Source organism: Stegodyphus dumicola, chromosome 5 (assembly GCF_044657685.1).
Source record: "Stegodyphus dumicola isolate Sdum_Otavi_A_Nest chromosome 5, ASM4465768v1".
Classification (NCBI taxonomy): Eukaryota; Metazoa; Arthropoda; class Arachnida; order Araneae; family Eresidae; genus Stegodyphus; species Stegodyphus dumicola.
Window position 1 is genome coordinate 101,647,790 of NC_140772.1, and position 144,179 is coordinate 101,791,968.

At 33.7% G+C, this 144,179-nt stretch overlaps 1 protein-coding gene across 1 annotated transcript; it reads left to right on the forward strand.

Annotated features, from left to right (window-relative positions):
• Positions 1 to 15,623: 15,623 nt before the first annotated feature.
• Ero1L (endoplasmic reticulum oxidoreductin-1-like protein) lies at positions 15,624 to 115,222 on the forward strand. Its single transcript, XM_035357313.2, has 14 exons — positions 15,624 to 15,986; positions 17,669 to 17,788; positions 20,561 to 20,644; positions 21,197 to 21,253; positions 33,427 to 33,503; positions 35,585 to 35,658; positions 52,166 to 52,286; positions 65,851 to 65,897; positions 67,523 to 67,615; positions 78,980 to 79,226; positions 79,304 to 79,373; positions 85,140 to 85,226; positions 101,603 to 101,730; positions 110,544 to 115,222. Exons 1-14 carry the CDS (start codon positions 15,861 to 15,863, stop codon positions 110,608 to 110,610), a joined length of 1,398 nt encoding a protein of 465 aa, XP_035213204.1. The 5' UTR covers positions 15,624 to 15,860; the 3' UTR covers positions 110,611 to 115,222.
• Positions 115,223 to 144,179: the final 28,957 nt, after the last annotated feature.

Sequence of the window (144,179 nt, forward strand, 5' to 3'; positions counted from 1 at the left end):
TCATCACTCAATTCGGGATCCATCATCTCCCCAAAATCATCCAGAGACATCAAGCCTTCGTTGAAAAGTATCAGAAAGAGGACGATGGTGATGGTGATGATGATGATGATGATGCGATATGGTCTCCAGTCGCTTAAAGAAGGGGAAACGTTCTCCGCTTTCCCTATTCCATAGACTGGAGAGTTGAATCAGGAGACCAAAAAAATGGGTCTTGGAAGGAATGAGTGCATTTCAAAATGCATTCGATTCCTTCCGAGACCCATTTTTTGGGCCACTCTCTCCTCCAATATTGGGAGAGGGAGAGAGAGAAAAGAAATTTATCATCTCCTGTCCACCCAAAAAGAAACTATGTATTTTTGTTTTTCTGGATGCGGCCGAATTTGTAGAGGAATCGTCCAGAAACCGGCCCTCAAGCCCATTTTCAGACTATTTCTATACATATTCGGTCATCAAGATGGTCCGAGGACGACTTTGTTTGGACATCATCTCTATATAGATGGTGAAATTTGTATAGCCATTTCTAAAGAATCTCAGAGAAAACTAACAGCGAGATTGCAAAAAAAGAAATAGCCTCCAGTGAACACAATTCCAACGACAGTGGATAGGAAAAGTGAACAGTTGAAAGTGAAAGTCGAAAAACGAAATGGGATCGGCTAGGAAAAATTTCTCAGAGCTCAGAAAAAAATTCTGAGATGTAAAAAAAAAAAAAAAAAAAAAAAAAAAAAAAAACTTTTTGTTAATTTTTATCATGTCTTCTAGACATGATAAAAATTAACTCACCCCCCTTTTGTCTGGGAATGTTGTCTTCCACTTTCTAAAAATAGACCATGACTCATCCTTTTAAAGAATAGAATTCCAAGAAAAGACTGGGTTCTGGTCTATTTTTAGAAACGGTGAGACAACATACCCAGACAAAAGGGGGATGAGTTAATTTTTATCATGTCTAGAAGACATGATAAATATTAACAAAAAGTTTTTTGTCCATCAAAAAGACATTCTTTTTGTTTCTGAATGCAACCGAATGTATATAGGAATATACTAGAAAGCGCCCTCCCCTCTAAGCCCATTTTAAGTATATCTCTATGCAAATTCGGTATAAAATTGTCCGGGGACGACTTTGCCGGAGACGACTCTGTCCGGGGACGACTCTGTTTGGACTCAACCATGACGTCATTTTAATATAGTGGAATGTGTGTAGAAATAGTCGGAAAAAGGACTCGTACGCCCGTTTTCAGTATATTCCAATACAAAATTGATTGTCCACAACATAAAAAAAGACATCATTTTTTTCTTGGATAAAGCTCCATTTGTATTTCAATATACTGAAAACCGACTCGAACGCCCGTTTTCAGTATATTCCAATACAAAATAGGGCAGTCCACAACATAAAAAAAGACATCATTTTTTTCTTGGATGGAGCTCCACTTGTATTAGAATATACTGAAAACCAACGTGAACGCCCGTTTTCAGTATATTCTAATACAAAATAGGGCAGTCCACAACATAAAAAAAGACATCATTTTTTTATTGGATCGAGCTCCACTTGTATTGTAATATACTGAAAACCGACGTGAACGCCCGTTTTCAGTATATTCCAATACAAAATTGGCTGTCCACAAAATAAAAAAAAGACATCATTTTTTTTCTTGGATCGAGCTCCATTTGTATTGGAATATACTGAAAACCGACTCGAACGCCCGTTTTCAGTATATTCCAATACAAAATAGGGCAGTCCACAATATAAAAAAAAGACATCATTTTTTTCTTGGATGGAGCTCCATTTGTATTGAAATATACTGAAAACCGACCTGAACGCCCGTTTTCAGTATATTCCAATACAAAAGTGGCTGTCCACAAAATAAAAAAAAGACATCATTTTTTTCTTGGATGGAGCTCCACTTGTATTGTAATATACTGAAAACCGACGTGAACGCCCGTTTTCAGTATATTCCAATACAAAATTGGCTGTCCACAAAATAAAAAAAAGACATCATTTTTTTCTTGGATCGAGCTCCACTTGTATTGTAATATACTGAAAACCGACGTGAAAGCCCGTTTTCAGTATATTCCAATACAAAATTGGCTGTCCACAACATAAAAAAAAGACATCATATTTTTCTTGGATCCAGCTCCATTTGTATTAAAATATACTGAAAACCGACGTGAATGCCCGTTTTCAGTATATTCCAATACAAAATTGGCTGTCCACAACATAAAAAAAAGACATCATTTTTTTCTTGGATCCAGCTCCATTTGTATTGAAATATACTGAAAACCGACGTGAACGCCCGTTTTCAGTATATTCCAATACAAATTTGGCAGTTCACAAAATAAAAAAAAAGACATCATTTTTTTCTTGGATCGAGCTCCACCTGTATTGAAATATACTGAAAACCGACTCAAACACCCGTTTTCAGTATATTCCAATACAATTTGGCAGTCCACAAAATAAAAAAAAGACATCATTTCTTTCTTGGATCGAGCTCTATTTGTATTGAAATATACTGAAAACCGACTCAAACACCCGTTTTCAGTATATTCCAATACAAATTGGCAGTCCACAAAATAAAAAAAAAAGACATCATTTCTTTCTTGGATCGAGCTCTATTTGTATTGAAATATTCTGAAAACCGACTCAAACACCCGTTTTCAGTATATTCCAATACAAATTGGCAGTTCACAAAATAAAAAAAAAAAGACATCATTTCTCTCTTGGACTGAGCTCTATTTGTATTGAAATATACTGAAAATCGACTCAAACACCCGTTTTCAGTATATTCCAATACAAACTGGCAGTCCACAAAATAAAAAAAAGACATCATTTCTTCCTTGGATCGAGCTCCATTTGTATAGAAATAGCCTAGAAATCAGTTCGAACGCCCGTATTCAGTATATTGTAATACAAATGAAATGACATGAAAAATGCAAAAAGAGGAAAAGTAGCCTACCTTGACGGAAATTCTAAAGTTTTATTCACATCTAAAACTCAAGCGAAACTCGATAGGTTGAAATCGATCCATTAAATAACATTCTTAAAAAACAGTAAAGTTTTATTCTATTCCAAAAGGGGAAAACTTGTATCCAGGTGGGCCCACAGCACGGCCGGAACTCAAGCGAAACTCGATAGGTTGAAATCGATCCATTAAATAACATTCTTAACAAACAGTAAAGTTTTATTCACATCGAGTCGGCTGGGAAAAGTTTCTGAAAAATAAATTACCCCCCTTTTTAGTCTGAAAATTTGAAAATTGATGTCTTCAATTTTTCGAAAAATTGAAGACATCAATTTTCAGACTAAAAGGGTTTTTTTTTTTTTTTTTTTTTTTTTTTTTTTTTTTTTTTTTCAGTCAGAGAAATTTTTCTCCGGCTCTCAGAAATTTTTCCGCACTCGACTGGATGAATAAAACATCCCCGTTTCTTTAAGAATGGGCTCACTGTTAACTATTTCAGCATTCGACGTTTCGCGTCCAATAATAACTGCCGGGTGTTCAAGAATGCAGATGCACCTACTAGATTTTCTACAGAGAAGCTTGACTGGATGGAGAGTGGATGACTTTTTCCAAGATTCTCGACTTTGGACCGTCATGAGGTAAAGGATCTTTTTGTTTTTTTTTTCTTTTAAGAAAATTTATGGATAGATTCATTTCTTTTTGAATGGACCTAGAAAAATAGGACAAAGTTCTTTTCCAAGATTGGATGAGAGAGGGACCCAAAAAAAATGGGTCTTGGAAGGAATCGAATGCATTTGCACTCATTCCTTCCAAGACCCATTTTTTTTTGGTCTCCTGATTCGTCTCTCTTTCTCTCTCCTCAGTCCATTTCCATAAATATAGGGAAAGCGGAGAACCTTTCTCTACTTATTTCTAAAAATCGTTTCTTTATTTTTTTTTCTCCTGAGTTTATGTATATATCAATTCAAATACTTTTGAGAACGGTCATCCCAATTCTCTGTCGTCTTTTCGGTTTCATCGTCCCAACACTCAGTGGACATAGTCTCAGTCGATTTTGGAGCATGGGTCGTCCGTTCATTGTCCCAACATTCAGTGGACATAGTCTCAATAGATGTTGGAGCATGAGTCGTCTGTTCATTGTCCCAACAATCAGTGGACATAGTCTTAGTGGATTTTAGAGCATGAGTCGTCCGTTCATTGTCCCAACACTCAGTGGATTTTGTCTTTGGATCCTCTGAAGATATTTTGGGGGTCTCATGAGATTCTTTGGAAGGTTCGTCCCAACAGGCTGCTGGATCGTAATGGGGAATATTTTCAGGTATGTCTCCCCAACCCTTCGTCTTCCTCGAGTTATTGGAGGAAGTTGACGACAAAGAAGAAGAAGTAGAAGAGCCCATCAAGTTTAAAGGCGTATGCTCATCCGGATGTTCCATCACTTGGAAACAGGACAGATTATCCCATTTCTGGATGAGGTTATCGTACGCTTTTGGGGACGGATCCTTCTCTAACTGATCGTAGGCCTTATCAAAAGCTTGCAGAGGATTGTCTGCTTCCTCCTGAATCCTCTCCTCTTTCTCCGTTCCGTCTGGATAGACGTGATTGATATGAAAATCTCCTTCCGTAATATGCCATCGATAGTTGCGCACTTTGTTTTCGGCACAATGGAAATATTTCCTTTGATGATGTCGGGCACATTTTTCCCGATACTTCCAAATGATTCCATCTGGCACATAAATTTCCGTCACGGGTTTTTGATAATCCAAGGCTTTAGCAAAAAATTTAGCTTTCTGGCATCCCACCACATAAATCGTGGAGAAGCTGTGAGTGAGCGATTGGAGAATGCGTCCTAAATGGTTGTATAGGGAATATGACTCTCGTTCCAACGAAGTCCGTGCCGGTTTCTCGTCAGCCAGGCATTCGTCTTTTGGTTTTTTTCATTCAGTTGGTGGAAGGGGTGAGGAGGAGCAAACGTCAACGATCCCACGGTCAAAAAATCTTTTGTCGCATAGCCCAATTCTTTTAAAACGTAGGTAAATTCACCCTTCTTGTGGTTGTAGGACTGGAAACCCTCTAGATCGAGCACGATAAAGTTTTCTGAACACGCCATGGCGATGAATACGGTGATGTCTTCCACAAACAGGAGCAAAAAAAAGAATCGAAAAGGTATATATGTATAACAGGGAAGATCTAGAAAGGGAAAAAAAAACAATAACACGTTTTAGAGTCGTCGTCTTGAAAGAGACATTTTTCTTTTCAAAGGGTTATGAAGTTTCAAAGTTTCAAAGGTCTTTTTAAATGAAGTTATGATTAAACCATATTCATAGGACCAAAGGGACTTACCAGCTCAGGTGACGTCTTCTTCTGTTCTCTGAAGAAATCTCGCGGAGGATACACACTTTTATACTCGCGCGACATCTGTCGGGATCGCGACCCCATCTAAATGTCAGGGTCATTCCAACCTCTTAAAAGAATCGGAATGAACGAAACACTTTGATAAAAATATATTTATGAAAAGATATCTGAGGGTCGTGAGAACATTTTCTCTCCCCACCCCCCGCCTATTTCAAAAGAAAATAATAAAAAGTCTTTCTTGGATCGCGTCAAGATTACAAAACAACTCACAGGACTTGTTTATCTCGATCTCGTCAGGGTCACCGTTTCACATAAGAAGATGGATGGACCCTGAACTTTAGACATGATAAAAATTAACTCTACCCGCCTTTTGTCTGGAAATAGGGTCTCACCGTTTCTAAAAATAGACCAGATCCCATTCTTGGAATTCTCTTCTTTAGGAAAGGAGGAGTGATGGTCTATTTTTAGAAAGTGTGAGACAACATTCCCAGACAAAAGGGGGGGGGTAGAGTTAATTTTTATCATATCTAAGACATGATAAAAATTAACAAAAAGGTTTTTTTTTTTTTTTTTTTTTTTTTTTTTTTTTTTTTTTTTTTAAAGGCTGAAAATTTTTCTGAGAGAGCTGAGAAAGATTTTTCCTCCCAATCTTTTTCGACGATGAAAAGGGAAAAACTACTGATCCGATCTCCCTACGCTTTAGGGAAAAAAAACAAAAAAAATACTTATGAAATATTCATGTGTTGAAATTGGCTACTCAAATAAGTGACATTTTGTTTCTCATTGGAACTGTTCAACGGCGAGTCCACTCGTCTCATTCTTTGGGGTAGGGGATGAAAGTACAGCGGTTTGTTGAAATCGATGATAATTTCCTCTTTAGTCGGCGGAACTGTAAATCTATCCCGTCTTAACTCTTCTAATCTCTTTGAAAGTCCTTCCACTTGCTCTGCTAAGGTTTCGTCGGTACTCATGATCTCTCTTAGTTTAGGGAAGTCTTGACGTATTGGCTAGAGAACAGAGGGTCTTTTTCTCTCTATACATCTATCATGTGGGAGCGTGTGATTTATAAATCCTTGTGAAATCTTTCTACGTCTTGTGTAACTTGGAAGATTCGTCTTGTGTAACTTGGAAAATTCGTCTTCTTATCGTCGATTTGGCTGGAGTTATAGAAAAGAAATGGGATTGGAAAGAAATCAACATATTACAAAAAAAGGAACTTTTTTTTTCTATTTTTTTTTCTCTAGGGATTTACATACCATTTCATTCATGAACATTCAAGGGTTCTCTCCAAGACCAAATTTTAGAAGAGGACCACAAAGAGTACACTTGAGGATCCTCTTTCAGGTCTAGGTGAGATAAGGGTTGAGACCAATATTCTTGGGTCTCTAAAGCATCCCAACTTAGATATTTATTATTATTATTAGAAAGTTCATCCTCCTCCTCATCGTCGCACGAGTTCTCCTGGGGAGATTCTTCCGCCTCCTCTTCGTCTTCGACAGCTTTGCTTTCGGAGGGGTAACAATGTAATTTCCGGAAAACGTAACTACCCTCCATCAAATGGTATCGAAAATTTCTCACCTTGTTCTCGGCACAATGAATCATCTTTTGAAAATATTGGTGTCGCGTGCATTTCGACTTGTTCCGCCACTCGGTTTTCCCTGGGATGTAAAACTCGTAAACGGATCGCTGGCAGAGCTTGCTGATAAATTCGGCTTTATCGTATCCATTGACGTAGATCGTCTCCACATTTTCGGTCAGTATTTTCAGGATCGTAGAAAGATGCTCGTAGGAAAGACGACCCTCGGTCCATTGCAGGCCGTGTCGGTTATTTGTAGTCTGGTTGACCACAGCTTGATTGCGGGACGATAAGTCATCGTAATGGACAGGAGGGAGAAAAATCATGGATCCGCATAAGGTTAAATCGCAAGTGATGTAGCCCAGTTCTTTCAAGATGAAACATATATCTCCCGTCTTTGGATCATAACAGTGAAAGTATTCCATGTCCAGAACAATGTAGGAATCTTTGAGAGGTTTGGCACTCAAAATGTCCATCTTCTTCAATAGAGGAGAAAAAGAAAACAAAATTCTCTCTCTCTCTCGCTGTGTGTCCTGAAGGAAAAAATGGATAGCGTTCTCTCGCCGTCTCCTCTTTTATATATATAGAGAGAGAAGGTTGCACGTGACAGGTCGTATGAATTCTGGGAAAGGTCACATTCGTATATATATTTGTTTTTTGAATAATATCGTGCGTATCTCAATACACATCCATCATAATAATAATAAAGGTCACCTTGGAAAGAAAAAGAAATAAAAAACATGGAACTCGTGCTCGACTTTGAAGGTTTCTACGATTCTCAAGGAGCCTTTATTGTGAAAGAATTGGCTTACGTCACATTGGACGGTACTTCTCGAGGGGTATTTGTTTTTAAACCCCCGTTTCCATGGCAAATGCTCACCGAGAAAGAAAAACGAACCGCTGTGTGGGCGAGTGATTATTATCACGGCTTGTCGTGGTACGAAGGAGAAATTCCGTACAGTTATTTTCCATGGGTGTTAACGATGTTGACGGAACCTTTTTCCATGATTTGGGTGCGAGGAGAAATGAAACGGCGGTTTTTAGAGAAATGGTTGCAAAGATCCATTTATTGCATTTCGGGATCGACGCAAGAGATTCTCAAATACAATGGGATCGAACACATGAATTGTCCTAACCATACAAAAGGTTTTTTCCATTGCGCTCTACAAAAAGCAGTTCGGTATCATTATTATTTAAAGACACAGAGAAGAAATTCGCAAGGTCGATCCTGCACAATTCAATCTTGACAGAACTCATTAAAAAATACATATATCACGTTACTTCTTCAACAGCATAGATGGTCCTGAAGCGAAACTTGGAATTTTGAAATAATAGATCAGAGAGAAATCATTCTTAAAAAAAATGGTAAAGTGTCGAATCGGCTGGGAGAAAAAAAATTTCTCAGAGCTGAAAAAAAAAAAAAAAACTTTTGGTTAATTTTTATCATGTCTTTAGACATGATAAAAATTAATGACCCTCCCTTTTTTTCTGGGAAGGATGTCTCACCCTTTCTAAAAATAGATCATGACTCAACCTTTCTCTAATGGCAATCATTCCATGAATGAATCACGATTTGTTTTTCAAAAGAGTGAGACAACATTCCCAGACGAAAAGGGAAGGGGGGTCGTTAATTTTTATCATGTCTAAGACATGATAAAAATTAACAAAAAGTTTTTTTTTTTTTTTTTTGAGTTGTAGAATTTTTTTGAGCTCTGAAAATTTTTTTCCAGCCGACTCAAGACTTTACCATTTATATTTACGAATAGTCTTTGGATTATTTATTTATTTTCTTTTAAAAAGAAAAATTCTGAGCTAGACCTATCTATTGGCTTAACATTCTGGTCATAGAAACAGTCTAGAATCTCATTTTATTTTTCGAGGCTAATGCACGGGTTCTCCAATCAAAAGGGTTACTATAAAGGGATTGGTTTGAATGCATTTATCTGCAAATGTTGTAGGATTCTGTTGTTGAGAAGGGGGTATATAATTATTATTATTATTATTACTATTATTATTATTATGATAATGATGATTGTGGCAGATTCGTTTTCTACATGGAAGTCTAATCTCCTCCGAAGACCTTTTCTGGGGATCGTCGATAGATGGTTTTTCAATAGGAATCGTTTCCCTCGGATCCTCAAGAGATAGAGGGGGTCCTGTCTTGAGACATGGAGCGGTCTCTCCTCCTCCTCCTCCTCGAGAAGTCTTGAGAAAGGGAGAGGATTTTCGGTTCCCTTATTCTTGAGGGGTCTTGACAAATTGAGAGGTCCCTCCTCTTCGAAAGAGAGAGAAGTTTTGGTTCCCTTATCCTCGAGGGGTTTTGACAAATCGAGAGGTCCCTCATTTTCGAGGGGTCTTGATAAATGGAGAGGTTTTTCATCTTCGAGGGGGTTTGATAAAGGAAGAGGTCCCTCCTTCTCGAGGGGTCTTGATAAATGGAGAGGTTTTTCATCTTCGAGGAGGTTTGACAATGGGAGAGATTTCTCCTTCTCGAGGGGTCTCTCTTCCTCAAGGGGTTTTGAGGAAGGGAGAGGTTTTTCATCCTCGACGGGTTTTGACAAACGGAGAGGAATCTGAACAGGCTTCTCCTCATCCCCATCATTATCGAGGAGGATGAGGATAGGCTTTTGGAAAGGTTTTTTCTTTTTCTTCTGAACAGGCTCCTCTTGATGCACGGGGAGAGGGATGGGGTAGTTGTTCCACCATTCTATTTTTTCTTGCTCGAGGATTTTTTCAAAAGTCGTAGCCTCTCTAAGATGAGACGAAGAAGGAGAGTCCTCGAGAAGAATATAATAGGTATTCTTCCCAGTCTTCTTGATCGAGAGAGGTTCGTGCAAACATTTGTGCAACCATTCACTAAAATGAACGAGAATCCCTTTTGTCTTCTCAAGACGATCCATAATCCTATTCATTTGCGAGACGGTTAGAAAGTGGGACGTGTAAAAATATTTGGCTCGTTTCATTAACAAAATTTGTGCATCCAAAGGTGGAATGTCACGAACCATCAACACGTTTTCGTCGGATAAAAATTCGTCCCGCATCTTTTGATAACTCCCCACGGTATAATAACCCGCACATTTTGAAAAATCGGAGTCTTTCAGGTAAACGACTCCTTGGATGATATAAAAGGAAAGATCAACATATTTATATTTGAAAGGAATACACGTAGTGAGCTGGGGATGCCTCCTCATGATCCACTTGGACAAAAATACGACTTTGGGGCTCTCCCCTTTTATTTATAGAGAGAAAGAGAGTGTGACCTTCCCTTCCCTCCTCCTCCTCTCTCCCTGCTTCCTCTATCTCTGGACGTCCTTGGATTGGAAAGGTTGACTTTGAAAAAAAAAGAAGGTCATGGTTGGATAATTTTTTGTTTATTAAATTATTACTTTCACTTCCTCATTCCCACACACATTCATCTTTTTAAGAAAAGAAAAAGAGGTCATGGAGATAAGATTTCTTGGAAAGAAGAGAGAGAGAAACAAAAAAAAGAAATAAAACGGACGTCATAGAGCCTCTATGTGTGTCTGTGTGTGTCTATATAGATATATAAAAAGACGAGAGTACTAGGCGAGATAATTTCTTTTCCATTGGGAGCCATGTCGCTATTAGACGTTTTTCCAACTCAACGGATTTCGAACGGGGAGGATTTGAAGACGCTAAAGCAAATCTCCAACTTGAAAATTTTTTTGGCGTGTCATTGTGCGACATTTATTCCGCATTTACCACCTCATCAAGCGATCGTTTCTTTCAACCAAGATGTCGAATCCTCCAACCTGCTCGTTCAGAATATATACAGAAATTTATTCGAATCGCAACAAACGAAAGAGGAATCTCCCTTCTCTTGGAATCGGATGGATCGAGCTTTGAGACGGCCCATTCAAACAAACCGGCGATATACAGATCCGCGCACGAGTTTTCGGTGGAAGAATATTTTTCTCACGAAACGATATTTTACGTTTGGAGTGAGAACGACGGCTGAGGACGAAGTTCATATTGTTCAAACCACAGCCGCTCCTCTCGCCTATTACGAATCATCGTCCCCCAATCTGAAGGAAAGAAGTTTTAAAGTCAGCGACAGGATTAAATATAAGAAATATATTCTAAGACCTTTTCAAAACTATGTCGTTCCCCCGAAAACGCAATATCTCATCGTCACAACCCAGAAGAGTCTCTTTCTCGTCGATCGGTGCTCGTACTCGCTTTGGAAACAATTGAAAGAGGAGATTTCTTTCCAATCGCCGATGATGTTTCAAGAAAAAGAAGAAGAAAACCCTCCGCCACCTTTACCCATCCCTTCCTTAGATGATAAGAGGAGCTGGACCAAACCGTTATTTCCCGAAACAAAATCGACCCGGCAACTGAATGAAATTGAAGTCATCACAATTGAAGATGAGGAGGAAGAAAAAAAATTACCTCTTAAAAAACGGTCGACTTACCGGAACCTACCTGGCGTGCAAGATCCGCTTCAGAATCCAGAAGCTTCTTCTTCTTCTTCTTCTTCCCCGACTTGTTCAAACAGGCAACCTCTTTCGGACTTCTCACAGACAGAACCTCTTCTAGTATCCTCTTCTTTTTCTTCTTCTCCTCCAACCTGTCCCGACATGGTAGAGGTAGAATGTCAGACGGCTCCACAAGCTTCAAAAAGTCCCGACATCGTAGAGGTAGAATGTCAGCCGGGTCCACAAGTTCCAACAGGTCCAGAAATCAGGGAGGCAGAATCACAGCCGGGTTCACAAGTTCCAACGGGTCCAGAAATCATGGAGGTAGAATTTCAGCCGGGTAAACAAGTTCCAACGGGTCCAGAAATCATGGAGATAGAATCGCAGCCGGGTCCAGACATCCTAGATCCCTCCACTCATCCCAAAGAGACTCCAAGTGTTTCAAGACAGCCTTGTGAGGATCCAGCCCTTCCCGTATGGAATGATTATATGGACATACAAAATTAGGTGCAACAGGAAGAAGAAAATAATCATACGGATGGGTGGGTCAAAGACTGTTTAGATCATTTAACCTCGAATGAAATTGAACTGTTATGGAATTGCATTTCTGAAATCACATCGGAAATGGGATAAAAAACAAAACAAAAAAAACAATTTTTTTAATAACAAATTGGAGGAGGGTCATGATGTCAATTTAAAAAAAAATATTATATAGAGTCCAATCTTGGTGGTTCACTTCAGTTTTCCAGCATGAGGTGATCCACGTTTCCCGAAATATGGATCCCATTCCAAGAGAGATTGTGTAGAGCCTTCACTTCAGTTCTTTTTTTTTTCCTACCAAGAGGAGAGGGTCCCCAAAGGGCTACCCATGTCCAAAGAGAGAAAGTGTAGAGCGTTCATTTCAGTTTTTTTTCCAAGTTTAGGGGAGGGAGGTCTCAAAATTACACCCCCCCCCATTTTCAAAGAGAGATGGTGTAGAGCGTTCATTTCTGTTTTTTTCCAAAGTTAGGGAGTTTTCAAATGACTACCCATTTCAGAGAAAGAGAGAGAGACACAGAGAGAGAGAAGGTGTAGAGCGTTCATTTCAGTTTTCCAAGGTTAGGATGGTGGTGGAGAATCCTCCAAAATGGCTACTCATGTCAAAGAGAGAGAGAGAGAGAGAAAATGCGTAGAGCGTTCATTTCAGTTTTCCAGCATTAGAAGGTCCCAAAATACCTTCTGAATTCAAAGAGAGATCGTGTAGAGCGTTCATTTCCAGTTCTTCAAGATCAGAAGAAGAGGGTCCGCTTTTCAGAGACAGCGAAGTGCAGACTTCAGTTTTCTCCCTCCCCAAGAATAGAGGGTCCCAAAATGGCTTCCCATTTCAAAGAGAGAGGGAGAGGCGTTCATTTCCATTCTCCAAGATAGGGTCGTCTGCATTTTCCCAAAATGGCTTCCCAATTCAAAGAGAGAGAGAGAGAGAGAAAGGGTGTGTAGAGCGGTGATGTTCATTCTCCAATATAGAGTCGTCAGCTTTTTCTCAAAATGGCATCTCCCCATTGAAAAAGAGATCGTGACCAATTTTTTCCAAGATGGGGGGGAGAAGAGAACCTAGGATGGAATAACACGACACACAGAGAGAAAGAGGGAAAAGAAAACGCCATCTTGTCATTTTCTGATAGGGTACCGGTGTTCGAATACTTTTGTGACCGACTGTATATATTCGAAATTTTGAATTTTTTATGTTCTATTACAATTTCTATTGTGTTACTTTCGAAAGTGGTGCTGGGATTAGGAATTTGAACGTGTTTTATGCTCCTTTCAACAAATGTGATGATGCCACCGCCTCTTCCTGTCTCACGATCCGTACGGTAGATCTTATAATTAGCATAAAGTACTTTGAGTGCTGGTTTAAGGTGAGTTACTTGTATGAGTATTACGTCAGGTTAAATTTCAATAATGAGGTTGGATAATTCATCTTTTTTATGGTAAAGACCGTTAGCGTTCCAAGAGAGGATTTTTATGTTGCATCTGTTCTTCGACTACTGCGATTATTTTATCAAGAGGTGATTTCTTGGTTTTAATGTTTTTGAGTCCTTGTATCATTATTGTCCAGATTGTTTTTAGCGAAGAGAAGTCAAAGAGGTCTGACAGGGAGGATTCTGCGGTGCTGGTAGTTTCTTCTGTTAGAATTTCGTTTTGAATGGAGGTTTGAGCGATATTTTCGTTACTGTTTGATGTCAGCGGAGGAAAGTCCTGTCTCCTGTTAGTCCAGGGATTGGTTGCTGGTGGAGGACTGGGTTGGAACTGAACTTGTTTGTTTTTTCGTCTGGCCGGGCAATTTGAGAAGTTGGCTGGGTGAGGACCTAGTGATAACATATGGCTGGCTGGTCGCGGCTACGGGTGCATTCTATAGGTTTGTGATTGCCTCCGCAACGGACGCATGCCCAGTCTCTGGTGCAGAGCAGGGAACTGTGAAAAGATCCCTGGCATCTATAGCATTGTGGAGGGCCAGGTTTCTTGCGTAATGATTCTATTGTTACGTTCATATAATTTGATTTTGAATATTTCCTTATTTTCTTCTGATTTTGGTATATGTATTAAGAAAAGCGGCATTGGTTTATTTTCTTTTCTGTTTCTTAAAAGTGTAATAAAGTTAACCTTAAATCCTTTGTCAAGAAGTTCTTGAGTGATGGTTTGGGGATCTGTGGTGATGGGTAAGCCTCTTATTATGACTTTTAAAACTTTATCTTCGGGCAATAAGTAGGTGTGGGCTTTAAGCTTTGTTTCTTCGACTATTTTGCGAATGAATCGATGTGAGTCAGAGTCTGCAGGCTGTATTTCAAGGCGGCGTTCTTTTAAGGTGCCAGTTATCTCTTTTCCGGTTTGCTTGTTTAAGTTTTTTAAGAATTCATCCGCTTTTGGTACGTCATCTACGACAATAATTGCCACTTTATCAATTCTGCTTGTTTTGGGGCTGGAGTTTAGCTTTCTATTTGCGGGAATGGTGTCACTTTTGTTTGGTTGGTCTTTTGGGGTGGTAGTGAGCTGAGTGGCTGATTCATCTTTGTTGTCCAAATGCTTGTCGTCTATTTGGTTCTCTGATTGTTCATATCGATTGCTGGTTTTGAGGAAAAGCTCCTCATCGGAGTCAGAATCCGTTTGTCTATGGCGCAATTTTCTTTTTCTTTGAAACCACTAGTGGATTGAAGTATGTCGCAGAAGTTTTTAATCTCTTCAAATTGTTTAGCGAGCTTTTCGTTAGAGGTTTGTAATTCGTTTATTTTTGCATTGGCCATCTCGTTTTCCTGCATACGCAGTTGATTAATTGCTTTTACAAGGAGAAAGTTTAGTTCTTTTTTATCACTAGCGGACATAATCACATTTGGGTCGTTACGGATATCTTGGATATCTTCCACCAAGGATCTGGTAGTTTCGACGTCATTGGATAAAGTAATTTTGTGACTTAATATTTGGAGAACGTTGGGTTCATCATTGAGATGTCTCATGTGAGGATTTTCTGAGTTTGGAGGTGAATTTTCCATGTTTATGTTATTATTAGTTACAGTTATGTTTGTTGTGTCATATTGATTAATCATGTGAGGCAAATAAGTTGGAAAAAGGCCTTACTAAAGGCCGTACCCGAAGGTACCCTTATCAACACGGTGAATAAAGAAAATCAAAAGAAAGAATAAAATACGACCTGTTTTATCCAGCGAAAGGTGCAGCAGTGGAGTTAAGGCGACGCTTTTGCGAGGCGAAAGCCAAAGAAGAAACAACCCAGAGCCCGTGAGGCGAGGTCGATGAACTCGGTACAGTAGCGGGGGTGGTAGCAACTCAAGGAAACGGAGAGCGAAGCGATAAGACGTCTACCTCGAACGCCGTCCCACCTCGGAATGCGTAGCATTTCCAAACGTAAATACCGATTTTTAATGTTTCCACCTTTTAGCCTCTAGGTGGCGTATCAGAGCGCTGGAATCGCGGATATATAAATGTAATATATATGCTAAGTCGCGCTTTCGAGACATACAAAAGCAATTTGAATTTCGTTTTTTCTCGCAGTGTACATAACATAGTTACACATTTATGTGGCTGCTCTGCGTGACTTGTTAAATATTTTGTTATTCTATGTCTATGTTCTCTCAGTACAAATCATGCAGTTCGTTTATTTTACACTGAATGCAGATATATGTTTTAGTTAATAGATGTTTGAACAAAAATAACAGGGGGGCGAAAAATAAATTTTTGGAGTTGCTTCTTGATCAGCTATTGTTAAGCCTCAGATTGTGGTAAGAAAGAACTGATGTGATGCGCACCATGACAACCGCTTGGTGCAGAAATTTATATGATGTCTGTCTGCTAATGGTATAAAATCCTCGTAATGACACGTCAGTGTTGATATGTTGCGGGATATATAAACCACCTGTAATATTATGGGAAATATCATATGGCATTTCTCTCTTCTTCCTTCTTATACGTATGTGTATGTTATAATGACATTTAAATGAATTTAACAGGAAATATGTGTTGAAACAATGAGCTTGCAGCATTTCCGTGTTCAACATGTTTATAAATTTTGCAATGCAAAAAATGACGGCATTTCCTTTTCTTTGTATATTTTCAATTCTGTTTCATATTTTAACATATTGCAACAGTGAAACATCAGGTGGTGAAGGTTGTTTCTGCAAAGTAAGTTCTAATATTAAATGATATATTTATTTGTTCGTAATTTTTAACCAGTTCATGTAACTTTAATGTTACCTTTTGGCTATTCCTCTGCCTTTTAAATGTATTGTGATATATGTACCACTGAACCTAGTTTTTGTAGTTTGAATTTCTGTTCATTTTTATTAATCGGAATTAACAGTTGTGAATACGTAAAATTCTGAATTTCATCTTGTATCATATTAACGAAAAGTTACATGCGTGCATTAAATAAATCTCTTTTCAAAAACTTAATTTTTGATTATCTTGAACATGTTTTGAGTATTTATTAGTATGAAATATTGTTGTTGCTATGTATTTAGTGCTATTTGTTTTGAAAAATTTTTAAATTTTGCATTTTGTATAGAGACTTTGTTTATAACTTATATATTTTGTACAGAAATGTTCTGCATTTTTTTTTTAACCATACATTTGGGGGGAGAAATATTGGGAAAAGTGCAGTATCACCCACTGCTTGGCGCGTTTTTAAGAATTTCACATACTCGATATCCATGTACACATCGACCTATTTTCACTTAAAAAAAAAAAAAAAAAATCCCAGAATTGCACAAAAAATGGCATTGCACACTCCCTTGACTTTATCTATGTACACATTGACTTATTTTCACTTGAAAAGTCAAAGAAAATTGACAAAAATCCAATTCTTGTAAAAAGCGCCAAACAAATAAGTGGGCAATTCTGCACTTTACCCAAAATATTTTGTTGTATAATAGAATTTTAGAAATATATATGAATTATTGCATCATAATCATGAACTATTGTATCAAAATCAGAAACTGTTGCAACCATTATGCTGTGTACTCATCAGGAGTTTTTGAACAGTGTGATTGCATCAGAAAATTTTAAGCAAGTGCTGAAGTGCGTGTTCATTCTCCTGTGAAGAGAACTGGAGAAATGTCACCTTGGAGGAGAAGACGTATGCTGTGGCTGTACAAGAAGGATATTTATTTAATATTATACAGATTGCTGGAAGGAATTCTCTTAATGCTGTGGTTACTAAATAAACAGGAATTAGTAATACTGAATACATGGAATATCAGAAAAGTTATTAGCACTATCCTAGTGATTTTTTTTATTTATTAGAAGAGTTTCATTTATTACAAAATTTCTGAAGAAATTTGATATTTTCATATTATCTGTACCTCCATGAAAAGTTACCAAATTGGTGGTGAAATCTTTTTTGGATAATCTTTGCAGAGCATATGTACAGTTTTGTTCATCCATAATAATAATAAAAAGAAGCATGTAAAAAAAATGAGGAATTTTATGAGAAAAAATAAAACTTTATAAGGCTGATATTTCTATTTTTTTAACAATTGTATATTGTTCTGGAATGATCAAAATTTCTTTAAAACAGTCTTTCTTTACTTGCTGGGTTTTGTACCAAATAAATTATGTACTTGTAGTATGTGGATCTATGGATTGGCTTTGGTTATTGCTATGTGAATAAGCTTTGCCTATTATATGAAAATATATTACTCTATCATAAAACATTACTGGACTTTTGTATTGTCCGTTTTTGTAATCATTATTTGTATACTATTATGTCAGAGGAAACCAGTTTCTTTTTTTTTTATGATATACTTTATTCATTGCTGATCTTTATTCACTATTATATTCTGAATTGTGTTTTTTCTTTATTACAGCTTAAAGGCCAAATTGATGACTGCTCTTGCAATATTGATACTGTTGATTACTTTAACAATGTGAAGATTTATCCTATATTACGTAGCCTTTTAGTTACAGATTTTTTTCGATATATCAAAGTAAGCTTTTTTTGTAAATTCTTTTATCTTGAAAAGATTTAAGTTTTTAAATATTTTGAATTGATGAAGTTTTAGAAGTTACTTTTATTATTATTTTTCTTAGTTTTATCTATTTACCTTACCTGTATTGAATATATATACAAGGCACTTAGGGACACCACAAAAGGCATTGTTGGTTTTACCACGTAGCTCAACCAAGGGCAAGAGAGAAAGAGGGAAAAGAAACAAGCATTATATTTACTGTAAATGTATGTGGGGGCACCGAAATCTTTTAAATGCTTAAAGTTTCTAGAAGTCTTAATCTAGTTCTATGTATAGTCTACTGCTTATTTGTTTCAGGTTTCGTAAACTGTGAACTATAATCTTTAATAAATTTTTGTTTTTAATGACCTTATTTTAGTAGCAAATTAAACCAAGATTCCTAAATGGATTAAATTTGAGACAAAAGTATGAGTAAGTTAATAATCTAATAGAGAAAAAATTCATATATAAATTTATATCTTCCTTCTTTTTTTTTAATGTAGTGCTGTAATTAGTGAAATTTATTCATTTTAAATGATGGTAAAAAATGATGATAAATGTATCAAACTTGCTTAAATTAACAACTTAAATAAGATACAAAAATATTTTTTGAAAAGTGAATATTAATTAAGGACAGAAATTTATAACGTATGAATTGTTGAGCTCTGTGTAAAAATAAAATAATCAAAATTTCTGATTTAAGAACTCTCATAAATGTTTGATCTAAAGATATCTCGGCTGATCTTTGGAATATGGTAACTGGTAGTTTGGCGACATTTTGGAGACGATAAAGGTTACTACCTAGGACTTTGGTAATAATGTGAGAAGCACTCAGTTCCGATTACGCATTATTTTGTGTGAGGGAAATGAGAGATCATGAGATATGTCATGTGACATTAATGGACGAATTACAGTTGTTTAATCGGAAAAGGGGGGAAATCTAGAAATTTCGTATTTAGCTATATTCTGTGTTGTGTGAAACGTGACATTAATGGACGAATTACAGTCCTTTAATCGGAAAAGGGGGTTAATTTGGAAAAGCTTCATTGTGTGTTGTGTGAAATAGTGTTGATTAATTTTCGGATTGCATGGCGCTATGTAAAGTGAATTCTAAATTTTTAATGCGTTTATCTGATAATAATAATAAGTTGAGATTGTGTGAAAGGAAGGATATTAGAAGTTTAAATGGCCATGCAAGAAATATGGTGAAAATGGACATTTTGTGAAAAGGAGTGTAAGGAAGGGTACGTGGTTTGCTGAAAGTAGTTTGAGTATAGGTGAAATTTTATTAATTTCTTATTACTTGGTGAATAGACTTCCAGTTGACTACTGGATTTAGGATTTAGAAATTAGCAGTAGTACTGCAGCGACGTATTCTGAAGAAGATTAGGCAAGTTAGTATTTTTAATCATTTGAGGATATTATTAATTTAATTATATTTTATATTTTTAATTTAATTATATTTTAATTTAATGATCGTGATTTTGTGAGTTATATGTTTGTAGTATTTTGGAATATGCTTGAGTAGTATATGTTGAGTATTTTCATGCATTTTCGTGAAATTTTTCTAATTTATGAGAAAAAAGCAGTGTACATGGATATAGTGAAGAGTGTGCGCAATGGCATTTTTGTGCAATTCTGGGATTTTTTTTTAAAGTAAATATAAGTCAACGTGTATATGGTTTAGTGATATTTTAATTAAATGATAGTTATTTTGTGAATTTTATGTTTGTAGGAATTTGGTATACGTTTGAGTTGAAGTAAACGTGCATGGAAATAATTTAAATATTTGACACTAAGTATATGTAATGTTTGCGGTATGAATTCGTTGGTGATGTTTATAATATAATAGATAATTTAGAGGTAAAAGTTTTTAGATATTTTATTTATTTTATACGTGGAAATGTTCATATTTGGAAAGGGTATATACTTTTTCGCGATAAGGTAATTTCATATATGTTCTTTTTACCGGGTTTAAAGATTCAGAAAATTGTCATGCATTTTCGTGAATTTTTTCTAATTTATGAGAAAAAAGCAGTGTACATGGATATAGTGAAGAGTGTGCGCAATGCCATTTTTGTGCAATTCTGGGATGTTTTTTTAAGTAAAAATAAGTCGACATGTACATGGTTTATGTGTATGTATTATTGTGAAAAACGTGCAAGGAGTTTCCGATTGTGCACTTTTTCCCAATTTTGCAGTGAATATTTGTCATGATTAAGCAGTTTTGTTAGATAAAATTTCTAGTATAAGTGTAATTTGGCTAGTAGATTGTTGGAAAAAGTGTTCAGTAAATAAAAAGAAAAGAAACATGTCTTTACTTCGTAAAGACAAAATGGCGGCACAAAAAAAAAAAAAAAAATAGAGGGTTGCTGTAGCAGAGTTGGTCGCCAAATTTTTGCCAAAATATCACCAAGTTACCATAATCCAAAGATCAACTGATATCTCTAAAATGATCATAATAAAAACTCAAATAAATTAAGTTTAAATATATCATGTTATAAAATTTTACAATTAAAGCCCTTTTTTACAACTGACATATTCTGAATTTTTAATAGATATATTTCATATGGAAATGTTTATCAAAAAATATTAAGATAGTAAATTTAAATAGCAAATCATAAAAAAAAGAAGGGGGGACAGGTGTTTGCAGATATTCTAAATATTTGCAATTATGTGAAATTAGTGTATTTACTAATTTATATTGAAATAGTTATAAATTTATTATACAGGTTCATTCTCTTATTTCAGGTTAACTTAAATCGGAATTGTCCGTATTGGCCTGATGATAGCAGGTGTGCTATTCAAGATTGTTCTGTCAAAACATGTTCAGAAGTATAGTATTTCTTTTATTAAAATATTCATTGTTTTTTACATTATTTAAGTGATAGTTTATCAAATTTATAATTATAATACAGTAACCGTGTAATTGATAAATTTAACAAATTAAACATTTCTCTGAATAGTTAATATCAAAAGAGAACATGAAATAACTTTTGTGAAACTAACAAGAAAATATCATACGCCCATAAAAATGTTTTTGTATATTAGAAACTTTCCAGTGCTTGAGTGGATAAGACTGCTGAGTACTATTAGTTTGGCATAGGCCTGATAGTGATGGGTTGCTGTATAGGTGTTTTCATAATTTTCTCTAGTTATAATATGAATACAAACCTGCTTTCCCTAAGAAATCTGTCAAGAAGTTATCTTTTTTTCTTGAATAGATAGCCATCATATATTTTGCTGTATTCCATTAAATATACAAACTGTGTTTGAATAATTAAATGATTTAATTTCTTTCGTTTCACAATATTTAGTACTGTAGCCATTAAATTGATGAAAATTTGCTATTTTAGGTTCTTGAACTTTTTTTTTTTTCTACTGTAGGAGCAATTACCTCCTGGATTAAAAGGCCAACAACATTCCAAATCCGAAGTTGGGAAAGTAAGTAATTTTTAAATATTATTTTTTTAAATCAAGCAACAACAAACAAGAAAAATTCCAGTTACTAACAGTATAGTTATTTTCATTATTTACATTTATGAATTTTCAGGTTTTGTATGTGCTAGAATTGTTTGTATGCTGTTTGTGAATTTCTTGATTTGCAAAAATGATTCTATTGTTTTTTTTTTTTTTTTTTTTTTTTAAGAGCATCACAATCAAAGTGTTTCAAAAAATCTGAAATTTATTCAGTTTAGGAAAGTGCTTGAAATAAATCTGTTATGCAAAAGTGTGAAAAGAGGAAAAGCGTATTTAGTCCCTTTAAAATTTATGTTTACTGTGAAAAAAAAAAGGGGAGGGGGAGAGAGTTTTATATCTCCCATTCTACTAGGCCGATTGACGAAATTCAAATTACATTTTTCATGTCTTGAAAGTGCGACTTAAGATATATATTAGATTTATATATAGCATCATTCTAACATAGGTGTTTTGACAGAAAATTGGACTTTGAATTCAAAATGACATGCTATTTTTTTTCCATATTTTGATTCTATGACTCAAATTATGCCAGACTACCCAAGTTTTATAAAAACACACAAGTAGTTTTTAAAAAATAGGCTTTCAAAATTTTAGCTCCTCAATGTTAATTAAATTTGGTATATAATTATTAATATCTCATTTTTATTAAACTTTTTTTATTCTTCTTTTCACATTTCAAAATTTAGGTTCATTCCAAATAAAATTCACCCATTTTTTATGATTAAATTTTAAAATTTGTAATTTTAAATAATTTTTATAAATTTTTTGAAAAACATTTTGAATTGTAACCTATAAAATTTTTACCATCATCTTAAAGTAGGTGTAGTTCTAAGCACACCTGCAAAAAATTAGACTTTTTATTCAAATTTTTCTAAGATATACATGAATTAACATATTTGCGTGGTTTGAAATTTGGCATTTTTTTTTAATGATAAATAACGCCAAATGTGATTTATGGATTTTGTTACAGTGAATTGCCACAGCTATTTTTGACATTAAATTTCACATAAAGTTTTACGGAGAATTAATTATATGAAATTTTTCCCTCAATGATGCATAATAAATATTTATGGTACTATTCGGTTTCGAGGGCCGTAAAAAATCGCCAAACTATTGTTGATGCCAGTGCTGCCAAAAGTAATTGCGGCAACCCTAACAGTAAACAACTATTTAAATATTGATGTTTTAATTTAGATGAAAGTTTAATTTCATATAATATTTCTCTACCAAGTTATCACTAAAGCATAATATCATCTCGTTGGCTGTTCAAACATAATTTTCTATAATGAATGATGCCTTTTCTTTGAAAACATTTTCAATAAAGGGCAGAATCGCCCGCTTATTTCTTTGCCGCCTTTTTACAAGGGTAAAAACAATTGGAATTTGGTCAATTTTCTTTTACTTTTTAAGTGGCAATAGGTCGATGTGTACATAGATAAAGTCAAGTGTGTGCGCAGTGCCATTTTTGTGCAATTCTGGGATTTTTTTTAAGTGAAAATAAGTCGATGTATACATGGCTACCGAGTATGTGTAATTCTTAAAAACATGTCAAGCAGTGGGCGATTCTGCACTTTACCCAAAATTCTATCGCAGACTTTTCATCATAGGAAATTCCCAAATTGTTAAATCAATTGGATATCAAAAAAGGAATTAAAAATTAAACTGGTTTTTCAATGGCGTCTTAAGAAATATAGAACTATATAAACTTACACAATCTGAAATCAGCGCGTATGCGAGATTTGGCACGCTGTTAAATGGACGTGTTTGCTAGATTTGGTGCTTTCCCGCATACATTTTCGCTGCAATTTTTTTACGGCCCTCGAAACTGAATAGTACCAAATTAAATCATACTATATGAAAAGTTATTTTTTCAAATTATAGATGATATTATTCAAATTTTTTACTTTAAAAAAATTTCTTTCTTTTTTCTCTTTTTTTAAAAAATATTAGTAAGAGCAAATTTTTACCTTCACTGTGTTATCGTCTGCTACTTTTCTCTAACTTCATTTAAATTTAATTGTCTAAAGCTGAGAAAAGTTCGTTTGATGTTTTTTTCACAATGTTTTTAAGCAAACAGGTTGACAGTTTGTGTTATGTCTCAGCTTTAAAAAAATATACATAAATATAAATTTTTACATTAATCCTCTTAGGAAAACTATTTTAAGTAGTAATTATCTCTTTTGTTGTAGATTATATAAAAAAATCTTCTTTAATATAGAAATTTTTAGGCTTAAAAACTCTAAATAATATGTTTAAGATTTTTGCACCCAGTATAAGACTTGGGTCACTCGGTGGTACAGGATAAGTGCTGCTGGAGTGATTTCTTTCTCATTTAACAAAAATCTTTTAAATATTTATCTTTTGGACTTTGCTTTAAACTTTATATATGGTTAAAATGTCTAGAACCTGTCTTAGCTGAAACACATTTAATGCAACTGATATTTAAAAAAAAAAAAAAAAAAAAAATATCTCCAGAATGTAAAATTTATGGAAGTGTAACAATCTACAAATCTTAATTTTCTTGTGTCAGCACTGAAAACAAATGCAGAAGGAAAGAAGGAAATTGGAGAGGAGCAAAAATTTATAAGGGAAGCTACTTCAAGGAAGTTGGGTATTCAAAGAGAACACACTTAGACGTGTACACCAGCAAATAGCAGCAATTGAGTTTGTGCTAACGGAAAAGGCAAAAACAATATCACTGCAGATTAAAGTGAAAAGTGACTGGTTTTCGACTATATGGTTGTATAAATTTAAATTACATCATATTGTATCATAAACGGAGCACCGCATGATTTCTCAGGAGAATTATTTGAAGATTCAGTAATTTATCCAGTGACCTATATGGATGTCATCTAAAGACGTTTGCCCTCTTGATGAAACCAGTCTTTCCTTTCATCTCATCCCTTCAAAATGCCTAGCCTCTAAAGGCTGATAAAGGTTCTGACCAAATACAGTCAAAAGTCTTTAATATGGACGTCCATAATCCGGAGTGATCTATAATCCGGACCTCAAAGCTACAAACTTTCTGCGGATGCGCAAACGCATTACGCATGCTCATAAAACCTTCACGCATGAGCATAATACATTTACGCATGCGCGTTTAATGTATAACGGACAGTATAAGTTAAGCTAAAATTATCTAATTATTTATTTCAGTTAATGTTGCAGATTGCATTGTTCCTTAATCTTCTAATTGGATCTGGCTTATTATTTTTTGCAGACTGTTAGAGCAATTTTATAAAAGTAAGCTTGAACTTTCGATTATGTCAAAAAGAATTTCCGATTCTGGAGTTGCCAAAGGATCTACAAAGCGAAAACATGTTTCAGTGTCCATCAAACAAAAAGTGGAACTGCTGCAAAAAATGGATAAAAGCATGTCCTTCGTTTCTCTAACCATTCTGAAATCTGTTTATCAATTTCATGCTGCTCTGCAGGGGGGGGGGACGTCACGGCGAGCAATGAACTGAAAGTTGACTTGTCAGCACTATCCTTATCTTCAGGGCAGATGTTTTTATTTTATTCAGCATATAATTCCTTAGTAAATGTAGTATTTCATCTCGATGTACTCCGTCTTTGATATGATTTAAATCAAATTCCTCGTCGTTATAAATATCACGAATACACATCAAATAGTTTTCTGGTTGCAATTTGTAATGTCGACTATGCGTAATGTATGCTTTATGCATGCGCGCGTTGAAAGAAATGTTTAATAAAGTAAACAAATAAATATTAAGCTTTTTTTTGGTAAATTTTGATACCCTTTAGATCATAATTGCACTTTCTTTCATAAATTACGGTTTCATATTTTTAATTTTATAATTTCTGCATGCTATCTTATCAGATTCAAACCGATGATCTATAATCTGGAAAAACCGATAATCCGGAATCGCCAAAGTCCCGACGAGTCTGGATTAAAGACTTTTGACTGTACTGATGAAATGGATTTATTCAGATTATAAGGTTACGGCAAAGCCAAGCTATCTGCGTAAAAGAAGGGATGCCCTTGTGAAGAACTTTCTAAGCAAAACCAGCTTGTATACACATTACACATGAGAAAAACCATGAAAACACCCATGCAACCATCTCGTTCTCTGGGATTCGAACCCCGGAGCGAACTACCAGTATTCAGTGATTTTACCGCTCAACCCTTTGTGGGCCCCTTTGAAATGGAAGGTGATAAATGTATTTAAAATTAATGTCAGAAATACCAAGATGTTTCAAAACGTTGGATGCTTTTTAATATACTTGCAGAATGCCTGAAAATGAAAAGCAAGCGATTAAGAAGAAAAAAATAATTTTTTTTGCATAAAATTTAGTATTTTTTAATTTAAATTTTTTATAATTTTATAGTATTTGATTCATGTGATTTCAAAAATAAAATATTTGACTAAAATATGAATAACATTAAATAGAGGACGATAAATTTGTGTAAAGCAATGGGTAGAATGATGAAACCTATTAACCCTTTGCGGCACAGTATGTCTGGTCTAGACACACCTAAAAATTTCCTTCTGTACGCACAGAAAAATTGAATGAAAAAGGATTTATAGGTTACTCTGAACCTTCTTTATTTTTAGTAGATGGCAGCTCAACACAAACCAGTCCATATACTTTAGCCATGTTTAGTTTTTTAAGACCCTCATTTTTCAAAGAAATCTTCCAGATTTTTTTTAGGATATAAAAGGAATTGTTTGAAAAGAAATTTCTATGTTATTTTCTATGTTATTTCTATATTATTATTGTGCATATTCTATACATATTATGCATATTTGATTGATCTAAAATGGTTGACAACGATGCTGCTTCACAGTTGACACGAGTGGCAGTTAAGCACTTTTTGTCGCCGAGACCCATCATTATGGTTTATTCAGTTGGATGCGCAGTTTAAATTGAGTTGCATTACTGCTGACAAAACTCAATTTTATGCAGTGATCGTCACGTTAGAATCAGAAGTACTGCAATCAGCTCATGAAATAATTTTGAATCCATCGGCGACAGACAAATACAAATCTTTAAAAAAAAAAATTAATTTCTGTTTATAAAGAATCTGAAACAGTTCAAATCAAGCAGTTGTTGCACGATTTACAGTTGGGTGATATGGTGCCTTCTCAATTGCTGTCTAAAATGTCAGACATAGCCGTCAGTAACCTAACGGATAACATTCTTAAAATATTATGGATGAATAGACTCCCATCTAACATGCAAGCCATTTTAGTGGTCAGTCGCGAGCCACTTAAAAATCTTTCTGAAATCGCTGATAAAATTCACGAGCTGGCCATTCTAGCGCAAATACATGCCGTGCAGGCTTCTGGTCCAGGTATCGTGGCATTACAGGCTCAAATTGATGGTTTGTCCAAACAGGTTGCTCAGTTATTAGCCATCCAAGCTGAACCTTTTCATCGCAACTGCTGCACATCACGTAGTCGAAATACACGTGGTAGCCCATTGAGGAAACGTTATGAAAGGCCTCCTCCAAGTATTTGTTTTTACCACCACAAATTTGGAAACAAGGCAAACAAATGCCGCCTACCCTGTCGTTATAATGACCAGGGAAATGAGAAGGGCCGTCGCTCGAAGTCGTGAACGACAGCAGCCGGAATTTTGCACGTCTTTTTGTTATTGATAAGAATTTGGGTTTAAAGTTTCTTGTAGACACCGGGGCTGATGTTTCTGTCATTCCACCACATTTTCACGAAAAAAAGTGCCTTAACTTTATGCAGCAAATGGAACTCCTATTCAAACTTTTGGTGAACGCCCGATATCTGTTGATTTAGGATTGCGCCGCAACTTCCATTGGCCATTCATTATTGCTTCTGTTTCATGTCCTATTATTGGTGCTGACGTTTTACAAAAATTTTCGACCCATAGCAACCAAAAACAAAATAATTTTTTTTCTATTCTATTGTTATTATTATTAACGATCTGTCTCAATTTTTGTACTACCATAATAAAAATTGTTCTATCATAGCGTGTTAACTGTGCTTTACTGTATTTTTTTTAATATGTGCAGTTTTCAAATGCATTGTAGTCTGGGTCACAAAGTATTTTTCCGAAAGAAACGCAATTCGAATAAATAAAATCAAGTTCTGGAAAATTTATATTAATATATTTAAAATGCACAGTTTGAATTAGTAGAAAATTTTAAAACAATTATTTGAAAAGAAAATGCAACAGAAAATATTAAAATAAAAGTCTAAATATTCAAAAGTTATATAAAATAATAACTATGACTAAAAAATATAGTATAAAGAAAACTATTTGAAAAAAAAAATAATAAAAGATGCACCTTTTATTTAAACTACGCAGTTCGAATAAATAAATAGAAATTTTTAACACAGTTATTTGAAAGAAACCATGTAACTTAAACAATTAAAATGAAATTAAAAAAAAAGTATTTAAAATAATAACAAAAATATAATACAAAGAACATTATTTGAAAGAAAGAACGTTGTGACTTTTGCCCCTTTCATGCACAAGGTAAAAAGGAAAAGCAAAGTGGATTGCCATATATTAAGGAGTTTGCCAAGTGAACTATTCTTGATGCAAACTGAAAAAAAGTGCCAACATAAATTGTTGAATTCCTCTGTAAATTTTGCACCAAATTTTACAAAATTTAATATTTAGGCATAATTTGAGTCATAATCGAAATATGTAAAAAATTGGTATGTTATTTCAGAAAAAGTCCGATTTTGTGTCAAAATACCTATGTTAGAATTGTGCTATATATAAATCTATTATATATATCGTAAGATGCGCTTTCAAGACCTGAAAAAATTCAATTTGAATTTTGTCAATCGGCCTAGTAGAATGGGAGATGTAAAACTGTCCCCACCTTTTTTTGCGCAATGTACATGAAGTTGATTTTCTTCATGCATAATGTAAACATGAGTTAGTTTTTCATAAGAAATTTTTTTCAAGAGACGTTTCTAAGGTGTTAGTTATGCTATTGCTAGTCATTGATTAGATCAAGTAGGATAGTGTCATAATTTTTTGTCCTCATCCATGTTTTTAGTATAATTTAAGGGTTCAGTAAGTTCTGAAGTGATAATTTTATTATTTTCCTGGTAATCAGATATAACTAAGGGATCATATTGACTTTACAGAATTTTTGATGATGATTATTTATAATTGCTTGTCATTTGTTGTGTTTAAAATGAACAAAAAAAAAAAAAAAGGCTGCCATACTTTACTTATTAAAATTAGGAAATTTAGCCATTATGCCTGCTATCTTAAAGTAAATAGGAAAATCAGGTATTATATCTATGATATTAAAATTTGTGAGAAGAGTGCAAAGTCTGGTACTTGCGTATTAATGCCACCACAGCAGAAGTTGCGCTGATGTGCCAATAAAGAGCAATCCTGTTGTTCATACGCAGTTAATCTTTTGGATTCCTTTTGGCCTTGCTTGCTGATTTTTGATGCCATTTTTTAGTGCTACGAAAATGCGTCTTTGGGATTTGCCAAAGACAGAAAAAGATGCAATTTTATTTTTTTAGGAGCGAAATATGTTACCAAAAAAATGAAAATGTACAAATTCGCATGATATGAAACTTTATTTTGTAAATGTACGTTTTGGAAATGTAATTTAAGACAGTGTGATCAGAAAGTGGGACTTAGAAAAGACATCTTGTTTGAACGAAACAGAATTCCATTTTGTTCAGCTTTGAGATTCATATACTGCTTGTGCAAGGAGTTGATGTCGATTAAATTTTGTGAAAAGCAACTTTATTTATCGGATAAAACTTTTATAAATTGGAACAATTACATGTGTGAATTACGTGTCTTGGATATGGAGAATAAACCAAACAAGACGGTAGGTGGACCAGATTCTCTACCCTTTTTAATAAAATTATTGAAAACATTCCAGATGGTAGCACAGTTTATTCTGACAGTTGGAAAGGTTACCAAACGAATAGAAAAATCCCTACATGCTAAATACAATTTTATTGATCCTGATACAGGAGTTCATACATAAACAGTTGTGAGAATGTGGGGCAGTGCTAAATGGAGGAACAAGAGACATAGGGGGACAGCGAGACATCATTTAGAATCTTATTTAGCAGAGATCATAGGTCGACAGTATCAGGTCAAAGAAAATAGAGTCTGTTTTGAATCTGTTAAACTCTATATAGGCCTATTTTCCACCAAAATCCGATTGACTACTTTGATTCTAAATAAATTTAATTTGATTTGTCACAAACATTTTAGGGGTAGATTGTGTGCACTTAAAAACCGCCAAATCTGCAGCTGCGGTGGTGTTAATATGTAAATATGAATAACTTCTGCTGAATAGATATGATTTGTTCAAAGATTGTCAAAATATTCAGTATAATTAGTAAAACTGCCCAAAGTATATTTAAAGATCTCTCATCTGCTAATTATACCAAATATCTGACATAATTTTTTAATCTGTTTGAAAAAAATTTAATTCCTTTCAAGGATAAAACATTAGACAGCAAAAAAAGATAGCTTAAGATTTTTAATAATAAGCTGATAATTATATAATATATATGTAAGATACAACAAAATACGCTGCTTTAAATATAATTGGCGACCTCAAAATTAACTATTCTAGATTTGGTGCTCTTGCTGTAAATTCATCTTTTCTCCCAAGTTTAAGATCCTTCCATGTTATGTAACAATCAAAAATTAACCAATCGCAGATTAACTGTACTTATACATCAGACTAAGTGTAAATATGCTTGACACAATAAACTATGCCATTTCATTCCTTTCTCCAGGTGCTACTCTGCTATCCTCACTTTGCTTTGCAGATGCCTAAGTGTTACTTTTAAAATCACTGCACATAAAAATTATCATATTGAAATATGATTGGATAAATTTCTTGTCAACAAAATTGACCTGATGTGAATTATAAATGGAATAAAATTATATTTTGAAATTGCTACATCTGGAAGTTTGTGGTTTATGCATCCATCTATCTAACTATGTAGACTTCAAGCTGCAGGACATCAAAATAGCCTTTCTCAGCCATGATTTCATAAGATGATTCCTCATGCACATTAAATCAACACATATACACTAAAGAGCCAAAACATTATGACCAGCCCTGCATTTTGCAATGAATGAGCCTGGATAACGTGGAAGGCACATGATCGGGTGGAAGTGGTATTTAACTGCTGCTGGAGAGTCTGAAGAATCATTCTTTCACTTACTTCTGTGTGTGATGGGAAAGGCTTTGGATCTAAGCAACTTTGATAGAGGGCAGATTGTAATGGCTTGAAGGCTCGGAACAAGTATTTCCGAAACTGCAAGACTCGTAGGTTGTTCGCGATCTAAAGTTGTTAGTACGTATGAAAAGTGGATGAATGACGGTGAAACCAGCAGTAGACGACATGGTGTTGGACGTCCACACGCTATCAAAGAAAAAGGTCGTTGGAGACTCTCTCGCATGGTGAAGCAAAACCGGAGCCAGACAGTGGCTCAGGTGACAACCAAATACAATGCAGGGCCAAGTAGAAAAGGATCGAAGAACACTGTTCAGCAGACACTGTTGGATATGGGGCTACGCAGCAAACGTCTCACTCGTGTGCCTTTGCTGACCAAGCATCATCGCCAACTGCGCCTGCATTGGGCCTGGGAACATCGCGACTGGTCCATGGATCAGTGGGAGAGAGTTGCCTGGTCAGATGAATCACAGTTTGTCATTCATCACGCCGATGGCCGTGTCAGGATAGGCGGTCTTCCAGGCGAACAGTTGTTCCCTCAATGCACAATAGGTCATACACAGGCCAGTGGTGGCGGTATTATGCTTTGGGGGACGTTATCTTGAGCGTCTCTGGGACTTGTGGTTGTGGTAGAGCAGACCATGAATGCTACAGGGTATCTGAACATCATTGCGGACCAGTTGCACCCTGACATGGCCTCTGTTTTTCCAGCTAGAAATGGAATGTTCCAACAGGACAACGTCCCGTGTCACAAGGCTACAATTGTGTTGGCGTGGTTCCAGGAACAAGATGCTGATTTCCAGTTAATGTCCTGGCCGCCTAACTCACCGGATCTCAATCTGATAGAACACATTTGGGATGTCATGGGACGGCAGCTCAGAGGTCAAAGACCACCAATTCAAAATATCTCGGATTTGAGTGACCGTTGCTACAACATCTGGTACAGTCTATCTCCGGCCATCTATCAAGGACTTATGGCACCCATGCCAAGGCGGGTTGAAGCTGTGTTGCGCGCCAAAGGTGGCCCAACTCGTTATTGACAGGTGGTCATAATGTTTTGATTCTTAAGTGTATATATGTAGGAGGTAGGATTCAAAAGTTCCCGGACTGAGTCTATAATGTAAAAAATATTATGAATTAAATTGCAGAAACACATCTTCCTTCAAAATAAGACCCTTGTGCAACGATACACTTTTGCCAGCACTTGTAAAGTTCATCAAAGCATGTCTGCAATCCATTTTTGGGCATGTCCTTTAATTCAGCTTTTGATGCCTATTTAACTTCATCAGAAGATTGAAATCAGTGATCCTGCAAGCATCTTGCCAGTTCAGGAAATAGGAAGAAATCACAGGGTACGGGATCAGGTGAGTAAGGAGGATGAGGCAAAACAGTTGTTTTCATTTCTGCATGAAAGTCATTGATGAGTAGGGATTGGTAAGCACGAGCATTGTCATGCAACACTACCCATGACTGCTCGGCCCACATTTTTGGTCTCCTCTTCCAGATTGATTCGTGCAAATGACGCAGGATTTTGACATAGAGCTTTTTGTTTGCAGTGCATCCTTCAGGGATAAATTCCAGATGCACAGTGTCCTGGATATCGAAGAATAGCTGTAGCATGACCTTTCCTTTAGAGCAATCTTGGCAGAATTTCTGTTTCTGTGGAGATTGTGGTGATTTCCACATTGCCAATGCTCTCTTGGTTTGCGGGTCGTTCAAAAAACAACATTTCTTATATCCCGTAACAATTCTGCTGAGTAGGAAAGGATCTTTGTCAACAGCTAAGAGTAAGTCTCCTGCCACTTCCATTCGAATTCCCTTTTGGTCTACTTTTAACGTGCAAGGAACGATGTGTTGACATACCCTATGCATGTTAAGATCCTTCATCAGTATCCGCTGACATGTGGCTTCTTGATATCCCAACTGATTCTGCTATTTCGCAAATTGTTTGCCAATTGTCTGCCTGTTCGCACGTACTGCCGCAGACACCGTTTTGATACTTTCATTGGCACATGAAGTCACGGGATGACCACAGTGTCCCTCGTCTTCTGCACTTTCCCTGCCTTCTCTGAAATAATATGCTGTTCAAATCTTGCATTCTCGATAACGTTTCACTCCCGTACCATGCTTCAACATTTCGAAGGCCTCCATAACACAGTTTCCCAAGCGAACACAAAATTTGATATTGATTCTATGCTCAACTGACACCATTTCTTTCTATTGCTGGTTACTAAATGCACCTGCCTACAAAAAATGCTGTTGCTACAAGCTTTCAAAAACGTAATTTGGGACAAACCACTTTTAGAAAAAGGAAGAAGGTGACACAAAAACGTTCGCTTAGTCACACTACTGAAAAAAAAAAAATTACATTATAGACTTTGTTTGGGAACTTTTGAATCCTACAACATATATAATTTAATGTAACATAATTTTTTGATTCAAAACTGAAGGGGAAGATTTTTATTTGCTGCTTTAGAATTTGAGATGTAAGGTAGAAGTTTTCACCCAGAATAAATTTAAAATTCTGTGCTTGTTGTGGCTATGATTACAAAATTTGTGCATCAAAAAAAGTACATGTCGCATGCATCAGCTAATAGTTAAAATTTTGCATTGGATAACTAAAGAATATTTTCTATTTAAATACAAGTGATACAGTTCTAGATGCTCATATTACAAAATATGTAGTAAAATTATGCACTCAGATTGAAATTTGTGTATGATAAATCATTTATATTATGGAGTAAAAGGTTAGTAAAATGTTAAGAGAATCAGATATTAAAAAAATTATCCTTAGCGTGTTTCTGTGAAGCTACTTTTTTAACAATAAAAATAATGTAATACTTATTTTTAGTTTTTTTATTAGCCTTTCTAAGCATGTATATGAGCTATTAATAGTACATTTTCGCAGAAAAAGTTTTGAAAAATAAATAAAATATTTTTTATATGTAGTACTCAAAAGAAGCACAAGAGCAAGATACATGTGATGAAAATCATGGAGGTCTTGGAGCTGTTAATGAAACTATTAGGTATTTAACTAATTTTTCTATAAACTGATGTCTGGGGAGTTATTCACATAAAAGCATTTTTCTGAATTCTCTATTAATGAAAAAGTATCTACATTTCCATATAGGCTTTTTATTTTCTTTGTTCTAAATATTTCTCAAAACTTGGCAGGGATAAAAAAAGTGTTCATATTGAGTTTTTATCTGGCATTTGATTTTATGGGTCATGATACACTATTTATTGCTACTAGTAAAAAAGCCTTATATTTTAAATCTAAAAGAATATATTTGTGTTATTTTTCATTGGGTGAAGATAAATTTGCATTAGTTGCTAAATTAGATATCGGTATGTACATTATTATTAGATGTATGTAGATAGTATACAGTCAAATACCGAAAATCTGCCAACTCCTGAAATCCGCATTGCCTCTCAAAATATAAATATTTAGTTTATAGGTTCGGGAAATCGCAACATGGAGTACAGAATATCGAAGAAAAAATACTTACTGGTTAATGACATCATATTTACCGAATAATAATGAGTCATAACAGAAATACCAAATTATTGAGATCATGATAAGATTTTTTTTCCCTCCAATCTGCATCGAGGTAAAAAAGCAGACAATTAACTCAACTCTTCTTTCAAGTTCACGCTTCATGTTGTTGTACTTTCTGAGCTTTGTCATTTAACAAAATTGTTTAGTGATGTCGTTTTTTTTTTTTTTTTTTTTTTTTTTTTTTTTTTTTTTTTTTTTTATCCAGATATTTTGTGGATAAATTAAGAATATTTTAAATTTCAGCGCTTTTTAATACAATGGCAGATAAGAAATGCACTCGGGATTTTACTGCTTGCAATGTTGAAAAATGTAAACATGTTGCATTGAAGGTAATGAAAAAAGTGGAAATTCTGCTAAAGAGGGAGGCAGGTGCTACTGCTTGGTTTATAGCAGAATCGTATGGAATTGCCACATGGACTGTGTATGATATACAGAACAATAAAGAAAAGCTGTTGAAATTTTATAGCAACAGTGATTCTAACACCAGAATCCGAAACCGGAAATCTTTACACGAGGCAAAATCGAAAAACCTCGATTGCTATTTTGTACGAGTGGTTCCTTTAGTGGCGGAGTGATGGGGTACCTATTTTAAGACTACTCCTGAGAGAAAAGAGAAAGCAGATTCATGCTGATTTAAAAATAGAGGAGTCTAATGTAAATGAACAATATAATATAATCAGTTTATATATGTAATAATAATTTAATGCATATAACTAATTATTGTATTAATGTATATAATAATTTAATTAAATGTAGCTAATACACCTTATTTATTTTGCACTTTTAGTATGAATGTTATCTTTTCTGAAATCCGCAAAATCCAAAAATCCGCACAACCTCTGGTCCAAGCGTTGCGGATTTCTGGACTTCTACTGTATTTATATAAAATACTGCTTTAGTCTCTAAAATATTCAAGCATTTTCATCAAAAGTTATTATAGTAGGTGGTGTTTTTTGTGCTAAATCTGTTATAGAACTAGTTCAAGAAAATCTGGTGTATCATTTCTAATAGGAGCTTATTAAGTCAGTGTTTGTATTTAGTGAAATTTTATTCATCCTTTGAAACAAAGTTTGTCATTCCATTTCAATAGAACTAACCTTATTTGATACGGCTTTTTAACATTACTATCAAATAATCACCATTTGATAACATAAATTTTCATTAAAATATTAAACAGTAATGAAATTGTAAGAAAAAAATTATTGTGTGTATATTTAGCTGAAATCTCATTAGCTATAAAGACAAAAATGAAAAGTTTGAGATTGAAAACTTATCAGTGTAGAGCCTGTAAATGTTAAAACTGAAATGAAAGGAAAATTTATCATAGTTACTGCTGAATGATGAACGAAATCTTGTTACAAAAAGTGTTATGGTTCTGTAAAAGTAATGTAAATAATCTTTGATTTGGTATTGAAAAAGGTACAAATCTTTACTTATTGCATAGATTTATATTACATTCTTAAATTTATAATAATTAGCAGGAGTATATCTAATATTTTTTTACATAATTTTTAAAGATCTTTAACATATCTTATAATTTTTCTGCAGTGATGAAAATTATGCAGGTTTCGAACGTTGGCAGAAACATGATGATTCTGTAGATACATTTTGTGAAATGGATGGTATGTATATAATTTTTTTTTTTTTGGTGATAAGATCTCTAGAGCTAATGTATATCAATTAAAACTTCAGTTTTAAATTAAAACCTATTTCCTTGATTGTCTGTGGTTATTTTGACATTTCAAATATCAAGTGTCATCAGAAGATTTCAAGATTCTGCTGGCTTTGATCAATGCATGCATAATAAAATCATGTGCGTGCTGTTAATGATGAACAAATACAACCCTCAGATCAGTAGCCATTACAGCAAATCTGTATTAGACAAGCTTGGAATGCTTCTGTAAGCATATGGCTATGAAGCAATAACTTGATTGAGTTGTTGTGGATGGCAGGATGTCATTAGATGTGATGGGAGCTCGGGGCAATTCTTTATGAGCAAAGTGTTGGAAAATGTTAAAGAAGTCGTATATCTTGTGCATCCATTAAGACCATTAAATTGACATTAAGAAAAGTGGCAGTATTTAGAAAAGAATGTTACATTCAGTTTTAAAATGCAATCACTTAAATTCATACCAAGGTTCTATACTCTTAAAGGGAAAGGGTATCATGCCAAATCTTACTAAATCTCCATCAACAGGCCCAGGATGATCTAATTTTTCATGCCATGAGTTGTAACTTGTGAACTAGTAACGAGAGTTATGTATATGGCAGCAATTCAGAAATCAAACAGTTGTGGCAGTTAAGAGTCCACTCTCTTCAAAACTGAAGAAAAGGAGAGTCAAGAGCATGATTAAAAGTATGCTTAACTTTTTTTTTTTTTTTTTTTTAGCAGCGATCAAGGAGTTATATATGATAAACTAATTCCTTCAAGATCAGAGTATTGATGCCAGATTTTATTATAGCTTTCTGAGGTGTATGAAAGATGACATTCAAAACATATAATATAAAGCTGTGGTAAGAATGCAGTAGAATACTTCATCATAACATATGAGGGTAAGGTGAAAAGTTCTCAGCCTGTTAATGAGACTTCAAATTTCAGTTTAAAAAAAAAAGTATTTTTCTACATAATCTTCCTTGACTTCAACACACTTGGTCCAGTGTTTCTTCAACATCAGTCAGTATTCCTTCCCGAAAGTGAGAGTCTGGAAGGATATGAAAATATTCATCTATAACCCTCTCAACTTCATGGGATTTTAAGCACTTCTCAGAAACAAATTTCTTCAATTTTGGAAACAGATGGAAGTATGAGGGTGGCAAATCAGGAGAATACGTGGGGAATGGCCGGGCAAATGGTACCCTGAATCCGCAGTTTGCCCATTGCCAACACACCCTTGTGCACAGGTGTGTTGTCCTTGTGAAAGATGATTTTTTTTCTTCTTCAAGCCAGGACCTTTCTTGCGAATTTTCGCATCCATCTGGTCAAGAAGGTTGGTGTAATATTCGCCTGTAATTGTTTTTCCTTTTGTAAGGTAATCAATTAATAGGACCCCTTTCATATCCCAAAACACACTAGCCATGACCTACCTTTCCAATACATTGACTTCGCTTTGTTTGGCGCTGAACCACCAGCTTCCATTCACTGCTTTGACTGTTGTTTTGTTTCTGGCGTGTAATGACAGATCTATGTCTCAGCCACGGTGACAGATTGGCACACAAAATTGGTAGGATTCCTGTTGAATCGGCCCAACGTTTGCGCATTTGCTTTTGATCGGCATTTAGCAATCGTAAGTGTTGGCTTTAGTTTTCCACATGTAAATTTTGCTAGAAGTTCAATCGGCGGTAAGCTAACGTGGTTGCCGCTGATTGGCCGATGACGTCAAGTTCGGCGGATTGGCCGAGTATTATATATATGTACGCCGGTATCAGCGAATGTTTTTTGTTCTCTTGTGTTATTATGAGTTAGCATAATGCTAGTTTACTTTCAATCAAATGATTTTAAATGTAAAGGCTACAGTGTTAGCTCTTTTATTTTAATTTACAGAATAAAGCATGGATTTTATATAGATTAGTCTTAGCTTTATTTAAGGGAAGCAAAATATGCTTTGCCTTTATCACCACTGCCAACAGGGTTATGGGCCCAGTGCCAACAGCTAATCGGTCATCCAGTTCAACTCAGCATTGAAGGAATGTAGATGAAGAGGGCCGTTATCCACGAAAAGAAGCTGACCTGTCTTAGAAGTTTGTCCAAGTTGTTGTGCTCCCACTTAATTGAAGATGTCATTACTACCTGAAGGTTTTGAGCTGTTAAACCATGACAACTGGGATTGATGGCAAGTCGACATGAAAAATGCTGTTACTGGATGGAAATTGTTGGAGCTTCATAGAGGACAAAAAAGAAGAATTAGATAAAAGTGCAACAAGGCGTGAAAAGCAGGATTTCACACTAAAAGAGAACAGAGCCTTCACTACATTATATTATGGAATTAAAGTTGAGTTCAGGCCGCTGATACAAGAATGTTCAAGTGGTAAAGAAGCATGGGAAGTTCTACAGAAGCAATTCGAACGCAAAACAAGAGCAAAAATAATTCAGTTACTGGATGCATTTTTTAGTATTAGATATACACCAAATGAAGAAATGGGATTGTTCATCGCGGCGATAAGAATGACTGCAAAGAAGTTGTCTGAAGCTGGTCACAACTTGGCAGATCTTTTTAAAGGATTTCAGGCAATAAGGAGATTACCCCAGGAATACTCCGGCATTGTACAGTTGATCTATAGGTGGAAGGACGAAGATTTTACGCTGGAAAGAATTGCTGAAGAACTGGTAAGGGAAGAAAGCCGACTTCGCCAGGTAAATGCCGATTTAGAAGACAGCAAGGTAAGCGTGTTTAATACTATTGATTCAAATGCAGGGAAAGATAAAGTTGAAAATAAAACTAAATCTAAGAAAAAGATGGGAAATATGAGAATAGGACCTTGTTTCAGATGTCATAAATTTGGGCACTTAATCGCTCAATGTAAAGAAAATGTAAGTAAAAATCAGAAGTTTAAAATAGACGATAAAAATGGACAGTTTAAAGATAAAGAATTAATGTTAGTAGAAAATTATGTAACAACTACAGATAAAGGAGGTAATGCAGATAAATTTAATTGGGTCGTAGATACTGCAGCTACAACACATTTCTGTAATAATAGAAATTTAATGACAACTTTCGAAGAAATAAACTATATACGTATGTCTTTATCTGTAGGAAATTGTGAAAGTAAAGTACTAGGAAAGGGTACCGTCAAATCTGCAGTAAAAGTAGGCAATCGAATAAATTGGATTGCGTTAGATAATGTGTTATATAATCCAAATCTAAGGAGAAATTTACTATCGGGAGCAAGGTTAGAAAAGGCAGGTGCTCATTTTGTGACTTGGATGTGGAGGATGTGGATATACTTTAATAATTGTGATAGATTATGCTATGCTAAACGATATGACAGACTTTATCACGTAAAACCATTTAGATATGCAACAGGTAAAAGGGAAGCTGGTTACGGTACAGAAATTGGAAGGTTAAAGTAGACGATGCAATGCTATGGCATCGGAGATTTAGCCACGTAAATTTTGATTATATTAAAAAACTAGTAAGAATCAAAGCGTGAAAGGGTTACCAGAAATTGGAAAACCAATGGAGAGGTGTGAATCGTGTATTATTGCTAAATCTAGTAAAATAACTTTTAAAACTGTTTTGAAGAGATCGGATAAACCATTGGAGTTGGTTTATTTAGACGTTTGTCGCCCACTACCAGTTCCATCTAAGGGTGGAAGTAAATATTTTCTTGCTATTGTAGATGACTATAGTAGATTAGTAACAGTGTATTGCATGAAAAATAAAAATGAATCGTTCTACAACTTTAAGAACTATCATAGGCAAATGGAAAGACTGACGAATAGAAAATTAATAAGTATACGCACCGATAACGGTGGGGAATTCTGTAACAGGCAATTCGAAGGGTACTTAGCCGAAAATGGAATTAGTGTTGAACGCACAAACGCGTACACCCCAGAAGAGAACGGTGTGTGTGAACGTTTTAACCGAACGGCATTAGACACAGTTAAAGCTATGCTTAGTGATGGTAAAATGGGAAAAGGATGGTGGGCAGAAGCTCTTGGCTGTTTCGTACATACGTGGAACAGAGTATGTCATAAAAGCAACCGAACCCCTTATGAAATGTTCCTAAATAGAAAACCCAGTGTTGTTTATTTTAATATATTTGGTTGTAAAGCCTATGTTGGCATGCAAAAACAGATTAGAAATAAATTACAAATGAGGTGCAAAGAAGAAGGAATCATGGTAGGTTATGCAAAGGAAACTAGGGGTTATAGGATATGGCTGCCAGAAGAATGCAGATTAATAGAAACCTGTAATGTGAAGTTCGATGAAAAACTGAATGCAGCAAATGGCATCCTGGAACAGAAATCAAAAACTAAATTTAAAAAGACTAGAGGAATCTGAGCTATTAGCAGAATCAGATGAAGAACAGGAAATTTCTAGAGAAGAAATAAAGTTGCCAGATGACAAATCTACTCCCAAAGAAGTATCAGACTTACACTGGCAAAGAAAAGCAGTTAAAAGGCCAGATGAAACACGTACAGACATATATTATTATGTAGAGGGAACAGACACCCGTTTTAGATCCTATAATGATATTGAAAAATATTGTGAGGCAAGAAATATTAAATTTGAAAAAGATAAGTTCGATTTTAGTGGAAAAAACGAATACTCGGGGAAAGTTAATTTTGTAGAACAGGAGACTAGCTGCGTGTCTGAAGAGGCAAATTCCATAGAAATTGTTATCCCACAAAATTTTAAAGAAGCACAAAAATCAGTAAATGCCGAAGAATGGGATAAGGCAATGAAAGAAAAAATTGACACAATGAAGAAAAGAAAGGTTTGGGAATTAGTCGAAAAGCCAGAAAATAAAACTATGATAGGAAACAAATGGGTCTATATGCTAAAAAGAAATGAAAAGAATCAAGTGGTTAGATACAAAGCACGTTTAGTAGCACAGGGATTCAGGCAGAAAAGAGGTGAAGATTTTGATGACGTTTACAGTCCTGTAGTAAATTTTTTAATCATAAGAATATTTTTTACTATCCTGGTATGTTTATATGGATGGACTAATTGTCAGTTAGATGTAAAGAACACATATTTATATGCAAACCTAAATGAGGAAATATATATGACTCAACCAGAGGGATTTATCAAAGAGGAAAATAAAGTGTGTTTATTACACAAGGCCATTTACAGTCTACATCAAAGCGGCCGTGAATGGTTTTGTGGATTTGAAAGTACTTTAGAAAATCTACATTTTAAGAAAGTGTTTATAAGAGTTCAAATGTAATTCTCTTGTTATATGTAGATGATATTGTGATTTTTAGTAAAGATCAATATAGTATAGATAAAGTAATTTCACAGCTGAGTAAGTTTTTTGATCTTAAAGTATTAGGCAAAACTAAAACGTTACTTGGAATTGAATTCTTAGAGAATGAGAATGGGGTTTTTATACATCAGCAAAAATATATCGAAGAAATTTTTGAAAAATTTAAACATTTCCAGATACCAATAACTTCACTTCCCATAGCTAAAGGCACTATTCTTACAAAATTAGATTGTTCATCTACTAGTGCAGAAATTGCAGAAATGCATACATTACCCTTTAGAAATCTGTTAGGATGTTTAGTTTTTGTAGCTAACAGGACAAGGCCTGATATTACATATGCAGTGAATATCTTTTCACAATTTCAGGAGAATCCTGGAATTAGGCATTGGGAAGCATTGTTGAAATTGCTTGGTTATCTCAATAGTACTAAATTATATAAGTTAAACTTATTGAAAATTAAACATATAGTTAATTAAATTATAGAAAATTAAACATATAAATTTATATTGTTATTCAGATGCTGATTATGCAAGTAATAGAGATGACCGCGTGTCCATGGGAGGATTTATACATACTTGATCAGTTTAGAGGTTTAGTAAATAGCAGGAGATTTTACGTCAAACAGCATAGGTTAAAATGAGAAGTAAGATTATAATCAGCATGATTCATAGCAAAAGACTGAATTTTGTTCCCACTGCTGCTAGAGAGAGAGACCTACTGATTAGAACAAATCTGAAAGGCCTGATGTAGGCACGGTTGGTGGCAAGTGTTAAAAGTTAGTTAGGCTCTGTTTGATGCAGTTAGTGTCGTAGCTTCGTGTAGAGTTCCAGGGGTTGTAAACCAGTTAATATACTTTAAGGTTCCAATACAGTAACTAATGCAGTCTGAAAACTATGATCATATGATTGTATCAGTTAATCAGCGAATAAAATTTAGCAATATTGTATTAAATTGGGCCGTAATTTATTTGCTTTCGCAAAACTCAATTAACACAAAACTGAGTTTGTGACTTTCTTTTGAGCAGTAGATCTAAAACACGTGCCAACGGCCATTCGAAAAATAAAAGGAAAGGCGTTAAAATTCAATAAAAACCCCACTCATAGGCGAAAAAATAAAACGTGACTTTTAAGTCATGCAGTTTGAATTTAGTGATGGAGAAACTAAATTAAAAAGTCCAAAATTAAGGGTGGGGAATCGAACTCACGATCTCGATTCTACGGAAAAAACCTGGTCTACTCTTTACCACTGGACTATAATCGCTCGTAGGAGGTGTCGGAAAAGCATGTACTTCGTCACCTGATTAACTCCTATTTTCGGCGAAGTCAATGAGTCTCTGAGCTGCTTTATTCTCGACTGGAGATTTTGCTTTCTGAATTTTTTTCAATAAGTGCGACCACAGTTTCAAGTAGTTTCTGAATATTTTCATCTAGTACCCATTACATGGCATCACTAATAGTTTTTGGAACTTTTCTTGGGGGAGTTAAAATAATTTTCACCCCGAATAGAAAATATTTGAATATATAAAGTAATGGGGAAGACAAAGCTTACCAAAATAAGAGAATCCCTTAATTTTTTATTTTTAAAATTTACATTACTCGTGTCCCACAAGACAACTTTTTATCTATAGAAATATATTAGTTGAGTTTCGTCCCAACGAAATGCAGCCATGTTTATTACTCCAAATGAGGAGAAAAGCACGTGATCATGATTTTCGTACAAGTGTGCAATATCACGCAATATAATCAGTAGTTATACTTCAAACTATTAAAAGCGTTAAAATACAACGCAGTGCAAAGAGAAAGCTAATCCGATCTCACGCTGAACTTGCAACAATAACAACAGCAGCTAACTAAACAACTGAGCTGAGATGTTCCCTCTGTCTTTTTTATAGCTTTCAGTCGGTCGCGAGAAATTTCTAGTTAATTTCTGCTTCACGAGATTTCTGGAAAGCTATAAAAGGATGGAATCACGGTTACAGCTAACACAAAAGTCAATGACATTTATTCACTTTCAATAGAAATTACCGAGATATCCATTTATTCAACGTTAAATGCACATGCTCCTGTATTTTTACTTTTCCCGGCGTAGCTCTTAAAATTTGTCTCGCACTGCATTGCACGGGGGGGGGGGGGGGACAAATTTAATTATAATTATACTAAAATTATCTAAATACAAAGCTCGTAACACTGTTCTTAACTTTTGAGCCATTGTAAAAGGCTTCTGCAGCTATCAGTTGCTTAGTAATAATGTCCAGGGTTACGTTAGCATTAGCTTGATTTTCTAACGCAAATTTCACAGTTTCAGATTCTGGTGGAACTGACGTGAAAACGTAGATTCCGGATTAAGGGTTTTTCCGGGTTATAGATTATCAATTTAAATTTGTCAAGATGGATGCAGAAATTATACAATAAAAAATATGAAACCGTAATTTATGAAATAAAGAGCAATTATGATCTAAAGAGTATCAAAATTTACAAATAGAAAAGCTTAATATTTATTTGTTTATTTTATTAAACATTTCTTTCAATGTAAGTTGTTTAAGTTGCTTCGTTTTTTGTGCTAAACGTGCACGCATAAACATTAAATGCGCATGCGTAAAGCATACAAACAAAAAAGAGTTTGCGGCTTTGAGGTCCGGATTATAGATCATTTCGGATAATGGACGTCCGGATTGCAGACTTTGTACTGTATATACATGTCGTAAATCCGCCATTAGATTTTTCATTTCATCAAGATGCTGTGTTATGGAGACTTCACGAGTTTTATTCATGGTTGTGAGATGTTACCTCGTAACTCCTTTGAACTCGTAAACGTTTCTTCCATATTTGTTTTTCCCGCACAGTGACGCCAGAACTGTAGCTGTGCGATTTATTTCCCTTGCCTAACAGTTAGGGCCTGTTGAGCCTCGTAATACCCACATCAGCATCAATATGTTTTCGCATTAAATGATTTTTCTAACATTTACTGCAAATCTGCCCAATACCTATCGCAAATTACATTGCGACTTTGCATGAGAAATAAAATGCGAATAATGATAATGAATTAGGATCACTATACATTACGGGCATAAGTGAAAAAATGAAAATGAGTGTAATTTCTCTCTGAAACAGTATTTCTATACTTTAAATTCTCGAAATCAAAATTTTTAATCACCAAGGCCGTGACAGCCTGGTTGTTGGTAATTCCTTCTTCAGCAGTAACAACTGCTATCCTCTCTTTAATTCTGGAATACTGCGTTAATACCTAATTGCCTTTCTTTGAAAGAATAAGGGAGTGTTTGAGGTTACTGCCAGTGGCGTAAACAGAACCATGAAAAGTATGCCGATGGCATGAGGACCCGAAGCGTTACGGTGCCCTTAGGTGTCCTACCTCCTTTCTGACGAAGAGCTCAATATGAAAAAGCGGTAATGTTTCCGTTGGTCTAATAATTATATCTGGTTGTCAACCAGGTAAGAGTTCCAGTCTTAAGATATAACTGATTTCCCATGTGTAAACGGATGTTTTACGTTTTCTGCCATGAAAAAAACATATCTGTGCTACAAACTGATACACACACACACACACACACACAAAAAAAAAAAAAAAAAAAGCGATGTATTGAAACAAACTTATACTTCAGGATCGAATAAAGAACCAGCTTTCACTCTTCTTAAAATTTATTGATTTAAAAGTAGACAAAAAAAAAAAAAAAAAAAGGCAAATTCTGACTTTAGTTTTTGTTGTAAATAAAAATTATGTTTTTGCTTTTCGCCTTTGAGCTGTATAATCACGTGTTTAATATACTTACTAATTCATACAGCCCTCATAAAAATATTCATTATCCGAAAAACTCTTTACGCTCTTTATTTTCTTTCTTAGAGAGTTGTTAAACTGTGAAGCAAACTAAGAGCCCGGAATTTTTTTCCCACAAAGTAGGATCCAAAAAACTGGTTACATATTGGTACTAGGTTACTGCTTACACACTGGCTACTACAATTTTCAGGTTCTTGAAATACGTCGAAAATAGAATCTCTTACGATTGTTTCGAAAAGCTTAATATGTAAAGTCGTACAGTTTTAAACTGAAATTTAGAAATCAAATTTTGTCTTTAAGCTTCTCTTTTGCTCTACATAATTTCAATTTGTAATTTTCCAAATACTATTATTAAAAGTGATGTAATTATATTCTGTGACAGAAGATATGCTTTTTACAGCATCAGTGTTCTCAGGTTAGATTGACCGCAAATATGGAGTATAAAAATCTTTTCTGTAGACAGATTTTAAAAGTGCATTATCCTGTGTGTTGTATTTATGAATAGATGTTTTTGGATGTAGAATATTTTTGCAATATATATATATATATATTGGATTCCAGAGAACAATCGTATATCATTATCCGTATGGCAATATATTTATCCATCATTGATTTCTAATCGACGTTGATTGCGTTCGTGTTTGCGACGTTGATTGTGTTTCGGACAGAGAAAATATAAGATGCTTTGTTAAAGAAAACATGATACGAAAACAAACTAAATAAATATTCACTAGAAACACAAGGTATGATTATGCAGTTAACAATGCAATGAAACAGGAAACAAAGCAAACAAAACTTCGGAAAACTGAATCTGGCACAAAAACTTCAATTTTAAAGAATGGGAAAACACAGTACAATAAACCTTGCAAATATCATTATTGGGGGAAAATATTCATAATGAGAAAATTTAAACGTGGAAAAAATGGATAAATGAACAACAGATTTAATATATATACATATATATACTATATGATATATATATATATATATATATATATATATATATATATACTAAATGATATATATACTACATGAAATAGATTACATGTGCATTTACAAATTTTGCTTTGGAAATAAAATGATCATGACAATCAATTATGTAAATAGTCTGTAGAAATTTTCTCTAGAAAAAAATAATTTTGGAAAAGACGACCACATATACCAACTTGAAGAGGATCTTAAAATTACTTAAACCAGCCCTGAGCAGCAACATTAGAACAAGCTCACGAATTCTATGCAGAAATATGTCTCTCGTTGGTATGGTCATAGGATGCATCTTAAGCGACAGTACGACTCTGTCCAGCTTTGTTCGAATTTTGAGGAAGAATATACCAGGTCATTAATCCAAGGCTTTCTTACCTCTTTTCTCCTACCACTACCACTCTGGAGGGCTTTCGACTCGCCATAGTTTTTTAAGTGCCCCCCTGCCACAAAGAAATTATGCATTTACAAAGTCATTACGGCGGCCAGTATTGATAACCATTATGCTAGCCAGGACGATGACATCATATCATTTAATACAGATGTTAGAAGAAGCACATGAACTATTTCAGAGGCCTCCGTTTGACTTGTGTCTTTTTTTAAAAAACTGGCCCTTGGCGACAATAGGGTTCGCACACATTTCTGCACACGAAAATTAAGTACTTTTAAGGACCATTAATGAAAAAATTAAGGACCTATGAGCGAATGGGGAAAATATATTCAATTAAAAATAGTATCTATGCCTGAATTTCACTTTTGTAATACCTTCCTAAAAATAAAATAGATCCCTAAGTAGTATGCATTATTACTAAACATGAATTAACATAATTATTAATGCGTTTGAGAATGAAATAAACTTCATGCAATTTATCAAGTAGCATTAAATATTTTACACTTACGACATATTTGAAAGAAGATAAGTGACATTTACGTTTCACTAACAGTTAGCTTTATATAATTAACGCCGAATTAATTTCAATGCATCGAAACTAGTTCTGTGAAGATTTGAAAATATAACGCTGATTTTTGTTGTTTGACTTCTAAAATAGTTAGCTTATAAATTATTTCTCCCGTCTTTCTAGCGTGCCTTCGTGGTGGAATGGTTCTGCACGCTGGGCCGGTATTCCAGAGGTCCGTGGTTCGATTCCCGGGGAACGTGGTTGCTAATTTTTCATCTTGCCTGCTTCCAAAAAATACCTAATGTCTCTACAGTGGCGCCTGAACTAAAAGGGTGTTGGATGAGGATTCTCCACACCCAGGATTTGGCGATTAGGTCCCCTAAAAACCCCAGTCGCCCTTTAAAAAGGGAAATATATAAGGTATTTCTCCCACTTTCCTATTGTGCCTTCGTGGTGTAGTGGTTCTGCTCGCTGGGCCGGTATTCCAGAGGTCCGTGGTTCGATTTCCGGCGAAGGCGGTTGCTCATTTTTCATCTCTCCGACGTTTCCAATTAACCTAATGACTCTACAAGCTTTATATTGATTTTTTTTTGCGTGTGTGTATGTGTGTTTCATTTTGTCACATACGAGTTATATTTAGATGAAGTACCGGTAATCTAGAAAACTGTTAAACAAAAATGTGTATGTTTATCAACCATGGAAGCGGAGTATATCGCCTTATCTAAAGCAGCGAAGGAATTAATGTGGACGAAAAATGTCTTACAAGATGAAATTTTAAAGTTTAGTTTAAGAGAGTGTAAACTATTTTGTGATAACAAGTCTGCCATTGATTTTTCTAGATCGCCAATAGAAAATCGCCGAACTAAGCACATACACGTAAAATATTACTTTGTTAGAAGACTAGTAAATGATGGAGTGTTTGACCTTGAATTTATTACCAGTAAATTAAATACTGCCGACTTATTTACAAAAGCAGCGACTGCTGTTAATTTAAGAAAGTTTTGTTTAGATGTTTTCAGTGTTTAAAGACAATAAGTGTTTTCGTATAATAGAATTGAACTATAAACTTCTGTAATTCTGTTAAGTTTTGTTTTTGTCTTTGCATGAGGAAAAGTTGGCCGTTTGTTGGCTTTAGTTTTCCACATGCAAATTTTGATCGGAGTTCAATCGGCGGTAAGCTAACGTGGTTGCCGCTGATTGGCCGATGACTTCAAGATCGGCGGAATGGCCGAGTACAGTCAAAAGTCGTTAATCCGGACTCGTCGGGACTTCGGCGATTCCGGATTATCGATTTTTCCGGATTATAGATCATCAGTTTAAATCTCGTAAGATGGCATGCAGAAATTCTAAAATTTAAAATATGAAACCGTAATTTATGAAATAAAGAACAATTATGATCTAAAGGGTATCAAAATTTACAAAAAAAAAAAAAAAAAAAAAAAAAAAAAAAGCTTAATATTTATTTGCTTACTTTATTAAACATTTCTTTCAATGTAAGTTAAGTTGCTTCGTTTTATGTGATAATACTTTCTCTTTAATTCTATAAACAGACATAATTTCTTGTTCAGTTACAAAATTCCGCTGTTCAAGTCCCGTAATTGCTGTGCCGAGAATACCGACTAACTTGTCAATTGAAATTTTTTTCGTTTTCACTAACCTCTTTGTCACCTTCTTCATGTCTTTATCCATTTTTTGCAGCAATTCCACTTTTTGTTTGATGGACATCGAAACATACTTTCGTTTTTTAGATCCTTTGGGTGCTCCAGCATCGGAAATTCTATTTGACATAATCGAAAGTTCAAGTTTACTTTTATAGTATTGCTCTTACAGTCTGCAAAAAATAATAAGCCGGATCCAATTTGAAAATTAAGGAACAATGCAATCTGCAACATTAACTGAAATAGATAATTAGATAATTTTAGCTTATACCGTCCGTTATACATTAAACGTGCATGCGAAAACGTATTCTGTTTCTCGTGCGCACACTCATATGCGCAGTCGTAAAGGTCTTACGCGCACGCGTTAACGCCTATGCGCATGTGTCAACGTGGCGCATGCACAGAAACCTTTTAGCTTTGAGGTCCGGATTATAGATCATTCCGGATTATGGGTGTCCGAATTAACGACTTTTGACTGTATATACACTAATATTATTGCAGTATGTGCTGACAAGTTTAAAAAATCACTTGAGAAACCTTGGTTGACATGGCAGTTACATTAATTTGTCTGTTGTTTGACAATGAACTCTGTGGGCAGGAAAGTCTTTCATGGGCATGGATGTGTAGGGGTTAGAAGTTTGGCTACCGCTTTTTTGATTCCGAAGCAGGATGATGAATTTGTTTATGTACGCTGCCGAGTTCTTCAGCGGAAAGTTGTGTTTGTCACCTCTTGTGTCTTGGCTTTTATGGATGGTATGCAGCCTGCTGATTCTAAGCAAAGTTAGAGCTGTGGGTAAGGAAGTTATGGACTAACGGTTGAAATATGGCTACCACTGTAGACTACGACTCGCCCTTGACTGGTTTCGCTGCATATTCTGTTGCAAAGTTTTTTTCATGCCAAGGACAGCATGTTACCCTTCTGTGGATCATGTGCAATAGTTCACTTGCCCCTAGTACCACTGCTCATCTTCTCAGAAGAAGGTAAATCGAAGACTTCCTGATCTTCCTGATCTGCAAGCAGCTCAGTTCCTATGCCATGCAGAAATGTAATAAAACTTTTTTGGTAATAGAGCTTTTTTTTGCAATTGCATCCCACGTAGTAAAAGCTCTTGATGCGCTTATGAAGTCTTATTTCCTGGCACCGATGCCATGGAGAACGTAATGAGTTTCGAACTGCTTCTGAAATCATAAACTAAGATTTCATGTGTGTGAAAGAAATGTGGAAGCTGTCATAAGACAGTGACTTGTGTTTCCAAGGTGTGTGCTATTACTGGTGAATTTGAGTTGTGTGTAGCTTGAACATTCTATAACTGTAAAAAAATTACCTGGTTAAATTTATTGCAGATTACTTAACAGTGAGTTTTCAGGTTTCTTATGTACTTAAAAGTTGTCTGCTTCAGCTTCTTTAAAACTTTGTTTTGTGCATTTTACGTTGTTTCATTTAAACTATCCATGAAATTAAGGATAAAAATCCTGCCTAATTTCTGGTCTGATGAAGAGTTTCTTTATATTTTTCTTGTGTTAGGAAATTTCTCTTTAAAATAAGGTAATCTACATGTCTTTTCATCCATAGCTCTTAATAAACAATGTAATGAAACTCAGTTTTAATGAAATAAGGTGACTAAATCTTTCCCCCTCAGTTTCCTCTCAATTATCGTTGGGAAAAGAGGTAATTATTCACTAAAATTACATTTAGATTTCAAATAACTGAAATGTAACTTGTTCATTGTGAATTATTAGATATTTTCATTTTATCTATATCCCTGATTTCAACATTAGAACTACCATGTTTTGGAGTGTGCACGTGACAGTAGCTAACCTTAAATAGTAAACAATAGTAACCTTTGCAAGTGTTTAGTACATGAATTTATATTCTTTAACCTTCATTTCCCAGACCAATGCCCCCTTCCCCAATCTGGATGCATTTGCAGAAATTATTTTAGGAAAACAAAGCAAATAAAAAACATTCTTATTTTATAAAATGATTTTTCTTACTATTTGTGACGATCAGTATTTAACTACAGCCTTTTTTGACCAGCTGACAAAGGTATTAACTAGTAGGCAACTTTTTATGGAAGCATGGATAATCAGAAAGTATTGTGGCAGGGGTTTAATGCCACAGTACTCCAGACTTGTCAGATAGTTCATTAAAAGGAAAGCCAAAGACTTTAGTAAGACTAAAAAATTTATTTAAAATTAAAAAGCATAATACAGTGAACACACTGTATTATGAAATTAAAAACATGATAAGCAGATGCGGATTTAGACCTGATAAAACCCTAAGCCATTTGAGATATGGGGTCCTTTATAAGTCTGTTATACTATATTTTAATTTTTGAGGGGCCCTAAGTTATAGCTTGTGTAGCTTATATGTAAATCCTGCACTGATGATAAGTTGTCGTCAAATGTCAACCATGAATAAGCAGGAACAGTGAAGTGCAAGTGAGTTTCTTGGCGAAAAGTTTAAATCTTTATACTCGCATTACAATGGGTGTGCATGTGTACAGTGCAACAAACATGATTACTGCATGCAAATGTTAACCCTTTCCGGCGCAGTGTGTTCAGTGTGGACACACCAAAGATATTCCCTCTTTAGACGCTGAAAATAATCAATATCATGAAACCTCCACTAATGGTTACTTTTAATCTCTTTTATGAATAATAGATGGCAGCACCACACAAGCAAATCATTAACATTGAGATATATTCTGTTTTTAAAAACACTGATTTTTCAAAGAAATGTTTCAGACTTTTTTTAAATATAAAGAATATCAATGAAAAAAATCTTTATATAATTTTGTTGTTCGTATGCTAATCAGCCTATTCTGTATTACTTTTAATTTTTATCTTTGAAATATTGTGTATAGTGAAGCCTTCAGTGTATGGTGTGTTCGGACTGAACACACTGTACTGGTAGCGCCTGTCACGTGGGAGTGAGTCACAGAATCTGGTCTCGTGCTTCAAACACATGGGAGGCTGAGAGCTTAGATTTATTTATATTTGTTTTTATTCTTTTCTGTTTTTGAAAACCCCGGTGCTTTGTTTTCACTTAGCTATTTGATTTTGAGCGAGAGCAGACCCTTGTTTCCTCTTGCTTTCATCATGCGTAGTTTGCTTAGTTTTGATTTCTGTAGATTTTTATTTGTATATATATTTAATAATTATTTCTTTCTAGTTGATAATTAATTGTAAATATTATAGTATTTTAATTGTTTTTCTTCTAAATTTTAAAATTATGTAAATGGCTTGAAGAGGCCTCAGCATTGCCAAATCAATGAGAGTGTCCTTTTTTTTTCCTCGTTTTTTTTTTTTTTGGGTGGGGGTTGTAAAGTAGCAAGCTTTCCCGTGGTTTACCCTGGGTTATGCTAAATCTGCTACGGAGATCAGATTCTACTGTTTTTAAATCATAGACAAAGTATTTTACTGTAATACGCGCTTCACAGCAATGCTCACCTATCGCAGCTCGTGCGGCTCGGTGTGTTCGCTTCAGACTTTCCCACAAAATGGAAACGGTTTGTGCAATCTTTGTAAAATTATGCCTGCATACTCTCCTAGGCCTAAATATACTGCCTACAATTTTTTTTCGGTAAAATTCCAACTTTAAAAAGAGTAGCGTGCCGGAAAGGGTTAAAATGCTGGAATACAAATATTCTCTCACAGTATCATTATTGCAAATATATTGTTTTAAAGCACTGCCATATGCAACTGACCTTTGATAAATCCAAATTAAAGGGAGCAGGGGTGTAAATTCAGTATCAGGAAAGTTAACTGTATTTGTTTAACATTTCGACTTTGAGGTCAGTTTATTGAACTTATTAGCATAAATCCATTATTTTTGTAATAGAAATCGAATTTATACATTCTTCTAGATGAAACATCAGCTGAAGTGCAGTATGTCGATTTATTACTAAATCCTGAACGCTACACTGGCTATAAAGGTCCTTCTGCTCATAGAATATGGAACAGCATTTACAGAGAAAATTGTTTTAAGTATGTATAAATACTAATTTTTAAAGATTTTTTTTTTAATTCTAATATATTTCTACTCTTATTTGCATGTTATTACAAAATTGGAGATGTCTTCAATTGCTTGCTTATAGTAATGAATTATTGAAATATAAATCTATATGTGAAGTATTGTAGTTTGAATTTAGTTGTTTGGAAAGAAAATTTAGAGCAGGGGGGGGGAAATCATGGAAAAATAATCTCTGTTTGCTTTTGAAAGTTATTGGCAGCAAAAATAATCTTCTTGAAAGTGTTTTAGATAGCTGCATGGGGCATGATAATGAGTAGTTATGAACAACTGAAATGAATATTGGATGAAATGTCTTTTTGCATTGCTACTGAATAATGTTGTTTATGCATTCTCAGAGTTGAGCATTAGCGTGGTATTACTTATGAAAATGTAGCTCATCCAGAAAAGCTTTGCGTAGTTAAGTCTGTAGTATTTAAGAAATTCAGTATTAAATAAATATTGTATGCAGAGTTACTCAGGAGATAAGAAAATGAATGTTAATGTGCCATAACATATCTTTCGTAATAGATGTCCATATATCAACCTGTCTTTTAGTCTGAGGTATCATTACCCAATCCACACTGTAATATACAAAAAGTAAAATTTTATTTTTGTTAACTAAATTTTAATTAGATTTTATTTTGAATCACCTATAATAGAAAAATAGTTATTTTCTTTGTGTTTGGTAATAAATACGAGCGATGAATTACAAGAGATAATGGTGCTGGTTCCAAAAAAAAACTGACTAAATTAGGCCACACAATTATTAATTTATATACATAATGTACAAAGTTAGGTGCTCTAATAGCACAGACAAAGTGGAACGAGCGAACACACCATAGGTCTGCTGCAAACGTTCTTCAACTACTAACTACATTAAATTTGGCTCCTCTCACAAGAGGGCACTGATTCTTGGATGGCGCTATATTAAACAAAACAAATTAAGCAGTATTAGATCGTAACATACACACATTTAATTTTGACAACTTTAGTAGGCCATTTTTTTCTTTTTAAAATTCATATTTAAAGCCAGGTTCTTTTTTTTTATTTACATATTTCATTGCTTCAGTTTAACTTTTGATTTGTTTTATAATATTTTAAAATACCTTTAGGAATAAAGGAAGAAAAATTTCAAATTTATAATATCAAAATTTAAAGCATTAACCCTCTGCACACTGCTCGATTTTGATACATTCTGGTCCTGAAATACGGGGAGGTTTTGTTTTTTAATTTTCTCTTTCTTCCTATATTACTATTCACATCTTTATAAATAAAATTAGTATAGTCAAAAGTCACTAATCTGGACACCCATAATCCGGAATAATCTATAATCCGGACCTCAAAGCTACAAACTTTCTGCGCATGTGTCAACGCATAATGCGTTCACACATGCACATAAGCATTTATGCATGCCTGTAATACCTTTATGAATGTGCATATGCATAATACATTTACGCATGTGCGTTTAATGTATAACGGACGGTATAAGCTAAGCTAAAATTATCTAATTATCTATTTCAGTTAATGTTGCAGATTGCATTGTTCCTTAACCCATCAACTGCCAAAACTACAAGGAATGTTTCTTTTCTCATGAAAATAATAACAAATATTAAATTAAGCATTTATAACATAAATTTACATTAAAAATAAAAAAAAATGCTCTTACCTGTGGAAAAAGCGAGTGTTGCGTTCGTGCAACGTCAGCGGAATAAGACTACGGATGTTTAGCGAGTAGGATTGTACTCGCGTGATGTTTCTTTTGAGTGGAGTGCAGGATTACTTTTTAGCTGTATAACGTTTTATAAATCTACAAATCGCTTTACTTGTAGTTAATTGAATATTAAAATATACATTTTATTTCTTTTACAAATACAGAATATTTCATTTGAAAGATTCAAGCATGAAAAGCTTGATTACAATCATGATGTAAAGCTACATTACATACTTTGCATCTATAAACAGTCTGGCTATGGTACTCTTTACAACAAAGTCTTTTGTTATCAACAGACTTTATGATAAAATGTCTACCATCTCCATGCAATGGTTTTTGAATGCTGAATTTACTAGGTCTTCCTGTTGCTGATTTATTTCTGGCTAATTCTACACTCTTAATAGGATTTTGCAAAAGGAATAGTGCATTCTTGCATCTGAAATCTAAAAGATACTTTATATTTCCAGTAGTAAAAAGTGGTGATATTTAGTAAATTTAGATACGGTCTCACCTCATATAATTTATCAGTATTGTCAATTTGACTATTGTAAAATGCAAATTCTGCTTCATATTCCTGTACTGCAAACGTGATATAAATTCTCGTACAACAGGAACAGAAATGTCCTTATCAAAAGACCAATACATTTTTTCTTGAGGTAAAGAATGATATCCTGTAAGCAATATTATTCCAATAAATCTTCTCATATAAGCTTCAGATGCAATAAATTCTTCTTTTTTTTTTTTTTTTTTTCCTGAGCGTATATATTTGTCTGTTCAATGAGAAGAGAGTTAATGTCTAAACGAAAAAGAAAATTGAAAATATGTGCACTAGTTTTACCTTATGTTTTGTCTTTTGTAATTTTTCTTCTATCTCTTTCTTCATGTTCTTCCTAAGACTTAACCAACAGTTCCTTTTTTATCCACTTCAAGATTTCAGTCTTCTTCTTTTTAAATTTTTTAGTATGACTATAAATGCTTTTTGAAGGCTGAAACTTACTTCTTACATGAATTTCAACTTCCCCAGCAGTATCATTTGGTAAAATATTATTATCATTTAAAACATTGCCATTCCTTTCTTCTTCATCACTAGTTTCTGCAATTTCTGGGGGAACAACATCAGTTTCATTCTGGTCATTATTAACATTATCATCATCTGTTTCTTCATCAAAAAATCTTTCAAGGTCTTCTTCTAATGTAAGATACATCGTTCTAGGCATTTTTAAACAACCAGAACATGAACCAGAACATCAAAAGAATGAGTGAAAAAGGAGCTTGACTACCCGTTTCCTGCTGACGTTGCATCAATGCACCACCTGTTTTCCCTTCCTTTCCAACACAAATATAAACATCTGGCTGATGTAATGTTCTGATAAACGGTGACCTTGACTAAAAATAGATCACTCGTAAAGACGGCGATTCTTTCATTAAATATTTTCAGCAAAAATTCCCGGTGGAAAATTTTGCTTAAATTTTGCTTAAAGTATGAGATTAATTATTATAAACAAAATGATTGTTAAAGGCAAATATTTTTTTACAGAAATAATCTTCATAATATTCCCTACACAAAATCATCTGCTGATATAAAATATTTTAGGTAGTTATTAACGAACACCAGTGGCTAATGGGTTAATCTTCGAATTGGATCCGGCTTATTATTTTTTGAAGAGTGTTAGAGCAATTTTATAAAAGTAAGCTTGAGCTTTCGATTATGTCAATTAGAATTTCTGATTCTGGAGCTGCCAAAGGATCTATCTACAAAGCGAAAGCATGTTAGATGTCCATCAAACAAAAAGTGGAATACGTAAACACTGCAAAAAATGGATAAAGACATATCCTTTTTTTCTCTAACCATTCCGAAATCTGTTTATCAATTTCATGTAACTCTGTGGACGGGGAGGGGGGAAACGTCGCGGCGCGCAATGAACTGAAAGTTGATTTGTCAGCAGAGGCGTAGCTAGGGTTTCCAGCACCTGGGGACAACTGAAGATTTTACTCCCCTTTCCTGTGTGGCACGAATGGGAAAACACTTCATTTTAAAATTTCATACCATCAGTTTGGCGCTCCCTGGATGTTGCGCCCGAGGACAGATGCCCCCCTTTGCCCCACCCTAGCTACGCCACTGTCTGTCAGCACTATTCTTATCTTCAGGGCAGATGTTTTTATTTTATTCGGCTTATAATTCCTTACTAAATGTAGTATTTCATCTCGATGTACTCCGTCTTTGATATGATTTAAATCAAATTCCTCGTCATTATAAATATCATGAATACACATCAAATAGTTTTCTGGTTGCAATTTTCTAATTTCGACTATGTGTAACATATGCTTTATGCATGCGTGCGTTGAAAGAAGTGTTTAATAAAGTAAACAAACATTAAGCTTTTTTTTTGTAAATTTTGATACCCTTTAGATCATAATTGCACTTTATTTCATAAATTATGGTTTCATGTTTTTAATTTTATAAATTCTGCATGCTGTCTTACCAGATTTAAACTGATGATCTATAATCCGGAAAAACCAATAATCCAGGATCGCCTAAGTCCTGACGAGTCCAGATTAAAGACTTTTGACTGTATAATTTTTCTGATTTTTAAAAAACATGCAATACAGCTCACGTGATTTTAGCATGCATGAAATAAAAATATCAAAATACACAGGATCTTTTTGATTTTAATAAATATACATGCTAAGTAATTTTTACAGCTAATAATATTACTTATTATTATGCAATTTTTTTTTTAGTGTGGTAAACTTTAAAATATGTCTCTAAACATAATCCAACTTTACATTCTTCACACTAAATGCAAGTCTCTGTATGTATTTTTTTCCCATTGTTGTCTTTTTGGTGCAACACACTGTGCATTGCCTTCTAGGTTACTTTTTTATAGGATTTGGTGTTATATGGTTTGCAAAATGCCTCCCTATGAGGCAAATAAAGTTCATACTATCATCACGAGACTGTATTGATGAGCTCATAGCAGAGGAGTATTTGTCGAAAATTTCCTCGATCACAGCTAGCTTGAAATCAAGAAGGGTTTTTTTGTGTTTGTTATTTTTCTTTATATTGTATACAAATTTGACATTGCTTGATCCAATATATGGAAAAATGTTTTCTTTTAATATTTACAAAGTTGTTGTCAGGTACTTGTGTAGTACGACATCTAATTGCATTTGTCGACCCTACCCGTTGTAAAGTTATAATCATAAATCACTTTTGCTGTGTCTGAATAAACTGATACAAATGACACATCATGAAAAGAACTAAGCATATTTATTATTTTCTTATCATTTCACTTTAACACCATAACTTTTCAATGCTGATTGCAGTGCTCTGCCCCTTTTCCACTTTTTCTTTAGGTAAACTGGCGGTGAGTCCCTTCTAGAACTACGAAGTGTTCCATATATGTCTGTTTTCTTTTGAACAAGAATATCAGCCAAATATGGTGACATATAATAATTATTGACAGTTATACAATATCCTTTGTTCAGATACTGGTGTACTAGTTGAAGAAAAAAGCAGCTGATTGTGGATATGTTGAGTATTCATGTATGAAACGCATGCCTTTTCCCCTGTACAAAAGAAAATTGCATATGTAACATGATGAGGCTTCACATAACATGAAAAACTTTATTCCAAACCAAGAATATTTCAAAAGAATATACTGTTTCCATGATAACGACCCTTATAGAGCATTAGGGATTCATCTATACTGACCTGTTCTTTGGGATTGAGTGCTTCACAAAACTTTTTCATAATATGTTTAATGACACAAACTTTCCACAACTTGGGGCAAGGGTGTGTTATAGGGTCATAACTTTTGTTATCAATGAAATGGAGATTTCTCATCAAGGAGTAAAAACAATCACATGACATTATTTGTGAAAATACTGGTGTTTTTATCGATTGCCTTTCTCTAGATAATCTTTTTTTTTTTTTTTACTATCCCTTGGAAAAAAAAAAAGTGTGAAAACTAATGTCATTTCGTCAACATTAGTCAGCTACCATGGTTTACTCTTGAAAATGTTTTGAAAGTTTAGGCTTCTTAGTAGGATATTGAGATGCAATCTATTAGTTTCATTTACTACCAAATTGAGTAAGTTTTTATACACAAATAAGCTAAAAAATTCAAAAGGCTTATCTTCATTAGTTATATTGGCCAATACTTTTAGGATCACTGGAAAACTGGAATCTGGGAAAGCTGGAGGAGGATTTTTTCATATATATTTTCATCCACATATGAGCATACGGAACAGCAATATCATCATTATCATCGGAGTTTTCTGTTATGGCTTCACCTCCAAAGGGTTGACTTCCTGATGAATTTTCATTATTGACAGACTGATTGAATTTTCACTTTCCAAATTTATGGAATATTCAGAATCACTATCTTTATTGCTGTCTTCATAATCAAACGAGTTTCGTTTTTTATTCACAAGTAAAATGCCACTGCAACCCGGCAAATCCATATTTTCACACTTGTTTACCACATAAATGACAGACAGTTTTCACCAAGAATGAAAGATGCAACGCTGTCGATGGTGTTCAGCTGGGAAGAAACAATAGTACTCCCTTACAGTGATATAAACCTGTAGCACCATATAGGTACAAAACGAAATGGGAAATATGAATATTACAATATTCACAGTCTACATGGAGTAAAAGCGGGATCCATATTGAAAATAAAGGAACTAAACTTATGCACGCTATTTCCATGTGACCTGCATTACGAGATGGATTTTGTATTTCGCTGCCATACATGGAAGGTTAATCTGCACTCTGAGCTTACAAACCAAGCTAATTATGCATGATAAAATCAAGAACTATTTGTTGGTAAAGTTGATTTTTTTTTGTCTTGTAGGCTTCTAAATACTGTGTAAATAATAACTTAAAATCCAAAATTTCAAAGTTATGTGATCAGAAATGGCAGTCTATAACCACATTGATTTTTCTGGATGCTGTTGGTGATTTATATATATAATTTTTCTGTCACAAAATATGTATATTTAGGTCTTAACAAACATGACTGATTAATTCTTTAATTTTACTGCTTTGTGCAATATAGTAAACAGAGGAAGAAAATATAATTAATCCTTAGTAATGAATTAAGGTTAAAAATTAAGCACATGTTTTAATTACTAAAAATGACAGGTGTTGCAAAAAAAATTGTAATATTTACAATCAGTATTTCCTAAATATATTTATTTATTTTCATTGACAAATTTATCCATTAGTTAATTCCAAGAAGCTTTATCCATCATATGTCTTTACAAGATCTTGGTGAATGTAATGAGCAGTAATCATAAAATTTAATTACATTTTTGTTTATCAATTTTAAAAAGAAAATTTATTCTAAATATAAAATGCATTTGACTATGCTATGAAATCTGTAGATTCTGGACACTTTATCTTTTACCATTTTATGCAGATGCTCTTAAATTGAATCGTACATGTTTTACATCGTGTAGCACATCAGAAGAGTTGTAGCAGCATTACTGTGAATTTCTTCCACAAGCTTTTTTACTTCTTTGTCCAAAGTAAAGGAAGTATTGTAATCACGGAAAATTTTGGCTATCGTATTTCAACAAAAATATCCATTTCAACCACTCTCCAAACCATTTGAACTATATTTATGCATGGCATCTGTAAGTAAGAACAGAATAAAGGATTGTTTTTCCCAAAGTGGATCGTAAAATATATTTAAAATAGATTCAGAAGAGACTTTTTTCTTGATGTCTTTACATACGTATGTACGTATCTTGCATAACTCAAGAACGAGTAGCCACAGAACATTGAAATTTTGTAAATGGGACTACAATGATATGTAGCTGTGCACCTCTCATTTTTGTTGCAGTCAGCTGCAGTATATAAATATATTCCCACTCTGTTACCTGGCTTGGTGAGCATAGTTTTTTTATTCTTATATGTTGGTAAATTATGCATTTTTTGCTTTAAAAGTGATTGCATTATTTGGTTTTAATGTTCCAGTTAAGGTTTTTATGCCTTTAGTCAATCTGCATGCAATAGTTGTAGAATTATCAACAATTTAAAAGTTTAAGTGGCAAGTTAAGCATAACAAACCGCTACTTGTTTATATTTGAAACTCTGTAGAATTGTGAATTAAGTTAATTTCTGCACTCTAAGTCTTTTTGGCAAGTGGGACCAAAAGTAAACTTTCAGTTTTGTGCACCAAAAGATCTGCCTCTTTCCTGCTGGCCTAATTCCTTGCTTTTGCAATAGAAACTCTAATTTTAAATGTAATTTTTTCCCCTTGTTTTAACCCCTTCACGCTGGGTAGCGCAAACGCGTGCTCATCGCGGAGGCCGGCAGTGTCTTATGCGAGCATCTGTCCAGGGCCGGGGGCTTTTTTGCTATTAAGCCTAAATCCATGAAATTTCCGAAGTATCAACGCATTGTTTAATAATGCTGTATAGAGTATTTAAACGACTTATGCTTTATAGATATTTTTATATATACTTTAATTACCTTATTTCTTGTTTAAATGCATATTTTACACATTTTATTTTCATTACTCACCATTTTATGACTTTTAACATTATACATCTGAAAACTAAATATATTACTTAAAATTCTCTTTTCGTATGAAAAATTTGAAAACGGGGATCTACTCACAGTCCTACGTTACATTCCTTGCACTCGTAATAACTCATTTGCCGTTTTGGAGGATTTTTCCGGGAATGTGAACAAACGAAGCATCAACGTCTCATTTTCTTATCAGTTTCTTCTGAACAAAGTTTTGGAAAATGTCTTTCAGTTAATCTTTCAGAATTAATATCAGAATTTCAGAATCAATATCTGAAATATTTTGCATCATTTCTGCTATTTCATGCTCTGTTAAACATTTTCGACGCTTCAACATTGCAACGGTAAAAACAGAAAGAATTCACGTCTAACAAGATCTAATTATTTTCTAAAAACTGAACTGCAAACCAAAATACCCAACGCTTTAGTGAAAATAAAACTTCTCTACTTACAATAAACAACTACCACATGCGAATTTAAAGAGACGTCGTAAATCACGCCGTTCGGAAACATTTATTTCCCCTTTTGTTTATATAATCAAAAACACGTGTATGTGAGTCATGCTTCTCTCATTTCGAGTAGAAGGTCTAATGTACATGTATCTGAAACCATATGGACATACAGTGCCATCTTGTGGCAGAAATTATAGTTTTTATAACGTTTCAGGACACTGGCACAAATACGTGACAGTCGGGGCAGAACGGGAAAACGCTTTAGCATGCCTACGTGTCGGCTGGGAAGTGAGTGTGTTCGTTGCTGTCACGTAGACGTGACAGTCGGCGCAAAGGGGTTAATTGGATTTGGTATTTGTGCTTTTCTGTATTTCACAATTTTCAATGAAAATTTTGTGAGTTTTTATGTATTTTTGCTTTACCACCAAGTGAGAACTGAATAAATTGAATGTGAAATATATCTCTAATGAAATTCAACAAAATAAGGTTAAATGAAATACAGCCAAAAAAAGTGTGTAATTTTAAAAACTATACAAGGACGTCATGTGGTGTACACATCATATTTTTGTTTTTCTGTTTGTTAATCTACATCATCTTTTCAAATGTTCCACAGGAAGGTGATCTAGCAATCTTGTAGATTAAAAAATATCATCATACCTTGCAATAAAATTTTGGGGAAATAAAATGCTTCATGGCAACCTGGTTTCAGCAGCACGGGAGGATGAATTGCATGATTAGGTTATAAATACTAAATATCATTTGTAGTAATGTGCAAAATTTTTAATTCGGGCATTTATTTCGTTATTTATCAGGTTAGCTCGATGCAGAAAAAAATGTTTGTTTCCTGCATGGAGCCAACCTGACAGCACATACAAGGGCACAACAACAGAATTGTAACATGAATATCAATGTCCTTATGTATTTGGTAAAAATTTACTGAACTTTGCATGTTTAATCAGCAGTATTTTTTTAGTCCTATTGTTTTCATTTTGTGATTTTGTGGCAAATCACTTGGAATGTCCATTTCACTTTTTAAACTGTTGCCACCAAGTATTATCGCCCTGTATTATATTTGAAGAAATTAAATAATGAAGAATCTGCGTAAATGTATATATGTTTCTTGCATTGTGATGAAACATTGGTACTTAGAGCCATCAAATTTTCAGTGACGTAATCCTGTGAGTATGGGCATTTGGTAGCCGAAATTTGGAATTTGTTTTATAATCAATTTCATATTTTGTAAAACTTTAATGAATTTTTGATTAACAAACTCAAGGATTTCAAAGCGAGCAATGGCAACGTCGTACAGAAAAACCTTTCTATCTCCAGCGCGTGAGACTGTATATTGGAAATTCTAAAGATGTGCTCAGTTTAAAATTATTTTGCGATATTGCTCTTGAACTGAATTTCATGGTTTAAGTATGAAGAACATGATATTTAATAAATAAAGGTAACACACAAATTGTGAAAAAAAATGCCCCTTTGTACATAATTTAAAATCTGAAGCGTTTCAGATTTTTCTTTTTACCTTATGTACTTTTTTTTTTTTTTTTTTTTTTTTTTTTTTTTTTGGCTAGGTATATGATAAAACTGTTGTTTAATTCTGAGACAAAAAATCTTCATTTTCTCTATTCACTATGTTACAAAGCAAAATGCTAAGTATTCTGGCAGTTCATTTTATAAACATTGATCAATTCGCAATATCAAAAGCTGAATTATTATTTAAAATTCAATCAGAACAATAAATTCTTTTATAAATATTTTGTGTAATGATTAATTATTACTTAAAAAGGCAGCAAATCTAAATTTTGATCATTTAATAAAAACATCTTATTTGAAGTTTTTGCTTTAAGTCAAGACTTAAGTCAAGACTAACAGTACTGAAGCATGATTAAAGATAAAAAAAAGAGAAAAAGAGCATGATGTAACTTAGAATTGCAACTAAATTTGTTTCGCTTTAGAATTCAGTCTATGATATTTCATCCAATTTTTATTTATAGCACAAACAATACGAGACAAAAAAAAAAAAAAATACACCCAGTTATTTATAGTTTGCATTTACGAAAATTTACCATTCAACATTTCAACATTCTTCACAGTTTCCATGGCAATAAAAGCAACTCAGAAGGAAGTCAGACACATAGCACCATCTGGTTCCTGTAATTATAGTTTCTACAGATCAAATTATGAAGTTCAATTTTTGCAGTATGAAGGGGAATACAGTCAAAAGTCGTTAATCCTGACTCGTCGGGACTTCGGCGATTCCAGATTATCGTTTTTTCTGGCTTATAGATCATCAGTTTGAATCTGGTAAGATGGCATACAGAAATTATAAAATTAAAAATATGGAAAGAAAAAGCTTAATATTTATTTGTTTACTTTATTAAACATTTCTTTCAATGTAAGTTGTTTAAGTTGCTTTGTTTCACGTGATAATACTTTCTCTTTAATTCTATTAAACAGACATAATTTCTTGTTTAGTTACAAAGTTCCACTATTCAAGTCCTATAATTGCTGTGTCGAGAATACCGACTAATTTGTCAATCAAAATTTTTTCGTTTTCAATAACCTCTGTGTCACTTTCTTCACTATCGGAAGCGAATTATAATGACTAGGAATTTGATTTAAATCATATCAAAGACGGAGTACATCGAGATGAAATACTACATTTAGTAAGGAATTATAAGCCAAATAAAATAAAAACATCTGCCCTGAAGATAAGGATAGTGCTGACAGATCAACTTCCAATTCACTGCGTGCAGCGTCATCCCCCCCCCCCCGCAGAGCAGCGTGAAATTGATAAACATATTTCGGAATGATTAGATAATCAAAGGATATGCCTTTATCCATTTTTTGCAGCAATTCCACTTTCGGTTTAATGGACTTCGAAAGATACTTTTGCTTTGTAGATCCTTTACATATTAGTAAATATATATCGGAAATTCTATTTGACATTATCGAAAGTTCAAGCTTACTTTTATAAAATTGCTCTAACAGTCTGCAAAAAATAAGCTAGATCCAATTCGAAGATTAAGGAACAACACAATCTGCAACATTAACTGAATTAGATAATTTTAGTTTAGCTTATACCGTCCGTTATACATTAAACGTGCATGCGTAAACATATTATGTGCATGCGCACACGCATATTCGCAGCCGTAAAGGTCTTACGTGCACCCGTAAACGGCTATGCGCATGCGTCACGTATGCGAAGGAAGTTAGCTTTGAGGTCCGGATTATGGGTGTCCGAATTAACGACTTTTGACTGTATACGGATTGTTCTGGAGATAAATTTGAGCTCATTTTTGATTAAAAGAGGTATACATGATAACAAAGAAAACACACAAAAAGTCACTCAAAATGGGCAAGTAATATATAAATAAAATGTTATTAGAAATCTATTCGAAACGATAAAACTGATTTTTTTTTTCTGGTAGAGCTGTTGCATGTTAATTTGATTTCTTTTTTCATTATTTGGAAGAATCTGAGGCACTGTTATGTGTGGCTATATCTTCAGTATCAGATTTGAGACTTAAGTAACTAAATAAGGACCTTTATAATGATATTTTTAACAAACATAAACTAAATATGCATGTTGAACATATGATGGACGAAAACATCTTGTTGGTCTTTAGGGACATGAAAATTTGGCTGTTGGCAAATCCTAATTGAACAGAATGCCGTGTGATAATTGCTGTCCACAGTCAGGGATAACTGAGTATTTTATAACTTTTTTAATAGAGGTAAAGTTGGATTGTTAAAATTTGCAGTTTCTTCATGTATGCCAAAATGGAATGAATCTGTTCCTATTTATTGTCAAATGAGACATGTATAGTGTTCCATTTTTTAATAAAAATTTAGGTATGAGGTATTCTTTCTCTAAGATCCCTTTTCTGTTCAGTTTCCTTTTCTTAATGCTATTCATATTTTATCATTTTTTATAACTGTAACTGTTAGAAATGATAAAACTGTAATCTTTGGCAGACATACATGCTTTCTACTCTATATACTGTTCTCAGCTTAGGTTTACTGCAAGTATAGTTACTGTAAGTAAGATTTGTATGTAAGATTTAGATGTGTAATGTGTCATCTAAACGAAATGTGCATAGTGAGTAAATTGCCTGTTATTAAATAAATTTTTAATCTGCATATTAGTGTGTTAAAAATTAGATCATTTCAGCGGTGTTTCAAATGCTGATCTAATTGTTAAATAATTAGTTTCACTCATAGTGAGATGAATAAAATTAAATATGAGCATTTGATAAGTTTTTTTTTTTAAAATCTAATTGTACATATTTTTTTGTGTAACCTAATGGAATTTATTGAAAGTTGGTCGTTTCCAAAATTTCATATACATATAAATCAGAGTTTGAAATTAGCAGTTTTATCATTCTTGTTATAGTTTTTGAAAGTGTTCATTATTGCAGTCGGGGGAATTTTATGATTCAAATCTTTATTGTATCCCTGTCTTTTAATTATCTAATATAGTTCAATTTATAACATACTATATATGTATTCCTGTAATTTTATGATTCAAATCTTTATTGTACCCCTGTCTTTTAATTATCTAATATAGTTCAATTTATAACATACTATATATGCGCTCCTGTAATTTTATGATTCAAATCTTTATTGTATCCCTGTCTTTTAATTATCTAATATAGTTCAATTTATAACATACTATATATGTGCTCCTGTAATTTTATGATTCCAATCTTTATTGTACCCCTGTCTTTTAATTATCTAATATAGTTCAATTTATAACATACTATATATGTGCTCCTGTAATTTCTGCCTTCTTTTTCATATATATATTTTGCAATGCTTACTTTTAGGTTTGGTTCAGGCTATGGGCCATATACTACATCAAAAAACTTGCACGGTAACTATAGATGTTTTTTCAATTATGAAAAATTCAAAATCATGATCTTTTTCTAAATATAATCTTTAAGATTCAGTTATTTATTATAAATATAAAGAATTATTGACTAAAAAGTATTAGTTTTTTGAATCAATGCTATTTTAAAAGTATGTTTACAACATTAAATTAATAATGTATTTGTTATCTGTAAATATGCTTATAATCACTAAAATTGTATTTAAACAAAACTTACTGAATTTTAAAGCATGTAAATATATGTGATTGGAAAAGTCATTTTGTATTTTTTAAATTGCCTTTTAGTCTTTAAAAATACCATTTTAGTATTCATCAATATTTCACCAAGTTTTAGGCAGTAAACAAAATTTACTGACATATTCTGGATTACGTTCTTGCTAGCAAAATGGCTAAATGGCTGTAGAATTTTGTGACCATATGTAGTATGAGTCAGAAGCTTCTGCTCTGTTGGGTTAGCTAGTGTATAGTGTGTTTTGCTGTCAATAATAAATATTCAGCTTATATTTTAGAATTATTTTGTCTGAAGACTCCAAAATATCTATATAATTTTCCAACAAAATGTGTTGCTTCCTATTTTGAACGATTATGGCTGAATGGCTAAAGTCACGATACAGTGATGGCCTGTTTCGGGTATTATTTCTGGCAGTTATATGTGTTAGCTGCTTGAAGTTCTTCATACTTTTCCTCATGCCTAACGTAAATATGGGCATATGTACACCGCATAAAAAAAAGGGGGGACAGTTGTATATCCCCCATTCTACTGGGCTGATTGACGAAATTCAAATGCATTTTTCATGTCTCAAAAGCGCGACTTAGCATGTATATTAGGTTTATATGTAGAATCATTCTACCATGGGTATTTTGGCACAAAATAGGACTTTTTCTGAAAAGACATGCTAATTTTTTTCCACATTTCGATTCTACGACTCAGATTATGACTAAATATTGAATTTTCTAAAATTTGGTGCAAAATTTATGGTGAAATTTAAAAATTTATCTTGGGGGCACATTTTTCAGTTGCGCCAAGAATAATTCACTTGAACTTCTTAATTTCCTTTTTTTTGAAAAATTGGTATGTTATTTCAGAAAAAGTCAGATTTTGTGTTAAAATCTTTTATTAGTACAATGCTATATGTAAATCTAATATATGTCCTAAGTCACACTTTCAAGACATGGAAAATGCAAGTTAAATTTTGATAATCAGTCCAGTAGAATGGGAGATATAGATTTGTTCCTTTTTGTTTGTGTGCAGTGTACGTTAAAAGAATCTTCTATAAATGCATATTTTATCTTAAATAGATAGCCCTAGTGTTTGGCTGTGGTTAACTAACCATGTTTTGAAAGCTATGAAAATTATTACTGGTATCTTCAAGATTAATGTAGGTCTGACACTGCTTCTTTTGTAATTATGATCTATTCAGTAATACTGTTTTCATTTTTGTTTGAATTATTCATTTTGAAATTACTCTAATCTGAAATATAGTAGTATATATGAATGCATTTTACCATTATTACATTTTTTAAAAGTTACAGTTTTATACAGTTGATATTTTAGTTTAGTATGAAAGTCTTTGTATTGTATAATTTTGTTACATGTGAAAATTTTACAGCAATGTGCCTGGAGAAAAGAGCTTTTTATCGAGCAATCTCTGGTCTTCATTCTAGTATAAGCATTCATTTATGTGCTCAGTATTATACAAAAGGTAATTTTTTTCTTTGGATTGCCAGTTTTTGTATAATTAGTGTTCTGATAATTGCTCCTAATATAAGTTAAGTTTCCTTGTACAAAGTGTAATAAATTACACTAAACTGCTGATTGCCCTTTCTAATTAATACCCAGATAATTTGGAAAACATGGCTGATCTAGAAATAGGTGTACTTTAAAAAAAGAGAGGTTTTGAAGAATGATATGCATTAAAGGAATGGTATATAGACTATTATTTTGAATATGGTTTAATTAAAAGTCCCATGGAGCCTCCATAATCCAAATAACTGGTTACCTGAACTTGTTAAAATTTGTGAAAGATTTCAGCAAATAATATATAAAAGTACAGTTTATGTGTTATGTGCTGGAATTTATTTATTATTTGCAGTAGAGCAAAATTCTTAGGAATCTTCTGATGTTATATGCCTATTTCTTGATATTTCTAGTACTTCTCATAATTACGGTTTCCTCATTTACCTATCTTAGACAAATTCTAATCTATGATTCTGAATTGACCTTTTTGTTCGATCTTCTTCAATCATAGGTCTTAATAGAGTAAAAAAAATCAATCTCAAGGGTATCTTACTCGTAATTATTATGCATAGTTATAAAAGAATTATACTTTTAATTTAAAGAGAATTTAATATTTAATTACATTCATGTCCATAAATTAAGGATAATTCGGAGTCACGCGGAAATCAAACTCTAAAATAAATATATCACCTGTAAAATCACTACACACATCTCCAAGAATCATATGCAAATTTCAGGAAGTAACCAGATGACACCAATGGTACGTCACAATGACGAGAGTGTAAGAGAGTGATATATAAGGAATACAGGCAAAGAAGTAAAATTGTTCGCAGGCACTTTATAAGCATTTCAGTGCAATAACCAAATAGTTATGACACAAAGGACGCATTTGGATGATTTTTTACGTGGTAGAATTATCGGCCGTCTGGAATGTGGGCGTACCCAACTGGAAGTATCAGACGAACTTGGAATTGCCCAGAGTGTCATCTCCAGCCTTTGGCAGCGATTCCAAGATGATGGTAATGTGAGTAGACGTTACAGCACAGGTCGCCCCTGTGCTACACCGAATGAGGACCTGTATTTGACAGCTACTGCCAAAAGAAACAGGCGGAGCACAGCCTCAGACTTGTCTCGTCAGCTCTCTTCAGCCACTGGTATGACAATTTCAAGGCAGACCGTGTACAGACGCTTAGGGCAGATTGGTCTATATGCTCGTAGACCTGTCAGATGTGTTTCACTTACTGCAACACACTGTCGCCTGCGGTTAGCCTGGAGTAGAGAGCATGCATTGTGGACACCGCAACAGTGGGATTGTGTGATGTTTTCCGTCGAGTCCAGGTTTAGCTTGCAGTCTGATTCTCATCGGACTTTCATATGGAGAGCTCCAGGTACTTGTTACCACCAAGAAAACATCATTGAACGACACCATTACGGTGGTGCAGGAGTGCTAATTTGGGGTGGAATTATTCTGGGTTCCAGAACTGACCTGCATGTTCAAATTGGAACCATGACAAGCCAAATCTATCGGGGCGTCATTTCTGGAACAACATGTACGTTTGTTTCAGGGTGCCACGGGTGCACAATTTGTGTTTATGGATGACAATGCCCGTCCTCACCGTGCAAACATCGTAAGCAAATGCCTTCAATCGGAGGATATCACCCGTATGGACTAGTCAGCATTCTCACTGGACTTGAATCCAGTAGAGCACGTGTGGGACATGCTTGGCCGATGAGTTGCAGCCCGTCAACCTACATGTCTACCGGAACTTCGGAGAGCATTGCTTTTTGAGTGGTGTAATATCCCCCAAGATCAGATCGATAATTTGATACTCAGCATGCCTAGGTGTTGTACGGACTGTATTGCATTGTCTGGGAGACATACAATGTATTAACAATCATACCAACCATGTAATATTGTTTTTTTTTTTTTGTAAATAGTTTATTTTTGTAATTTGTTTCAGGGAGAAAAAATCGCTAATTTTTTTAATAATACCAAACATATAGCATCTTTTTTTGCTCTTTCCTTTTTGTTTAATAAATAAGCTTTACAAATAAGTCAAATTTGTTTTTCTAACTCTTTCTTTGCCTGATTTTGCCTTATCCTTAATTTATGGACATGAGTGTATATAAGAATGGGCATTCACAATTGAATGTGTGAAAAACTATTTAATTAGATAAAAATGAATAAAAGAACAGCATTAATGCAAAGATGCCATCCAATAAAACAGCATCAGATGGTTTTTTATCTCTAACATTAATTATACTGTTTTATATACATACTTACATTTGTCCTATTATTAGGTGGACCAACCTTCATCAAAATTATATTGAATAATGAACCAATATGCAGTTCTTTTCTCATTGCTACGTTACATAATGCTCTCTTTCCAATGTAGTCGGAATAAAATCTCTTCTTGATTGTGTTGCTTCTTATCGTCTGTTTTCTGTATTTCCAATGCTCCTCACCTGCAAGTTCTTAAGTTCACACGACCCAGTACATAATAAAGCAATGTTGCTAAATCAACTACAGCATTTTAAACACTACTTAAACAGCATAAAATTTCAAATAACAATTAAGTAATGTTTAAACATTTAAAATCAAATTATAAAGTTAATTGCTAAATAAGAACCATGAATCAGTTATACTGAAATCAAAATTCACAATACTTATACTGCCTAACATTTAACAACAATCAATAAAGATAATCAATAAATAAAATATATGCAGCACAACAAAATCAAATTATTACACAGTTGGTCTTTACTAATGAGTATAAACTTCAAGGTTATACAGCAATTGTACTGGTCTGTTTGAACCTGACTATCTCTGCCAGGTTAAGTTTCTATTATTTTAACAATTGCCCACAAATTCCTAGGGAAATGATCATCATATATAAGGACAACATCATCAACTTTAAACTGATCAGACACTTAAGTAGGTGGACATAAATTCATAGAGCTTAAAGAAAGCAAGTAATACTTCTTCCAATGATTCAAAAGTTATTTAACAAGGTTTGTTGATGTTTATACCTTATGGTCAAGGAATGTCTAGACCCATTCAGGTCCTTTCTGGATACTCTTGTAACTGGAAGGGAAAGTGATCATTTACCAATTAATAAATGAGCAGGAGTTATAGATGAGGTCTCTAAAGTCTGATTCTAGATGTTTGTTATTGGCCTTGAATTAATTATAGCTTTGATTTCAACGAAAACTGTTTCTAGCTCATTCAGAAAGAGACAGAATACCCAACTGTTTTTCTTATCAACAAGTTTTGATCATTCTAAAATGCCTTTCCCAGAACTTTCCCCACCATGGTCCTTTTTAAACAATGTATTTGCATGTTACCATGTGAGGAAAACAAATTATGTACAGATGGCTATTGAACTCACTTCCAGATTTTTTGCAGCTCAAGATCAGCACAGTTGAATGTCTTGACATGGTCCGAGTATATGATTGAGCAGAATCTATGATAAGAAATATATCTGAAAAATGCAAGGATAAAGTTCTCCACACTCATAGAAGGAACAAGTTCTAACTGTATGCTCGAGTAGTAACATAAGTAAACAAGAGCAGATAATGTTTATCCTTGCTGTTCTTTGTGAAAAAGGGGCTAACATAATCAAGTCCTGTTAAAAAAAAAAAAAAAAAAAAAGGTTACTGCAGAACACTATCAGGTGGTAAAGGAACGATTTCTTGTGTACAATTCTTTTGGCAGGTACCTAATACCGTTTACATAAAAAACACTTATTTAACTTGAATTTAATGAATTCACATTCTTTTATGATCCAAAACTTTGGTCTAATTTGGGCTAACTGCAGCATAAAATAGTTTAGTATAAGACTCTTAAGATCACTAATTTACTATATTTATCTTTCTAAAATAACAGCCATGGATGTTTTTCACCGAAATCAAGATAAGAGAATTGAAGTCTGCCTTTTAAGTGCAGAAGATAGTGTGTATCCAGTTCTGGGTTAAGCGAATTAAGTGTAGATTTAAGTGTAATCTAGGAGCTTTCCACTTGAAAGGTTTAGAATCTCTTCCACAAAGTGTTTTTGTTGTGTAACTTTTACCAAATAGAGCTGAGCTCTCAAAATCTCAACAGAGCTTAGTGGATCTGTGAATTTCACTGACCTTCATTTACTATTGTTTGTACACCTCATAACATAAGCTGTTATCCAAGATACTTTTAACAGCCTACTGGATTGGGTTAAACATAGTAATGCTGAAGTTTCTACGAGAAGGTGTGTTTGCTCCTTTGCTTCATTCTGAATGTTCTCATTGTTTATATCTGTCTGTGGATTTAACTGGCCCAACACTTTCAGGTTGAGAGAGCCAGCTAGGTACTTGTAACCAAACAGAACTTTCTCACAAGGTTAAAGGCACATTTGCGTGAGCTAAAACATCAGCAGGATTTTTCTTCCCCCCCCCCGAACTGCAGTGAAATTGCTATTCAGTATCAGCGAGTGACTAAATATCAGAAACTCTGACGTAAAGAGCTTCCAGTTCGTGACAAATACCTTTATTCAGGAGATAGCTATTTAGCAATGACTCCAAAGAAATATTTGATGGTATAGTTCAGGAAACAAATTTGTTTAATACTTACGGAAATTTGACAGCTGCTAAAGCAGCCATCAATTCCAAACTAAGCATAGTCTTTAGTAAAGCTAATGAACCCTCTGCAGCGATTTTTTTTTCTCCCCCACAACTGTCAAAATATTTTCTTATAAGAGAAGTATCCTCGAGTACATTTAATTCAGCTTGGCAGCATATCCAATCCTTATTTATTCCTAATGGAAGAATATAATTCCAGTTCACACCTAATGTCCAAATTTTTTGTGGTATGATTTTCATTTTCATCAAAAAAGGTTGAAACACACCTCTGAAATCATAAGCTCTGGCCATCATCTGGAGAATAGTTTTTTTTTTTTTTTTTTTTTTTTTTTTTTTTTTGTGTGACCTCAGTGAAGTTGGATAATTTTTCTAAAAACTTACAATTTAGTTTGATTTTGTCTGTTTCAGGGCTCCATATAATATCCAAAAATTTTGACTCTTAATTCTTCATTATAATGCTTTTCAATCCACCAGGAATTAAGTTCCTTGGCATTTGACCTTAATTTTCTGAGATTCATCTCAACATCTTAACTGCATCTGAGGATAATTGACTTGCATTTTCAGCAGTGTCTGTACATAATACAGATCATCTACATACAACAAGGAATGTAACATTTTGTAACTTTCTGGATTTGTGCTTGTGTATTTTTTAATGTATAATTTTATCTTAGCTAAAATTGCTGTACTACAGCAAAATCTGAATGGAAGATGTTTAAAACTTAAAACATTAATATTCTTCCTCATTATCTCCAAACCAAAGAAATTTTAATAATCCCTATCCTTTTTACAAAATCCCTATCATTAAAAAGGCCTTAGCTTTATATCGGCTAAAAACAATTTTATATTTATGAAATTAAAAAATTTTATCCAAAAGCACTGGGACTAAACTATGTCCGATTTCTAGATTTTCATTTAAGGATTTTACGCCTGTAGCTGTAGGAAAGCTTATATTGCAAGGTGCATTGGTCAGAGCTCATAACAAAAGCTTCATTTGGTATTAATGTTGTAAACAATTCAACAACTTGTAGTTTGCTTGGGTTTTACAATTTCCCCTGTGGGCATAAAATATGATGATTCGGTTATTTCCTGCAAACTTTTCTCAACTATGCCCTCCTTCATTTGCTCTTCGATTACAGGTTTATACTGCTGATAAATCTCAGGATTTTTAATAAGGCTGTTTTTAGGAATTTCAAATGCCTTACTGCTACTCCAAAATTTTCTAACTGTTCTGCTTCATAAGCCAACATAGTATCTATTACCTTCAACCCGTATTCCTCTTTCAAATTTCTCGATCATTTCCCTCTCTTCATTAGAAATCATAGAGCCATGAGTAATGCCTATCAAATCTAAAGTACACAGCAATCTCACTGAATCACATACACAATAAAAAGTTTGAAAAGTTTTTTAAGAAACCAATCTGCTCTCTTGATCTTGAAGGCCAAGTGGGGCCCATCCAAACATAGTAGAAATCACATAAATTTCCTTCCCTAATTGAATCTTTTTCCTCCGTACCATTTTCCAGTATAATCAACACCTGTTGGAATTCCAACACTTCTTTTATCTAAACGAGCAATTTACGTCCATTCATTCATCACTTTCAGCGTTTATTTTGACAGCATGGTCATTTGTGCTGCCTTAATGGCATCAGTGATGAGACGGCTAGTTTTATTTTGTTCTTTTGCTTCGCATCTGAAATATAAAACTTGGCAATTTTGTATGTTTTAGGTATTGTGCATTTCATTCTGAAAAAATAAACAGACTGTGCTTCTTCTCCGGCAATTTTTAATTTCTTCACCGCACTAACATGAACAAAGCTTCATTCCACAATCAACACCTGTTGGAATTCCAACACTTCTTTTATCTAAACAAGCAATTTACGGTCCAGTCATTCATCACTTTCAGCGTTTATTTTGACAGCATGGTCATTTGTGCTGCCTTAATGGCATCAGTGATGAGACGGCTAGTTTTATTTTGTTCTTTTGCTTCGCATCTGAAATATAAAACTTGGCAATTTTGTATGTTTTAAGGTATTGTGCATTTCATTCTGAAAGAATAAACAGACTGTGCTTCTTCTCCAGCAATTTTTAATTTCTTCACCGCACTAACATGAACAAAGCTTCATTCCACAATCAAGAATTAAATTATTTAACTCTGATGTACTACCATTATGAGCTAACACTGAATATGCTGGCAATGAAGCATTTTTCTTATGTGAGTTATTATATGGAGCAGCAGAAAGTATGCGTTCTTTCAGGCAGTTTTGTATTTCATCTACAGAATTTTCTTACATGTTTTAACATAATTCCTGTACATTTTGAAGCCATTTGCATTTTTTTACAATTTGTATTATGCATACATAGTGACTTATGATGCGATTTAAATCCACATTTTAAACAGTTTTATTTTTTTAAGATACATGCATGATTATCAACAACATTAAAAATTGTAGCCATAGGTACATTTCTATGTAATTTTATATAATCAGGCGTGGCATGTCCGAAATGGGGAGGCAAGGTATTTTTTTCTCTTGCATCAATAAACTTGACACTTCATGACATTCAATTTCATATTTTATGAAATTCAACAAGTCTAATACATTAATTTCTTCATTTTTTCCCTTCAAATAAATTCCGGAATGAACTCGTCTAGAATACATTTAAAAAAAGTGATATTAATAGCTGACCAAATGAATTTTTTGTAACATCATGCACTTCCAAATTTCAAACTGTACTTGCAGTTTTATCATGTAATCTGCATAAAGCTTTAATATTATTTGAAATTTTCACTGGTTCTAGATTTAACAACTTGTTCATGAGTTGACTAATTGTTATTTATTTTTTCCCGGATCTTTAAAATTTTTTATATTCTCATCATAATTCTTTTTGTTTTATTCTGATAAAGATATTGTTATGGATTTGGCATTTATATAGCTAATGTTAGTAGAATTATAAATTAAATTGTTTTATTCTCTGTGCGGTGCAGCGTGTGACGAATATTAAGAAAAAGGTAAGCCATAAAATTAAAAATACAAGAGCACATGCATTTAACATTTAATAAATAAATATCTCTTTTAATTTATATTTAATTTGAATAAATGTTAATTAACTAGCCATAACCGTAATTCTATTCTTTTTGCTAGAACAATCTTGTGCGGCTGATTTAAAAAGCTATAAAATCCAGAGAAACAACATCTCAGCTGAGCTGTTTAGAAAACTGTTTTTGTTTACTGTAGCGAATTCACGATGTGACTGGATTAGCTTTTTCTATATTTCTTTGTTTTAAATTAAGGTCTGTTGAATGTTTGAGTAGTTTAAAAGATAACTACTGTGAGATATTGCAGTATTGTACGAATATCTGAGGAAATTTAAGCATCTTGTTTTATTTGTTGTGATAATAAATTTTATTCACTTTTGGACTTGAGCATTCAATTTATTACGAACCCATACACATGCAATAATATGTTACTTGTAGCACCTATGATCAGTATTTTTAGATGTGTGAATTGTTCTATCTTACTAAGACTTTGATTTCTCACTAATAGAACTTTCATAACTGTTCCAAAACTATGTGAATTTTTTTAAGGTCATCTGAATATTTTTCTGACGCTAGTTTTGAAAGTTTTACAGTATTTTGTACATTTTGCAATCTACCATGTTATATTCAGGATCTTAAATACTTATTTTATCCTCTTCTAACACTTAATTAATTCATTTAATAACTTGAAAACATTTTTCTTGATATTCCTCAGAACTATGTACATCCCTTTCAAAGAATCGGTATTAATTACAGAAGGAATTGTCTCATATAATTTTTTTCAAGCCACTTTTCCTTTCTAATAAAAACTTATGCCTTTCACATAATTCATCTGTTTCTTTTTTATCTTTGTTAAACTGTCTTCAACCTTCTTTAATAGTTTAGAAACAGTTGTCCTCAGTATGATCCTCTTCCATTTTAATCTATCCATCTAGTTCTGCCATATTTCGTGTTAATATCTAATTGTACCGAAGACTGCAAATTATCAAAATTCAAATCAAATGCTTTTAAAATTTTATATTACTAATGCTCTTATGGGCATGATCTGGACATGTCCATTTACATGAAGTTCACAATTTTTCTCTTTTTACAAATCAAAACAGTTCCCAACCGATACACCACATGAGAACAGCATTAGCACAAAGTGGCCCATCCAGTAAAGCACACCATTAGATGGTTCTTATCTCTAACATTTATTGTATTGTTTTATATACATACTTATATTTATCCAGGTTTTTTAGGTGGACTTATGTTCTTCACAAAAATTATCTTGCATAGTAAATTGACTCGCGGTTCCATTCTCTTTCCTGGATTGCATAATGTTTGCCTACCAGTACACAGTATGAACCCAAACTCTTCTTGTTTGCATTCATTCTACTGCAAAGCAACGCCATCTACTTTCTGTATTTTCAACAATGTGCATTTGCAGTTAATTATAATTTGTGAAAATTTATGTACACATGCAATCAAAATGGTTTTAGTTATGCAGCACATTTTCCCCATAGATTAATATCAAAGTAATTTTGATCTGATCCTGAACTTGGTTGAAAATATATGTTAAAAAAAATCTGACAGTATTAAAAACACCACTAATGTTGAAAATACTAAAAATTAATTTATTAGTTATCAGAACATTAACATATGCTGTGTGTGTAAGTAGTTTTGAAATTTGAATTAGGCTTAGTCTGAAAAATCTAAAGTCTTCCACCTTCAGTGAAACATTCAGCTGTATTTGCGCATCTGACCTTCTGTTTAGTTTTTAGATAATTTTCCAACCAAGTTTGTACTGTAATAATAAAAAAATGCATACATTTTTCAGTTTTTCTTAGAAAACGTTTGCTTTTACCTTGCTCTGAGGCATGTTGATATTCTTATCAAGAACACAAGCTGTGATATCAAGAAACTTGAATTCAGTTACTGACTTGTCACTTTCATACAAATTTATAATCAAGCAGCTTGTCTGTATATTTCATTATCTCATCTGTGCTTTTCCATCTCCTCCTTCATTTAGTTTTCATTGCTGTTAAACTGGTTTCACTTGAGTTACTGTATTCAGAATGTTTTGATTTGATGAATGTAATATCTTCATCATTCTTTTCTTTACAAAGCCGCTTTCTATGTCTCTTCCCTTACATTTTGGAAATCCTGAACATGGTAAATGATTAACAAAGTATGCATGCTATTATTTTTTCTTTGAAACCTTTCTCCTCTGATTTTTTCCTGATATGAATTAGGTTTGCTTCAGGCTGTAACAATAAAATACTGTGTATAAAAAATTATGAGTTTCTTCACAAAACTTACAACTTTATTTCCCAGCACATTTTTTCATCTTCTAGTCTTCAAGCATGGTTTTGGGGCAAAGCATGAGTGGTTTTCACATTGCATTCTGTGCACATAACAATGTATTTGGAATATAAATAAAAATATGAAAGTAGAGAAAGTTCAGTGTTTAATTAAATTTTGAGGAATACCACATAAAAACATGCATTACTAATCAGTTGAAAAGAAATTAATATGCAGTTCAAAAAGTACTTAACACAGCATATTAAAAAATAATATCTTAATAAAGACTAAGATTTTATAATCATTATGAAGATTATTTTAATTAAAAAAAATCACACATTTTGGTGCATCTTAACCTCTTTTATCTCTCCCTCCTGCATAATTTGTGAATTTCATTAAAATTTATTATGCTTATTTTTAAGCTTTTCATAAGTGATTTTGCTTCTTAAAATAAAACAATTTTTTGTTTCATATTTGGCTCTTGTATTTCCATTAAAAATCAGTAGTTTATTCACTTTTTTCATTGGTTCAGAAAAGTAATTTTGCATTCTCATTGTCAAAATCTTTCTAGAGATAATCATGATAATAAAACTAATAATCTCCAGTAATTGTAAAGATACTAAATTAAACTGCATTCCTCATTAATTTTTTTATCATTTTTTTTTTCGATAAAGTATGAAAATCTTAAAAATTGTTTGATGTTAAATATGTAACTTTATTCAATAAAAAAATTTGGCAAATATTTTACTGATTCTTTTAAAATCTTTAGCATTTTCTGAAGAAGGTATGAGAATACTTAAGTAATGAATTGAGTTTGTCTTTATAAATCAGCTAGTTTATAAATCAGTGTTTTAGATCACTTCTTTTACTGGTATGTTCATGAATTCCAGTTCTGTGTGATGTCTCCACCCAAATGTATACTGAATTTAAATGGGCACTTAGGACACTATCAGAATTCTAATATCTTAGGTCATCATGTTTCATTTCTATTTTTCTGTACAGATGTTGGTATGTCCACATCGCCCATTGCTTTTGATGTAAAAATCGTTGTCGGACTTCCAGTATTTCAAAAATGTTCTTGTTTCTGAATTTGTGAAGGAGGGTTTTATTTAAAATGTATGCCAAACTAAGGTTGCATTTTTGACATTTTAAAAGTTGCTAATTTTGTGTCCCTCATAAAAACTCAGTACTTTTTTAAATGCATATCCAATAAAGTATGCCTTTTTAATTTTGTTTATTTTCTTTTTTAATCAGTTTTATATTCATGAAATACTCTAATCATCTTACATGTATATTGACACCTAACTGTGTGAAATCATCATATAATTTTCTTTTATATCATAATTTATATTAACAGCTCTTTTGTCATCTTAGAACTCATTTTTTCTTTAATATTTTATAGCAAAAGATTGTTTTGGCAAAGGTGAATGGGGACCTAATGTTGAAGAATTCAAAAGGAGATTTGATCCAGCTTTCACAGATGGAGAAGGGCCTCATTGGCTCAAGAATTTATACTTTGTATACCTCTTAGAACTACGAGCTATTGAAAAAGCATCACCATATTTTGAAAATGAGCTTTTTTATACTGGTAGAGAAGAAAATGACCAAGAAGTCAGACTTGCAGTTAAAAATCTTTTAGAAATTGCAAAGTAATTTTGATTCTTAGTTGAATAGCATACTTTTTACCTTTTGATAATTTACTATAAACATCTTTTTCTCATTTTAGATCTTTCCCTGATCATTTTAATGAAAGTGTTATGTTTTCTGGAAATGATAAAGTTGCAAGAAAGTTAAAGGTAATTAATGTATTATATGTGCTTACAAGTTATTATTTTAAGTAGAATCAAATGAAATGTGGTATGTGTTAATTTTATAATAATGGGATCAAGCATATTTTTACCGTATAAAAATTAACTGAACTATCAAAATAATATATTTGGGAGAAAGGCCTGAGACTCCAAGTTAACTTAAATAATAATCTCTATGATAGTTTTACTATTGTCAAGGCAACTATATTAGTAGTTTGACTGAATTAGTTCTTTTAATAAAATTCTTAACTCTTTAATCAGTATTATAAATTTTTAACATATTTTGAGAAACAAATTGTTATAAAGGTATTTTGCCAAAAGGTATATAATAAAATATTTATTAAAATGTTTAATTTATTTAAAATTTTGTGTTTTGAATACACCTATGCCTATATTTTTTCAGTTCCTAAAGAGAGTTAGAATATTGGTATTTTTTCATAAAAGTTTTGTCATATCCTTTTTTGTGGGAAAGTATATATATGTGTGTGTATTATTCCCTCTTTTTTTATGAATGAATTTTTTTAGAGTAAAGCATGATTAAAAGATAATACAGTCAAAAGTCGTTAATTCGGGCACCCATAATCCGGACCTCAAAGCTAAAAACTTTCTGCGCATGCGCCGCGTTGACACATGCGCATAGGCGTTTACACGTGCACGTAAGACCTTTACGACTGCGCATATGCATGTGCACAAGTGCAGAATACGTTTACGCGAGCGCGTTTAATGTATAACGGACGGTATAAGCTAAAATTATCTAATTATCTATTTCAGTTAATGTTGATGATTGCGTTGTTCCTTAATCTTCGAACTGGATCCGGCTTATAACTTTTTTCAGACTGTAAGAGCAATTTTATAAAAGTAAACTTGAACTTTCGATTATGTCAAATAGAATTTCCGATGCTGGAGTGCCCAAAGGATCTACAAAACGAAAGTATGTTTTGATGCCCATCAAACAAAAAGTGGAATTGCTGCAAAAAAATGGATAAAGACATGAAGAAGGTGACAGAGAGGTTAGTGAAAACGAAAAAATTTCAATTGACAAGTTAGTCGGTATTCTCGGCACAGCAATTACGGGACTTGAACAGCGGAACTTTGTAACTGAACAAGAAATTATGTCTGTTTATAGAATTAAAGAGAAAGTATTATCACATAAAACGAAGCAACTTAAACAACTTACAGTGAAAGAAATGTTTAATAAAGTAATCAAATAAATATTAAGCTTTTTTTTTTTTTTTTTTTGTAAATTTTGATACCCTTTAGATCATAATTGTTCTTTATTTCATAAATTATGGTTTCATATTTTTAATTTTAGAATTTCTGCATGCCATCTTAAGAGATTTAAACTGATGATGTATAATCCGGAAAAATCGATAAACCGGAATCGCCGAAGTCCCGACGAGTCCGGATTAACGACTTTTCACTGTATCAATAAAAATAAAATTATCAGCAGAACTTGAATGGCAGATTTCAGTACTTTCTTTCCAACGACAATGAGGCAGCCGATCCACTCACTGGAGCAGTTAGCTTATTGGCCAGATTGCTCCGCTGACGGAATTAACTTGGTCTACATTACACACTTTGGTGCATGTTGTTCTCAAGATGAATGCAAATAAATGTGGTGCATGTAAATAGTGGTGCAAATAAATGCTGTTCGAGTCAATAGTGCAGTGATGGAAGAGTGTGTATTGCACTTTCAGTTACATATTTAAAGAGTTATGAATAGATGATTACAATAGGCATCTGCAATGTGAATAATAAATGAGCACGCTTCAATATAAGAGCAATTAACAGAGTGATTGATAAAACAGTAAAAAAAATACATAAAATAAGGCAAAACGCATAATTCAAGGTTCACAGTTCAAGGAAATAAGTATAAACAGAAAAGAACAGAAAAAGATAACTTAAGATAAAATAAATTAACTACAAGTACAGAACATATGAGAGCTGTGCTGGTAACGAGGATGGCAGCTGAAAATTACTTCAGCCTGTTTGAGATTTTACATGCAATATTAACGCAATCGAATATGCGTTTCAATGCATAGCGATTTTCTTAAATTGCTTTGGCCGATGCATGGATGTGGTCCGCTACTTGCTGCCTGAGATGATGTTCAGCAGTCTCTCTGCGAATGAACACATAGTGGTCCGGATCTCCTGCCATCTCGCATGAGCAATGGTTGTTTTCGTGTCGTCTGAAGCGATGCAAGTAAGTCATGATGAGACCATGCCCTGTTAGAAACTGAGTGAAGTGAGGCGAGCCACTTTTTACACTCATATTCATAAATTAAGGATGATGCAAAATCAGGCAAAAAAAGAGTTAGAAGCAAAACAAATGTGACTTATTTGTAAAGTTTATTTATTAAACAAAAGGTAAAGAGCAAAAAAGGATGCTATATGTTTGATATTATTAAAAAAATTAGCGATTTTTTTCTCCCTGGAGCAAATTGCAAAAAAAACCTATTTACAAAAAACCAATATTACATGGTTGGTATGATTGTTAATACATTGTATGTCTCCCAGACGATGCAATACAGTCCACAGACGTACAATGCCTAGGCATGCTGAGTGTCACATTATCGATCTGATCTTGGGGGATATTACACCACTCAAAAAGCAATGCTCTCCGAAGTTCCGGTAGACATGTAGGAGGAGGTTGACGGGCTGCAACTCATCGGCCAAGCATGTCCCACACGTTCTCTACTGGATTCAAGTCCGGTGAGAATGCTGGCCAGTCCATATGGGTGATATCCTCCGATTGAAGGCATTCACTTACGATGTTTGCACAGTGAGAATGGGCATTGTCATCCATAAATGCAAATTGTGCGCCCATGGCGCCCCGAAACAAATGTACATGTTGTTCCAGAATGACGTCCCAATAGATATGTCTTGCCATGGTTCCAATTTAAACATGCAGGTCAGTTCTGGAACCCATAATAATTCCACCCCAAATGAGCAGTCGTGCACCACCTTAACGGTGTCGTTCAATGATGTTTTCTTGGTGGTAATGGTTACCTGGAGCTCTCCATATGAAAGTCCGGCGAGAATCAGACTGCAAGCTAAACCTGGACTCGTCGGAAAACATCACACAAGCGCACTGTTGCAGTGTCCACAATGTATGCTCTCTACTCCAGGCTAACCCCAAGCGACAGTGAGTTGCAGTAAGTGAAACACATCTTACAGGTGTACGAGCATATAGACCAATCTGCCCTAAGCGTCTGTACACGGTCTGCCTTGAAATTGTCGTACCAGTGGCTGAAGAGAGCTGATTAGACAGGTCTGAGGCTGTGCTCCGCCTGTTTTTCTTTTAGCAGTAACTGCCAAATACCGGTCCTCATTCGGCATTGTAACTCTGGGGCGACCTGTGCTGTAACGTCTACTCACATTACTATCATCTTGGAATCGTTGCCAAAGCCTGGAAATGACACTCTGGGCAATTCCGAATTCGTCTGACTTACTTCCAGTTGGGTCCGCCCACATTCCAGACGGCCGATAATTCTACCACGTAAAAAATCATCCAAATGCATCCTTTGTGTCATAACTATTCGGTTATTGCACTGAAATGGTTATAAAGTGCCTGCAAGCAATTTTACTTCTTTGCCTGTATTCCTTATATATCACTCTAGTCATTGTGATGTACCATCGGTGTCATCTGGTTACTTCCTGAAATTTGCATATGATTCTTGAAGATGTGTGTAGTGATTGTACAGGTGATATATTTATTTTAGAGTTAGATTCCCACGTGACTCCGAATTATCCTTAATTTATGGACATGAGTGTAGAAGCCGGCAGACTTTTGGGAAAAATCTGTAAACTCTTCTGCCGGTAGTCTATCTCCCACAGATTCAGTAATTCTCAATGCCAACACTTCAATTATTCTCTCTCGAGCTCAGCTTTTAAGAATGAACCCGGGAGAGGCACATCAAGTGTGCGAATGTGAGGGTCAGTTGCTGCACTTTTGGCTGTTGCATCTGCAATTTCATTACCCAGTATTCCGGTGTGAGCAGGTACCCACTTGAGTTCAGGCTTTTAGTATTTTAGTGTCTTTTTTAAGAGTTTCTGTAGGGCCCTGATGAGTGGATTTTTACTGCATGTGATTTGGATTGTCTGAAGGCTGAGTCTGAATAAATACTGGAGTAGTAAAAATATATTTTTATATACATGTTAATATAATCCAAGTATGTATTTTAATGATACATATTTTATACATTCATTCTTTCAAAATTGATTCATAATCTTATGCAAATAAACCAGATTGCTATGTTAGCCAAATTGTCAATAATTATTGCTATAGATATGCTGATTTGCATAAGCAATTTGCTTACCCATAGCATTAATGAATAAAATAAATATACTAGGTTAAGTATTTGTTTTATTCAGCATAGCAGTAATTGAAAAAAAAAAAAAAATACCGTAAAATGGCTAATATAAATTTTATGCCTGAGCTCTCAAATAACTTCCTATAATGTACAGTTAATGGTAAACATAATTATAATTTATGTTTTAAAGTATTCTTAATCCCTATTGTAATATAGTCCATTTAACATATTCCCGATGTATGGTTCAACATTTCCCATTCTTGGTTCAACATAATGCCAGTTCATGGTTCAACCTCTTACCAAATAAAGGTTCCACCGAAACACCAAATAATCGTTCAGTATTTCACCATCTTTTATTTGCAACTTTTCCAGTACTATAATTTGGTGAAATCTTGAACCAAATTTTTAACACTATCACAATATTATTTATTTCAAAGAAATTTTATTCCATTAAGATTGCCTAGTACTAATATAAACATTACCAATATCTAATAAGATTCATCTATCTCAAATCTCATCTGCTCTTACTCTAGTCCACTGTTACTCCCTAGGCCTTAAATTATTTAATTCTGCTGGAACTGTTGTCTGTATGGTCTATTACAGCTTGCCAGTTTTTGCCATCCTCTCTATTCAGTCTCTCTTCCCATGTGCTCATGATGATCTTTAGAATCATCATGAGCATCAGATATTCCTGTTTTCTTGAAATTCTTTGCTGTTACTGCTTCATCAATCAGAGACCGTGTACCTAAAACCAACAAGCTAATCAATTAGTAAGACAAAAACAATTACTATATCATTGAATCCATTTTGAAATTTAGGGAAACTTTTCTGTGAACGCCTTGAGGAAGAGAAAAGTTATCTGAATACTTAAAAAAAATTTCAAAACTTGTGCTGAAAAGATAAGGGGAAAATAATACATGAATAAACATCGTATTTTTTTACCTGGATAACATGTATACATGCTAAAACTTTTGCTTTCTTTTTAGACAATTTATTCTCCTTTCTTTATTAAAATTTTCTTTTTAAATATTAGTTATTTTATTCTGTAACAAAAATAATTATTTAAATTTTAAATTTTTACCTTTCAGAATATTTAATGTAACATTATTTCAGGGTTTTATAAAAATATCGGTATAGGTTAATTTAGGATTTAAATTGCCATTAAAATTATGCAAAATACTATGTTTGATAAATTAAAATTGAATTTTAAACAAAAGTTAAAATTAATGTGATCTAGTGTTATATAATCAAAATGCAGAAATGATAAAATGAGTTGTTCTGTCATATCATTTCTGCATAAACAGTTTGTTTGATATGAATGATCTTTCACTTAATTAAAAAAAAATTTTTTTTTTTGGTATATAATATTGCTCAGTTAGAATGTTTTTTATGCTTGCATAAAATGTAAATTTTGAAATGTTTATGTAACTGTCTTTATTAGGAAGAATTTCGACTGCATTTTCGTAATATTTCAAGGATAATGGATTGTGTTGGATGTGATAAATGTCGATTGTGGGGTAAAATTCAGGTATCAATGAATTATGTACTTCAAAATTTTCATTAATCTTCATAATGTGACATAAGATTCTTGAATTAAATCAGAATTTTTTTTTATCTTCTCAGATGTCAGTTTTTATGTATAATATTATATTCTTTGGTCTATATCTGCTGTGCCCTTAAATCTACTGAATTATTTTTCAACATAATATTTAATTCTAATTCAACTAATGCTTCCTTTGTAACCTGACACTTTGTTGAATAGTTTTATCAGTTTTAGCTCAAAATATTTATGAATGTCAGAAATGAGCTATGACTCTAATGATAAGATCTCTTTGCAATTAAAATCATGGAGAAATATGTATAACATGAATATATGTGTGCTTAAACAGTTGAGAAAGCAAACAAAATGCAAAAAAATATTGTGAGAATATATTTATTACAAATTCTCACTAAGTGCTCCTAATATAGATTAAAGTAGATAATGTCAATAAATAAAAAAGAAAAGAAAGAAAGAAAAACTAGTAGAAAAATCATTTAGAAGAAGAGAGAACAATAGAAATAAATATAGAGTATTTGTAATAGAATTGTATTTTATAGATAAAGCAATTGGTAATAAATTCAAATGAGCATATATGTGCTAAAATACTTAAAAACCTGAAGGTATTTGCGATTTATGCATAGTCACCAAATTTAAGCTAAAAATAAAATAGATATTATGAAAAATTTAATAAATTATTAAAATAATTATAAATGTGAAATTACAAATATATAAAAATGTCTGGGGATTTTTTCTGAAAGCATCACTGAGAACTTTTTGAAAATCCGAGTATTTAAATCCCAAAAATTATTTAAGAAAATATTAAGCATTATAATTTTAGAATGATAAAGTAAGTGCAGAGGAATATATGTGGCAGTAGAAGTGCTGATAAAAGTCAGACATTATAAGAATTTTATGTTGAATATTAGTTTGTGTTTTGTTTATATTTCAAAATACTTGAATTCCTTCTCATCTATTAACAAACATGCTTAAATATATCTAAGACAGACGTAAGCTTTTCTATGAATTTAAAAAGTATTTGAAAATGTAATTGTACTTTGGGTAAGAAAATAATATAGATTTTTTTAATGTAGAGATAGAAACAAGATCACAAAGTTACTTTTGTGTGACATTTACATTATGTTGAAAACCTAAAAGCCATATGTTTAGGAAGCTAAAATAAAATGTGGTACTTGTGTATTATCCCATCGGTCACTGGCAGAAATTTTGATAACAGTCGCCAGTCATTAGTGTAGAATTGTAAAGGACATACTCATCCATAATTGGCACTAAATTGTGCTACTTGGCTAGTCAATGGTTTAATATGTAAGTACCTAAAGTGTTCTAGGTTGATTTGTTAAAACTGTATTTAACACTGGCACGATAGGAGCTTTAGCAGATAACGTGTCTGTTTTGTCAGCTGGAAATGGAATGAATAGCTGAAACGTGGAACTTCTGTCTTTTACCAACATTAATTCCTCTGAGTTTGAGTCTTTGTCATTCAATTTCTTCACTTAGGCTTTTTAGAAAGTTTAAAAGAAGAGTGCTGAAGCACTGTCATTTGGATATTTAATTTGTAAGGTAGCGCTAACAAACTGATGAGTTCAGAATAAATTCAAGCTTTTCACTTTAGAGGTTACTTTTCCAAGTAGTGACCACAAAAAATGGTATTTGAGTGGAAACTTGATATTCTTTCAGGTATGAGTCTGTCACTAATGTTTGTAGACTATTGTGATGCTGCATTCAAAATGATTACTTCACCATTTTGAATTATAATAAATTGTTCTTGCTGTTTAATGGAGCATTTCAGATGTAAAGTCATATCTAGTAAGTTATGCTGTTGTGGGATATCTAGGCTTTGAGTCTTTATAAAAAAGATATGCTCTACAATAATGAAATAATTATAGAAATTGACAATTTTAAAATTTTCAGTTTAGTCAATTCTTTCAGAACTTTATTCTGAAAAATGCATAATTTTTTCCCCTGTTCATTTTCAGAGCAGCTGTCATAAAATCATACAGGTCTAATAAAAAAGCAAAGTACTTTTAACACGTAATTTTAATTTGTGTTTTCTGCCTACAAGACTTATATAGCCATGTAGGCTGCATTTGCATCCTGTAACGTATACTGCGTATGCTTTTCAAAATTTAGTTATTTTCATGAAAAGGACAGTACAACATTTGTTCACATCTAATTTTATCCTCCAGATTTTATACCACAATGACAATGTTAATATGGTTTTTGAGCTTATTTACATCATGTTGTGGATTTATATATTTATTTGGAACATCTGTGCCATTGATGTAAACTGCCACTTTACTTAAGGTGGTTTGTTGACAAATATCTAGTTCTTTTAACATGGGAAAATTTAGTGACATGGAATTACAGAAAAAAAAAAAAAAAAAAAATGCAGTGAAGTGCTGAAAAAAGGGTTTGCTGCTACAATGTCCCAAATTGGGTGGAATTTTTTTTAAAAAAAGACATACTGTATCATACTCAGAATAAATGTTTGCCAATAATGATTTTTGTGTTTAACATATTTTTGATTAGGATCAGTCTTGAAAAATGGAGGGAACCACTGATCTATTTGGCCTGACAGTAAATTTTGACTTAGAAGAGCATTCAATTTTTCAGTTTCCCCCCTTTGGAAATGAGTTAACATTTGCAAAATACAGTGATGTAATTCATTCACCAAAATGCTATTCTTAGAGCAGAAAATGTGTTTATCCTTTGAGTTAAATCAGTGATCTAACAAACCTAAATGTTTCATTTGTGTCGTTGCATCTTTCGCCAAGTATGAAATGTTTTTTCACGTCATTTTTTGTCTGTTATGGATCATCAGAGTTGAACAGGCTTTTCTAATCTATATATCCCCTAGGTCATTTAGCACATAATTGCATTTTGCAAAGGTTTCAACAAGCCATGTGTTGATTTTGAGAATGAGCACAAATCATTACTTCCAAGGTCTCTGAGCTAATAAGTTAGTGCATTCAAATAAAGTCTTTGGCTGTTGGCTTGATTTTTGGTGATGGTATTAACGCTTTAGTGGTTTCCTCTTTGAGTGATATAAATTCATAAACTGTTAGAAACTATCTTATTAACTAACCATATTTTTACTGCCTGAGGATTAACTTCAAAGAAAAGTAGTCCTTTTTTATTTATTATAAATTATGTATCTACTAAAAATATGCAATATTTTGTAACAGGTGATGCTGAATCTATTTAGTATGAATTACAATTTATTTTATTTAACATTTATTGCTCATGATTTTCACTTTCAATCATCTTAAAAGAGATGTATTTTTCATTTACTAGCTACTTTAAGCATCTTGAAACAGCTCAACATTATCAGCTTAATATGAACATAAATTAAAAGTCTTTTCAGTAACTGTGATTTTTTAAATTTATGAAAAAAGAAAAAAAAAAAAAAAAAGAGTGAGGAGATTTCTAATTTCAGTCCTTTAAATAGTTAACAAAGCAATGAAGTTTTGGCAAGTTGGTGACTTTGTAGAGACCTTAGGTATTTTTTTTTGGAAGCAGGCAGTATGAAAAATGAGCAACCGCCTTCGCCGGGAATCAAGCCATGGACCTCTGAAATACTGGCCCAGTGTGCTGAACCACTACACCACGAAGGCACACTAGGAAGGTAGAAGAAATACCTTATAACTTAATAAGCTTTTATTTACACAAATGATTAAATAGTTGGAGAAAACATGATTTTCTCTTTCAGGATATGAGTGTTCAGAAGTATGACCTTTTGGTTAGATTATGACAAAGCTCATGAGGGCTATCTGTGTAAGGAAAAGGGTGCTTTTGTGGAGGGCTTTTTGAGAAAAACTGGCATTCATGTTCTACATGGGGAAAACCATGAAAACTTCAATGCAATTAGCTTATCTGATGAGTCAAACTATCTGTGCTCAGTAATCTTACTGCTGTGAAAACTAGGGGAATATAAAAAGGGGGTAATGGAGTTCGCTCTGAAATACAATCCTAAGTTGTTTTCATTCTTTTTTCTCTGCATATTCTTATTATTCTATATATAATTATATTATTAGTTGTAAATTTATAATTAAAAATTTATTAATAAGATGCCCAGGTTACATAGAGAAGGGTAAAAGAAAGAAAGAAAAAGATGGATGTGAACTATAATCCTGTATAAACAGCAAATGAAAATTAGCTGAATTAGGGGTTAAAAAATTACACAAAACTGTAATAGATTTGTGCCAAGTGCAATGTGTTTGCTTCTCTTGTATCATGCAAAGAAAATGAAGATTAAGAATTATAGAAAGGCAACTTTTTTTTTTAGTTTGTAGGTCAGTTCTTAGTTCATACAAAAAAAATATCTTCCTCTCCAATTACATACTTTATACATAACAATAAAAAGAGCATTAGTTATCTGTCTTACTTTCTCTGGAGGGGGGATAGGGTGATCAAAGTAACTTTTTCATCTAGTGAAAACATTTTTACTTTTGTCTAAATGCCCTAAAAGTGCATTTATGCTTAGTACCCTGCAGCTGAAAGGAGAGGAAGTTAAGGAAAATGTATAATTTGTATAGGGATGCATGGTTTTGCTTCCTGAATGAGTTTGTATGGATTTGATACTAAATATTTGCATTTTCTAATTTGTCAGCTTTTGTTTTTAAATTCGTGAGAAATCAGTTAATTCTATCATTGTAAATAAAAAAGAAAATCTAATATCCCATTTTTTTTTTTTTTTTTTTTTTTTTTTTTTATAATTCGGAACCATTGAATTGGCAATGATTAGAATTAAATGCAGTCTCATATCTTTGTTTCCCTATTTCAAGATATAATGAAAATATCTTCCAATACAGTCAAAAGTCTTTAATCCGAAAGTCCATAATCCGGAATGATCTATGATACGGACTTCAAAGCTACAAACTTTTTGCGCATGTGTCAACGCATAATGCCTTAATGCATGCACATAATAAGTTTACGCATGCATGTTTAATGTATAACGGATGGTATAAGCTAAGCTAAAATTATCTGATTATCTATTTCAGTTAATGTTGCAGATTGCGTTGTTCTTTAATCTTTTAATTGGATCTGGCTTATTATATTTTGCAGACCGTTAGAGCAATTTTATAAAAGTAAGCTTGAACTTTCAATTATGTCAAAAAGAATTTCCGATTCTGGAGCTACCAAATGATCTACAAAGCAAAAGCATGTTTCGATGTCCATCAAACAAAAAGTAAAATTGCTGCAAAAAATGGATAAAGGCATATCTTTTGATTCTCTAATCATTCCGAAATATGTTGTTTATGGGGGGGGAGGACGCGGCGCGCAATGACCTGGAAGTTGATCTGTCAGCACTATCCTTATCTTCACGGCAGATGTTTTTATTTTATTCAGCTTATAATTCCTTACTAAATGTAGTATTTCATCTCGATGTACTCCGTCTTTGATATGATTTAAATCAAATTCCTCATCATTATAAATATCCTGAATACACATAAAATAGTTTTCTGGTTGCAATTTTCTAATTTCGACTATACGTAATGTATGCTTTACGCATGCGCGAGTTGAAAGAAATGCTTAATGAAGTAAACAAATAAATATAAAGCTTTTTTTTTTTTTTTTTTGTAAATTTTGATACCCTTTAGATAATAATTGCTCTATATTTCATAAATTACGGTTTCATATTTTTAATTGTATTATTTCTGCATGACCATTCTTACCAGATTTAAACTGATGATCTATAATCCGGAATCGCCGAAGTCCTGATGAGTCCGGATTAAAGACTTTTGAGTGTATAATAATGTGATATGCACTTTTAAGATCTGTTTGGTGTGAAAACAGGCCATAGAATTCTGGGAATCAAATAACAGTTCCCCTCACCTCAAAGCAACTTGGAACTGGAAAGCTGTTCTCAGATATTTCTAGCTATCAGAGACATCAAGATGTCTCCATGATACTTGTGATGCAGTGAAATTTGAGTAATTTTATCATGAAAATAGGATGTTATCAAATTATTCCTATATTTATTGAATAATCTCAGTAGATATTGGTTCATCTCTTCACTTAAAGCGCCCACCAGCTGCCGAGCGGTAAAGTCGCTGAGCAGTGATAGTTCAGTTCAAGGTTCGAATCCCGTGAACGGGCTAGCTGCATAGGCGTTTTCGTGGTTTTCCCCATGTGTAATGTGTATACGAGCCAGTTTCCCTTAGAACGTCCTCCACGAAGGCATCCCTCCCCTTAGGCAGATAGCCCTAGTATGCTTTGTCATAACTAAGTAAATGAAACCAAAACTTCACTTGAAGCATGCTGAGATTAAAAACAAATGAGAATCATTCAAAATCTTTAGATATTATGAATAATTTGTAGTTGTCTGCAGTAAGTATATTTAAATGTATTTCACTGCCCCATTTTTATTTTTACTTTTTCAATTATCCTTAGAATATATTGATGAACTTGCAGCTCATTGAATATTTATATCATTTCATGCATAAAAATTTCACAATCTGTTTTTCCGAGTTACATTGCAAAAAGATTTATGAGACATTATATTACTGTATTTAATCTTTTCTTTTATTCAAAAATATCAGTCAAATTTTGCCAGTGTTACCAGCATTGTTACAAGAAATCCTGGTTGTATTTTAATAAGTTCATTGTACACTATGCATACATACATTTTCTTCCTAGAAAATTTTTCAAATGGGAACTGGCTTGGATTCATGTTACAAATGGGATAAAACCATGAAAACTCCTAAGCATCCATCCCCATTCGCCAGGGTTTGAACACTGGATCACTTGTTTTCAGCAATGTTACCTCTACGCCACGTATAGGTTTTTGAAAATGATTTTAATACATGTAAAAATTCAAAGCTTGTATGTGGTTTGGAGCATTGCCATTTTTAGTGTTGTTAATAGTGGTGCATAAATTGGTGTATATTGTTTACTAGTTGATAATCAGTCAGCTAAACTTCAAATTGCATTTTGATTTATAATATATTCACCTGCCAGATTTATCTTTTTATACAACACTTTTCATTATATATGCAAATTTCATCTTCATATCTTTAATTCTTGTGATATCAGACATGACATATGCTTATTATAGTTTTATAATTTTATTTTTAGGATAACAAAAATATTATCTTCAGTCTCTCATTCAATCATTTAGTTGAAGTAATTTTCAGAATAGAATAAACCCTTTCTAAAACAATCATTTTCATCCATATTTCCAAATGATTTTCTTTGGAGACAATTGTTTAAAAAAAAAAATTTCAGCACCTATGTTTTATTTCTTTTAAAAAATGCTGATCATTTTCAGAGTGATCTTACAGAGGTAATCATGTAAAAAGTTTGTTTTTAATATGATTATGCTACTTTTTATTTTACTGCTCCTTCCACTTTTCCTTTTTGTGGGACAAATTTTATAATATCTAATGCTGATTCGGTCAAAAATTCCTAAATAAGAGGAGAATAAAAATATGTGTAATGCTTGCTTTCTAGAAACAAAGTAGATTTGATTAGTAACAATTGGTATCCTTGAGTTTATAACCCTATCATAAAACTGAATTAGCATATTTAAATATTAAAGTTGATATTTACTAGGTCTTCTACAAAGACAGTGAATATCATTTCAGAAAGAGCAGAAAATATTAATTTATCACAGTGCTGCACTTAACGTACCAGAAGTGAATGGTAATGTTTTCTTTACTAAGATCACCTAGTGTATTTTCTTTTTACCTCGAATAATGCCCACCCTACAGAAGGTCTTTTTTTCACTCTCCAGTATTCCAGTTGGTAACATAGCTTAAGGTCTCACGTTATTTCCTTCTATTTTGGTGTTGCTATGATAACCCAGTCATTAGATACAACTTTTTTGGAGGCAAATTTCATGTTGGCCTCCAGTAATAATCTTGTCAAAGCTAGTAGTCTACAATTCTGATGTCAAAAATCCAGTGCAGTGGTCATTGCCATACTGCCATCTCTTGAGAAAAGGTAACATCTGCTTTTCTTATAGCAAGTCATTTATATAAATATTGAATTGTGTCAGATTCAGTTTAGATCCTTGGAGGATAGATGGTTTTTATTCAATGAAAAGTCTCCTATTCTCAATTAGAAATTTTAACTTTCCAATTTTAAAGGTGTAATTATTTTCATTAGGTCAGCTGATAGTAAGACTCACAGTAGCTTCAGAATAAATTCAGGGTGTCATGCACTGCCAAAACCTTCTCAATTTTGAGGAAGCACGCTGCAACTATTTCTTTTTTGATAAATTCCTTGGCTATTGTTTCAGCAACATTTAAAATTCTAGTGCATAATACTGCGACCATGTCTGAAACTAAACTGGAACTTAATAATTATAATGTCCTTTTTTGAGTGATAATTCATTCAAATGGCTTTACTAGATGGTTAGGAGGCTGGCTAGTGACTGGTCACATATTTAGAATTTCCCTCTGGCTTTTGTGCGGTAATAATTGTCAAGTGTTTTCACTGTTTCAGAAAATAAGAGTCCTGAGACATGTGTTCAGTATGTTGGTAATACACATTGTGCATTTCCTGAGTAGTTGCTGGATGACCTTATTTGAAATTAAGTTGCATCCTTGAGCATTTTTTAGATTGAATTTTTTAATAATACCAAAACATTCTTTTGGAAAAGTAAGCTGCAATGGGTTTCTGAGTCCTAAATGAAATGGAACTTGTTTCTTCCTCCGATTTGTTCTCATGCTTGAAGCTAACAGCTTCATTTGGATTATGAGTTTTTTTCTAGTTCATTACCCAAAGTGTAAAAGAGATGTCTGATTCTGAGTAGTCAGACCTGCCGTTGGTTTGCAGTTCTATAGGCTTGCAGTTCTATAGTGAATTTCAAAGGGATTTTGAGATTTTCCGAATTAAGTTTCAATGTTTTCAATAAGTCCTCAATATTCTGGGCAAAATTTCACTGATCAATATCGAAATTTCATGATTTCAGCAATTTGCTCTTGTTTAGTGTATGAATCTTAAGACAAATTTTCTCTTTAAACAGATCCAGAATGTCAGAAAGTGCATTTTTGGAGTCAGAAAGTGCATTTTTTGTCAAACAGTTTATTTGAATTTTTAATTGCATCCTGGATTTTTGTATTCAATAATAGTATAGCCTGCTCGATATCTGCACAGTTTCTGAGAAGAGGTGATATGAAATGATCGACATCAAATGGTTTAAAAAGAGAAGATGCTTAATATTTACATTCATTGGCAGTTTGGTGATAAATTTAATCAAACAGAATAAAAGATATGGTGACAATCAAAGAATTGATAAAAATTTTAGATTAACTTATTGCTTCTGTCTAGAAGGGGTCTAAAATAAAAAAGAAGGTGCAATAGGGAGTCTGGAGAAGTGAAAAAAGTTTAGCTTATTTGATTATGGCAAAGCACTAGAGGGCTATCTTCTTAAGAGAAGGGATGCCTTCATGAAGAGCCTTTCTAAGAGAAACTGGCTCATATACGTGTTACTTATGGGGGAAAAATCAACAAATTGATTTCAGTTGAGTAATAACAAATATATGTTCAAATTTTTCAATGAATAGTTACTATAGTAAAATAAATCAATGAGTATTCTAACATACGATTATGAAATAAATAATAAGCAAATTAAAATGAATAAAATGTACTCAAAATTATAATCATTAAACTGTTATTCTAAATTCCATAAAATGAATTCTAGTATCAATTGTCTAATACAATTCAGGAAATAAACTATTCTTAATTATATGAAATAATAATACTAAATAAACAGCTGCATAAAACAAATATTTAATCATCTATTATTAATGAATAGTAAACAAATATTTTTAGTGTTCCAAAGGATATATTAATTGAACTGGTCTTATTATCGTTCCATCAGCAATTTTAGTTCACAGGAATGAATGTTGGCATCTTAACCACTAAAAACTTGTCACTCTGCTACACTTCCATAGAAGTTTGCTCTTGTCTTCTATTAAAACATGATCGTTAAACTTTTGACCATCATAAGATTAATATTCTTTAATTGGTAAGCTGTCTGAAGATCCATTAAATATTCCTTTTCTCACCTAGTCCACAATAGTTTGACCACTAAATCTTCTTTTTGGTCAGAGGAGATTCAATCGAATTATCCTTAATAATGGAGTTAAATTTGATAGTGTAGAATCTTTCATCCAAAATTCAAGAAATTGACTGGTTTCAGTGGTAATGATTCCTTATGATCATTGAATACGTAGGTCAGTGGACAATAATTTAAAACAGCTTCTATTTGTGTTAAAAAGCATTGAAAGTTCTTCAGATGTTAATAAAGCTTTAGCAAGAATTTTCTTTAAACATTCTTTTACTGATTTTACTATCTTTCATTAGAAGTCTTCCCATCAAGTGCCTCATTCTATTACAAATTTCCCATCAATTCTTTCATCTGCCTGAAAATCTCAGAATTTGTCATTTAACAGAATTTTAGAGAAACTTCTGAATTCCCTTTTTTCTTTTTAAAAGTTTTTGCATTGTCTGAATAAATTGCCTGACAGTTGCCTCTCCTAGAAGCTTTGAGTGCCATTAAGAAAGAATCTAGAGCGATTTGGTACCATTATGTGTATAGCCCTAGTGGTAGTACAAGTAATTAGTACTATAGTACAGTCAAAAGTCGTTAATCCGGACTCGTCGGGACTTCGGCAATTCCGGATTATCGATTTTTTTTGCATTACAGATCATCAGTTTAAATCTGGTATGATGGCATGCAGAAATTATAAAATTAAAAATATGAAACCGTAATTTATGAAATAGAGAACAATTATGACCTAAAGGGTATCAAAATTTACAAAAAAAAAAAAAAAAAAAAAAAAAAAAAAGCTTAATATTTATTTGTTTACTTTATTAAACATTTCTTTCAATGTAAGTTGTTTAAGTTGCTTCGTTTTATGTGATAATACTTTCTCTTTAATTTTATAAACAGACATAATTTCCCCTTCAGTTACAAAGTTCCGCTGTTAAAGTCCTATAATTGCTGTGTCGAGAATACCGACTAATTTGTCAATCGAAATTTTTTCGTTTTCAATAACCTCTGTATCATTTTCTTCTTTATCGGAAGCGAATTATAATGACGAGGAATTTGATTTAAATCATATCAAAGACGGAGTACATCAAGATGAAATACTACATTTAGTAAGGAATTATAAGCGAAATAAAATAAAAACATCTGCCTTTAAGATAAGGATAGTGCTGACAGATTAATTTCCAATTCATTGCGCACCGCCGCGTTCCCCCCACCCCCGGGCCGCAGAGCAGCGTGAAATTGATAAACAGATTTTGAAATGGTTTGAGAAATGAAGTATATGCCTTTATCCAATTTTTGCAGCAATTCCACTTTTTGTTTAATGGACTTCTAAACATACTTTCGCTTTGTAGATCCTTTACATATTAGTAAATACATATCGGAAATTCTATTTGACATAATTGAAAGTTCAAGCTTACTTTTATAAAACTTTTACTTTTGCTCTAACAGTCTGCAAAAAATAATAAGCCGGATCCAATTTGAAGATTCAGGAACAACGCTATCTGCAACATTGACTGAATTAGATAATTTTAGCTTATACCGTCCGTTATACACTAAACGCGCGAGCGTAAACGTATTACGCACATGCGCACGCGCATATTCGCAGCCGTAAAAGTCTTACGCCCTTGTGGCAACGCAACGCATGCGCAGAAAGTTTGTAGCTTTGAGGTCCGGATTAGAGATCATTCCGGATTATGGGTGTCCGAATTAACGACTTTTGACTGTACTAAGATTTTTTACTCCTTTCAATGTTTTACGTAAATTGGATCAGCAAAATCGATGCCGCCCATGTAGAATGGTGCAGTGTGGTTGATTCTCTGTTCTGGCATTTGGGAGATGGTTTGATCAGCAAGTTTCACTGAATATTTTTTATAAATAATACATTATCACCTTAATAATCTGATGTCCTTTTCTTTCCAAATCCAAAAATGACCAAAAATTTCAAATTTCAGCCAAAGTCATTAATACCTCCCCCCTTCCATGCATTATTTTAACATATATTTTCTACTAACCATTTCACAAGCAAAGAGTCTGGGGAGAATTTTTTTATCAAAAAACAAACTAGAATGCTCTAATCTTCCTTTGGCCTCTAAAATTTTTTTAAAAGACTAAAAAAGGTGCTAAGATATAAATACTAAAATTAGCTTTAATTTTGAGATTATTTTGCCAAATTCATGATTTTAGAGCGGTAAAATTCCAGTAGCAGAAAACATTTAGAAGTTATCTGCTTTGAGAGAAAGTCATGTAAATAATGAGTGTTGAAATAAAAAGTTTCTCTCTCAGTGTCCCAAACGACACCCAATTCCTCTGAAGAGAAAGTAGATGTTCCTCATATATTTTTGTTGACATAACATTTTCCTGCCACAGCTTTCTCTTTTTCAGAGTATGTTTGCCATCTTTGCAAATGCTCATTCTTTTTCAAATGTTACTAGCTTCTTCAAAAATTTTTATAAATTCTTTGTTTGTAATGAAAGCACTTTCTACATCTCTTCAGAGCCAGCAGTTATATCATCAACATAGCATGATTGACTCGGTAATTTTGAAGTGATAGGAAATTTACTGAGATACCTTTTTAGATGGTGTTTTATTGTAGCACTGAGTAAGAAAGGGAAATTTTTAATTCCAAACAAAACTGGTAATTTATAGACATCTTGAAACATGAAATAGGAGAATGAGGCCAAAAAAACTATGTGATGTATCTGTCTTGCTTTTCTATTTGGATTTGAAGAAATGCCTGTTTTATGCGAAAGCTACAAGATATTCTCTAAATTTCAATAAAAGTTTGAATAAATCAGGATGCAAATTAGGTCTACAACTATCCAAGAGAAGATTTTCTGGTGTGCGACACAAAGTGTCAAACACTCTGCGAACCTTGCTCTACATTGTCATTATAAATAACTGCTCTATGGTCAAATAAAATATGGAATCTTTATTTTCTTTTTCTGGTATCCTCACAAGCAGGTTTAGCAATGTTTCGGATCAAATAGTTATCCATTATCTTTTTATATTCTGAAATTTTTAGCAAAGTTTTAAAAATCTTTTATAAGCAATTTCAGAGTTTTCTTCCAATAAATGTTTCACATCAGATTTTCATGGTAATTTAACTTTGTAATGACTATTTTGATGTTCGATACAGCTTTCAGATCCATGCTGTGTTTTGCAATATGATGGATCAGAAGTTCCCATTTTAAGTCTATTCCCTTAATTTTTCAGTTGCCAGAATTTTGAATTTCTTTAGAACATTTCAAATTTTCTTCTGTAATTACTTTCATTATGAGGAAATCAGAAGACGTGCTGTCACCTTTATCCAATAAGCACCATCTAAATAATGTTTTAATTGCAATGAGTTCCTTATTAATACATTTAGCCTTTCCTGTTAGAAATAAACAATAGTAATCAGCCAATGTTATCATTTTGATATCCTTTGCAAGAGTCTCATAATTTCAAATCTATCATATTTTTAATGGTATTTAACAAATCTGTATCTGGAAACAGCATATGTGCAGACGAAATATTTCCGCTTTCTAGCAACTCGACCTCCTTAAAGAAATTCAGGTCATCGTTGCTTTCCAGTCTAATTCTTATGATATTAAAAGCTTTCTCTATAAGAATTTTCCCACCAAAGGCATATATTGAAAGTACTTTTTGAAGGTTTGAGCTTTAATTTTTTTCAAAGCAGCTTCACTGACAAAACTACACTTTTAACCATTATCATACAACAGTCTAACTTTCTCTAAGTGTTCATAATTAGGAATGGATGCCAAAATTGTCTGAAGATTTATTCTGCCAGATTTATACTCACTTTTTTGGTTGACAGTGAGAAGTTACTGTCATCACTTTAGATCTTTCACTTTTACTAATAGCATTTTCGAACCCGAACTGCCCTTTTCTCCCCTTTTAGAAAATCAAAAGCATGTTATGTTTCATGTGCGATGGTAGCATCATCTTTCGATAATCAAAACTATTTACACTTGAGGGAGTGCAGCCTGCTTCACCCATAGGATGAATGAATTTGCTGCAGTTCATAGTTTTTCATGTAAGTGTGATGATAGGGTAAAATCCATAGAAGTTTAACACAAATAAATGATTAGAAGAAAGTTCGTCAACAATTTCTAGGAATGGAATTTATTACAGACATTAGCAATTTAAATAATACCTGTTATTATGATAACAGGTAGAGGTCATGGGGCTAGTGATTTTAATTCCTTTATAGCACACAAAAAGTTCTAATACACTACTATTTAAGCTATGCAAGTCATGAATTCCAAGTAGAGCTTTTAGAGTTCAAATGATTGTGGATGTCCACAGAGCACTTGCATTGTCACAATGGAATCTCTTCAGCTTTTATGGAACTCAGTATACCATTTTACAGTTTAGGATAAAAATTTAGAAGCTTATTTATTTAAGCTAAAGAATGAAAAAGTTTAATGTCAGAAAAAATTAAAACATTGTGAGAATTAAGTGCTTCTGCATTAAATGATTGAAATTTTTAGAAATATTGCAGTATTTTTTAAAAGGAAAATTAGTTTTAACAAAAAATAAATTAGAGATTCTAATACAGTTTTAGTCAGCGAACACTGGTACATAGGCCTTATACAATTATTGACATGATTTCAATATACACTGTTCGACATTGAAATGCAACACCGAGAAGAAGTGGTCAGAAATTTATGCAAATTTTAGAGTAGACGCACGTCACTGATTTATGCAAATGATGTGAAATGCACAGCTCTCTGACGCACGGGAAGTAAGATATAAGGGAAGGAACGTGCAGAATGGGCAATATTCATGTCGGTATTTCTGCCGGACGAATTATCGAAGAAAGTTGGTATTTGTCCCGGAGGATATGTGTAATAGGAGAGAATGCCAAGCCACCATCAACGAAGGCACTTCCAGCAGATAGACGATTTTACGAGGGCTATGGTGATCGGACTGAGAAAGGCAGGTTGGTCCTTACGTCAAATCGCAGCAGCCCACATGGATGCGAGCACGGTGCATCAGCTATGGCGAACATGGTTAGGACAACGAAATGTGAGAAGAAGGAGGGGTTGCAGGTGCAGCCAGAGTGACGTCAGCATGCGTGGATCGACGCATCCGCCGACAAGCTGTGGCGGTCCTGCAAGTCACTTGTACCGTGATTCTGCAGCATGTGCAAGATATCCTGGATGTTCCTGTGTTGACCAGAACCATTTCCCGTCGATTGGTTGAACATGGCCTGCATTCACGGCATCCATTAAGAAGATTGCCATTGACTCCACAGCATAGACGCCAACATTTAGAATGATGCCGGACTGGAGCGATGTGGATGATAGGATGGCGAGACGTCGTGTTCTCAGATGAGTCACGCTTCTGTTTATCCAGTGACAGTCGCCACATAGGTGTGTGGCGTCAACATGGAGACAGATCTAATCCGGCAGTAACTGTGAGATGCTCCATTGCGCGATAATCGTTTGGGCCGCTATTGCCTACGATTCCAGGTCACCTCTAGTTTGTATTCAGGGCACTATGACAGTCCAACGATACTTAGATAATGTACTGCGGCCGGTGGCAATCCTCTTCCTTCAAGAGCTGAATAATGCAATTTTTCAGCAAGATAACGCCCGACCACACAATGCTTGCATCTGCCAATATGCTCTGCAAGGTATACAGATGCTTCCCTGGCCACCATACTCTCCTGACCTGTCACCAATCGAACATGTGTGGGATGTGATTGGACGTCGTTTGCAGACTCTGCCCCTGCCTCGTTCAGAAGACGAACTGTGGCAAATGGCTGAAAGGGAATGGAGAGCCATACTTCAGGACACCATCCGAACTCTTATTAACTCTATGCCTAGATGTGTTTCTTCGTGCATCGCTGTCCGCGGTTGTCCTACATCCTACTGAGCCGATGCCATTCTCGCTGTGTATTCTGTCATTTTGAAATAAAGATTACTTATTGCGGCTTGCTGTCTCTTTTTTCCAAATTTCATCACTTTCTGACCACTCCTTTGTGTTGCATTTTCAATGTCGAGCAGTGTAATTATAATGAAAGGTGTGATACATTGGGAAAACAAGTAATATGTGAAGCAAAGATATGAAGCAATACCAGTTGATGGTTTGTCACCATTTAGCCAAAGTTTCAGTTTGGAAATAAAGTGCATCACAAATTGAAGCATTCATATAGTAAATAACAGCAGTTTCTTTTCCAGTTAGATTTCAGTAGTTTACACAGAAGTTACCATGCATCCTTTATATAAATATAATTATGTATATTCTTCTATTAATATTCCTGTATGGTAATGACAATGCCATAAATTTGTTAAAATTAAAATTTACATTTTTTAATAACATAATGTTTTTTTAGGTCCAAGGACTGGGCACTGCTTTTAAGATTTTGTTCGCGGAGGATTTGTCACAATATTCAAATGGAAGCAGAAAACATTTCCGGTTATCACGAACTGAAATTGTATCATTATTTAATGCATTTGGAAGGTAAGTTTCAGTGATAAGTAATATTTTATGTGTATAGATACATACATATATACACACATGCATACCTACAAATATAATAAATACCCACACACATACACAAATACATATAACTGTTTATATATGTGTGATGATTTTGTGGATAGGCACAGGAATCATGAAGCTTGGCATCAGAGTCCGGGCATTGTTTTGCTGAGTGGCATACAGCAGAATAATGACACGGAACGATTTTGCTTTTAATTGCACATCTTCATTTAATTCAAATGGCAGATAATTTTTCTTTTAGATGAAATTCTCCGAATTACATATCAAATAGTGTTTTAAAACTAAATAAGATGAAATCTTTTGACATTGTAACTATTTTAACAAAGGGAAGAAAGATAGACAGAGCAATACAGTCTTGTAGCAGCGATAGTAGGGAGCAGTCTGACTAAAAAATTATGTGTACTTGCTATTTATACTAACGGTTACATGTTCTCAAAAGTACTGGTCTAGGGGGGATATCCTGAAATTGCAGAAAGTTAACCCATTAACCGCCAAAACTGCAAGGAATGTTTCTTTTCTCATGAAAATAATAACAAATATTAAATTAAGCATTTATAACATAAATTTACATTGAAAATAAAAAAAAATGCTCCTACCTGTGGAAAACGCGAGTGTAGCGTTCGCGCAACGTCAGCGGAATAAGACTATGGATATTTAGTGAGTGGTATTGTACTCGTGTGATGTTTCTTTTGAGTGGAGTGCAGGATTACTTTTTAGCTGTATAGCGTTTTATAAATCTACAAATCACTTTACTTGTAATTAATTTAATATTAAAATATACATTGTATTTCTTTTACAAATACAGATTATTTCAATTGAAAGATTCAAGCATAAAAAGCTTCATGATGTAAAGCTACATTACATACTTTGCATCTATAAACAGTCTGGCTATGGTACTCTTTACAATAAAGTTTTTTGTTATCAACGGACTTTACGATAAAATGTCTACCATCTCCACGCAATGGTTTTTGAATGCTGAATTAACTAGGTCTTCCTGTTGCTGATATATTTCTGGCTAATTCTACACTCTCGATAGGAGTTTGCAAAAGGAATAATGCATTCTCGTGTCTGAAATCTAAAAGAGACTTTATGTTCCCAGTAGTAAAAAGTAGTGATATTTAGTAAGTTTAGATACGGTCTCACTTCATATAATTTATCAGTATTGTCAATTTGACTATTGTCAAATGCAAATTCGGCTTCATATTCCTGTACTGCAAACATTATATCGATTCTCGTACAACAGGAACAGAAATATCCTTATCAAAAAAGACCAATACATTTTTTCTTGAGGTAAAGAATAATATCCTGTAAGCAATAATATTCCAATAAATCTTCTCATATAGGCTACAAATGCAATAAATTCTGGGCTTTTTTTTTCTGCTGAGCGTATATATTTGTCTGTTCAATGAGAAGAGAGTAAATGTCTAAACCAAAACAAAAATCGAAAATATGTGCACTAATTTTTAACTTGTGTTTCGTCTTTTTTAATTTCTCTTCTATCTCTTTCTTCATGTTCTTCCTAAGACATAACTAACAGTTCCTTTTTTATCCACTTCAAGATTTCAATCTTCTGCTTTTTAAACTTTTTAGTATGACTATAACTGCTTTTAGAAGGCTGAAACTTACTTCTTACGTGAATTTCAACTTCCCCAGCAGTATCATTTGGTAAAATATCATTATCAATATTTAAAAGATTGTCATTCCTTTCTTCTTCATCACTAGTTTCTGCAATTTCTGGGGAAACAACAACAATGTAAGTTTCATTCTGGTCATAATTAATATTATCATCATCTGTTTCTTCATCAAAAAAATCTTTGAAGGGCTTCTTCTAATGTAAGATACCTCATTCTAGGCATTTTTAAACAACCAGAACATGAACCAGAACATCGAAAGGAATGAGTGAAAAATATGATTGACTACACGTTTCCTGCTGACGTTGCGTCAGCGCAACACCTGTTTTCTCTTGCTTCCCAACACAAATATAAACATCTAACTGATGTAATGCTCTGATAAACGGTGACCTTGACTAAAAGTAGATCACTCGTAAAGACGGCGATTCTTTCGTTAAATATTTTCAGCAGAAATACCCGGTCGAAAATTTTGCTTAAAATATGAGATTAATTATTATAAACAAAATAATTGTTGAAGGCAAATATATTTTTATAGAAATAATCTTCATAATATTCCCTGCATAAAATCATCTGCTGGTATAAAATATCTTAGGTAGTTATCTTTATATACGCATTTATTTTGACCGTTGCAACACCAGCGGCTAATAGGTTAAGTAGAGTTTGCCTGTTTGCATAGAGCAAAGCCATCATATTTTTTTATATTTTACATATGTATGTAGTATTTTAATTATGTAGAAGGAATTTTAACTTCTGACTGTAGACATGGCCAAGGGTGGATATTTTGATGCGCTGTAGCTTGTAGTTTGCGTTATTGAATATATGGATGTGTAAACCAAAACTAAATTGTTGACAAATCACCAGTCTTTATTTTTAGGAACATCAGAATCATTTCTTTAGAGACAATATATTTTTCGATCATAAGAAATTACAAAAATTTTTATATACAAGTTACATCATCTTAGAATAAGAACAAAGAAGGACATAGCAGCATAGAGACATTTGCATGGCAGAAGCTAGGAAAAGGAATGATGTAGTTGCTAGTGAGTAGTGTTTGGGGACAGTGGGCATGTGCTATTGTTTCTTGTATCCTTCCTAAAGAAAGGATGCAAGGAGTAATACACATAGTGTAAAAACTCATGTCAGATAAAAAAATAAAAATGTATTGTCTTTGATTGAGAATCTGGTATTAAATCCAGATGTTCAAGAAAAATGTGGTTTTGGAGATTTCCTCTCCTGGGCTGATGGGGAACGTATACAACAAATTTTGAACGGAAAAACTGGGAAGAAGGAAAGGCAAGATAGGAAAGGAGACAGACTTGGAAAAGTCTAATTCAGGTTATTCAGGTTAATTAGGTTTCAAAGTCTTGATTAGCTTTTAAAATATCAAAATCGGAAAAAGAAATTTAATGCAGAATTTAGAAAACTAAAATAAATTAATTTTGCACAGAAACAGGGATTCATCTATTTCTAGCAGTTAATTTAAATTCACTAGTTGGGTTAAAAGGTCTGAGTGTGGTTGAATGAACAATTTCTGATTTCTTTTTAGTTAGAGGATTAGGCTTATCTGGCCAATTAAATTGTAACACTATGAAGGAAAGCAAATACAAAAAAGATATCTATTGTATGTAAACAATATGGGAGGAAGACAAATGATTGAATTTGTAAGCAATTTTAGAGTTTACAGGGGTGTAAAATCAGTAGAAACAGCTACCACTCCTGGCAGCAAAAATGGCCCTTATCCAGTTTGGCATAAAGTCGAACTGGGCTTCAATGACAGAAACGGGCTACTCGTTCCATGCTGCTTCAAGTTTATGCCACACTTCATCAACCATTTTAGCTGGAGAAGGATGGCGGGCCAGTCTTTCAGCAGCCCATGACCAGATGTTTTCAGTGGGTGACAGATCTGGAGACCTTGCAGGCCATGGCAGAAATTGAATACCCAGTGTATCAGTGAAGGTCAGAACATGACATGCAACATGTGGTCTTGCATTACCTTGTTGGAAGATGGCATTTGGCAGGCCTTGAAGGTAGGGCACAACCACTGGACATAAGATGTCAAACATGTAGTGATCTGCTTTCAAATTATTGTGCATCTGAACTAGAGATGTTAATGTTGTGTATCCAGTGGCTGCCCAAACCATCACACCAGGTGCAGGGTCTGTATGCCAATATCGAATGAAAGCAGATCATGTGCAGTCTCCTAGGAGCCTCCAGACACATATATTGGTATCAGAATACTACACTCAAAACCGGGACTTGTCTGATAAGATATTTTGCCACTCCTATACCCAGCTTTGTTGTTTGATTCACCAGAGTCGCCATCTCTCTATGGTGCATTGTCAAGGGAAGCCTCTCTATGGTGCATTGTCAAGTAATGGTCGCTGTGCTGATAGTTCACGCTGTTGCAAATGTCGATGCACCATACGAGCAGATACTGGGCATGCTAGCATGCCCATTTCCTGACTAATGGTCCATTATATTGTTGTACAGTTTGGAGGGCATTGACATCCTGCATGCTGTTCAGTATGACCCTCAGCAACCTATTGAGTCCATATTCGCAGGACAGTAGTTGAATGTCGACTGGTGAGATGGGCGATATCACGGAACAATAATCCACACTCTTGATAGACAATGATCCTGCCTCTATCAAATTCCGACACTTACTGGTAAGCATTTCCTCTTCTTATTCAAGGCATAACGTGATTTTTCTGAGCAAACTCCAACCTTACAAAGTACTTTCCAAATGAGAAACGCGCTACACAACTTTTCTTTTGTGCAGTGCTTCATATGTCGTTTCTCCCTCCTGCGTCCTCTAAATGTGCTGAAATACTAATCACTTGTGCATGTCAATCTCTTCTTCCTTTCGTGTGCTTTTGCTGTTCCTCAGATCATTCCTTCCTGGCATTGCAATTTTAATGGCCAGCAGTGTATTTTAAAAGTAACTTCAGAATATTGTTTTAAAACTTTGTAAGGGCTTGAAAAAGGAGGAGAAAGTTTCCGATTATCAGGATATTGAAATTCTTCATACATTACTAAATCACCTATTTTAAAATTACTGGTTTATATTGGGTGTCATATTTCTTCATTTACATTGTGGTAATCATCATATATTTTTTGGGCAATTTTTCTAGCTTCTTCAATTGGTGGATCTACCTCTTGATTTTCTAGTAGATGATCATAGATAATTTTCCATACATTAAATAAGATGGTGGGAATTCTGTTACAGAATGTGGTATTATATATAAATTAAATTTGTTAGATTCTTTTACCCTTTGTGTTTAGCAAGTTTAAGGGGGGGGCATTTGCTTTATAGAAATTGCAAAACAGAGAAGGGAGAGATCGAGTTTTGTAGAAAATCCCAGGTCATCATCAGAGAGTAGACTGCTATTTTACAAAATCTATCACCTTTTTTGAATTTTTTCTGGTTGAGTTTGGGGGCAACAATTTAAAGTTTGATAAAAAATCAAGGCTGATAATAAAAAATGTAAAACTAAAATTCATATCAGAATCATATGTCCCAAAGCAACAAAACTAAACAGCTTGCTTAGTGCAATTTAGATTCTGGATTTCTTTTCTGGCGTTTTATATTGGATGTATAGATATAATTCTGCCTTTTTTGAAGTAAGTGAAAGACATTTTTTTTCAGAGTGAAATATTTGTCTAAAGTACTTCCCACTGGATGGTACACTATTTCCCATCTGTCAAATAGCAAGCAAGTTTTAGGAAGAAAAAAAAAATTAGTTGAAAGAATTCTCATAGCAGATTTTTTATGAAAACTGATCACCATAAAAGCCACTGTGTATAGATTGAAAGAACTGGTAATATGAATGAGCAACACCTGGTGAGTATAGTAGGTGGGAAACCTAGTGAAGTGCATCTAGAGTCTGCCTGACTGATTTTGAACATGTGGGTGAGCACTGTTGTGTTGGAAAATAACCTTGTTGTGTCTTTTGGTATATTCTGGATAATTTTTTCATGCTTTTTACAAATTAACTATTTGTAAACTATATACTGAGATATCAATCTGTTGGGAGCTTGGAGACATTCATTTTGGTGTCTTTGTGAACTAACTTTTCAAAATGGTCTGATGTTGACTACCTTTTTTAACTTTTCTAAAACATTCAGTGGTAACAATTTTCTACAGGTTGACATATTCATAAGAGCTTTAATTAGGGTGCCATTTTTCAATGACTACCTTAGTTTTTTCTATATTAGGGGCCAAAATATTTTATCTTGATAAACAAATCTAGGCCTGCATCTACTACTCACCAAACAAATCATCTACTAGGCCTGCATGATGCTCAGGAGTATTGTTTAAAATAAGAAGAATTTTCATTGGGAGATTTTTCTTCTGACTTTAGCCTTAACTGAAGAAGAAAACTCTGCATATATTCATTTAGTGAAGGAGTCTCGAAATCCCTATTTTCACATTCATTCTCCACATAACATTTTGTCCTTAATGATATTGTTATTAAAGTCTCTTGACTCTGAATAGTGCATCTTGCCCAAGAAAAAAATGGAACATTTCTATTTCTCACATTGTAATGGGCCAATTGATGAAATTCGACTAGTTTTTTTTCATGCCTGCGAAGCACGACTCAGGATTTATGTTAGATTCATATAGAACATAGTCATTCTGACACAAAATCAGACTTTTTCTGAAATGAAAAACCCAATTCCCCCCCCCCCCCCCCCATATTTTGATTCTGTGACTCAAATTATGCCAGAGTGCAAAGTTTGGTAAAAATTGTACTAAAGTTTCTGAAAAATTAGCGCTCAAAATTGCAGCTTCTCAGTGTAAATTGAATTTAGTTTATAATTATTATCTTTTTTTTTATTAAACTTGATACCTTCTTTAACAATTCAAAGTTTATGTTCACTCTAAGCAAAGTTTGCAGATATTTTCTGAATTTTTTTTTTAATTTGCATTTTTTAGTAATTTTTATAAATTTTTTGAAAAACTTTTTTAATTGTGACATATAAAAATTTTACCATCACCTTAAAGTGAATGTATTTCTAGGCACATACCTTTAAAAAATATGAGCTTTTTATTCAAGATTTCTTGAGATATATGCAAATTTATATATTGGCGCATTCTGAAATTCGACATATTTGTTATAAGTGATAATAATGCTAAATATGCTTTATGTGCTTTGTTAAAATTATTTGAAAGAATGAATGATATATCTTTTATCCTGCATGTGCACAATGAAAATTTTGCTCCAGGTTTTCATTTCGATTCCAAGTTGTTCCAGTCTTGGGGCATTTCGAATCTAGGGACAATGCTATATTTATATTTTAAAGGAGTTGCTTGCTCATATATGAGGTTGGTTTCTCTCAGGTAAATGTGAAAGGTAACAGTTATTTGATTGTAATCCTATGACAAAGTTGCATAATTTTTCCTTTCTGCAATTCAAATAAATAGCTTTTCAGAATGAATGTTTCTTGAAATTGAAGAGTGTGCGGCAAGAAAAGCCCAGCTCCACATTTTAAATTTTTGGAAAATTTTTTTTAAATTTCAAAAATTCCTTTTTTAACTTATGTTCTAAACATTTGTGCTCATTAAAAATGCTAATAAAAATGATTTTTATGGCTCTTACTGTAGCAAACTATGTGTTCAGTTAGGCTGCGTTATTATTTAAATTTAGGAACTAAGCTCATATTGTTCCAATATTCAATAAATTGCCCATTTTTGGTTGATAAAAAATTTAAGTGCCAATGCCTCTTAGAGAAGGTTAATTAACAAGAGAACATTTGTAACACGTGAAAAAAATAAAACAAAATATAAAAAAAGGGGTTATATAAGTAGTATATAAGTTCAGAAAACTTCATTTCAGGATATATTCTTGTCAATTTAACATACAATCACTAACTTGGTGAAGAATATATAAGTACTCTTTATTATTCATTATAGAATACACTTTCAGTTTCCTCAGCATCACTGCTTGTGACGTCATATTTTCTATGAACCAGTATTTCTAGGAGGAATAACTGTGCCTCGAATTGAAATATAACTCTTATTTTCATTGCGGCTTATTTTTCATTTGTTTTTCAGAGATCCCCATTCAATACCTTTCTTTTCTTCCTTGACCGTTTGTTGCTATTGTTCTCGGATACTAATTCATCAGATGAGCTTGAATTGATATTTTCAGGATTATTTGAACTTCTGTCACACATGTGAGAAAATAGTAAAGCGCAATGTATATAAAAATATATTTTTCGTACACATAAAATAATCAGGAACATCATGACATGAAGTATAACACCAAGTAAACAAAACTTTACCCTGTTGCGGTTCAACTCGGCTGTACGACCACCTCCATTTCATGAGATTTTCTGAAACTTCTGCTTGGAGCTGAGCCCTTTTTACTCCAAGCATATAAAATTACCAGTCCCATTTCTTGAGATTTTTTTAAACTACTACTCAGAGCTAAGCCTTTTTTTCTCCAATGAAAAGAATGATTTTTTTTAACCAAAAAATGACCATGAACACAAAATCATCAAGTGGAGCTGGGCTCTTCTTGCTTCTAGCCCTGCAATTGTCATAAGTTATTTTTATCATATTTCCTTAATGGGCAATGGAAGCATAATTTTTTTTTTCAGATCAAGCGTGAATGAGAGTTTTCAATCCTTTCGTGTATTTTATTAGCAGGTTGAAAATACTGCCTTAAGTATTGCTGCCTTGATCAACATAGCAGCTAGTATTCCTGTCTGCTATATTATTGGGCTCAGGTTTGAATTCTGGATATTTGTAATTGCATAACGTCTGTGTAATATGAGAGCATACTAAAAACATGGCGAGCTGAAAAGCCTTTCATGTGCTTGATGGTAGGGAAAGAGAAATGGGAGACCTCAGATCATCCTCCGGAACGTTCTCCATTAAAATCAGGGTAACGTTCGACAGCTAGTGTGGCAGAACTGCACCTGTACGACCAATGGTGAATTTTTGGTCCCATCCCACTTATACCTGTACTTGCTTTAAACGTCTTCGAAGTGCTTAAGACACCCATAAAAATGTTACTGTGTCATCCTCATTGATAACCAATGATCTAAGATATGAAAATTATAGGACATATTCATATAATATGGATATATAAATCATATAATAATGTTAAATTAATTTTTAATTTCTTTTTATAGATTATCAAATAGTGTGTATCAGCTGGAGAATTTTCGTCAGATGATAAACTGGAATCAAGATATATAGTAATTAGTCTTACATTGGAAGATTAATTTGTATACTAAATTTTTAATGCTCATACACTTTTTGTCTATTTTTTAAAAAGCACGGCAAAATGTTTATTTGAGTATAGAATCTACTTATTACAAGATTTTTTTTCCTTCAAATTTTATGTCGATGATCAATTATGATCACAACAATCAAGGTAAGTAAATTAAAAAAAAATTGAGCAAAAACATGTAAGAAGTAATGAAATATTTTTCTTTATCTGAAATTCTTTATCTGAAATTGAGCTTAGTTGCTAACCTAAAATAAATTAATGGACTTTCCTGTTTAATATCAAGTGTATAATAGTTTTCAAAACTGTTTCAAATTGTTACTTAAATGAAATGTTTCGAAGATGAGAAAATTTTTTTTGACAATAGTTTAAATTTTAAACCAGCTAAGTTTTCTCAAAATTCAGTATACTGCAGATGCCCATATTTAGTTTAAATTATCTCACAAATTTATAAAGAAAAAAAAATGTACATAGTATTTGCAAATGAAATAAAAATCTTAAAATCCAAATAGCTGTAGCATGCCAAATAAATGAAATGTGAGAAAAAATATTTTTTGCGTCATTGTTACATGTAAGAATACTGTCTAATTTAGTCAATACTCTAAACTGTGATATTATGATTTTTCTAATTATTTTCCTTTTCAATTGTGTTGCCTTTTCAGCGAATATAATTTGAAATTATTGTAATGGTTTCATACTCCTCATTATTTTAAAGAGTACCTTTATTTTCTGTATTACGGAAATATCCTGTCATGAATTTTAAAAAGGCAAACATATCAATTTAAAATGTGAATGTTGAATTTTAATTACTTATGAACTAGTAGCATGAAATATATTTTGTGACATCAAACAAGCAATCTACAATATTCGTAATTATTTTAGCACTTTTATTTCATTAATTCTTTTTGAAACATTGATCTAATTATGATTATAGTTCCTGTATCTGGATAGGGATACATTTTATGTTTAATATTTTCATTTTCCAGCAACATGAATTTTTTACAAATAAATGAACTTGTATAAATACTTTCATAGTTAACATTTATGGAAAATGAAAACTGAATTGTTGCAGTATGACTGGTTTTTGAGAACTAAATATGTATATATTAAAATGTATTAGAGTATTTAGAATTATTAAAAATTTTACTGAAATATTTTACATATTTGAAAATTAAGTTTTGAAAAGCTATAGTAATTTATTCTTGTTTAGATTTTTATGATAAAAGTTTATATGTGAGAATAGACCCTCCCTCCTCCTTAGAGTTCTTTTTTTAAGTAAAATAAATGTTGTTATTTGAAATTATTTATATGTACTTAATGCAAAATGTATTCACATTTCTTTATCAAAAGATTAAGAGGACATTGTGGATAATTTTAATATGAATAATTGGAATCATGTAAAATAATTAGGAATTTGTTGGTTGCCGATTAATAAAGGATTAAAATCTCTTAGCTGAATGTATTGTTATACAATTATAATGTATTCTTTTTTGTAATTTTGTTTTAAAAAGTTTAATATGTCATATTTAAATAATAGATTTGTAAAGTTTCAGTTCTCATTTGTTATGGAAAAAATTATGTGAACAAAAGCTTACTTTTGTAAGAAGAGGTTTTTAACATTTTATTATGCTCCAAATATACACCAGCCTGTATCATGAACTCATAATACTGACAAAAAGAATAGTTTTTATAACTAAATATAAGTATTCTTTAAATTTAGATTGTATTTAAGTAGTTCATTTAAATATAGTATGAAATTAAAGGAAAGGTTTATATATACCAAGAAAATAATTTGGAAATTTTGGTACTTATGTATTATGCCATCGACCATGAAACTGTTGTCAAACAGTATAGTTTAGTGCCAGTTACGAAAAAACATGACATAATGTCAGATTTCCAACATCTGTGCTTTCATTCGATTTATTCTTGAAAAGCCATGCTTTGTTTTTATGAAATAAATATAAGTTAACTGTTCTTTCTTAATTTTTTTCCTTTCATATTTTTGGGGGGGAGGGAGATTAAAATTTTGCATTCTACAGAACAACAAGCAGTAGATTATCATCAGATTTACAGGATCCTAGTTATCATCAGAGTTATAGCATCAAAAAGCATGTGGACACACTATGGCCGTGATTATTAAATAAAGAGGCATCAGTTCTTTCAGAATTCCATCAGAACCACTAGGTGCATCTTTGCTAGAATCTCCACCAATTTTTATGGTTCAGTGATTGATCATCAGCTTTTATGGGCGATGTGATAATACATAAGTATTGATATTTTATATAACATTAAAAAAATGTGTAAAGAAATAAGTTTTTCCTGATTATCCGTATTCCCACCGAAAAGTACGGATAAGGCATGTCACTAAATTTTTTTTATGGCAACCCAAGTATGTGCATAACATCCTCAGAAATGATTTTCTACTTCTCCAAATATTTTCAGCACTGAGAATGCAGATTATGATCACTCCTACATGAATTGAACTGCATATTGCAGTTTTCATTGTCTTCTGTGAAATCTCAGACTTAGCTTTTTGTGAGAAAGCTTTATGATTATTTTTTTAGAGCATGGCTCACTTAAAGGCAACATATCCCCTTTTTCCTTTTCTTTTTAGGATTTTGGTACTAAGGCTGTATGCAATGCTGAAGTTGTGCACGATCCCAAGTTTCTGAATTTTCTAATGTTTTGCTTTAGAGAAAATAGATCACTGTATAAATGGAGAATGAAAAAAAAAAAAAATTACATGTATGCATATTTTGTGTTAAAAAAAATAGCTGAGCACTGAATGCATAATTGAAATATAAAGATATAACCCCTCTTTCCCCAAAAAAAGTTTCTCTGTAAGGTCACTGAGCTCAAAATGCTCTTTAAAGTCAATAGGTTTGTGACTTTTCAATGTGAGCGCCCAGATAATCAGAAAATATATTAAATATGTTATGTTTCCTACATATTTGCAATGTGGAGAAACTGTATATGAATTCAGCTGCATAAAAGTATAAATATATAATTTTGCTTTGATATAATCTTTAAGTAAACAATATAGCACATAGAAATCATTTTTATGCATCATTTTATAACATTTTAACCTGAAATAATTTGCAAATTCTTGGATTTTCCTTCCTGTAGATGACAGACTCTTTGCTTTTATAATAAGCTCGATTACAACAAAATTTTGTGATAATTTAATGTATATGAGCAATTTATGATTTCTGTTTAAATATAGTCAATCATATATTAAAGGAAGTTGAAAACATTCTTGTCAGAATGAGTATGAAAAAAACTGGGAAATCCAAAAAGAAGGAAAAGAGTGCCATAAACTTTGAATACCAGTTTAGTATTTACTTAAACCATGAAGAAACTCTTAATTTTTATTAAACATGCACTTTTATAACGTTTTATAGGGTTTTTTACTTACAAGGACAGAAAAGATAAATTACAAGAAGTTAATGAAAAATAAAGTCAGTAAAAAATTTCTTTATTAAAAGTGAGTCACTAAAATATCAAAAATTTCTTGAAATGCATGGCTTATTCATATTGAATATATTTTTATCAAAATTTAAATTCTGCATATAAATACTCACCTTTGTAAAATGGATATTTTTACAGTTTTATCTCTGATTGTTCTTGGTGATTTAATTCAAGATACATTTAAAACTTATTTTTTCCCTCCAATACAGATAGGCTATATTTTCTTTAAATTCATCACAACCTATAGTTACTAAAATCACAGAATATTATTATTATTTTATTTAGCTTTAATCAATCAGCTGAAATTTTATTCGATTTTTAAACAGGGTGGCAAAATTAAGACAATAAGTCTCTCCCCTAAAAAAAATTGGAGAACCTTAAGCAAGTTAAAAAATATCATCATTCATGATCAATCTAAAAATTAATCAACCTAAAAACTAATGTTTTAACAACTTTACACTTCAAGAAAATCTTCAGTATGTACATTATTTAAAAATTTATGTCCAGTCTTATCTTGCTATTATCTTTAGTGAGCCTAGTTCTTTGATTATCAGGTTCAAATTTTACAAAAGCTTTCATCTGTCTTAATAAACAAATTTTAAAAGATCATAATGTTTAAGTTTCTGTGCTAGACTATTAAATTCAGAACTGTAGGTTTAAAATTTTTAATTTTTTTAATTTGCCTAAATATTTTAAATAATAATTTTTTTGTAAAAGCTGTGCCATTATTTATCTCTGTCTATTTTCTGGTACCTTTATGGAAAATAACTAGTCATCAAGATAGTTATGATGCATTTGTCCGAGAATGAATATAGTGTAGCACAACTTGAATTAAATAAAAATTAAAAATATAAGACAATTAGAGATAAAATTTTGAAATTTCTCAAAAAATCTTGTTTATTCTCCATCATTTTGATAAGATTTTATCCTTTGAGTTACTTGTGGGCAGTATTGCGTGTTAATGTATAGTGTATGATTTTTTTTAATTGTAAATAAATTCTTGAATATTGAGAACTATTAAAATATTTGTTAAGTCTGTATTCATATAGTGTTATCAAACTGTATTCATCTAGTTAAGCATATTTAAATAAAAATGTTTTGATTTGTTTGAAATGCATGTTCTTTATATTATAAGACAAAATTCATAATCAATACAACTACAATTTTATATTTTTTGCACGGTTGTAAGAATGGCTAGCTTTTGATTTTATGCTATCCACCCTCACTTTTTTAAAGTAGCTTATGTAATTAATTCTGAATGCAATTATTACACTAATTAGTTTTTTTATGTTATAACTCTTAATTAAACTATTTGTAATAAGGATACAAATCATGTACTAAATTGTTTCTTTTTTGTTAAATATTTGAGACATGAATATTTGTTATACATTATTTAATTAGTTTTAGTTTTTGAAAGCATTCACTTCACACCAGTAAACTAAAACTCCTGTCACACAGATTTTGTTTGACATTTTATACCTTTCTGATAATAGCTGTTAATTTTGTATTGTATTGTTTTCAATTTAATAGGCACAATTAACAAATAATAAAATATCTCTCATCATTTAATTTTAATTACTACAGTCAGTGAGAATTAGTTTCATTCTGATTCGAGGTGACTGTTTTGTGCTCAGAAGTACTGAGTGTAGCTTTCAATTGTTTTTGACTTTATTGCTGTACTCATTCTAAATTCATAGTGGAATAAATTGAATATGCTCATATGTTTGCACTGCTTAGCAGAGTCATAGAAAGAAGTAATTACTTTCCTAAGAAATTCTGTAGCTGTAGATCCTCGTGAAGACGTTTTTTTACATAAGGATGAGCATTTGTGATTATCCTGAGGAAGCAGTTTTGCATTATTTGCAGTTTTTTTATGTCACTTTTGGTGGCAGACGTCCAGACCGGGGGGGGGGGAAGCATATGACATAATAGGTCGAATTGTAGCCTGATAAATGAGTCTTTTCTTTCCCAGAGTGAGCTTGGATTACTTCCCGATGATAGGGTATAAGCTCTTCATAACTTTAACCGCTTTACCGCTTACATGCTGAATGTGCTGTTTCCAAGTAAGTTTATCGTTTATGATAATTCCAAAATATCTTGCCTGTTTCACAATGGGAACCGCTTCATTAAAAAGGAAAACACTTTTCTTTATAGGTACACTGCGTTTCTTTTTCCTTAAAAGTAGTATAAGTAGCAGCTGCGAATTTTGGGCATTTATGCGGATTTTCCAGAAACTGCACCATTGTTCGATAGAGGAAATAACTTCCTGCAGTTTTTTTGATCACGTGACTTATGTTCATAGACTTCACCGCAAGTGCTGTGTCATAGTAGTAGCGACCGTAATATCTAGTATGTTCGAGAGTTCTATCCGGCTGAGTCGTCTAGTGTATTCAGGGGGGTGTGCATTGCCACTGGATGCTGAGAAATATATTCATGAAGTATTTTACCATTGTTATTACTTTTCCGGCAATTCAGTCAGTATGTCTAGCATTAAAATCGCCAGCGGCGATAGTAGGTAAATCTGAAGGTAAAATAGTGTCCAAAAAATTTTTACAAAGTCTGTTTGCAGGAGGATTATAAACTGCGCAAAAGTAAAGATGATTATATGTAGGGAGGATGACACACACAGTAACTTGCTCACAATTAGTTTCTAGAGCCTCGTATGAGGCAAGAGGGAAAGTTACGTTTTACATAGATTGCAATACCACCACCTCTGTGAGAAAGCCTATCACAGCGGTAGAATAATAGTTTGAAATTTTTATTCCAAGACAGGGCTGGGCATGAGTCTCCGAAATCAGTGCAATGTCTACGGCATGCTCATTTAAGAACTGATGAAGTTCCGTTAGTTTGGTGGAGAGCCCGCGTCTCCGAAATCAGTGCAATGTCTACGTCATGCTCATTTAAGAACTGATGAAGCTCCATTAGTTTGGTGGAGAGCCCGAGGCGTTCCATATCATAAATCTTACGGGAGTGCACTTTCTGGCGTAATTATCCATGAACAGTGCTATTGGGAACAGGATTTTGAGATGTAGATGGTCTTATTAGAAGATTGAGTCCTGCTTCTTTCAGAGCAGAAACGAGCATTTTAAGCTTAGCAGCAACTTGCTTAGTTTCAGAGATGAATTCCGGGGCAAGACCGAAATTAAGGGCCTGAGCGTAGGCTCTGTTTTGTACAACACGATCAATGTACGTTTTAGCTGGTGGAGGAGTCTTAGGCTTAGGGAACCGAGCATAACCATGTAGTTTGCAGTGTGACACGACTCGAAGCAATTGGCACATTTTGGAGTGGAGTAGGATTCGTGCGATCCTCCGCAACGAACACAGCGCGGTTCGTGTCGGCAGTGAGATTGCGCATGGTGGAACCCTTGACAGCGATAACACTGCAAGGGTTCAGAGCGGCCACAGTAGCTCTCAATTTTGATCTTCATTCCAAGTACAAATCTGTTATTACAGATATCTTTGTTTTTGTCCTTCCGAGTGAGGGCGACCTCACCGTCTATGCGTCTTTTAAGTTGGTTTACTCTCACCACGTCGAAACCATTTTCTTTTAGTTCCATCATAATTTCGTCGGGTTTCATGTAAGAAGGGAGATTTCGAATAATAACTTTCAGATGCTTTTTTTTCTTGAAGTGCACAGCAATGGTATAAAATTCCTTTGTCGTCTAACACCTTAGTCATCTGTCGGTAAATTGTGGGTAGTTTCACCTGAATTTTAATTCCGTCATCAGGTTTTCGCCGTAATAATCGTGCATAGAGAAATTTTTGCTGTTGAGGAAAGTTTTTAACTGGTTAATCTGCTGTCTTTCACCAGTATGGGTGGCAGTTTTCTTGCACTGATGAATGGAGCACTTTGGTTGGCTGGAGGTGTGGCCTTTGGGGCGGGGCTTGTATCCATGTCATGTTGAGATGAGGTCTCGGACACAGGCTCAGTGGTGGGCAAATCCGGAGCTTTCTCGGCAGTCTTGTTGACGACTGGCTTTTTCTTTGGTATGTGGGTTTTCTGGTCATATCACCAAGAGCACCTCCATCTGAGTCAGAGCTTTCGTCCAATGCTTTATATTTAGTTATATTTTCATCAGATCGGGCAGGATTCTGGACTCGTCGAACATTTGCTTTAATGTTGGAAACCGGTGGGAAATTCGAATTTGTATCCTTACAAGCAGAGACTTGCAGTCTTGGTCGAGCTTTGACGAACTCTAGGTCAGCGACGGCACGGAACCGTCGGAAGAGGTCTAGTTCACGTGACTCATCAGGAGTAAGGTTTCCTTTCTCTTCCTGGAGGATCTCAAGCCGAATAATTTCAGCTGCGATGAAGTTCAGGATTCGTTCCATAATTCAAAGATAAGTCTTGAATCAGAGTTACACTGGCCGCCTACTTTTACTGAGCTAGGCTATCTGATCAAACATAGTAACACAAACGCAAAGACTATGAAAGTAACAAGAGATGAAGAGCGAGGGGACTGACTACCTTCACGCTTTAAGTCTCGAGCGAACTCTATGATGACGGATGGCATAGATGACAAAAGTTTTAAACTTAGCCAATTTATTAACAATATATATAAATAAAAATACTATAAATTTGATCAATACCAGAAACTTAGTTAAGAATGTAACATAATCATTGTCAAAAATTACACTTAGTTAACTATGCATTAAACCCAAAGTGTTTTTCTTTTAAAGAATATTACTACATTAATGATACAATAAATATATTACCTGTTCTATGAATACTGGCATTTAATAACTCGCGAAGAACATATCACAGAACAAAACTACACGATTAAATCTGAATTTGACTTGACCAAATAGGTCTATGCTTTTGGCCAAAAAGGCACCTGAAAAAAATTAAACCTTGAATGTACTTGAATTTGTAAATACCGCTCACTGCAGATCACAGCTTGGAAAAACATCGCCGCTAGACTTGAAAAACGCTTGTGTTAATGATACCGCCTTACAGCTTTTGCTCACCGGAAACCACAACTTGACATTCGTCGCCGCTTAACCTTCGAACAGGATGTCGCCCACGGCAGTTGCTCACCAGGGAACACAACTTGAGATTCTTCACCGCTTAACCTTGGAACAGGATGCAGCCCACGGCAATTGCTCACCGGGAACCACAACTTCAGATTCGTCGCCTCTTAATCATGGAAAAACCAACATGGACCGGAACCACGGCACTTAACACTGGACGACACGCATCACAAACACGTCTCCTAATGAGAACTGGAGCATCACACGAGGAGCAATGGAAACAGGAAAAAGAAGGACTAAGCTGTGATGTACTGTATTGTACTGGGTTTCTATTGCCGGAGCAATACTTCCCAGTCATGCAAAGAGTTCCATGCGGAGCCTAGTAATAGAAAATTCCTGATTAAGTTTCCTCTGAGGGGCGAAAAGGGAATGCGGCGCAATTTTCGCCTGGGCTCAGGAGCTGACGCGAGCTATTTGCAACACTGGTCCAAACAAGAACAAGACCAAAGAAATTACTCCTAAAAGTCCGTAAGAGGCTTGTAGCCTGCTGGCACTTCACTGTGATTGGTCGAAATCAAGATTGGAATCCTTGTCAGAAGAGATGATGAGGAAAGACGCACACGAAGCGTCAACACGAAGTACCAACTAGTAACACTTGGCTTGCCTAATTAAGTGTGCAGCATAAGGTCGGATGAGCAAATCGTCCGGGATGGTTTCATATCTCAGAATATACTCAAAGTTAGCTGTACTGTTGATTTTTGCTTTCCTGAAAAAGTTTCCATTTATCTTGGATAAGTAGTCTTTGATATAATCAATATGTAATCAATATGAAGGTCACGATGTAAATCTTCATTTCTAATATACACTCATGTCCATAAATTAAGGATAATGCAAAATCAAGCAAAGGAAGAGTTAGAAGCAAAACAAATTTGACTTATTTGTAAAGCTTATTTATTAAACAAAAGGTAAAGAGCAAAAAAAAAAAAAAAAAAAAAAAGATGCTATATATTTGATGTTATTAAAAAAATTAGCAATTTTTTCTCCCTGGAGCAAATTAAAAAAAACTTTACAAAAAACCAATATTACATGGTTGGTATGATTGTAATACATTGTATGTGTCCCAATGCAGACAATGCAATGCAGTCCACAGACGTACAATGCCTAGGCATACAATGCAATACAGACGTACAATGCCTAGGCATGCTGAGTGTCACATTATCGATCTGATCTTGGGGGATATTACACCACTCAAAAAGCAATGCTCTCCGAAGTTCCGGTAGACATGTAGGAGGAGGTTGACGGGCTGCAACTCGTCGGCCAAGCATATCCCACACGTGCTCTACTGGATTCAAGTCCGGTGAGAATGCTGGCTAGTCCATACGGGTGATATCCTCCGATTGAAGGCATTCGCTTACGATGTTTGCACGGTGAGGACGGACGCTGTCATTCATAAACACAAATTGTGCGCCCGTGACGGCCCGAAATAAACGTACATGTTGTTCCAGAATGACGGCCCGATAGATTTGGCTTGTCATGGTTCCAATTTGAACGTGCAGGTCAGTTCTGGAACCCAGAATAATTCCACCTCCAAACGAGCACTCCTGCACCACCGTAACGGTGTCGTTCAATGATGTTTTCTTGGTGGTAACGGGTACCTGGAGCTCTACATATGAAAGTCCGGCGAGAATCAGACTGCAAGCTAAACCTGGACTCGTCGGAAAACATTACACAAGCCCACTGTTGCGGTGTCCACAATGCATGCTCTCTACTCCAGGCTAACCGCAGGCGACAGTGAGTTGCAGTAAGTGGAACGCATCTGATAGGTCTACGAGCATATAGACCAAATCTGCCCTAAGCGTCTGTACACGGTCTGCCTTGAAATTGTCGTACCAGTGGCTGAAGAGAGCTGATGAGACAGGTCTGAGGCTATGCTCCGCCTGTTTCTTTTGGCAGTAACTGCCAAATACCGGTCCTCATTCGGCACTATAACTCTGGGGCGACCTGTGTTGTATCGTCTACTCACATTATCATCATCTTGGAATCGTTGCCAAAGCCTGGAGATGACGCTCTGGGCAATTCCAAGTTCGTGTGATACTTCCAGTTGGGTACGCCCACATTCCAGACGGCCGATAATTCTACCACTTAAAAAATCATCCAAATGCGTCCTTTGAGTCATAACTATTCGGTTATTGCACTGAAATGCTTATAAAGCGCCTGCGAACAATTTTACTTCTTTGCCTGTATTCCTTATATATCACTCACTCTCTTACACTCTCGTCATTGTGACGTACCATCGGTGACATCTGGTTACTTCCTGAAGTTTGCATGATTCTTGAAGATGTGTGTAGTGATTTTACAGGTGATATATTTATTTTAGAGTTGGATTTCCGCGTGACTCCGTATTATCCTTAATTTATGGACATGAATGTAGTATGGGGCGTTCGTGATGGTTCTCAGGATCTTATTTTGCAGAACTTGCAGCCGGTGAATTTCACTTGCATTAACGCTTGCCCAGGCCGAGGAGGGATATGTGATGATATGTGAGAGGGACTAAGCCAGAGCCATGCAAGATATTTATACATGAAGTACACATGACGTCATCTCACGGCAGTCAATCAGCTGTCGGCACAACCCAGCTTTCCAGATGACGTAACCTCGAGTTTCATTTTTGCATATTAATTAGGCTGGAACAGTGCATTCTTAATACGAACAGTGGCAGTGAAAACGAAGTAGAAATAATTGCTATATCCCTTTAAAATAAAAACTAAACCTAATGTAAAAATTAGAATTATTTCAAGGAGGAGAGATGATGCAAAAGTGTTTACAATAAGCCATATTTTAAAAAGAATTTTAAACGTTTAGCTACCATAAGAAAATCTAAAGATGTGTCAGTGAGACAGCATAATGAACTTGGTTAGTAATCTACACATCTCTGGATCTGAAGTAAGTAACTTTGATGTTATTATTTACATTTTAATGTCATTTCCAAAGGAAATAATTTGAGTTTGGATTTTGTTACAAACAGACTTATTGATTCTGAATGCCTTATGTTCGATTACAAAAGTGAAAATAAATATTCTAAATAAATATTCTAAACCAAATATGGACTACTCTGTTTTTATTAGTGCTCGTAAAGAATTGTTTTGTGTTTATTATAAAAAAGGACATTCTGTTAAATTATGTAGAAAAAAGAATTTCATCTGTCATAACTGTGGGAAAACTGGTCATTTCAAAAGTGAATGTTTTGCTAATCCTATGATTAAGGGCTGTGGCTGTAGAAGCAAAAGCCGCATAATGACGTTTTACGTAAAATGCACAAAATACTTAATTTATATGTGTATAGTGCAGGTAATACTGAACAAGTGGAACAGGTAATCATTTGCATAATAGTAGTTATACAGGAAATGCTGAAATTAATGACTGAGTTATTAATAAATTTAAATAAAACAGGCAAATTCAATTAGTGATAAGTATGCATCACCTGCAATATCTTTTATGGCTGAAAATCTTGTGCATAAACCATTTATTATTGATTCTAGTGCAACTTCTCACGTATCCTCTCACAAGGAATGATTTACCTCAGTTAAGCCTAAGACTGGAGCGCGTCTAAATCCATGGTTTTAGAAGTTGAAGGCATTGGTGACATTTGCGGCAAAACTAAGGATGGTTTTGAAATAATGTTAAAAGATGTTCTTTATGTTCCGAAATTAAACGGACAATTAATTTCCGTCAAAAATATTAAAGCGGCAGGTTTGAGCGTAATTTTTAAAAATGAAATAGTTTACATAGAAAACAAAAACAACGGTTTAGATTTAGATATTTGGACAAATGCGGACAATATTTTAGTGATTTTTCGCCAAATTTATACACAACTTCAGCAATAAAGAATGGGGATTTATAGCACAGAAGATTAGGACACTGTTGTGATTAAAAATTAAAGCTAATGAATCTTCCTGCAAAATAAACATTTTGTGAAGAATGCGTTCATGTCAAACAAAGTACATTTCCTGTAGGAAAGGGTGCTTGCAGAAACGAATCCAAACCTTTTATAACTATACACACTGATATATATGGTCCAATAGAACCTCAAACACTCCACGGAGAAAAGTATTTCATGACTATAAGTGATGACTGCTCGCGATTTATAGAAATAAGACTGCTCAAAAGAAAAAAAAGTGACATTGTTGATGAACTTGAACTATTCTTTAAATTGAATTCAACTGTCACAAAATTGCGCTGTGACAATGCCAAAGAATATGTCAGTGGAGAACTTTATGACGTTGCTAAAAGAAAAGCAGGTGTAAAAATAGATCTTCCACCTCCCTATACACCTTTTCTAAATGGTGTGGCTGAAAGAGCAAATAGAACTGTACTGGAAAAAAGCTAGAGCAATGATACTTGAGGCAAATTTACCAAAATTTCTTTGGGGTGAAGCAGTACTTACAGCTCCTTATATAAGTAATCGACTCCCAAATAGTTCAATTGACAATCGTGTTCTTTATTTTTTGAAGTACGATGAAAATCCTGATTTGTCAAACATGCATGTATTTCGTTGGGATGCTTATGCTCTTGTGCCACCATCCCAAAGAAAAAAACTAAATGAAAAATCTGTCAGAATGATACTATTTGTAGGTTATTCCACAATGGAATATCGTTTAATGATTCCAGAAACAAGACGCATCATTGTTCCCAGAAATGTTAAATTTAATGAAGAAAAGAAGAAAGTAGAAAACCAAAAATACATTTCCGATAGTTCTCATTTGAGGAAAAATGACAATGAAGACAAATTAATTTCAAACACAGATAACGGCGAATTAAATGCTGCAAATGAGTATGAAGAGCAAAGAAAATCTTCAAGAGAAAATTCACAACCCGTTAGGTATCCTAATCCTCAGACGTGTTTGCACAACAAGACACTCTGACATTTGGTGATATTGTAAATCTACCAAAAGAAGTATGAAAAAGAGCTATGGCTTTCGTCTATGGATGCCATTTAGGGTGTCGTGTGTTATTGCTGTAGATAAAGCGATGATAGCTTGGCTCGGTAATATTAACACTTTTATTTAATACTGGAAAAGATATATATTTCAACACATGTTCACTCATACACAGTCACATTGAATGAAGTTCAGGTAGCAAGTCCACGTAAGTAAAAAATCATGAAAAGCTACGAAGACATCACGAAGCGGAAGAGAGGTGAGCGCGTGCTTCACCAACGCCAGTCAGGAACAGAGTAACCAGTCCGAATTTTCCCCTAGTGGAGAAGAGGGAGAAAATTGGTAGCGCCCCTTCTTGGGCCAGTGGACAAATAATAATAATAAAGAGTTCTTCACAGTATCCCCCCCCGAGTACCAAAGGTACGATGAAAAAATCAGTTCACAAATATCTGGTGTTGACGCACACATCTTCTCGATCGTGTGACGATTGGTGGAGCACTGGGAGGAAGCGTAAGGTCGATCGAAGGAGGAGTATCTGGAGGAACAGTTGGGTCCGGGGTATCAGGAGGATCGCTGATCACGGGGAACCTGAGTGTTTGAAGCTTCGAAGAAGACTTCAGTCGGTCTATTCCCAGAACGGTTTCTTGTCACGCACGAGAATGGTGAAATGTTTATTGTTACGTGCACATACCTTGAAGGGTCCATCGTATGGAGGAGTGAGTTGTGGTTTTACCGCGTCGTTTCGCACAAACACGTGAGTGTGAGTGCTCAGTGCAGGGTGTACGAATGGGGCGGATTTTTGTTGTGGCATGATGTAAGAGTCGGAGACAGCTTCTTTATCGCCTTTCGAAAAGTCTGGAGAAAGAATGCTGGATCGACTGGAGCAAGAGGATGGCTGAAAGAACTGAGACGGTAATCGAAGGGCTGGGCCGTAGACCAGTTCAGAGGATGTACCTGCGAGGTCTTGCTTGAAGGAAGAACGTAAATCAAGAAATGCGGGCCTGTTTCCCCTGATGTATACTTTATAATTCTTTTCCAGGCGGTTTTTGTCCAACTAAAAAAATATGGATTTTGTGTTAATTTTTCCTCCACCCCCCCAGTCCATGAAAGGCAGATTTAGATTACTTCTATATTGATTTTTAATAGATGATTACATCCAAATCAAACATATTACACAGAATTTTTTTTTAATATTTAAAATTCTTAAACAAAATTCAAGCTACTAAAATCTGAATCACTGATGTCTTATTTTTCAAACAGGAAAAAGAGGGACATTAGATATTTGCTTTCTGAGCTACATATTGAATGAAACTGTGTCATATTCTTACAAAGAAAATTTTCAAGCACAATACAGTGAGCATTAATATATTCAAATAGGGAAGAAATAAAAAATGAGAACTAACGATTTTGCTATATTAATTATTATAGCGCAAGGTAAATAGTTACAGTGATTTACAGGGGAAAAAAGGTGGGAACAAAAAATTAATCAAATCAATTTATACCGTAACAAAGCATTGAAATTTTTACCTCGAAATATGGAAATCAATGAGCATTCTTGGAATTTCCTTTTCTAGCTTATGTAAAATTATCACTGAACCATAACAAAAATTTAAATAGAAAAAAAAATATTGTACCAAGAATTGAGTGTCATATGATGGCTTTCAATATCAGTATTAAACAATGCCATCTTAAACCCATGTTTATATTATATATATATATGTGTGTGTGTGTGTGTTAGTGCAAGTGTGGAAATCAGTTATTCTGCAGATTAACTAGTATTAAAATTTTTATCAACTTTGTACTATTAAAATTTTTAGATCATTAAATAGATAAGTGAAAATTCACTTACCTTCTAAATAGGGCTGCCCTGAACTGCCTTCCTTTCCTGTCGGTATCCGTCTCTATACTGAAATTCGATTCACGGCGGAACACGGCTTTAAACGTTTTTTTAAGAAATTTTAATTAACATATGAAAGATATTTACAAGTTATAATCAATACAGGCATTATGGTCCCAATATATACGGAGACGGTCTATCGTTTCAACATCTGTTAGACGTATTAGCCGTTCAACTAACTACTTTTTGTCTCTTCCGCCAGAGGGCGTTCGTGGAAGCTGAGTTTTAGCAAACAAACGCGACAACTAGGGTGATCCGTTAAAGTGCGGAAAATTGTTTCATTTCTCAAAAGACCTACTAGCCACTTATTAAAGTGAAAATAAGATCTTTGCTGGATAACAGCAGCGTTTATTTTACATAAGCTAGAATGTTTATTTTACAAAGCTAATTACATAAGCTATGTTTAAATTAACATAATGTTATTTATGTATTCTTTAATATTTAAAAAATCAAGTTAATACAATCAAACACAGCAAATTAATTGATAGAATCAATCATCAATCAATTAAAAAATATGATACAAAGAATAAAATGGTTTAAAATAATATAACAGTTAAGGGAATTAACATAATGCTATTTATTTTTTAATAGTTAAAGAATCAAGTTAATACAGTCAAGGAAGAAGAGAGAAAGGAAATGAGAGAAGCAAACTTTTAAACTTTAAACCGATACAGAAGCCATTATTGTGCACATTACATAGGTAAAATGTGAAAAACTCTTGATTCTGCTCTTTAACAGAGCAAATCAGTCAATCTGCAGATTAGCTAGGTAATGTGCCCATTAACGATGTTCAAGCTTTAATATATATATGTATATGGTCTAGAATATTTTATGTGACATATTTGAGAAAGTATAAAATACTAGGCATGATTATATTTTGTTTAAAAAAAGTTTTGTAATTATATATATGTGTGTGTATGTGTGCATCTTGAAGTATGTCCAGAAACTTAAAAGTTTATTAAAAGTACCTCTATTTAAGGGATAATTCTGTTGGTCCTGATCCCTTTGAATTAGGCACGTATTTATCTCTCAATAACAGACATTTGTATTTACGGAACAAAACGTCTGGTCCGGTGGGTGTCTCTCTTTTTGGGAGGTACTGTAGAATCATTAGGATTTTTTTTATGAATCAGGAAATATGAAAAATGTGCAATGCCCTCGCCAGGATTTGAGCCTGGACCTCTCGTATATGCGCCGAGTGTACCATTACACCACGAAGCCATGCAGAAAGGAGGGACAAAATACCTTATATACTCCTCCTTTTAAAGGGTGACTGGCGATTAGGGAACCCAGTTGGCAAATCTTGGTGGTGAAGAATCATCATCCACCACCTTTTAGCTCGTATGCCCCTGTAGAGTCATTAGAATTTTTTTTTTTTTTTTTTTTTTTTTAAAAGCTGGAGATGTGAAAAATGTGCAATACCCTCACTGGGACTCAAATCTGGACCTCTGGAATACGCGCCGAGTGTGGTACCATTACACCATGAAGAAAGGAGAAGGAAAAGGACGGAGAAAATTTCTTATAGTACTAATGCACTACATAAATTCAGGTATAAAGTACCAGGGACATTCTGGCATTAAAATCAAGAAAATACCTCTTTATTACGGCAGATTTCAGCTTTCTTGGTAAAATCTCAGGCCTAACAGAGGTTAAATTAATTTTTTTTCCAAGAAATTAGCTGAAACGTATAATGGGACTTATTTTATCTCTAATAATAATCGTATTTTTAGATTTTACTAAATGTAGTTCTCGAAAGCAAAATGTCCTATGCATACCATGTGCATAAAAGTCTTTGTGGGTTTTATTTTTGCAACCGTTGATTGCAGATAAACTTTCAGTTAAAAAATATTTCAACTGATACAAATTTTATATTTTGGCATTTTCAAAATTAAAAAGTCAATTTTATAAAAATTACAGAATCTAACTTTTAATGCAGTTCTGTAATCCCTTTAGTTTTACTCGGGAAAATTTTATACTTATTTTATAAAATAGAACACAAAACGTTTGACACTCACATGACAAAAAACTAATTGAGATATTTAATTTTAAAGTTGGAATTTCTGATACTGTTTTTGGCATACCTTGATACAATGATACTTATGGGAAAAAATTAAAATATTGATTTTTTAATAATTTAATAATTAAAATATTAATTTCCCTCATAAATATCATTCTTGTGGTTTATTAGTATGAAGTAATTTTTAATTACATACATTATTTATAATATAATTTTAAGAGTGTGCTGAAAGTATTTTTAAACAAGTAATTTCTAGATTTTCGAGCACTAAAAATACATTATTAATATTTTCATGCAGTTTTAATACTTTAGAATACTAATTTAATAATATTACAAAAATTAAACTATAAATAACTTTAATTTTAAATTTATGCAAATAAAGTTAGAAGTTGGCTACGTGGCAGTAATGAAATCTCCATCTGTTTTCTAGAATACGAAATCTAGGAAATTATGTAATTTAATTTCCAAAGAACGCGTTTACAGTAAGACTATAACAAATAAAAATTAGTCATGAATAAGTTACCGGTAATTATCACAATATTTTTTCTTTAAAAGAAATTAACATTCCAATAAGAATACATAATAATATTAACATTACAATATTTGATGGTAATTAAACTGGACACGTCGCTCAAAGTTACCTTGTAAACCCCGAGTGACAATTCCCATAAATGAGTCTTGACTGAAGTTCCCAGAAGGGATATTAGAGTAATAAGAAAGAAGAGGGGCAAACTAAAGACTGGGATTTTGACTGAACACATTAGTAGTAGATAAGGCTACAATGACTTGGAACATAAATAATAGAAGTAAGGTAAAATGACATGTTTGGAAATTAAATGTGAGAATACCTGCCATGATTGGATAGCTTAGCAAACAATTTGCACAAAACAATTTTCATGTAATAAATCAAGGGAAAATAAAATGCTAGCACAAAAATACAAATACCAATTGAATACACCAAATGAAAGCAAAAATAATGAAGGGAATATAATTTACCAATAAGCTAGCCCTCAGAGGGCAAAACTATGTACAATAAAAGAAGGGGAAACCTATACAAATATTTTTAAAATTTTCAGAACCTACCATGAAAAAGCTGGGAGGGATCTCCAGAACAGCTAATGGTATATCTGTCAATAGTTTTCATAACTCTCTGCGTAGCAATGCTTATCACTTAATCTATTAACCTCAGAATCTTTTTTCAAAATAATTCTTCCAAAATAGTTAAAAAAAAAAAATAAAAAATAAAAAATAAAACTTTAGTTGCATGGGAAGAAAGAAGAGCTTCTATGCAGAAACAGAATTAGAATTGCATTTGTGAAGAAGAGCGCATGTTCAACTTTTGAGTTTTAATGTACTTAACAGAAATGTGTATATGTTACGGTGAAACACCGAAATCTGGAGAATGCCGACTTTCACCGGTGAATGTCAACATTCACGTAGTCGCTTGGTGTATGTCAGAAATACTTTCCAAATACTCTTATTTCTGATTTACACCGGTAAATGTCGACATTCACCATGGACTAATGGTGAATGTTGAACATATAAGAATATTATATTTTCTTATTCGTAATTCAGTCGCGAAAACACGCACTTGAGACTTAAAATAAGAACTAAAGAATATAAGAACTTAAAGCATACAGTACATTCAAAATCAGAAAGGAAAATAATAGAAGTTAAAATCTTACTAAATAATGTGATTCAAATCTTATTTATTGCACAAACTTAAACTATTATGACACTTTGAATTCCACAAGAGGCCCTTGCTTTTACAATTGTATTTATTTGTGGAACACTTTCTTTTGCAATGACAGCGTGTACATATACTCCTCTCTTTTCGACCTATACCAGAGTATATTTGTGATTGTCGACATACACCGGTGAGGGTCCGAATGTACAAGAATGTAATGCAATATTCCATCTTTCATCGACGTATTTGGTGAATGTTGACATTCTCCGGTGAAAGTCGACATTCTCCAATTTCGGTCTTTCACGGTAACATATATATGTATAATAATATTTCCCTTTTTATTTATAAAATGTGTCTATGTCAGACCATTTGTAGCCTCTTTGATTTTTTTCGAAGTTCTACATATGTAGAGGAAAATAAATGTTGTACACTCGCCAGCCGAAAATAGAAACTTTTTCTTAGACTTTCTGATCGCAAATTTTAGAATATTCAATATGTGTTGATACTATACTAATATAAAATGTCAAGAAAATAGATATTATGAAAAAAAAAAACATGAACAAACGAGCTTATTAACACTCATTTATGTTAAAGCAATGAAAAACTTTTTAGAATAATTAATCATGACACGCAAAGCAATGAGCAAAATTAAAATATGATTTCATACAAGATTTTCAGAATCATTTGATTTGTAAACTGATGCTGCACTTATTCCTGTAAATTTTAATTATTCCAATGAATTTCAATATTAATTTTTTTGACAATATATAATATCTCATTAACAGATAAACACTATCTGAAAATACTTTATTATACATATATACATTGTTTGGTCCTTTTTGTTTTCTGTAGTGGTTTTGGTGAATAAATTTATTTGGTGCATTTCTGTACTGGTGAGAAACAAACAGTTATCAATATGCCCGCCCGTATGTAAGAAACAAACAATTTGTAATTAAATTGGTTTTTTTTTTTGTAATTGCATTCTGTCAATACAGTTTTTTACTTGTATTATAAAAAAACTTTTTATGCTGAATATCTTCAGTCTTCCATCAATAGAAAAATAAGCTATAATTTATGTTTGAATTTATTAGCAACAACTGCTGAACTGTGGTCACAAAGAAAAGGCTGTAAAAAATGAATCTTTCAGTATTTTTATACACTGGTTATCATAAATTAAGGAAAAATCACAAAATTAGCGATAACTCCCTCAAAAATAAGCCAAACCGTGTAAAGTTTGAATATGTTGCCAAGTAAGAGTAGCTGAGTAAAACTGCGATATGCAAATTTGTGGCGCTGCTTTCGGAATCCGTCATCTGCGAGGAGCATAAAAGTCCATGTTTGAGAGCAAGCCCACATATTTCACTGTGACAGTGACATCAGAAATCTGAGATAGCGAATTCGTAACAATGACCTCCAGGCATCATTTGCCTGCAGAACTGCCATGGAGAGTCATTGGGAGACTAGAGGCAGGACAAAGTCAAACAGAAGTGGCTAGATGGCTAAATGTGAGTTCTTCTGTGGTTCATAGACTTTGGAGGCAATTTCAAACCACAGATTCGGCATCTAGGAGGTTCAGCCAAGGACGGCCAACTGTTACGACGAGCGCCGATGACCGATATTTGACATTATGTGCACGCAGGAATAGAACCGCTACTCCGACTCTTCTTAGATCCTCCCTTACTGCAGCCACCGGAAGGTTCGTTTCAACGTCAACTGTGCATAGAAGGCTTCACGAAGGTGGTCTGTATGCGAGGCGACCAGCCATTTGTGTGCCGCTCACGTCACGCCATAAGAGGGACCGTTTTCAGTGGGCACGACAACATGTCTACTGGACGCCTGATCAATGGAGGGCGGTTCTCTTTACGGATGAGTCCAGGTTTAGTCTAGAAAGAGATAGTAGGAGTTATTTGATATGGAGAGAACCTAGAACCCGTTATCACCTGTCAAACATCCGTGAAAGAGATGCGTATGGAAGAGACAATGTCTGTGTTTGGGGTGGCATCTCTTTGGGTGGACGCACAGACCTCCATGTCTTTCCAAGGGGAACCATGAATGCTCAGATTTATAGAGATAACATCCTTGATGTTTATGCGCGCCCATATGCCGGGGCAATAGGTGATGCTTTTCTGTTACAGGACGACAACGCAAGACCACACAGGGCTCGCATCGTAGATGATTATCTTCAACAGGAAACAATTATGTGCATGGAGTGGCCAGCTCGATCCCCTGACTTGAATCCTATCGAGCACGTTTGGGATGCTTTAGGGAGACGTCTAGCTGCTCTCAATCCGCCCCCTCAAACCCTTGTCGCGCTTGCAACTGCTTTGCAAGAGCAATGGCTCTCGCTTCCTATGGAACTGATAGACAGCATAATTGAAAGCATCACACATCGCTGTATGTGCTGTATTGCTTCTAGAGGCGATCATTAAAGGTACTTTTCCTATAGCAAACTGACGCCTTCGATTTGTTCATTTTATACATGTGCTAATTTCTATACTACCATATTTGTCTGTTAATTTCTTTTTATGTTATTTGCTACCTTACTATGTGTTGTATATTGTGGGTAAGTTTCATTAAATTTTACATGTAACTTTTTCAGTAATCGTGATTTTTGGGATTTTTCCTTAATTTATGATAACCAGTGTATATATATACACTCTTTTGAAAAAAAAAAAAAAAAAAAAAATCGGAGGGCCAAGAAGGACTTTTGCGATCGTGACGAAATTTGGTATGCAAAAACATCTTGATCGAACACGCAAACGATCGAAGTTTCAAGGCAAATGAACAGGAACAGCAATCATAGCGCGCATTTCTAGTGCACAATTCGCAAAGCATAAAGCCAGTAATAGAGGCGGAAATTTTTTTTTGGTTGCTGCCATTGTAATTCCTTGAAGAAGTAACTAAAGATGCCATTACCATGATATACTTACTTGTGGGACACCAGCGTAAATTTCATGTGGGTTTGAACTGGAATCTCCTTGCCGCACTGAAAAAGTGCGGGAGTTAAAAAATGAGCTAAGGATGAGAATAATTTCCCGAGGAAAATTCAAATTGATGAGCTTAAAAATAAGTCCTCTGTGCCAGACGCGGTCAAATGCTTTTGCCACGTCTAGCATGAGGATAGCTGCACTATTTTTGTTATGTAAAGCCGCTCCAATATATTCAGTGATTCTGACTAACTGATGAGAAGTGGATAGTCCTCTTCGAAAGCCATGTTGTTCATCCGCCAGGATATCGAGGAAAGGTTTAATTCTATTGTAAATGATTCTTTCAAGAATCTTTCCAGTGTCGACAGGAGGCTAATTGGTCTGTAACTGGCAGGTTCAGCGGGAGGCTTGCCTGGTTTTTGTAACAGAAAAATGCTTGCATGCTTCCACGGGGTTGGAAAATATGAATGCGTCAAACAAGCATTGTAGATGCTAGTCAGCTTGGTAATTAGACGGTGGGGCAGGTTCTTCATCATTTTGTTCGTAATTTTATCACTTCCAGGCGCCTTTTTTGAGTTGGTGTGCTTGATGATATCTTTTATTTCTAAAGGAGTAGTGAGCTTAATCGTGTTGTTGGGAGTGCTAATCTCAAGCCATTCTTGAACAAAGTCGTCAATATCAGAGTCCTTATTGTTCGGAATTACATTCGGAGTGAACTGCTCGCTCAGATGCTTTGCGAAAGTGTCCGCTTTTTCCTGATCGGTATATGCAAAACCGTGTGTTGTTTGAGAATGGTGATAGACTCTTTTCAGGTTCCGAGCGAAGTTCCAGAATGAACCTTCATCCAGATTTAAGTTGTCTATTTTGTAACTCCATACTTCGTTTCGGTGTTAATCTGCCTTGTGAGCCTATTTATGTCCGTCTTAATAGCCGGATTCCAATCCTTACTGTACTATTTGCGAAGTCTGTTCCGTTGAGTAATAATTGCTCTGATACGTGCAGGAAGTGTGCCGTTTGTTCGCTATTTCTGTAGTTGCATTTTGTGGGAATTCCTGAAGTTTATTGGTAAAAATTTCTACTGCAGCGTCAATGTCTGGTTTAGTCTTAAGAGAGCCTAAACTGAATTTCAATGTACTAGCGATATTGTGAAATAGGTTCCAGTCCACTATTTTCTTTGGAGTTGGATTTGTCTTGGGAGCTCCACCTATTCTAGCTATAACAGAATCGTGATCTGATGAAAGATCAGCAAGCACCTCAAGGGAAATAGGGATGTTATCCTTTGAGAGGAAAAAGTCCATAATATCATGACGCCGGCCTGAGATGTTCGAGAAGTAAGTGGCTTCTTCAGGGATAAATAAATAAACTGGGTGATTATGCACATAGTTATGAATTACCTTGCCATTTCTGTTTGTACTGTGACAGCCCCAGTCCACATGTTTCGAGTTCCAGTCACCCCCCGATTATACAGGGCTCTTGGCTGAGAAGCAATTCATCAAGGATATTATCTGTCAATTGATTGTCTGGAGGATTATATATTGCACAAAAGTTAATTTTTCCAAGCCTGGGTAGCTTTACTTGAACCTTCACCATTTCAAACGCCTTTTCTGTTTTAATCAAATAGGCCTTATACGACATTTTCACGTAAATGATTACGCTACCGCCCCGGTGGCGCCATGTATCGCACCTAAAGGAAGTAAAGTTTGCCATACGAAGATTTTTACTCTGAATAGCATGAGTTTCCGTGATTAAACATATGTCCACATCCTCTCTTCTGACAAAATTCTGAAATTCATGAAGTTTCGTTGTTAAATTTTGTGCATTCCACAGCATGATTTTGACCGGTGTATACGAGTTGTGAGAAAAATTATTCATGTTGGCTGTATTGGGGCCTGACTACATATTTAACCAATTTAGTTGGTTGTAAGTCCTTAAGCATATTTAGAGCAGCGGTGAACTTAGCAATCAGCTCTTTGGCTTCTGTGAGTTTTTGATTAAGTTCCGAAATTTCCGCGGAATTTCTGGAACTTTGCACCTGGGAGCTGTTAGTTATAACCTGTTCTGAGTAAAGTATGTTATTTTGAGGCTTAGATTTAGGAAAGGCACTGTAAGCTCTATAGCTTGCGACGTGATCTAGTCCACAATTTGCGCAAGTGGGCGGTGCGTCTCTGGGTTTGTCTCTGGGTTTAGGATTTCATCAACCGAGGTTCCGTGTTATTTGAGCCCAATGCAATAAATAAATTAAAAAAAAAATAATAATAATAAATAAAAAAAAAGGTCATTGAAATAGCCTTATGTTGCTTAAAAGGTAAGCAATCTTGGGTTTTAATAATAATTCAAACCATAAAGAAACCCATCATTACCACATTTGAACTCGGCATCCTTGGGTTTTGTGTGCTGTGAGTTAGAAATCAATTGGTTTTAAGTTTTCGCACCGAAGCCAAAGTATGTAGCTACTTGTACAAAAATACAGCAGCGTAAGCAACTTTTTTTTTTTTTTTTTCTTTTTTCAAGGGACTACTTGTTGAATAACGACTCCTAGAAGAAAATAAGCCATTTTATAACGAGAAGAAATGCTTGCTGCTTTTAACAAGTTACATCACAGGTAAGTGATTAGAAAGCTGGCTCATGGTTTAGGCACTGGTAACTGGAAGAGGAAAGGAAGTGAAAAATGGCTGAATCAGTGCACGGATGACTGAAGATGATAACTCTACAAAGAAAGAACAATTCTGAACACAAATTGCCTTACAACACTTAATGATAATACCTATGCCTACATACAAAACGTATATAAAAAAATGCTAATTAAGAGGCAACCTGTTACCTGCTCAATCTCAAATATAAAAATATTGTCCTCTAACTCTGGACTGATTTAAAAACTAAATTTGTCTAAAGCATACCGTTACAATACTTCATACAATTTAAACAGTCACTAAAACAATAGAACAAACAGTGGTAAAGGCACAGAATAGGCTTCATGAACAAAGTTCAGTAGGCGGAGCTGTGTGACGTCCATAAATGGGTGGGACTAAGCTTGTGACGTCACAATGTAGTCTCCATGGTAGTCTCCCATGGACCTCATAAGAGATAGACTAACCCAGTGGGCGGGGCGCGCGTCACCGACATGTCGGCAAGAAAGAGTAGGGACGATCTGGTTTACTTTAACACTGAAACCTATGGCGTTTGTATCACATAACTCTTTTTAATTATTAAATGTGATACGTTGTATAGTAATGAGATTATGAAAGCCACAGTTTTTTCCAAATAGGATTTAATGTATATCATTAAGGCACTTTTTACTGCATTCCACACATTATTCTTGTACAAACATCTTTACTTTGGTAAAACGGTAAAAACGCTAAGCACAAAATTTATGAACTTAATTTTGCGTAAAAATAAAGTAAAATTAAATAAGATTGATAGTACGCGATACTTCGAAATAAATAAGGTAAAATTAAACAAGATCTGATAACTTTTTTTTTTTTTTAATTTAAAGACCATTTTCAGGCAGTGATTTTCAAAACTATAATAACATTACAAAACAATCATTTATTTGATTATTTCATCATTAACTTATTAACATTAAAGTGGAATATTTATTTTAGTAATTTATAAAATTCGGAGTATTAAGTGTTCTGAGTGTAATGAAGGGAGAAAAAAAAGGTAAAACAAAATCTAGAAGCACTCAGATTTTATATTACGCCCAAAAGGAACCTTTTTTTTTTAACGTTTTGTGTGTTACTTATATTTATTGAATATCATGTTCTTCGCCCGTAAACCCCATACATTTGAAAACAGCATATCTTTAGAATTTCCGCACTGGAGATAAAACTGGGATTATTTTCCGTACAGTGCTCACTCTGAATTCGTTGAGTTTGTTAATCAAAAATTCGTTAACGTTTTACAAAATATGAAACAGATTAAAACAAATTCGAAATTCGGCCATCCAGATGCCCATGTTCAAATGGAGGATTACATTATTCAAAATTTGATGGCTCTAGATACTGTCGATTTTGTCACAGTGCGAGAAACCTACATGTATTCATGCAGATTCTTCATTATTTAATTTCTTTACATATAATACAGGGCGATAATATTTTGTAGCAACAATTTGCAAGGAGACACGGACACTTATAGTAAAACAGCACAACATGCCGCTTCGAAACTAACAGCCTTTCCAGGCTACCGCCCCTTTGGGCTAATAAATTAAATTAACAGTAAATAAAAAAAATCTTATGCAGAACTAAAAGTAAATTTAAAAAAAATCACTATAAAATACAAGCAAAATTAATTTTTACGGTTAAATACAATTTTAATATTAGAATTAAATGTATAAAAAATTTTAAGGAGTCAAAAGTGTTTATCACTATGATGTATTATGAAACATAATTGAAATAAAATTCCTTTATAGAAATTGTGCTATAATACTCATCTATAATTTTAAAAAAGCAGCACAATTTAGAATTTTAAACGAAACTTGCAAAAATTCGTTTTTCAATATTTTAGTATTTTTTACTTATTTACACCATTAAAAAGCATAAAAATTGCAAGAGAAAATTGCTTGTTTCAAATTTTCTATTAGTTCAGATTTAAAATATTATTTTCTAAAGAAGTAGTTATAATTTTCCTTACAGCATAGGAAAAGCTAAAAAAATATCCAGTCCTGAAAGCAGACAATAGCTTTATAATTATTTGGAATGTTAATTATGCTTGATAAATATGCTAAATTTTTAAAAATCAATCTCAATTTCAAAAATAAAAATATATAGAAATTCTAATTTGTGAAATGAGGCGCTACAACCAGCTTTTTCTTGACAATTATACACGCTGCAATAGGCAACCAATGTTAAATTTCTGCCAGTCGTCCCTACTCCTCCGGATGTGATCACGGTGACAGCCGGCAACGCCTCAGACGAGGGAGGAAACCCGTTTGGGTTAGTCTATTTCTTATAAAGTCGATGGTAGTCTCGCATTTACACTACGCTTACTTTCTATTTTCTCTTAAAAATAACAATAATAAATTGTTTATTATTGTAAATTAATATCAAATTCTTTACTTTTAATTTACATTTATAACATTTAAGCTTAGGCGTTACTGATAATAAGTATAATAAATTGTTTATATTTAAAATTACCATGATACAGTGAGCGAATTCTACCAATTATTAAAACGTTAAACAACGTCGCAGTCTCTAATACTTGTAGAGCTTCAATATTTTCAAAGATTTTTAATAAAGCATTTATACAAATAAAAAAAATTTAATTTAAATTCATATTGTGAAACATTTCAATTTTATCATTTTTATAAATTACCTTCTTGCTACGTAACGACCTAATTCCTTACGTACTAATAATTAGACAATTTTCATTATTTTCTAAAAATTTTAAACTTTACATTAATAAAAAAAGAAGAATATTTTTTATTGCATATGAACATCATTACACAGCTTTCATATCAGTTTCTAAAATTCTTAAATCACGCCATATTCTGTGTAGGCTACTAGAATTCTACGCATTAATAAATAAAAATATATAATTTCTCAGAATGAAAGAAAATAATATAATAAAATAAATACTACAAACTTGGAACAATAGGCAATGCTTCACATACGCACACACACACACCAGTCACGAATCTGGAGGGGGGGGGGGCAAGCTGGGGTCTGTGCTCCGGGCGGCAAATTCAAGCGTGGCGCTAGATCGTATTTGGAATGTTGTGAAATTTTGATACAACATTAGTAGTTTTAAACGGGTTTAAAACCTCTTTTAAGAATATTTATAATTAATTATTCGGAAACGTTTTAATGGAACAAACAGTTAAAAGTAAGCTAAGTACAGCCGAATACGACTCTAAAGATAAGATCAGAGAGAGGACAATAGAGGGACTCCAGGCGTCACTGACAACGTCAGACAGCCCTGCCCTTCTGCCAAACAACATGTAATTTTATTGCAAAGGTGCTCCGTAAACTCCTTGGTCTTTTGTCCCTGTCTGAGTAATCTGTCTGAGTAAATGACGTCTGAGTCCCTCTGTTATCCTCTCTCTCTAGGCTTGGATATTCAAACGAGAAATAGAACGATAGCATAGAGGGTCTTGTTTTCATATCGACACCTCTTGCGAAATAAATGGGGAAGCATTGTGAATTGTAACTCTTTCCTAACATCCAATACAAATTAACCTTCGACCAATGAAATAATTAAAATTAATGTTCGTTGAGAATATCCAACAGAAATTAAGTAAGGTGTTTTGGTTTTTTGCAGCTAGTCGGCAACATAGGTTTTAAAAATGGATTTATTATTCTTATAATTTTTAAAGTTGTTTTTTTTTTTTTTTTTTTTTTTTTTTTTTTTTTTTTTTTTTAGTTTGGGGTTTTTTTCTGTTTTTTCATTTTATTTTAATATGCCTGCTTCCAGTATTCCTCACCGTATTAAGTGAGACGCAACCATTTAGTTAGCGTACGCGTCCGCGACGTGACCGTAAGACTGCTGAGTGTAATTGCATCGATTTTTAGCTTTTCTTATAACAAATTGCAGCTAAAATGAAAAAAGGCTTCACAGAAAACACGAACCGTCAGACCCTGCCGCAACTTCTGATGGAGCCGAGATTCGAAAGGATATTGATATTTCTTGCAATTTGAATGACCAAGATGAAGAATTTTCATATATCATCCTCAGACAACATTTCAGCAACTGAGAGAGCAACCTTTTTCATCGACCTCAAACGAACATCTAGAGGACATAAAATTACGAGATAAAGTATTTTCACATTTAGGTGCATGTGGGCAGCAGAAAGAAGACTTAAAAACTTTTGATTCGTCGGACACAGGTAGTTGGCCAATTACAGAAAAAAAATTAACGATCAGCAACGATCTTTCTTAAGCAGTCAAGCTGTATTATCAGCCGAAAATCATCCAGAAAACGCAGACCTTAGGTCCACTGAGCGTGGTGGAAGACATCTGATATCTTCATCGTGGCACAGAACATTAACAAATAATGAAAAGATTAACAGATCTTGGCTTATATATTCTAAACTTAAAAATGCAATTTTTTTACACCCTGTGAGATTTACCAGAAACATGCCACTGCCGCTACATCAGCATTGTGTACTACAGGATTCATTAACTGAGAAAAAGTTTCAGAAAGGTTAACTGAGCACGAAGCATCTGAAATCCACAGAGAGTGCATGATGCGACATTCGAAGTGGAAAATTCGACTACAACAAATGAAACAGTGTCAAGGCATCGATCATGACATTAAGCGACTAATTCACACAGAGAAAGAAAAACGGAGAGAGATCCTACAGGTAGTTATAGATGCCGTATTTTATCTTCAACAAACTGTCTTTCTTTCCGTGGGTGTGATGAAATCCCTAGCAATCTGTTCACAAAGTGTCCTCGGCCTAGTCAAGGCAATTTTTTGAATTTAATGACTCTGCTAGCCAAACGTAACTCACTTCTTAAGTACCAGTTAGAACACTTAAAAAAGGGACAAGTATCATATTTAACAAAGACAATTCAAAATGAAATTATTGATATAATGGCGAAAACAGTTGCAATAGCATTTTAAATGATATCAAATAAGCCAAATATTATAAAATAATGTTCGATTGCATTCCAGATGTGTCGCATACAGAACAAATGAGCCAGGTGATTCGATACGTAAAAAATATGTGGTGATGTGTGTGAAATAAAGGAGGGCTTCATTGATTTCATAGAAGTTGGTGGAAAAACAGAAGACAGCATTTCACAACGGATTGTGGGAAAACTGACTCTTGATCGTTTGGATATTGGATAATGTGGTGGTCAATCTGACGATAACGGATCTAGTATAGCCGGTACTTATAACGGAGTACAAGCCAGGATTACAGAAATCAATCAGCTGGTCGAATATGTGCAATGTTTTAGCTTTTTGTCGGATCCACTATTCGATGGGATATTACAAAAAGATGTACAAAAACCCACTTAAAGGAAGCAGCTAGACGAGGTGATCCACAAAATATGTGGCTGTGAGAGCTCTTCTAACAAATTTACTAGAAGTAGTAAAATCCTTGAAAGAAATTAATAATCTTTTACTTAATGCAGAATCAAAGTACTAAGCAGGACATCTGCTACATGTTGTAAAAATTTTTGAATTTATTATCAACCTGATAATTTGGGCTAATAGTCTTCGAGAAATCAATCGAATAAATATTGAAATTCAAAAGGAAGATACTGTTCTTGCGCGTTCCGTCGCATCAATGGAATGTCTGACTAAAACTTTGAAAAAAGTAAGAGAAATTTCTATGGCATATTGGATACTAAATACTAAAGCAGTTCAGCATAGTACGAAAAATAGAAATGTCACATTACTAACAATAGCTTAAACGAATATATACAATTTACAAATCACTAATAATCAAATTCCTTTTTTTTAATAGCATACTTAAATAAGTAAGTCCTAACGTTCAATCAAATATGCCCTCGTAATAAAAATAATCTTTAGTTACAAACAATAGGTAACATAAGTTGGGACACTTGATGAGCTGATTAATTACGTAACTAACTTTCATTAGCTATACTTAACAACAATACGAGCTACTGCTGAAAGGAAGAGGTTAGTATTTGTACTTCTTTTCATAATTCTTATTTCATTAATAATTTTAAGTTCTTACCTAACGCTCTTAAAATATTACGGAATTAAAATTTTACTCTGCGAGCCTTTTGCTCTGCAAATAGATCTATGGCATCATCATAATTAACTTGACGTGCTGTTTGATTTTCGATTGCCAGAACTGCGTGACTTGATAAACGCTCCTGGTTCATGGATGATCTCAGATAGTTTTTATTAAGTTTTAATTTGCTAAAACTTCGCTTATTTGCGGATGTAGTTGGAAGTATAGAGTAAATCTGCAGGGCAATACAATTATTGTAAAAGACATCCTGAAAATTATAGGTGTAGATCTGTCGCAAGAGATAAAAAAAACTCTAGCCTTTTTTATGTCGACGAATAATACTGACGCTTGTTGTTTAAAAACGGCAAGTTCCTGGCAAAACTCAAATGCATTTAGATCTCGCTCAAATTTTCGTGCAAGATCTGTTCCATTCTTTCGCAGTTCTTCAGTTGACATATTCAATATTTCACGACCAATGAGAAACGCGAAATTTGAATTTAGTGTAGTAGCGCTGTTTACCTTCGTTTTAATTTCTGATAAAATTCGATCAAATACAATTTTCATTGCATTAGAAAATAGCTGAACAGGATGAAGTGTTCGTAATTCGTCCTAGTACAACTCATCAAATTGCTTTTAGTGCTTTAGAATTCGTTTATTTGTCAAAATAGTTTCAAACTCAATTTTTTCGGCTACTGCTTTAGATTCTACTACTGAATCATTTTCCATTCGCCTGGCCATTGTTGCAAATATTGAAAAATTGCGTATTTCAGAGAAAATGTAAATTTGATTATTACAGTACAAAAATAGTTTTTTGTGTGAATATGTAAATATTTATTATGTTATCAGGTTTTGTGAGGACGATAGTACAGTTCTTGAGTAGGCTACACGAAGGCGTTATTGTGAAATGAATTTTTAATGTGCTGGGTTAAAGTTACTGTTAGTATCGAGAAACTGGTATAAAATTATTCAATCCATTGCATTAGTTATTTGTAATTTGCTTATATTTGCTTATATGATATTTTTTATTACTTAGTAGTGTGTGATTCCCCTTTTCGTACTGTGCTGAACTATTTTAGTATTTAGTACTGAATCGTTTTCTATTAGTATCATTTATTAGTATGAGTAGGTATTGTTGCAAATATTGATAAAAATCCCTATTTCAGGGAAAATGTAAATTTGATTATTTCAATGCACCGGAGAAGAGACTGCATTAGGAGCGTTCGCACGGGTTTTTAATTATGCAACTTTTGGTATGTATGTCGGCCACCAGCGGCTGAATGGTAAAGTCTGAACACTAGCAGTTCGGTCGGGGTTAGAATCAAGCGAATTAGTGGGCTGTATGGGTGTTTCCGTCATTTCGCTCATGCATAACTTGCATATGAGCCAATTACTCTTAGAAAGTCCTCAGCGATTTCATCTCTTAGGCAGGTGCTTTGTCATAAGTAAAGAAACTAAACTTTTATAACAAAAATGGCACATAAAGAATTTCTTATTATAAAATGGATTTTACATTTTATTTCAAACCCTACATATTTCTATGTTTATTCAAAGAATTAAAATTTATTAGAAAAACTTTAAGGAAGATGGGTGAGGGCGGCAGTTTTAAGTTTTTGCCCCGCCTAGGAAAAATACTAAACCCGGCGCTGACACACATATATTATCAATGAACTCATATTATCAAGTGCAATTACGATACCAAACACCACGTATTAAAATATGAGGTAAATGTTACTTAAAGGGTTAAAGTTTACAGTTTTGCTACTGTTGAGTAGATCGTCGGGCTATCGCTATATATAAGTCGGAAAGCGTTATAAAAATATCAAAACCAAAAAATTAAAAATACAATTTAAATGAAAAATGATTTCACAATTAAAACAACAATACAAATTTAAAATACACAAACGATATGTTAAACATTGCGCATAAATAAAGCTACATTACTGCTCGGCATCACACACAACTCGTTTTCCCTTTTACACAACAATCAGTATTCGCTCTAAAAACATCAAAGCATTCCACAAACTCGGTGTCCAATTGCTCATCCATCTATTTTCACTTAAAGAAAAATCAGAGAATTGCTCAAACTCGGCATTGCGCACCACATTGGCTTTGCCCATGTGCACATCGATCTATTTTCACTTAAAAAAACATCACAGAATTGCACAAACTCGGCATCGCGCACAACCTCGGTATTGCGCACCGCATTGGCTTTGCCCATGTGCACATCGATCTATTTTTACTTAAAAAAATCAGACATGAATAAATTCTCCATTGCTTATATACTCAGAAATCTGCTTTCACTTAAAGAAATCAGAGAATTGCAGAAACTCGTGCGTAACCAACTCCATTGATTCGAGTTGCAAAAAAAAATGTGTCCAAAAAAATGATACAAAACAAAAATAAAGCTGCCAGAATAAAGCAACTACCGAACATCCAAACTGCCATATAAGAAAAGCACCCAATATTTTACTTAAGTCAATAATAATAAATGAAACTTAACTTCAGTCCTCTCCTTTTGCAGAATATATGGCTGTGATCTCACTGAGAAATATATGCATCAATTATCTGGCGTCGGATTTCTTGTGTTTCCTTCTCCAACTGTATTCTGCAAGATAGGAATCAAACTGTCCTTTTGCCTTACTAGAGCCACGGAAACTTCTTTTGATTGCTGCCCAAGTTCCCTCAATACTATTGGTATGCGCACCTGTTTCTGGATCTTTAAAACGCAAGCTATGATTAACTTTCAAGTGCGCAAACCCTTCGAAGTCGAGACAGTCGTACGCTTTCCAACAATACGATATAACAATCGATCCTGGTAGAACATTCTCTTTAATGATTTCTAGCAATGTTTCGGCACCTCTGTTTTCAACAACTCTAAAGACGCATTGATCTGTCCCTCTCTCAACCAAACCAAAAAACCATCTTCCTTCGACTCTTTTCCCTCTATGATACTTTAGCTTGCCAAACTTGCTTTCGTCGATTTCGACAAC

What these genes read in the sequence shown, in the direction of transcription:
- Ero1L (XM_035357313.2), top strand. Translation starts at nt 15,861, where the DNA reads ATGTTTATAAATTTTGCAATGCAAAAAATGACGGCATTTCCTTTTCTT. An exon ending in TACAGAGAAAATTGTTTTAA is followed by an intron (nt 52,287 to 65,850) that starts GTATGTATAAAT and finishes GCTTACTTTTAG; the next exon opens with GTTTGGTTCAGGCTATGGGC. An exon ending in AAGTTGCAAGAAAGTTAAAG is followed by an intron (nt 79,374 to 85,139) that starts GTAATTAATGTA and finishes TGTCTTTATTAG; the next exon opens with GAAGAATTTCGACTGCATTT.